At 40.7% G+C, this 111687-nt stretch overlaps 3 protein-coding genes across 7 annotated transcripts; all 3 read left to right on the top strand.

Moving 5' to 3' along the window:
* The first annotated feature begins 4456 nt into the window (after positions 1-4456).
* Positions 4457-24324, top strand: IL18R1 (interleukin 18 receptor 1). 3 transcript variants are annotated; one of them, XM_085054338.1, is made up of 13 exons: positions 4457-5104; positions 6543-6587; positions 7213-7366; positions 7719-7789; positions 8827-9067; positions 14644-14806; positions 15841-15994; positions 16504-16566; positions 18783-18939; positions 19117-19250; positions 20075-20236; positions 21759-21917; positions 23546-24324. In XM_085054338.1, exons 4-13 carry the CDS (start codon positions 7741-7743, stop codon positions 23944-23946), a joined length of 1683 nt encoding a protein of 560 aa, XP_084910464.1. In that variant the 5' UTR covers positions 4457-5104; positions 6543-6587; positions 7213-7366; positions 7719-7740; the 3' UTR covers positions 23947-24324. The 3 variants fall into 3 exon arrangements, with proteins under 3 accessions (XP_084910464.1, XP_084910474.1, XP_084910484.1); XM_085054348.1 differs by lacking the exon at positions 6543-6587; XM_085054358.1 differs by lacking the exons at positions 6543-6587; positions 7213-7366 and having other exon boundaries at positions 7659-7789.
* A 7020-nt stretch (positions 24325-31344) lies between these two features.
* IL18RAP (interleukin 18 receptor accessory protein) lies at positions 31345-53724 on the top strand. 2 transcript variants are annotated; one of them, XM_085054318.1, is made up of 11 exons: positions 31345-31510; positions 37485-37616; positions 38658-38925; positions 39029-39203; positions 40467-40641; positions 43202-43270; positions 43433-43553; positions 45400-45554; positions 46420-46557; positions 50305-50475; positions 51080-53724. In XM_085054318.1, the coding sequence occupies exons 2-11, from the start codon at positions 37493-37495 to the stop codon at positions 51448-51450; spliced, it is 1767 nt and encodes a 588-aa protein (XP_084910444.1). In that variant the 5' UTR covers positions 31345-31510; positions 37485-37492; the 3' UTR covers positions 51451-53724. The 2 variants fall into 2 exon arrangements, with proteins under 2 accessions (XP_084910444.1, XP_084910453.1); XM_085054327.1 differs by lacking the exon at positions 31345-31510 and adding an exon at positions 33140-33491.
* A 113-nt stretch (positions 53725-53837) lies between these two features.
* On the top strand, positions 53838-96099 carry SLC9A4 (solute carrier family 9 member A4). Of its 2 annotated transcripts, XM_085054304.1 has the most exons (12): positions 53838-54248; positions 56437-56900; positions 73461-73720; positions 76814-77031; positions 80902-81104; positions 82255-82341; positions 83614-83684; positions 85951-86112; positions 91855-91951; positions 93719-93850; positions 94569-94656; positions 95424-96099. In XM_085054304.1, the coding sequence occupies exons 1-12, from the start codon at positions 53987-53989 to the stop codon at positions 95720-95722; spliced, it is 2343 nt and encodes a 780-aa protein (XP_084910430.1). In that variant the 5' UTR covers positions 53838-53986; the 3' UTR covers positions 95723-96099. The 2 variants fall into 2 exon arrangements, with proteins under 2 accessions (XP_084910430.1, XP_084910433.1); XM_085054307.1 differs by lacking the exon at positions 94569-94656 and having other exon boundaries at positions 95424-95599.
* Positions 96100-111687: the final 15588 nt, after the last annotated feature.

Here is a 111687-nt window from a genome sequence, read left to right as displayed (position 1 = left end):
CTACAAATGTTATCACATTTGTAGTGTTAGAGAGAAAGAACAAAAAGAGCTGTGGAATACTTTTACAGCATGGTTACAATATCAGCACACTGAGGCAACATGAGGCGTCCTGCGTTCAGCTCTGGGCTTCTCAGTAGGAGAGGGACATAGACATTCTGGAGTGAGTACAACAACGGGCTGTGAGGTTGGTGAAGACATTGGAGCATCTTCTTTATGTTTAAGAGAGAGCTGGGACTCTTCAGCCCGGCAAAGAGAACTCCCTCATCTGAAAGGAAAGTACAGAGCAGAGGGAGTCAGGCTCTCCTCAGTGATGCCCACTGACAGGACCAGACACAATAGGCACCAACCTAAAAATGGGAGGTTCCCTCTGAACATCAGAATTTTTTTTTTATGTCAGGGGTGACCCATCATTGGCACAGGCTGCCCAGGGAAGCTGTGGAGTCTACAGCCTTGGGGATACTTAAAAACTGCCAGGGCTTGATTCCAGGCAATCTTGAGCAGTGGGGTCGACTAGAAGACTTCCAGAGTTGCCCTCCATCCTCAATCACTCTGTGATATGCAACTTACAAAGAATCTAGGTTTTCAAAAACATTTTCATGATTAAAATTGGCTATTTTTACACTAAGCAGTCTGCCTTTGTGGAATAACACAATGACAGTCTGCCCTGTTAAAAAAAAATAAAAATCTTTCAACATAGAAATAGAACAACATAGAAATAATAACATAGGAATAAACATAGACAGCTTATAGAAGATTCAGTTTGTATTCTTTAGGCTTAAGCTACACAGCACCGAGTCAATTTTTTTGCTGAGGTATACTGCCCATGTAGAGATTTAATGTTTGTTAGTTTCTGACCTGTGCTTCTCTGGTTTTGGCACCTCAAGGGACTCTAGAGAGCAGACTTGCTTTCACTTCTTAATAGAGTCATCCCGCCCTCTCGTGGTTGAACTGGCACTCAGAGAGTCTCACCAGCTAAAAATCCTAGAGTTGCGATTTGATGTTCCTGCAGCTCGCATGGTTGTGAAGCCCAACAGACTGACCACTTAGAGGAAGTTTTTAGAAGTTTTTGGAAGTTTTTGGAAGTTTTCGTAGCAAGCTATTATTTGTAGTATATGCAATATTAGTTTTTCACAGAATTGGACAAAGCCTCTTTGGAAAATCATACGTAAAACTGATAGTATATTCAATTGAATGTACAACTCTATTTTCCTGTCTCTTTCAAGGGTTGAAAAACTACAGCTGTTGTTTCAGACACATATCATGCATAGCCAGCTGTGTTTTGGACAGTGGGAGCGCCTGGGATGGTGCATATATTGTATTGAGCAAGGTCCTTGACACCGTCTGTGTTACTGACACATGGATAAGTCCACAAAAGTGAGCAGAAAAACAGTGGGACCAGGGTCCTTCTGGGACCAACACATTGTGACCAGCATACAAACCTCAGCTCACAGCAAATCATTAGAGGCATCCCTTAGGGACTGATATTGGTACCAGGACCATTTAGCATCCTTATTGATGACCTCAACAATGGGACAGACTGCACAACCAATGGATTTTCAGACAGAAAATCAATCTGGGGAGGGATATTTGGCCCACTGGAGCACAGGGCTGCTATTTTGGACAGCAACAGGCTGAAAAAACGTTGGGAATCACATCAGTTTCACTCATTAGAAACTCACGAGGTTCAATCCAATGCATGTGGCATGGAATAAACCCATTCAACAATCCAGCATGGAGGTCAACCTAATACAAAATATCTTTGCAGAAATAGACTGGATGTACTGGTTGACACTAAAGTGAGCATGATTCAGCAGTGTGTCCTTGGGACAAAGGAGACCAACTGCACTCTGCACCCTACTAATGAGAATGTAATTGTGGAAAGGGATTATTCCCCTGAAGGTAGCATTTGTGAGGTCACCTCTGGGGCAAAACGTCAAGTTTTGAGCTCCCCAGTAAAAGTGAGGGGCTGACATATTGAAGTTCAGGAAAGGCTACCGAGAGCACAGATCACAAAAGCAAGAGGACAAGAGACTCTGTTTCTATCTACAAGAATCTAATGAAAAGACAGAGAGAATGGGTGGAACCAGACTCTTCTCAAAAGAGCAAAGAGATGGGACAAAAAAGTAACTGGCTCTAATTAGAACATGGAAAATTTATGTTACATATTATGAATAAAAAGTCAACATATACATGGTCCAAAGCTGAAACATGTGCCCAGAGAAGCTGTGGAATCCCCATCCTGGTAAGTGTTCAGGTCTCAGTTGTATGTGCCCTGAGGAGGGGCTGAATTTGAGGACCTTAAAGGTCCCTTCAAACCTGAATTATCCTGTGATGCTGTGATGCAGAGGAAAGTTTGAAAGTGTCCAACTTCAGTATTTTAAATTTCTAAGAAACATATGAGACTCTAACAGACACACTACCAATTTGTAACGTGCTTTTTTGACATGAGGGGAAGACAATGCTGAAAAACTATTGAATTCAAGTTAACCTCTGCTAAGAATTAACATAGCTTGTATATGGAGATAACGGAAGTAACTTAAGAAGGACTATTTCCAGCTAACAGCAAACGGGTTTAGACTGTGGTTACAGGAGTTGGATGTGTTGCAATTTGTGACGGAAATAGTTTTGGTTTTTCAGTTAGCACCTTGGTACGGCTTATGCTGGGTGAAAAGGAAAACTGTGTGAAGTAACTGGTCTTCCCTAACTGACTGGTAAGGCTGTCAAGGCTTCATTCAAAAATCTGTTTTCCAATGTCAGTGCAAACTTTAATTTTCACCACAGCATTTTCAAAATTAAAATCTAAGCTGTAGCTCTTTTTAGTCGTTATATATCTATTACCAGACTATGGCTTCTCCATTAAAACTGTATTTGTCTGAGAACCATAAAATGTAAAGTTTATTCTCCTTTCACATACATTCACATATCACACAGCTAGCTAATGACATTAGTTGAAAGGACCAATTGAACACAGCACTTTCTGCAATGCAGACTGAAGTTCAAAAACTTGAGAATATTTCAAAAGAATATGAAAGAAAATATATGTGAGAAAAGCTAATGGAAAATATTGCTGTAAAAGAGTGAGTCAAAAAAAGAATTTTCCAAATTGTCACTATGAAGACCTAGTCTCTGAAAGTAAAAAGCTGATGACATTTTACTTTACCATTTTATTTGTTGTCTGCTAAATAGCTTCCAGACTGTCATATAAAATAATTATCATCTTTATGATATCTGCTTACTTCAGGTTTTAAATTCAGGTACTAAGTCATAAAAACAAAAGTGCTGCAAAGTATCTTGTACACATTTTTAAAGCAGTTATAGTCAGTTAGATTCTTAGCTTACTTTGCTGGAATTGTGCTGATTTACATTATCCAAAGGTATGATTGTTGTTATAGACATACTGTTTCAATCTGTGATGAGGAACGAGATGAGACAGTAAAACAGTCCAGGGTTTCTTTACTTCACCTCAGCAGTGGAAATATGCAAGAAAGCCAGCTCTGTGTAATCCCTCCCTCCTTTTTAGAGAGATCTGCTTGTTTTATAGCCAAAGTGACCCCTCCTGTTGCAGGTGGGAACTTCTGCATTAGCAGTTGTCTTGGGTAAAAACCCCAACAGGTAGCTGTCACCGAGCAAATTTCTGAAGAAGAAAAGGGTGATATGCAAGGAAAAGAATTTTTGTGGGGTGTTATTTTTTTATCCGTGTGTCTGTCTTTTGAGGTCTTTGCAGAATATCAGCCTTTCAGTTTTAGCTCTCTGCACGTCCTCATTCTCAAACCAGGCAGCGAGGCGGGGAGGAAGCTGTAGGAGAGGCAAAAGTTGGTACAGTCAGCCCAATGTACTCCTTCCTAGCACTCCATCCTGCCTCCACCACACTCCTCGGAAAGGAGTCCCACAGCTGGCGTTCGGCAGGAGAGTGGAGGGGGAGGCGTATGGGCTAAAGACAGCGGCAGGTACCACCTCCTGCCCCTTTTCTTCCCCTGGAACGCTGTGAGAGGGAAGACACACACACACACACCCCTCCGGCTCTTGAAAATTCACTCCCTCTGCTCTCGGGCCGCACCTCGGGGTGTCCCCAGGGCAGCACCGCGCCGGGGCCAGGTAGGGCCGGGCAGCGCCGAGGGCAGGGCAGGGAAGGACAGGGAAGGGCGGCCACAGGGGGCAGGCGGGCTGAGGAAGGCGAGGGCTGGGCTCGGGCAGCTCCTTCTCCCCTTCCTCGGAGGAGCCGAGCGCCTGCTCCGCTTAGGGCATCTCCGCGGGTGTGCGGGGGGGGGGATGGCTCTCGCTGGCCGGGGACTTCTCTGGAGCACTCTGCCTGTCCCCAGCCCTGCCCGTCCCCAGCTCCGCCTGTCCCCAGTCCTGCCTTCTCCCCAGTCCTGCCTTATCCCCAGCTCTGCCCGTCCCCAGCTCTGCCTTCTCCCCAGTCCTGCCTTATCCCCAGCCCTGTCTGTCCCCAGCCCTGCCTGTCCCAAACCCTGCCCATCCCCAGCTCTGCCCATCCCCAGCCCTGCCTCTCCCACCCAGCGCTCCCCCATCCGCGGCACTGCGCAGCGCTCCCCCGAGCCACTTGTCTCGGGCAGCTCTCTCCGGGGTCCACGATATAACTTTTCGTAATTACAGAGCTGACATAAACAGTTTAGCCCTGAAAATGACTTAAATCAACGCACAGCCCCTGTCGCCGTCTCTGGGCTGTCCACAGCCCTTTCCCTCACATCTAGGTGGTTTTGGAGAATGGGCTTCTTGAGCACTCTTGGAGGTGGTAGGAGCAAAAGCTTATGCCTAAAACATTTGTGTATCAGCTCTCAAATGCCTAATTTATCTTAAAAAAAAATACTAATATTAAGGACTGGCTATTACCTTTACATTAATGTTAGCAGAAATGAATTTTTCATATATCCCTTTTCGGTTTTCCTTCCTGCAACCAGCAGTTCTCTCTTCCCTTTTCAGAAGGTTTTTGAAACTGAACTATCTATGCATTGACTCACTTGCTGAGAGAGACTACTCTCTATTTCAGGGATGAATGAGATTCAGAAGAGTTGTAAGTAAAAGTTGCATCTCTCTGGAGTTTGGAAGACTCCCTCTCCACTTTCCACCTGGCAAGACTTTCATAGTAAGTAAACAAGGACAAATTTTCATTTTTACCAAGAAATTGCAATCCTGGCAGAATGGTGCTTGGATCTAGTATGGTTAAAACAACTGTTTGCTAAATATTTTTGTTTTCTTGATGAATGCTGCACAAATTATGGCCCCTTGTGGTCATATTAAAAAAAAAAAAACCTGAATTCCACAAAAAGCCATTCTTAAAGAGCAAAGATTAATGTTTTCCTCCCTTGAATGACCCTAAAATGATTGTTAGAATCTGTTGGTTTTTTTAAAAAAAGGAAGTCACTACACTTCAGGACCAAACTGAGTTTTCCAAAAGTGTTGATCAAAATGAGTTACTTGTCCAAAACAGAGAATCAATCACTTCTATGTATCTGTCCTATTTAATTCCAAAATCTCCTGGTGATTCTAGAAAAGGGGGTAATAATTGTAATGGTGCTTAAATGCACACAATTTTCTAGTTAATGAGATACTGGTAATGCACTTTACAGAATTTAAACTTCCAGTTTGTTTAAAGTTTTCATTGGTTTCACAGTGGCACAAGTATTTTTAAGAACTGTATCTTATTATTAAAACTCCATTAGGGTTTTAAATATATATAAAATTTCAGAAGCATGCTTAAAGCTATTGTCACTTTGAGCCTTATAGACAGCTAGTAATTTAATAAATTTTCATTGAAACTGTTAATTCCCTCTGTTGCCTTAGCATTTTGCTCGTTACTATTTCTATACACCTTTATTAGGCAGAGAATCTTTGCTTTTAAAATATATTTCCATTATTTTTTCTGAAAATTAAAAATCTTATTCTGTTTCTCAAAGAATCTCTTTGTATTAGCTGACTTTCACTAAAAGCATTTTTCTTTTCTTCACCGTTTGACCCCCCTCCTAGCTTTTCATTGAAGAGTACTCAAAATGTATGGCTCAAATGTCCACACTTTTAGCCTACAGTAGAATAATTTCAGAAAAATTGATCAGGTTCAGCAATGAGAGAGTAAGATTAAAGTCCCATCTTTTGCTTTTCAATAATAGTTGTGAATCTCAAGCCTGGTCATTACTAAGAAGCTTCCCTTATACTGTGTGCATTCAACTGAACTTCCATCGTGTGATATACCAAAAAAGAAGTGGATTGAGAATTTAAAGCTGGGTGATAAACGATTTTATCTTTGTACAGTGGATTATAGTCTTATGGTCTCTAACAGCTGTGTTTCTTCTGTGTTTCTTCTGGATGTGATAGGGTAGAAAAGGAAAATAAAATCCAAGAAATTAGCAAGAAAGGCTCTTCTTCCCCTATAAAGTGTAGGAGTTTGAATCTCCATGTGTAGTAAGGAACTGAAATTGCTTGTTGCAGCACTCAGCATCCAGCTTCTTTCAGCTTTCTAAATCTGGATCTGCCTTCCAGTCTGTCTGAAAAAAGGGATGTGAAACACTTCCTTCATCTCCTTACAGGGCTTTATGGGATGATGGCACACTTGTAAAGAACTGAAAAGAAAGGTAAGAGACGGAGAGCAGTTTGGTGTTTTTCTGGAATACTACTGGAAATGCAGTAGCCTCCTGTCTCTAGACTCTTTAGGTCACAGGAACTTTCTGACTGTAAATCTCAGGGCAGTCTCTTACAACAGTAAGTGTGTGCTTTCTCAAATTGCAATAGGTTTACTTAATAAAAACAAAAAAATGGATTGCTAATGAGGTTTCTTTTGGCAGATCTCTCAGATCTCTGAAATAAATCCTGTATGTGTATGCATGTCTCATTTGTCTATCCATATTTGGGTCACACTAAGCAAGGATGTCTGCTCTGGCTTCAGGGGCTGAACTGAGATGATTGTGTATCTAAGCTGTCTGTTTTGTAAGCAAAACTGAGGCACAGTCTCAGGAGTAGCTCTGTCTCTGGTTGTCAGTTAACCTGCTGTTCTAAAGAGCCTCAGAAGGTGCTCCAAGCTGGTCTTAGTGATGTTTTCCACTTGCCTTTGAAATCACAGTTGACTACACATGAAGCAATTGAATATGGGTTGCTTCATGTCCTCCCCCTCAGTGGAAATGTTAGCACTCTCAGCTGGTGCTTATTGCCTCCACAGACCAAATTGTGAGAAAAATTACATATCTCATTGTTTTCCAACAGGTTCAAAGTTAGTCATCAACATATCTAATCTACATCATTGTGCTGTTCTCATTGAAGGCAAGGGAAGTTTCTTCTGTTTCTACAAGGTCCAGTCTTGCAAAGTTTATTCTCTTTGTGGAGAAAAAAAGCCAACAAACCATTATCCTATCCTGTGGTAGGTGTCTACTGGCTTGGGATTTGAGTGCTTTTGTGATACTGTGAAATACATCTGTTAAGTAAAGGAAATGGAAGAAGGAAATCCTGAAGTGCTTTCTGAATTTGAATTGAAATTGCAAAGAAAAATCTAGGTACATTACCTGATGTATGGAAATAGCTGTTATGATAAAAATATGTGATTTCCCATTTGGAAAGCCCTTTTCAGCACCAGGCAATAGTTACACTGCTCACATCCTCAAAGGAATATGTTTTACTCCACTTTTGATGAATTGTGAATATGTCTTTCTTAGGCTTTCAGGACAAGAAAGAGCAATTCAGTTTCTTTTTTTTTTTTTTTTTTTTTGGAGAAGAAGTGAGAAGTAACTCAAGAAAATGACTCTCATGATGTTTTTGGTAATGTTTATCATGGAATCTGCCACTGGTAAGTAAAAGTCTTCAATTCAATAAGACAATCTTCAAAACATGTGCCAGCTTCTTGACAGTTGCTTGGAGTAGGACAAGTTCTGTGTTTTGCAGCCAAGAACAAAAACTTAAGGGCTTGGCAACTTCAGCCCAGCTCCAGACTTGGCGAATTTGGTCCCAAACACCAAAATTATGAAATGAAATGAAAAAGCAAGGACGCTATCTGGAGAAACCTGATGATGTTGTATTGTGACCATGATTGTATGAAGAGACACGGCAAGCAAGAGAAAGAGTCTGTTTCTTTTGGTGCCATTCAGAAGTGTGGTCACAGTAGTTGCTAAACAGCAATAATCTCTGAGAACTTCAGGAGAAAGAGAGACTGAAGGCTGATTTTATTTTTGACTCTTAATATCTCTATCATGGTTCCTTTTCTGTACTTTTTATGACTTCTCTATGCAAAAGTAAATTTGGGACATTTGTTTGGAAAGGCAGACTTGAAAACTAAATTTTCTACACATAATCTCATTCCAAGGCAACTTTTCAAAGATACCTGAATTTTTAAAAAAAACATATCTACATAATGATTCAGTTTTAATTAAGAAGATGAAGAAATGCAAATGTTAGTTTATAGGATCTCTGCTTTTCTCTCAGACATATTTGTCAATTCCAACTATATGTGAAGATTTCTCCTTTCCCCTTCCATTTGTGGCAGCTGCTTTACTGTAGAGTGAGGCCAGATTCTGCCCTTTGTGCAAACTTGATTCTGACACTATGGAATGCATGTGAAAGAATCATAGGGATAGAGTAATGTCCTTTTATTTTCCCCCCTTTTCCTTCTGGTTTTGCTTTGATAAGGTAGAATAAAGGCTTGGAAAACTGAGTTTTTCAGTAAGTGTTGCTGGAATAAATAAATAAATGCTGCCAGACCACTTTGCTGAAAGAAATCTTTCTATAAAATAGCAGCACAGCAAATCCCTTTAAAGTCAGGCTAATGTAATTTTCTCAAGAATGAAGTTCTTGGCTTCCTAATGTATCTTTTTTCCCCTTTCTCTGAAGAAAAGCTGTGCCCCCTTCGTGCCTCCATTGATGTTCTAGAAGGGGAATATTTTTTCCTTTGTTATCTTGAGTCAAGGCAAGAACATTTTCAAGAAGAAGCATACACAATAAACTGGTACAAAGAAAGAGCTGGAAAGCAGCAACTGATAAAGGAAACACAGAGGATTGTTTCACAAAGGAATTTTCTGGAGTTTTGGCCAGCTGAACTCAGTGACTCTGGGAATTACTCTGTCACTCACAGGTGGGTACACAGCACGATGGGTGAATGTCTTGCCTGTGCACATGTCTGTGATGAAGATAATTTCTTTGTCTTTTGTTGTATAGATAGTGGCATCCGTATAAAAAGGGTTCAGGGAACTGAATTAATTGCTTGTCATTTCCCTCTTCATTTCACAATAACTATCAAGGTGGACCTGTAATATTTAAAAATATCTATAAGGAGTTTCAACCTTTCAAATGTTCTGTAAACCTTTTGATAAGGCAGGTAGCATTTTTGCTGGCTTGTGATTAATTACCTAAGCAAAACGAGTGGCAGACAAACCTTCTGTCCACTGCCAAGAAAAATGAAACATTTGCTTGTCTTCTTCCCCAGACTTCCTCTTGCTTGCTTTGTTGAGAGAATCTCATGCTATGAGGCCTGCCAAACCATCTAACTGCATAGTAAAGATTAAACACAGCTTAGCTGAACTCTGGTTTCTGTGCAAACCTTTGCCTGCGTGGAGCCATTCAAAGAAAAAAATGAAATAATTGGATTTGATTTCTTACTGCTGTGGAACGTCATGGGTTAAAAGGAGAAATAAGGGTGGGCCTTCATTATCTGGTTGCAGTCTTCACTGGAACACTTTGAAAGACTGTGGGACTAAATCAAAGTTTTGCTGCACAGAGTTCTTATGACTAACTTGCATTAAACCCTTAATTCAGCATTTACAGTTGGAGCAATGATTAATTTAAAGCAGATTACCTCACATGTAATGACTTGTGCTGTTGTCCAAGTAATATTTTTAAGGTTCTAGACAGGTTTGTAAAGGATATGAGACTGTGGATACTGAAAAATGCTCTCCACATTTTTTCCTGTAACATTGCACACTCAAGTTTGATGGTTTACTGTTCTAGGCTAGACTTCAGTTGTTAACTTCCAAGTTAACTTGGAAGTTGAAAACTTCTTGTTTTATTTTTCCGTGTATCATTACTATTACCTCCTTGGTGATACTGTTTTATAAAGTACTGAGTCATGGTATATGAAATGCAAAGTATTTTTAATTGTAGGGTAAATCTTGAGAAAAAAATGATTCATCTATGTTAATTTCAAGAGAATTTTCTTTAAGGATGATGAATATAGTAGCTTATCTAGTTTTGTTGTGTTGATCAGTTTTGCTGTGCATCAGTTTTGTTGTGTTGATCTGTTGTCTATATGTTCACTTCACAAAAAAGCTATTAAATCTACCAACTCCCTCTAATGCCACCTAATCCATGGCACAAAATGCAGACTAAGTGATTTTGGCATGGGGAAAGATAGGTGGAGAGCATACCTGAATTACCAGGCTACTGAAGGAGACTGTCATAAGGAGTCTAAAATACAGGACAAAAGAAAAGAGGACTATGATAACCCCAGCCCTAATTCACAATCATTGCGGATTTTTGATTCTTTTAAAGACTTAGAGTAATGACAGTAAATTCATAGTAACTCATAAGAATTCTATAAAATTATTATGAAAAAATGTAAACCTCAAAACTGGAGGAAACAGCCTTACATATAGAAGAAGGAGATGTCAGGAAAAGAATAGTAAAACTATTTGGAAGAAGTTTGTTAAAATAAGTAATTGTTGGAAAACACAAAAATGTCAGAATCCTTCATGAAATGTCTTGATTTACTCATTTGTTTAAGAGAGAAACTCAGAAGAAAAGTTTTGCTTACATCAAAACATTTATTTGGAATCGAGAATTTTGGCTTTTGCTTTTTTGTCTTGTCTTCTTGAAAGAAAGTGTTTTTGTTTTGAGAAAAATAGTTTCTTACTCTGAAACATATTTATTTCTTTTTGTTTTTTTTTTTTCTTTTTAAATTTCTTTCTGTTAGGCCCATATGAATACTCATTTTTCTGTTAGGATCAGAATGATGCCAGAATCTTGCAATCCCCCTGTGAGAGCTCTTCGCAGGTCTCACTGCTTAGACATAAGGGGATTTTTCATGGGATTTTAATGAGATCTTGGGCTTTGTTTATAGGATGGTTCTCAGTATTGGCAGGCACATTAAATGAGTTACATTTCAGCAAATACAGGAGATTTTTGCAAAAACTGTTTTCTGCAGAGACAGAGGACTTTTGGTAGGCCCAATAGGGAAAAATTTGGGCTATTGTGGACTACTGAACTGGTTTAAGATTTAATAAGAATGACAATTAAAGTGGAATTAGTTTAATTTCGGAGTATTTAGAGTGGGTTAAAAGTTTCACTTTTCAAAGAAAATATGCTAAGTATGTTTTTATTTATCTTTTAAATTTTCAACTATTCAATTTAGAGGTAGGTATTTGGAAGCTATATGGGAAATTATTTTTAAAGTACTTATAACTGTTTAGGCACTTTCTGTGAACAATGTGGCAATTATATATACTGCAGATTTTCACAAAAAGAAGACAAGGTGTTGACAGATTTTGCGAACTAATTAAACATAGGAATTTTTTTATGATGTGTTACAACTGACAATATGCGAGAAGCAAGGGGAGAAATATAACAATGTTTTTGTGGTGCATTAACTACTTTTTTGGACTTAAAGAAGAATCAGAAGTTTTACAGTTAAACTAGAAACGTCCTGCTGAGACACACATAGATAGCTGAAGTGTGCATACATGTGTGTTGATATGTTCACATGTGTTTGTTAGTATACTAGACTTAGGATATGAATTCACGAATGAGTGGATGTCACCTGTAAGCCTGAACGTGTTCATCTTCAGCAACATTCTTGAAAATAAAAATTTCATATGCACTTGTAGTGAGAGTGGTAAGCAAAAAAAAATTGTGTCACAGGTCTTTGGAGAGATTTGTAATTTGTACTTGTTTTTTCTAACCTGTATCCTGTGGTTATCAAAGAGAAAAACAGAATACAAAAAAAGCAGGTCATCAGGTTGCTCTGTGTTGGTGACCTTGAAACTGAGGGAACTTAAGGTCCCTCCCTGGAAACTTGAGGTCCTGAAAAAAACCCAAAAGTACAGAGAACCATGATAAACACATGATAAATTTTAAACTCCTAATATTGCTCAATTTTTCAATACATTTAGAACAGTTTAAAGCAGCGGGAATATACATATAGAGTTAATATTGCAATTTGAAAAGCACAGTGACAGTTTCTGCAGTAGGTTGAAATACAGACGCAATGCTGGCTTGTTGCAGTGAAATAGTTAAGGATGACTTAGAATTGGCTGTGTATCCAGTAAACTTGGTTTATATTCTCTAAGGGATTTCATCTCCCTGTGTCACCTTCTGAGTCAAGGTAGATTTTGTTGTTCCTTCTTGGTGGGTTTGTTGGGGGGAGATTGAGAAGCTGTTAAACCAGAAATGGTTTTGTTCCTGACAAAATCACTAAAGACTCTCAGCAAGCAGAAACCAGGATAAAAGTATAACAATTCAGACAATAGCAGTTTAAACAATAAAAGTAAATGCTTTTTTTCTTTTTTTTTTAATGTTGAAAACCATGCTATGTGGCAGACAACTAGAGATTATGTAAGACAAATCCATCTTTTTTTGCGTAGGTATGGTTTTGATACCTTCCAGGGATCTGCTCCTTGCCAGATTTTGGCTCATCAGGTAGAATATCTTGATCCTCTGAGTTATTTCATCACATAGGATCAAAGAAGAAAGTCTCTTTGGAGTGGCAGTGCTGGGGAGAATATGTGGCTTTATGGACTCTTCCATCTGCTGCATCTAGAGAGTAAAATCATATGGATTTCACGACTAGATCTTTAATTGCCTCTCCAACACTATTCAGATCAGTAGAGTGATGCCTAAAGAAACACATAGGCTCCGAGGATTTAATTTGAATTTATGTTTGCACCTAAACTTAGGTACCTTTACTACCAGGGATAGAGAGAGGCCTTTCTGGGCCACAGATTATCTTGTCTTAAACCAAACATATAAAATAGGTCATATAAAGTGTGCTGTAACAGGGTCTGTGGTCTCACTGCTGACTGTGATTAGTAGCTCTGATTTAAATGTGTAAATATGATGCTGAAGAATAGGTGAGAAGGACTCCACCCATGCAAGCAGGTCTGTGATGGAAAAATTTTGGTAAAGCTTTTCCTGTTTATAACAGCATAGTTAGCTGATTGAGAAACCAAACCACTATGTTTTAAAGGGTCAATTACAATTATGAATAATTAACATCTCAAGTGAGTAAGGAGAGCAAGGAGAACACGTGTAGCTTGAGAAAGGGCTGCAATGCAAAGACGGTGAGCAGCATATGTAAATACACTTGTTTGGGGACCTTAAAAAGTGGAAAAGAAACAACCTGAGGCTTGGTCTAAATTCATCATAAAGCTGATGTTCTAATAGTTCTTCTGAATCTTGTACACTCAAAAGGCATGTCAAGAATGGTGCTTAAGCCAATATACTCACCAGGGATGCTTCTCCATTCCAGCTGCTTTGTCTTCTTGGCCTTTCTCATTGAAACAATTCTTGACTAGTTGCAGTTCTGGGAGCAATTTGTTCTTCTTTTCTTGGAGGCAGAAAGATTCAAATATATTTAAGAAGGTATGACTGACATTGGAGGGAAGTCTTCTGTGATTGCTGCTTTTGCTTTGTCAAGCCTTGCTTGTTCAGTAAACAAATGAGAGATTTATGCACTAATTGCAAAATCTCACCGATTAACTGACAGAATCTCACCCACTAACTGACAGCAACATATGGCTTTCTCTTAAGCTCTAACTTTGCCAAATTTAAGTCAGAAGTCTTCCAGGTTCCTTTCCTTTGGTAGTCATGTGTTTGGATCTATCAAACATCTATAATTTGATTCTTTCAAGGAATATATGGGGAGAACTTAGTAGGTATCTAAATGACTATGATCAGCTCCTAGATATTCAAAAGAGGCATTTTTGGAGCAAATCTGTGTGATCTTTTGTAGACACTGCATGGGATGTGATGACTCTGCAGAAGTGATAGTTCCTGAGGCTTCCAGCCTGGGGTGGTCAGCTACTGTGGATGTCAGAGCAGTGCAGACTCAGAGACAAAGAGACGCACCCTTTTTTGCTGACATGCTTGAATCCATGCATTGTGCTATAATTCACGAGACTTGTGGAGTTTAGAAACATTTCCAAAATATCATTGGCTGTCTGCAGAGTATCAAACAAGTAATAATTGATTAATGTTGCTTTGTGAACAGTACCAGAGCTGCCTATCTTATATCTTATTTTCCAAATATGTTTTTCAATTATGTCTTTTCACCTTGGCAACAGACAGGAAACTAAACCTGCTAAATCTTTAGCCAATTCAAGGTCCAAAATTCTCTGATGCTCTCATGTAACTATGCATGGTGTCACTGACTGTTGCATCCTTGTTTGGGTCAATGCAGCATATATTGTCATATTCCATATATATAATTGTATTGTCAAATGTTCTGTGATAGTGCATTTAGTTTAGGTAACCTGTTTGGTTAAAGGAAATGACACTTATTCAGGCGTGGGTAAGTACAAAGTGGAATAAAAATATTCAGGTCACTCTAAAATGTACTTTTACTCAACAGATGTATTTGAGAATTTATTTGTATTTTGTAACTCACTAAGCTGCATTATTTGAAATGCTCCTAAAACTGACTTTGCTATCTTTTTTTCTTAGCAATGGACAACAAAAGTGGACCTTGAATGTACTTGAAAGAAATCAAAGCAGCTGTTACAACAAAAATAATTTAATTACAGAAATTAAAAGTGCTGGAACTGGTCATTCACTGAAATGCAATGATATATCTGTCTATGAAAATGACAGCATAACATGGTACAAGGTAATTACTGAAGCAGTGTCACTCAAATCATTTGCTGTAGAAACAAAACATCTGATTGCAGGAAAAATTAATTGCAAACAAATTTTTAGAAGCATTTACAAATATTGTAAATCTTTAATTTCTCATGGGATCAGGGGAAAAATCTTAAGACAGATATACAAAACAAAGTTTTTGATTGCTCTCAGATTTGTTAAAACATGTACCTGTTTCAGAAATCATTGAACTAGTAGTTTGGAATGATAAAAGGTTTGATGTGCCTGTCTGTTTGCTGATTTAGACAGCAGCTGGTTTAGCCAGCTGCTACTTTGCTGATTAAGATATTGCACTGATGCTAAATGATGTGCCAAGATTTTTATTTTACAGTTGGCATGTACTTGTAAAGTAATTGCAAACTTTTTAATTTTGCTGTTTCTGAACACTTTTTAAGTGTGTAACAGATCCAGTTCTGTTCATTTCTGGCAAGTCATCAGTATTCTCTCTACCATTTGCCAGAGTATAATTGTATGAGCATCGCTGCCTGTTGGGTGTTGCACTCGGCTATTGGATGAAGCACCCTGAACAGGTTTCTTCCACCCTGTTCTCGTGCATGGCCTTGAGGAGTGCTCCTTATTCCTCTCAGGTCTCCTGGCTGGAGGAACAGACCCTGTTCACTCCAAGATGAATCAGTTTCACGAAGGGATTTTGACTGATCAGTACAGGCATCTGGAGTAGCCTGGCAAGAACGAGCTACAGCCCTGTTTTCTTGTCTTTTTGGGGCCTGGGAGGATGGGACTATTGATGGATAGGACCATAGGTTGTAATGCTTTCCTCAATTGCAGTGTTCTTAACTTCTAATGGATTAAATGGTCAAACATCGCCTTTAAGAGACCATGAGTGAAAGTTGGGTCTGCACCACTTTTGGATCAGACACAAGATAATTGAGATAGTGAAAAGGTGATGGTGATGCTTTGTTTCAAGAAAAAAAATCTTAATTTCTTTAATGTTTCGAATGCATGTTTGATACAGAATAGTATTTTCTGGTTTTATTGATGCAGGACTGCAAGAGGTATGAACATGAAACAGAGAGGGAACTAAATTTTAGAACCTTAACAGTACAGCACTCTGGGATATATACCTGCAAAATTTTAATCAGTCATGAAGGAAAGATATACCACAGCACAAACACGATTAAACTTGTAGTAGAAGAAGGTAAGAAAGATTTCTAAAATTTTGAAACATACTTTTTGGTTCACTTTACTAAGGAGATTTTTAATTGCAGTTCTCATTTGATAAATATATACTGGGGGAACAAGTCTGGTAATTGAAACTATTTCATCATAATTTGAGAAGTAAAAAAGCAGAAGTTAAGATGAAATTTTACCAGTTTTGGAAAATGTTACAAGTATGCTTTCCCTGCTGGTTTGTTTTGTGGTTTTCATTCAAAATAGCTGCTCTAAGTAAGTCATATAAACTTACTAAAAATTTTGCACAAGAGCCTTTCCAACCATTGCAAATTGTACACTATATATATATATGTATGTAAAAAAAATTCAACACATACTGTGTTTTAAACTACTCAGTAAGGCCAGAATCCAGCTGTTGTTCTGTGAGTTAAATGGAATGTTTGTGATTAATTTTAGACATAGAGCAAATATATAACTTTTACTGTGGAAAAATGCAAGTAAGGTATTAGTTCAATAAAAATATTTCTATTTTAGATGCACCAGAGGCTGTAACTTTGGAGATAGTTGGACGTAATGAAGAAATTGAAACAGAAATAGGTATGTAGGTATGGATAATACAAAATCATTGTGGTAGCTACTCTACCTACAGGCTTTTGTTCTGATCTCTATATAGTTGATGGTCTGGATAAGCATAATCAAACTAAGAATTATCTGTGCATCATTCTGTATCTGATCTAACCTCACATCTGGTAATGTTTTGCCTAATGTATTACATGATTGATGTACAAGTACACAAAATATACCCTTTCACAGAGGCAGAAGCCAAGGTTGCTGCTATAACCTGCAAGAGAAAGGGGTGGTGCTGACAAACCATCTCTCCATGGCTTTCTTTTGTATGCAGTAAAAACCCCATGAAACAATGTGCAAAAGATATATGGTTTACTCAGTGAACAGCAGTAATGAGTAATCCCCCTGATATCTGATGCAGTTGAGAATGTTATTCTTCAGGGAAATGAGAAGTGTGAGGTGTGACAGTCCAGGCAATGTGTGCATGAAGATCTATAATTTCTTCAAAGAATTATCTATATTGTCAAGATACCTTACCTGTGCTTTTAGCTGGAAGTAAGTTAGATAACAGGATCTGCAGGCTTCACATGGTCTTGGAGAGGATCCAGGATTTAGTGATTGAGGCTGTAATTAATTTTTAAAAACAGAAATTTACCTGTCTTTTTCCTCTCCTGTTCTCCTGTTCCTGTCTCTTCTGGGTACCTAATCCTTCCTTTCTAAATCTTATCTCCTCCGTGGGTCACACCTGTATCTCATTTGCTCATCTAGGACCTCAGGTGCTAATTTTCTTTCCTTCCTACAGATACTGCTTGGTAAGTAAGTCCTTTGCCCCGTGGTAATGCCCCAATCCTGTGACACCTCATACCTTCCGACCTCCCAGTACACCCTTCCTGCACATTTCCTCCTAGTTATTGTGCTTGTCCCAACCCTTAGAAGTTAGCAGGGTTTGGCATCAAATGCTTATGAGCTACCTGTCTTCCATCCCTTATCTGCCTTGATAAGAACATGTGATAAGGTCATTGAACTACCTGCTGAGTGATGAGAAAGCTGGCATGGTGGAGAGTGAAGGGACTTTTGGATGAGCTAGGTCCATGATCTTTAAAACCTCTCATTGTTTAGATGGTGTTCTGTAATATTTGCCTGTTGTGTATGGTGAAAATGTTAGAGTTGCAAGGTTGATGATAATAGAAGGTTAGGTCTGTGCAACTGTGATTTGGATTTCTAAGGTCTGTATCCAAGATGGCCAGATTTTCAGCTGGATCCTGTTTTGAAGGTTCTGGAAGTATCTGATAAATCTTGAGAAGTCAGCTTATGTGTGCCCTTAGAGAATTGCTGGGCAGGCCTTTCTTACTGGAAAATACTTGTGCATGATGACCTGAACAAGGACTAACATACACTTTTTCTGCCTTAACAAAGAGCATTCTGGATGTGTTTCCTGGAAATAGTGTTGGAATAGCCTAGAAACTGTGGTTGCAGGTAACTTCAGGTCAAGCTTCTCATGACTGTGTTTCAAAAAATCTCACACTCCAGGGCTGCAGTCTTCTGCCCTTATTTTTGTCTTCCAAGTGTACAGTTGTCCTTTTAGATTTGCATTTTCTTAAAATTATCAGAACTTTTTGGGGTGGTTCCTGTCACTTCTACTTAGTGCTTTGAAATGGGGCAAGTAACTGACTGAGGAAACGACATGTTCATGTATTCAGAAATTTCCAATTGTGATACTAAGATGAGAATTTGTTCTGTGTGTGTTCAGCAGGAGCTTTGATTTTAATGAGTAATCATATGTAGTTTACCTATTATAATCAATTGGTTGTGATTCCCCTTACCAGTTACTTGACCCTGGAGCACTGGTGATGGGTTGTCCTCCTCTGTTGTCAGCCTGTAGAACACGCTCTAGTTTACAGAATCATAGAATATCTCAAGTTGAAGGGACCGATAAAGATCATCAAGTCAAATTCCCTTTAGTTCTCTAAAGCCTGAAATTCTCTGGCCTATTTAAACTCACCTGGCTGATGATTTCCCTGAACGAAAGCAATGGCTGACTGTCACTCTGCAACAGGATGCAACAGAGCCCTATGCATGATTGCTGAAGCCACCACCAGAGCAGGTGTAACACCCACAAACATTGTGCAGGGGCTACAAAATCCAGGAAGGAGCACAGCTCATGGGATATATTGCCTGGAAAGCTGACATTTTACTGCATGAGTGCTACTTCTGACTAGATCTTCCCATGTTACGTTTTTTTTTAGGTAAAGAGGAGATACTCAATTGCACAGGTTCCATGGGTTATTATATGCAAGAAGATGCCAGCCTCTACTGGTTAATTAACCAAACATTTCCAGAGCAATGCACAGGTATCCCTGAGAATGAACCTTCAATATGTGAAGAAGAGTTCCAAAAATTACAGTAGGTTTTTTGAAAATGCTGCACTTTGTATGTGATAATGTCCTACACTTTGTGGAACTGCAAATTCAGTAAAACCACACTCCAAGAGTTTTCTTTAGAACCCTTTCTCAAAATCTGCCTCTCAGGTGGTTGTAAGTTTCTGTAAGACAGTATTGCTAACATCATTCCTTGTTGCAGGTTGGGAAACAAGTTCTATGTCACAAGGCTACTACGGATTAACAAAGTAAGAGATGAGGACATGCATCATAATTTCACCTGCATGTTGCAAGCTGATGAAAGCACACAGATAAAAATAGTAAAACTGAAGAAAGGTATGGCATAATCTAGAAATAATTTATTAGTGATATATTAATTAAATTTATTAATTATTAATAATGACAGCCTTCTTAATCCTGAGGGCAGGATACTAATTTCAAAACACCTCTTCAAATATGTCTGTCTGCTTATGAAGGTCCCCACCATCTAGTGCTGGATCTAAACCCCCTGGGTGATTCCTCCTGCTCTCAGACAGGGGCAGAAGGAGTGCAAAGCAAAAGAAATACAGACCACAAGGAGCATGTCTTGACAGTGCCTTCATAAAAACTTCACAAAGATTAAAATGTTACAAATCTGTATTTGGAACTCAAAACCCCCAAAATAACATGACAGTAATAACAACAACAACAACAAAAAAGCCTGAAAGAGACTAGAGAAAAAAAATACAAAAATATCTCAGCCAAAGAGATTAAAGGGGACATTAAGGATTTACAGATGGGACTGGAAAGAGGGGAAAGGTAGGTAATAAGAGGCAATAATAAAGAACCTGAAGGAACCTCATCACAAAAGTGAGTGGCCATCAGTTGGGGATGCTGTACATCTATGAGGATCTGTACTGTCAGTCTTGACCTCACATACCCTGTACACAGACATAAATGAACTGTATGTGATTGTGTAAGATTGTTTCTCTGGTTTTTAGAGTAATCCATGTTGTGTGGTTTGTCTAAGGACCAGTGTCATGCATATGTGCTTGAAGCATTAGCAGGTAAATTTAGATTTTTTGGAGGTGATTTTTAGGTGCCATCAGTGTTGAATACAGTAATCTTGTCATATAATACTCTTTGTTAAGGCTGTAATTTGCTGCATTTCTCTATTACAGGAAAGACTCAAGACCTGCCTGTGCACATATTTACAACTGGAATGGTCCTCGCTCTGCTATTTCCATTTGTTGCTGTAGCTGTGGTGTTTCTGTTTGTGATGTTTAGGGTCGACTTAGTGCTAATGTACAGAAATATATGCAGAAGAGATGATACTGCTGGAGGTATGACTTTGTTAACGCTGACATTGAAATAAGTGTATTGATTAAAAATAATTTCTGGCAGGTTCTGTAAAACAATCATATTTTACGAAGATAAAAAAATTATCTTAAATCCAGGAGCTCTGTGAGAAGAAACAAGGGATATGTAAAAGAGAACAATATGTAAAAGTATGAGAACATATGAGAACAATATGTAAAAGTATGTTTGTTATGCACCTGTGGCAATGAGCACGTATAAACATAGCGAGCAGGCAGCGGAAGGGATGTGGTTAGATGCTGTTCAGATTAGGTCTGTTCTGCCATATTCTTCATCACAAAAGTTCATGGGGTGGAGAGGTTTGCAGTTGTCTATCCATGAAGAGGATGAATACTGTGGAGCTGTCAGATGGGCAGACTGACAGAAATTTGTTTTCACCTCACTGATGCCCTTCAACAAGGGGAAGGTTAAAATATTTCCTTGACTGTGGAGGCCATAGCATGTTCATAGGTTTGTCACTACCTGAACTCAAGGAGAGAGGAGTGCACCCTACCAATCTCTCACCAGGCAGCAAATCTGTGACCTTCACAGCAAGTAAGCCTGACAATTACTCAATTTTAGGAGTTATTTTTCTGAAAATTGAGGTGAAAAAACTTGCTGTTAAGTATGGCCCTGATTTTTTTTGCCTCCCTTGGATGTCATTTATGCCTGCTAGCGTTATTTGTCTATTTGTTGATGTCAGCTATCACAGTGTGCCCTAATTTCTAGGGAGGATCTCTGAAAACCTAGACTATGCCTCCCTGGAGGAGCTGCCTGTGAGACACTAGGCTATGGATTTCCTGTTTCTAGAGCTCTTGAAGGTGTAGGGTTTCATGGAGTTTCCTTTGTGCTCTCTCCTATGGACTTCATGCAGCAAAGTATTCAGAAAGGGAAGCAAAGATGTACAGTTTAAGAAGCAAAGCCATGATGAGCACTGGTGTATCAGTCTCAAATTTGCTCTGTGGCAGTGTGGTGGACCTGGCCTCTGGGTTAGTCTTTGACTGTGTTCGTAAATTAGTGCCCAAACCATGACCACACAGGGCATAGTCTCATAGAAATAATTAACTGTTTTTTTTCTCTCTTTTGCCAGTACCCATTCCATTTGAAATTTGTAAAATAAATGTGGAAATTTTCAATATCATTTAAATAGCAATTTTATCAGATTACAGACACATTTTTTCTTCTTTTCATATCTTGATATTCACAGATGCTACATTAATTGGTTAAATTAATCTAATTTTATTTAAAAAGCTTTTTAATGTAGAAAGGAAATATTTTCAAGTATTTGCCAAAATCAATCAGAATCTTTTGTATCAAAATTAAATTTCTTTAGGATATTTTTTGAATCTGATGAAGACTCTTTGAAGGATGTTCAGGATATCAAAAGAAAGAGCAGGAATTTCTAGATGCTTTGCTACTGACACAATAAAATTGAAAACCAGAATGAAGAATCAGATGCTGGTTTTCTTATGGTTGCTAACAAGACAACAACTGGTGATTTCTTTTCAGATGGAAAAGAATATGATGCATTTGTGTCTTACCTGAAAGACTGTGTCTCTCCCATTGAGGAAGAGAGAGAATTTGCTTTGAAGATACTGCCCATGATATTAGAAGAAAATTTTGGGTACAAGTTATGTATATTTGAGAGGGATGTATTCCCTGGAGGAGGTAAGTGTATTGAATAATCTTGTAATTAAATAGGCTCATCATTGTCACACAGAGGTAAAAGTCCATAATTAGAAGGAATTCTGTCACATATGTTGTGCATTGTAAGGATATAGTTTTCATTTAATCTGGACTGTGAGCATGCAAAGTTTGCTTGCAAACATTTTACATGTTTAATAGGTACATTTCTGAATATATATGCACACACACACACAGGCACACAGATATCACTAATTACAAAAAAACAAAGTTGAAAAGATGAAAGAGCAAGCATGGAGAAGGTTAAGGTGAGGACACAGAAGATCTTAAATATTTCACAAAGTGCTTTTGCTCTGCTTTTGCTGCTGGCCAATGAATGAACTCACATTTACTGCACAGAGCAGCTGCTGTCTCTGGTACTAGTTATTCTTAGGTGACTTGTATGTTTGCTGTATCTTCAGTGTGGTGGTTGAAACAATTTTCTGAGTGAAATGGATGCCATAACACAATAGAAATAAGAAATGGAATTTTGTTTGGCTTATGGATAGATCGGGCATCTGCCTTTTGCAGATGATTGGATAAAAGGTACTATGAGTTTCCATTTAGTCCAAAGATCTAGTTGAGAAATAGGATTTCATTGTTCAAACCACAGAACAATTTGATCAGTCAGCCTCCTCCACTAAGCAGGATCTTGTCTCCTTGTATCCATTCTTGACATATTTTTCTAACCTGAGAGGTGCTACAGTTCTCCCAAGCCTTTTTTTAACCTCTTCTCTTTATTTAAGTATTAAAAAAAGTTTCTGAAGTGTGCAGCCTGATTTTCTCAATGGTTGTAGCTTATTTCCTTTGCTCTGCTCTGATCCGTTGTGAACATGGAAAATAGAGTATTTCCTTCTTTCTAAAGGAGATTTTGGTGTTGTAATACCCTTGTCAGCCTCCTTTTACCCTCAATTTTCATTAGGTTAGTTCTGCAGTTTGCTTTGCCTTTCTCTACAAGTCATGTTTTCTAGATCTCTGGTTTATGTGGACTTTGTCCCATGGCGCTAAAACAAGCACTGGAAGCTATGCATGAAAATTCAGTTTGTTGCTTGAAGGGTATCACCACTCACTTTAAGGCAACACTTTTCATGCCAAAAGTCATCAATGTGAAACACAGATGGAACTCATTCTGCCATCACATGCTGATCTTCTCAGCCTTGGATTACTGGAAATAGATTTGGGTGTTCAGTGTCGTAAAGGAAGGTGTGACCTGAGGGTTAGAGAATACTTGGAGAGAGGTTGCTGTTTGTGCCTTTCTGTGGAATCACTCCAATGGCATCTATTAGTATGGTGCAAAGAGATGTCTGGCTGGGGAAAGTTAAATTTTGCTGTCACTTTCTATCCATGTGACTACTGACAGATGGCTGTCTAGAGTGGACAGTGATTCTATGTAGGTTTGTGTCTGCTCTAGAGAACAAGCTTTGACCATGCATGAGTTCATTTTCACAGACTCCCAATCTTTAACACGTATTAATCTCTACATAGGGACAGGATGCTTACATGCTGTCACTTTATAAGGGGGTCATTTCTAGGACGGATGTAAATTTAAAGGATAAATCAATTCACCGCCTACCCTTTCAATTTAATTTAACACCTTTATCTTTAATTTGCAGCACTTGTTGATGATATCCATTCATTCATTGATAAAAGCCGAAGATTAATCGTTATATTGAGCCAGAACTACATTTCTGACAGAGCCATATATGAACTTGAAAGTGGACTGCATAAAGCACTGGTTGAAAGAAAAACTAAGATCATATTAATTGAATATATGCCTATAAGTGACTACAATTTCTTGCCAGAATCACTGTCACTTTTACCATCAAAGAGGGTAGTGAAGTGGGAAAAGGATAAATCTCTTCCTGTGAATTCCAGATTTTGGAAGAACCTTCGGTACCTGATGCCAGCAAAGCCTATCAAGATAAAGACCAAAGGGCACTATAATAATCTTGACTTAGGCTCAGGAGCTGCTCAACCACAGACTGAGGGCTATGACTTTAGCACAGTCACATAACAATTCTGGAGACAGAAGATGTGGAGAAAACTGCATTTCACTAACTAATACACCTAAATAAACTAATATTTTGGGAAATAATTGATAAGGTTGCCAGCTCTGAGATCTGAGAATAATGTAGAAGTTACTGCAGGGTCTAGGATGATGTTAAACCCAATTGCTAAATCCTATCCCAGAGAAAGTTTCCTCAGCAATCTCCACAAGGAGCAGAAGTTTCATTCTTCTTAGGACTTACCACACGGCATGAAGCACAATGAAAAACATTTTTATTTCACATTTTTCAGCATTTTTATTTCACATTTTTCAGCAATGTAGAATGATACTAGTTTTACTTGCGTATACGTTTTAAGGCCCTTCAATAAAAATCAGTACTTGCAATCTGTTACGATTATTTAGATGATCTTTGTTTTGTATTTTGGCATTTTCTGATTAGAAGTAGACCTACCCTAGCGAGCTTGGCACGCAGGCTTTGGGCAGTGTCAAACAGAAAAAAAAAAACGAAAACAGGGAAGAGGGAGGTAAGAAAGAGTAGGGCAGCTTTGGTTTGTTTAATAATAGTAACTACTGACTTGTATATGGTCTGGACAAGCCAAGTTGGAGTCATTTGGAGGAACGGTAAAGACTGTTTACATCCTGTTTCACTGAGAAGGATGTAAATGCCCATTTTGACATCAAGAAGAAAGGGGTGGTATAGAAATAATGGTATTTTGTTCATGGATGTTAATATCACATTGGAACTGATTACCCAGAGAGATTGTGGAGTCTCCCTCACTGGAGATATTCTGGAACTGACTGGACACAATCCTGTGTAATGTGTTCTAGGATGATCCTGATCTAGGGTGATCCTAGGGCGGTCAGGCTAGATGTCCCACTGTGGTCTCTTCTAACCTGACCCCTTCTGTGATTCTGTTTTACCCTGAGCTGCCTTCATCTGAGGCATGTAGGGGATTTAGGTGAAAATGATATCTTCAGTGTGTATATACACTCCTAACCCTTTGGAACTCACGCACTTAAAATTATTTTTTAAACAAACTTAGTAATGCCATTCAAAACTATGCTAATCTTCCCTTATTATTAGCTGCCTGAAAGGAGATACCAATCTGACATAAATTCCTGGATAAAATGGAACTGTATTTCCTCCTAGTACCAGTGAGGAGAAGTCAATGGAGAAGCATTTTGGAAGATCTATTTTCAGGTTTCTAGGAGACCATCAAGGCTCTGCCCACTCTTGTCATTGTCTTGCACCCCATTACTGCTGGTTCTGAGGCGGCTTCTCTTTTACCCTGACATTTAATTCCTGCAGTGGTAGTGGAGGAACTCCATCACCTTCTCAGTGTACTTGTAAATGCAGTTGGAGTGCTGGATGACATGGCAATGTCTCAGGTCTCACGAGAATGAAATATGTTGTTTGTCAAGTATCCTTTAATCATACAGTTTTGGCAGATGTCTAGGTAAAAGAATAGGCTAAGTATAATTTTCCAAAATGGAGACAACACTGTTGCCAGGTTAACAGGCAGGTGGAAAGGAAGAAAAGAATAAGGCAAACTTCTGCGGTGACCTTCGGATCAGCTCTAAGAGGTCTCTTTTCTGTCAGACAACTAAAGAGCTGTGTAAATGTGGTACTTAGGCAAAAGCCATTCTCTGGTGTAAGCTTTTACTGGAGAGGATTTCTCCTCTGTAGAAATCTGTGCCTTTACATTTCCAAATCTCAAATCTTTCTCAATGTTCAGCTCTTCTCTGACAGTGTTTCCTGTGTTTTCTAGTCACAGATAATTTTTAACATTCCCTGTCAGCACAGAAACGCCATCATACGTATAGGGCACATCCATTTTTTGGCCAAACAGCTTACAGAAAAGTTAGTAAGTTTCCTAATACTTAACTGAGGTATTAAACTTTCACCACAGCCATGCAGTTTTTCATATACTGTATCAATGTATTGCCTAACAAATTAAAGGTCAAATGTGAATATGGGTAGCACACATGGTTTGTTAAAAGCTCTGGACTGAGCCTACCCTCTATGAGAATCAGCTACGATAAATTGAAATTGAATTTGCCATGGATGCCCCCTCACCCAGCTTGGAGAGATGATGTGACTCATTATACCTGCTATACCTCATGAAGCTGTACCCTAAAGCCTGGGACAACACACAGAATTTGATTGCCCCGAGATTTGACAGAATAACAGGGGATTATAAGAGGGAAGGTTGAAAGCTAAATGGCATTAAGTTCAAAGTCTTTTGAGTGCCATCAAAGCAGACGTACACTGAATGACTCAACATCTGTAAAAGGGGAAATATTTTTGCACAGAAAAGCATCATGAAAAGCAGTCAATCTCTGTAGATGATCCTCACTGCCCATGATGCAGTGGTAAAGGGAGACAAGGGAAATTAAGGATGTGCATACCCATACTGATGTCAGATGTTCTTATTGCTCTTATATCCTGAATTACTGACATCAACCAGAACTTGGAAATGCCTGTTTTCTGTTTACCAGTCCACAGAGAAAAGGAAGTAGCAATATTACTTTTATAGACTGTAGTTATGATGATTTGCCTGATCATGTATATGTCAATGTATAAGTGAATTCACATGATAGTTGTTTCGAGGTAGTGGGTTATTTCAGTGATTTATATTGTGGGTTTTGTTTAGTTTTGTACCGAATAAAACTTTATTTCCCCATCTCCATGTCTGTGGTTTCCACTTTTGCTCCAGTTAGACAAAATATTGAGAAAGAGTGTTTAAAAGTTGCTTATAGAACCACTGACGCAGGTATTGGCAAAAGTGGATTTAATATAAAAGTGAAAGGGTGAAAAACTTCATTGGCAATGCTCACTCTGCTGCTTACTAGATGGCTAAAGTACACAGACAAAAATCAGACTAAAACCTGCAATCAATGAATCAATCTAACCCCAAAGTCAACCCAAAAATTACCTTGGTGGAGGTTGGAGGGCAAGTGGGGGGGAAGAAAAGAGTGAGGGTAGGAAAAGGCAAGGATAAAAAGGAATAAGGAAGATCCTCCCATTTAGGCACAAGCTTCAGAGCCACAGCTAAACTGAGCCACAGTCTTGCCCATAGTTTATGCCTAAAGATTTAATAGCACTTAATCAATAGCATAAACAATTTAACAAAGTATTCATATAGAATTTACTATAGCACAACAGTAACTCATTTAGAGGCCTAACTTACAAATTTAAGTACTTTAGGAGAGCAACATTCATAGTACATTTTGCTATAGCACATTCACAGTCTCATGCAGGCAGACCTAGAGAAGCATACATGAGTATATACGAAAAATCCCCCTTGAATTCAGTGCAGTTCTCACATCAGATGCCTTTCCATCTTCTCAGTGGACAAAGGGTTGAGCCTCAGGCAGTGGTGGGGTGAGCCCAAGATCTATTGTCATTCATTGATCCTCCAAGTACAGCAAACTTGGGAGTTCACTGGCTCTAAGAGGGAGGCTGCTGTGCACAGCCCACTGTGCTCCAGGAGAGCTCAAAGGGTCTCACTTAGGACAGCTGTTTATAGGGTTGCAAGAGAGTGGGCTTTAGTCATAGTAATTTTCCATCCTGACCACAATTTGGGTCAGAAACTTTATTTGAACGTTTGATACTGAAAATGTTATTCCACTTAGGTTTTTATTCAGCAAGAAAAATAAGTTTCCAAGGCTGCTAGTTAAAAGCCAGGAACTTGTTAGCACTAGTTCTTGGGAATGTACAGTGTTTCTGATAAGCTCAAGAGAGCTCAGTCCAAATGCTGTTCAAGGCCAAGGCCTAATGAACATTTCTTAGCTCCTAGGGGTGAGGGGTGGGGAGGAGAGATGAACAACCACAGGTTAATGCCAGAAGTCAAGCTCAGGGTATGGAGAAAAATGCAAGATAAAGCTAGTGTGGTTAGACCACAACCAATGAATGTCTCATTTGTAATTTAGGAAGATTAAAACAAAGCCAAATCCAAAAAAGCAAGTGAAATATGTAATTTGCCTGAGAAGACACAGATGGGATCTGTAAGGAGACAGCTGTTGCAAGCCACCAGTCTTGAAATTTCTTGTCTCTCTTGCTATGTACTACAACAGTGACTGGCTGCAAGAACATGGTGTGTGTCTGCATTTTTTTAGTGTTACTGGTTGACCACTTTCTACCAGACATTATACACACTGGAAGAAAGTATCAAAGATGTCTTCTTGTCTATTAATAATTGTAACATAAACATAGGGAAGAATTCAGACTATTATATATAATATCACTACAGTAGGGTAGTACTGTTAAAGAGCATATATGGTTTTGTATTAGTTTGAAAACAAATCAGTGGGAGAGCACAAGTCAGGATTATAAATTTAATAGGAAAATTAAAAATAAGCATAATAATAGAAGGAAAAACACTGACAAAGTCAGATACAACCTGACACCCTGTTAGTCAGGGTGGTGGTAGCAGTCCAAGTGAAGTAGTTAGATTGAAACAGCAATACTGTGGAAGGTCTGGTCTCCTCCTGAAGATCCAGTGGTAGCTCTTTTCCTCTAGCAATCCAGTGGACAGGGCAGACTTAGGCAGTTCCAAGGCCAGGTTATATCCAGGTCAGAATGCTTGGCTCCTCCCTCCTGGGTGGAGCATCTCACAATAGGATGAAATAATTCCATGAGTCATGCAGCTGGTTCTTGATGGCCCATTGACTGTTATCAGGGGTGAGTTACAGCAGGAGATAACAGCTAATGCCCCACAGCTTGTGGTAATAGAATACTAAATACATCTGTATTGTAACCTACGACAGGTTTGTATAAGGTTTGTCAATTAGAGGGTTTTTTCCTACTATAAGTACTCTTTCACAACCATCTTTAGAGGGATAAGAGAGGTAGAACTTGTGAAACAGGTAAATTTCCTCTCCCAAGCAGCTCTCACTCAGAATCCAAAGGTAAGGACAGATCCTATCAACTCCATTGCTCTTCAGATTATAATGAAGCCAGGAGATGTGCAGAAGGGCTGGAGGACAGAGGAAACCTTAAGATTTGCTGGTTATGTTGCAGAGCAACTGAAGATTCCTGCAGGAGCAAGCTGTCATTAATGTCTCAGTGGAAGTTAAACATAGCTGCTGCAGCCAGCCCAAAAAGGAGAGCTCCAACAGGGATGCTCCAGCAAGTTCTGGGCACAGGACTACTGTGGGTGCAGGGCAAAGTTAGTGTTCACTATACATCTCAGACCTTAAGGAAGTACATAGATGATTTATGCAGGATGGTCCGATATTTTATGTGTCACATCCAGAATTCAGTAGATTGATTCCTCAGGTCATTAAAAATGAGTAGAAAACAGAGATTAGCAGTTTTGAAGTTAGACGTGCGAGTCTGGCCTGGAAGGTTACTCTAGAACTGTGTTGCTATATTGAAGCTGTCCTTTTCTATCTTGATTTCTTAGAGAAAGTAAGAAAAGTTGCTTTCTTTTTAGAGACAACTGTGGTCTGGCGTGCAGACTTTAAGAATGCTTGCAATGTTGCCTTTCCTAATGAGGTGCTTGTGATGTACTCGAAAATTATTCAGTGTTTTGAAAAAGAAAATGTGATTGCATTTTTGGGAAATAGTTTTCTGAACTAGAATTACATTAAGTGTCTGAGTGAAACAGCAGCTACCAAGATTTCTGCAATATCCACAACTTACAACTTCCTGTAGTTCAGCAATTCAAATTTTCTGAACTTCAGTGAAAGCAGCTGCAAATCAACTACAATAGTATAATTTTTTTTGTTTTGTCAGCTAAATATATAAAATCGTCTCATGGTTTTGTCTCTTATATGACATTGTTTGATGTCCCATCTGGCCACTGTGGGTAAGAAACAGTGTGAACATCAGCAAGATATACCACAGTGCAGTGTAATATATTTTTTGCTTATAACCTATCAAACTCAAAAATAATAGAAGTTCAGTACATTGATGCCTTAAGGTATTTCTGAAAAATAACCAAATAGATTAATGGCTTATTGCTCTATTTCTTTTGACCACTACCATAACTAAGCCAATTTCAGTTGTGTGCTGGAGACCTCATTCCAGTATGTGGCTACAAAACTCTCTGCTGTTCATTACAGGAAAATGGTAGCCATTTTATGGGTTTTGACTATGGTGAAGGAATGATTTTCTGTAAGAGGATCCAAAACTATTTGTAATGCTGTACAAATCTGAATTTTTAGAAGCAGTTTGGCAAATTCAGAAGTGGCTATGTCTGGTCTTGAAGTAGGGATAATCTAAATACCAGTAACAAAAAGACCTCTTGAAGACTTCATTACAAAACCTCATTTATGGATTCAGGCATTTATTTGGAGATTTGAAAGTAAGTATTTAGCACTCAGCTGTGATGACAATGTCTCTATTTGTGCATAGTGGCTTAATAAATAGTACATTAAGCATATTTACTCATGTAGTACATAAAGAAGATACTTCTTCTAGGAACTAGCAACAAACAATCATCTATGAGGAAGGAATTCATCCATTGGAAATGAAAACTTGTGACAATCTCAGGAGTGTCTCCAGCTTCCAGCATGAAAAAGGAAAGTCAAATACCAATGAATTGCTTCCAGTGAAGTGAGCCTTTAAGATCTGAGAGGCAGAGCCATTAGGATCACCAGGAAACCATGAAAAGGGATCCTAGAAGAGTTTAAATTGCCTAGGCTGGTAAAACAGGGAAGGGAATAGGAGCATTTTCACCAAATGCATACAGGGAAAAAAACACTAGACAGAAGAGCTGTTCAAGCTAAGGAATGATATCCTCACAAGGATGTGGTCTTCAACAAATGTATGATGGGCATTAAAGCCTTATAACAGTAAGGTCTCCTGTGAGAGTAATGGAGAAACTGCTCTGACCTACTTTTGAGCTGGAGCATAGTATGTTTCTGAAAGAAAACCAAACATTTAGCTGTGGTCTTCCCTGTCAAGTTTGTGTTTCTTGGCTTGCAGTAAGAAGGCTAGACTATCAAGGAAGGAATAAGGAATTGCTATGGAATTCAATCTTTTTTAATTTATTGCTAAGGATTGTGAGGGTGAAAAGTTTTTAAAGGCTTGAGTGGCGAGAATTTTCTTAGCTCTGTGTTGGCATGTGGCTATTCAGTTGTTAGCACATTCAAATACATTTAAATACCTCTGTGGCTCTAGCCATGTTAGTCCCTGATGCCCAAGGCAGAATGCACTCTAGTGCAGCAAACTGGGGCTAAGTAACACCACCTTCCCTTATTGCACAGAGAAGTCACTCACAAGCTCCACAAGCCACCCGTGACTGTGTGTCATTTCTCTGAATGCATAAACGAGTACAAAATGCCCAGGGGCTCATGTTTAGATATTGTTCAGGCACCTCCTGTAACAGCAGAATGAGCAGCATTGACTCGGTGTAGAAGATAATTGCAGTGGAAAATTTCTTACCCTCTAGGTGTTAACCAAAGCTGGGCAGAGGAGGAGGTGATGTGTAAATTTGTCAAGCCAGAACAGTACCAGAATACTAAAAAAAAAAAAAATAATCCTTCCAGCACTATAAGGCTATGCTGCATAAACGCTGAGATGGTACAGTTTTCCCACTTGAGCAGAAGTGGGATGGACAAGGTAAGATAAGGCCCCCAACCTTGACTTTCCATAGTGGTGGGGAGATATGATTTGCTGGAGCTACAGCATAAAATCTGCTGAATTTTAGCAGAGTGGGAAGGTAAGACAGTAAAGGAGGGAAAAGGGTGGGGAGAGATATGAAGCAGGGAGGATATTCTGGAGTGGTTTGTTACCCTTTTCTTTAAATACTTTGCCTAGCAGCCAAAGATAAATATGCAAGTGCAAGTGGTGGAGGCTGCCTTTTTAGCACCTGTATTATTCTTACAGAAAACAAAGGGGAGAATTGGAGGAGATGCTTAGCCAAATATTTGGTAATATTTACAAGATTTTCATCCAGTGTGTTAACCAGTATGACATACCACTCAGACTTCTGGTAGCATGGCTTTCAAAACTCAGTGTGACTGATGCTTCTGTTGCATTTCTAAGATGTATTTCTGATGTAATATTTGGATTGTTAGGCATAATTTTTTGATTGTGGTAAGCCTTATTACTTGGACAATTTATTCTTAAAATGACTGAAGTATATTCTGTGACTTTAAGATGCATTTCTGTGAAATAACCATTTTCGTCTGATAATCTGAGCTTGAAAGCCAAAGGGCCTTGACTTCAGCTGTGTTGCACTCTGTAATTCCTTTAAGTGAAGAGGGAACAAAAATGCTTTTTTTTTTTTTTCTTTTCTTTTCTAGTTAGACATGACACTTTCAAAGGCTTAATTCTTTATACTCAAGTCTCCAGAAATACATTGGGGCCTTTTGTAACTTATACACCAAACATGTATTTTGTACTGGGGCAAAACATTGAATATATTTTAGGAGCAAATCACCAAACTTGATCATCAGTGGACTCTGGTCTGGAATAAGCAGAGAGCTAAACACCTGGTGGAAGCTGAGAATACAAATCTTTTATGCCCAAATGCTCAAAACCCAACAGAATCAAGCATTAATATATTGCATGAAGAAATGTGTATATAAACAGAGGCAACATTGAAGTCCCTTGTTGTGTAACAAACAGCCTTTTTTGCCTTCTTGTGGAAGGACAGTAATTGACCCAACCTGCAGTCAAGATAGAGAACTTCACACAAGAAAAGAAAAACAAGTCCTACTGTTCTTGAAGTAAGTCTGGTGCAAACTGATGGAAATATATTTACATATTCTCTATTGGAATAAGGAGCATTGGGCTCTGAATTGATGGCAAAGTACTCTCAGATGATTTTATGTAGTTTGAGTCACTGTGCAGTCTGTCTTTTGTGGGTTTTGCATACAAGCAGGAAGCCTGAAAGAGAGGCTGGACTGTGTGGGACTATGTGTGCTGAAGTGCTCTGCCTTCCTGGCAGGTCCATCACATCCAAAGGGCTTCTCTTTCTGCCAAAGCTGTGTTTGGGTAATGAATGAGGCTGAACTAGGAGGACACAGATAGGAGGTAACAGTGCCCCCTTTTAAAACCCATTTGCAGTGGGTGTGGAAGGTAGTTGGGGACATTAATGGTTAGGAGAACTCGACTCTTAGAGTGAATATTATTCTGTATTGGAATAATCTTGTAGATTTCAGATGCTACAGATTTTTGTGAACTGTCTAAGAGCAGCATATGGGCAAAAAAAAAAAAAGAAAGAAAAGGAAACATTACCCCTCTTAATTGAAACAAACTAAAAAATCCAACACACTTTTGCACACAATGTAAATAGAAGATTTTAGAACCCAAGAGGCTTTGATCTTTTACTGGGAGATTTTTCCCCTACTCTTTTTACAAGAAAGTGACCCGGAAATTTTCAACCTAATGCAACTAAACTGAGAAAGGAAGGGATGATGACAGCGAGGTAGAGGAAATTCCTGTAAAGGCAACAGACTCAACACAGTGCACAGCTAGAACTAACCACAATTCTTATCATGTTGTGTAGGACGTGCAAGTAAGATTTTAAGATACTTTTTAAAAATTATATGTTTTAACCTCAGATTTTAGCCCTCCCTACCCCATCTGCTTGAAGGTGAGTTCATTTTATTGCATTTGAATGTGCATTTTAAAGTAAATTTGCTTTAATTGTTTGGTCAGACAAACAGTAGTGTCTTAGTAAGGAGCTTCATTAGATTTTTTTTCTGTTTTGTAGATGTGGTGAAGCTTTTCTTGTCTCCTATGTGGCTATTACTAATCTTAGTCCTAGAATCAGATTATGTTTGACTTTTTTATTCATATAAATCAAATACAAGACACAGGAATTGATAGCTTTGATGGTGAAGTGATTTTTATCAGAATCAGGATTGTATGATGGTGTGATTGTGACATGCCACTCTTTACTAGACATCAGAGATGTTATGAAACCTGGCACAGCTCTCAAGAGTCTGATTTTGATTTCTTTTGCTTATATTTTATGTAAAAAACTGGAGAAGAGATGGCTGAAGGGAGACCTCATCACAGTCTACAACTTCCTCATGAGGGAAGGAAGAGGGGCAGACACTGATCTCTCTGTCAACCAGTGACAGGACCTGAAGGAATGGCCTGAAGTTGTGTCAGGGGAGGTGCAGGCTGGATATTAGAAAAAGCTTCTTCATCCAGAAGGTGGCTGGGCACTAAAAGAGGCTCCCTGGGGAAGTGGTCATAGCCCCAAGGCTGACAGAGCTCAAGAAGGGCTGGGTCTTGGACTCAATGATCCTTATGGGTCCCATCCAACTCAGCTTATTCGGTGATACCGTGAAAACTCTATGAAATAGAAATGTACTCTTTTCTTTTAAGAGTCCTTTAGCAGTTGAAACATAGGCAATATAATACAATCCCTATTCTTTTCTCTTACTTTTTTTTAGCACAGGAAATTATGTGACAACCACAATAATTTCATTTGTATATTCAATAATTTCCAATTAAATGGCATACTAAATCCCCAGACTAAGGATGTGATAATATGGCAGGAGAAGGCAGAGAGATTTCTGATATTAAGTTGCCTAGAGCAGAGTACTTTCTTTCTCTGGTTGATGCTGACAAAGATAAAATGAGTCATTGAGTAAAACAAGTCACTGAATCACCTGAGTCCATCTGCAATGCAAATACCTGCAATGCAAATCACCTGAATGAAGATTGCTGTCTGCATCTGCTGTGAGCTTCCCTGTTTCTGTCAAGCACACTTGCAAGATGACAATTCTTAATTTTACACCCTACCATAATTTTTAGGTACTATAAAAACGTAAAGATGATGAGAATCTCTAATAAAAGTATTATCAGTTAGAAAAAAAAAAAAAGGCAGTGGTGTATTTTGCCATGCCTAGCTAAAGACAACAGAACAGTTATGAAGACTGTTAACCAAAGTTGCAACATTCACTAGTCAACCTTCGCTTTTGCACTTCTTTCTCATTTGTGGTGACCTTTCTGAGTGTGAGGAGGGTATCATTAGTATGGCAGCACACTGGAGAACAAAGAGATTATACATCACTGGCATTATTAAATGCTTTGTGAAAGGTTGCTTGATGTAGTTTCACTACATGTGGCCTGTATGTCGCCAGTCGCACACAAATGGGAAGCTGGGGAGTAAATGTTTCCACTGCTTACCTTGTGCCAGGTCAGGCACTCTTCAAATAGCTTCGAGTGGCTTAACAGCTTGAATGAGTCACCAGAAAGGACCAGAACTATCACAGGAGAGAGACTGGACCATTTCCCTGGAGTCAAGGGAGAGTGGAGTGCGGAGGACAGAGAAATAGGTAACAAAATCATAGGATCACAGAATAAGCTGAGTTAGAAGGGACTCATGAGGATCATCAAGTCCAGCTTTTGGCCCTGCACAGGACACCCCAAGAATCACACCATGTGTTGGTGTGAAGTTGAAACACTTGAAGTCTGTCAGGCTTGGTGCTGTGACCACTGCCCTGGGGAGCCTGTTCCAGTGCCCGACCACCCTCTGGGGAAAGAACAATTTCCTGATATCCAATCTGAACTTCCCCTGATGCAGCTTCATGCTGTCTCCTCGAGTCCTGTCACTGATAATGAGAGTGAAGAGATCTGTGCTTGCCCCTCTGCCTCTGACAGCAGCAACTTATTACATCAGCTCACCTGCTCAAGGGTCTACAGCACTGAACCACACAAAGGCACTTGGGTCCTGATTGCTACTGGCACCAGCCTGCCTGTGCCATGTGGGCTGTTGGGTGACATAACTCAAAACATCATCCTTGGTTTTATACAGAAAACCAAGATAGAGACACAGCCTCAGTGAATGTCTTGAGCAAGGTCTTCATGGGTGTCATAAACACAGATTGGAGAGTCAGGATCCATTGACCTTTTTGCAGTGGATAAAAAAGTTAGATAAACTTAAGGAGGACTTTTTCCCAATTGATGGTAGCAAACTCTTAATTCAGACAAACAGACAGGCTTGGAGTTTGAAGATGATTTTAAAGGATGTGTGGGGTGATGACAATTGGCAGCCAACCTGTAACCAAGCACCAGGATGGGGTCAGACTTACTCCCTGTGACCTCTGAGCATAAAAATAGAACATTCCGTTCACTTGCAATGAACAGAGACATTCTGAAGAGAACGGTGACTAAAAGTGCTACCCTCTACACAAAAGAGCTTCCCCGAAAAGTGCAGTGTGGGAGTTGTCATCACCTCTCTCTCCAGCTCAGTGTGCACTGGATGCTCTCTTGATGCCTTCCAGTATGAGTAGTGTCTGATTTGCATGAGGTGCAAACACACAAGGGACTAGCCTTTGCTCAACCTTTTCTGCTTTTCCCTTGAGCTGACTCAGTGCCTCTCTGACAGCAGTGCAAATGCAGAGTCACACTCTGTGGCCAGAGGAAAGAAAAAACCCCTTGAGGGCTCAGTTGCACAATGCACAGCTGCACAAAGTGAACATCCGCAAAGTACGTGCCCTTTAGTCTTGAACCAGGCACTCCACATGTCAGTCACAGGCACTGGTATGTCCTCACTAAACACCCAAATTAAACCATGGCTGTTTCATATGCACACTGGGCAGCCTGTGGCTGAGAAGGCTGTGGGATGCAGATCAGACCTATTAGGAAAAGAGGGAAAACATGCAATGTGTTTTGGGTTTTCACCTTGTACCGGGTACTGTCATACAGGGGTCTGGGTGCAGCTGAGGGCTTTGTGGACTTGCTCCAAATCCCCTGGGTGTTTCCAGTCTCAGGTTACAGAGGGTGCACCACAGAGCTGGTCCCTTATGGTTGTGTGGGTGTCACCCTGCTCAGCAGGGCTGTGTCAGGATCATTCAAGCAGTGCAGGACAGCATTGTGGTGCAGAAGTGAGGCCTGGTGCTTACCCAGGTAAGCCATGGAGGAGAAGAAGGAGTTTTTAGGTTGCTCTGCTGGCCCTAGTAGACCCTAATGTATGTGCATTCTAGCTGGTAACAAAAGGAGCATGTCCCTTGGGTGAAAGAGATAGAACCAAAGACCTGTGCCCACGCAGGACATGCTTTGAGGGTTTTACTTCTGCATGGTTCTCAAGTCTCATGGGCTCACTGCCATTTGCAACTGCAGCACTTCTTCAGATTTGGTTTAATCCCAGGGGAATCCAATCAACTCACTCTGGGCCTGTTGACCTTCCAGCGACAACAGTGCTCCATGGATTTTTGGTGCCAGTTATGCCTGTCTCAGTCTGTTGCTGATAGTCATCATTAGCTGAAGGCTGATGTTATTTGGTATCTTACCTCTCATCTTAGACAACATTCTCCTATGAAAGAAGGAAAGATCTGCATTTCTGCTCCAGAGGTGGAGTTCTGCATTGCTGTGGGAATGGCTTGGAAATCTATCTGTGAGCAATTTTATGTGAGGCGTATTTAGACAGACTGTTGCATATTCTCCAGTATTATTTATGCTGTATTTCTGTGAAATAGTGTGACCAGAAGTGCTGCAAATCCCATTTTTGAAAAACACAATATGCAGGAAATAGTCTTTGCAAAGTTTTACAGAGGCACATCATGAAATATGCAATTATTTATTTTATTGGACTCTTATTTACAAAAAACCCCATTTTCCTCTTTTACAGAAAACAAGATGATTCTCAAAGAAAGTGTCTCAGAATATCAACCAAAGCTGATAAAGAAAATCATGTTCACTTTGTGCTGGACACTAATATTTTTTGTCAGCGGGGTAGAAGTTAGAGAGATTAATTTGCCAGGTAAGAGTCTGCTCCAGTGATGTCTGGTGTTTGGGGTGCTCTCTGAAAACTTAGAAAATGGGATCTTCATTTTCCTTGCTTTTGTGAGTTTTTCCTGCACATGTCCATGCTTGTGTCTGACAAATAGCCTTTCTGCAAGCTTTTGAAGTATTGGTAGTACAATCTACCATAAATTTGACTCAAAAATCTAATGAAAAGGACAAATGTAATGGAGAATTTCTGAGACCCAAATGGAACAAATGAATTGCTTCTGTGGCTCAAATCTACAGCATCTGGTCCAGGGAGGCATGGACTGGGGAGAAAGAAGCCAAAAGCAAAACGAGACTGAATATCAAAATCTTCCACACACACAATATATCTGGAGGAGCTTGATCCAATTCAGTTTACAGTGAGAAAATGAAACTGTGAAAAGTTTCTTAGGTGGGCAGGTGAGGAACAGATTTCATACCCTCCCTTCAGCTGGAGTGAAATCCTGCTGTACTTTCAAGGCTCACAACAGCCTGACTGGCAGGAGAGGCATTAGGGTGACCACATCTTTCAAAATGGTTTAATTTTAGGGATAGTTACTGAAACACAGGAGAATAAATATTTAAAAGCTGTGAGAAAATAATGTTTGTCAATCTTACCATAAACAGGGCATGTGGTAGGCAGGGTCTGCTTCTTCAGGCTTATATGAGTCCCTTCTCCATTAGTATGAGGAGATCTAGAAGAGCTGCATCTTCTTTTCTACAGAGTTGAGGTTTAACAGGTTAGCACCCATGCAAAAGTCTTCACATCAGCAAAAATCTTCACATTAAACTTTGAAAAAAAGGCCTAATAAACCTTCAGAAACCTTTGAATAAATTTTCAAGAATATTGGCAAATTGCATATTTAAGAAAACCTATTTTCTATTAGTCCATCCTCTCACCACATAAAGGAAGTTTTAACACAAGAAAGTAAAGCTCTATTTTTGTAGCATTTCTAATTATTATTTTTAACTTTTTCACCATGACTATGTATTCCTTCAGATGGTACTGATACATTACTGTCCTGCTTTTCAGGATGTTCCCATGTTGAACCTCAAATATGGTATCGTGCAATTAATGGTGAGGAGTTTGTTCTACAATGTGCTGTACCAGATAGAGATGCTACCAACATTTATAACAACTCACTTCTAAATCAACAGAAGGTGAAATGGTTCTGGCATCAGAAAGACAAAGAGACACTGAAAGCTGTGAGGGAAAGCTCAAATCTGGCTTTCCAAGGGGATGCACTTTGGTTTAAACCGATAAGGGACAGTGCTTCTGGAGTGTACATCTGTAGGATATGGTAAGTAACGAAGCAAAAGGTTTATATCTCTAAAGAAGAATTATTGTTTTGTTTTAGTTTGTGTATTAAATGCTTAACTTTTTTTTTTTTTTACATCACTCAGGGGAAAAATCCCATGTCTCAAAATTGTTTTGGACGTTCAAACAAAGGAGGCAGCAGAATGTTCAAGTTATGACACAAATATGCTATATCTGCTTGTTGGCAGTGGCAATTCAATAACCTGTCCTGGGACAAAATGTTACAGCCATGTAAAAAAGCCAAATGTAAAATGGTACAAGGTAAGAGTCAGCCTTCTGGGTAGTGGAAATGGCTGAGTGGACATGGAGCTTCAGGTTTAGCTAATGTCCATGCGCCACAGTCCTTGAGTTCTTCTTTGGCAGGCAATGCAGCCTGAGAAATTCAACCCAAAAGTAGAATCTTGAATTGATATATATAAAGTTTTTAAGGAAGAGTTTTCAATAAATTTGCCACATGTGAAATATTATTCTATGAAAAAAAGCCAAGAAATGCTTTCTCTTCAGCTAAGAAATTGAAGTAATTAAGAATCAAAATAGGTTCTTTACAAAACTGACATGATTGGAATGTAACATTTTAAGTTTTATTTTGACATTTTAAATTTTGAAAACATGAAATATAGCAAAGAAAATCTGGCTTTGCTAGAAACAAAATTATTATAAGATTAATGTTTCATATTGCTGTTTCCAAGACTCCTGTTTTTAATGAATCAATCTTCCACTGAACGACTACTGACTAAGTGTTTGTAAGGATGGTAATATAATATCTAAACCTGTATAAATGAGCAAAGGAAAATTACTGAAATTTGCGATTGTGCATTTTCCTACCTGGTATTATGTACATTATTTATTCTATCAAGTAGAATTATGATCTAGTCAAAGTTACTCTGCACTTGCTTTTAAGTTTGAAATGAGGTATATCTTTACCTACATCTTGATCCGAAACTCCCTGAAGCTAAGGAGTGTCATGCCATTTGCATAAGTGGATTTTTTCAGGAACTTGATTTAAGGAAAATTCTTACTGGTCTCAGTGGAATAGGAATATATTAAGCTGAAAAATTGGGGTGCTTTTTAAAAATAGACAATCTTCATGCTTCTAAAAGTAGTCACACGGTTCTTAATCTCAGACAATCCAAACATATTATTTACTTCTCATAAAATAACTTGAAAATATTTGCAAAATAATTTCTTTAGAAAATAAGTTCCTAGTCTATCAAAAAAGGGATCCTTTTTGTTGCTCTTTAGTAATAGGATTTTAATTTAGAGCAGCTTCATGATTTTACATTTTTGCATCAACCATAAATTTTAAATAATTTTTAAAAAGACAAAGATACTCACATATTTTTTAGTATAACTGAAAAATGTCCTCAGCCTCCTAATACATCCCTTTTTGGGCTTCAGTAGGAAAACTTTGGTTTAATCCTACTACCATGAAAATCCTGCCCAAATATATGAAAATATAATTTTATAGCAGCAACAACAGCAAGAAAAAAAAAGACTTTAATTCTTTGATATTCTTTTCATTAGGATGGTCACCAGATAACACATAAGAAAAGCAGACCAAGCCTAAAGCTTAAACAGAATGAAATCTACTTGAATCCAACCTATGACAAAGATGCTGGAATATATGTGTGTGATTACACTCTGTATGACAACACTACCAAGTGGACAGTGAGAACAGCAATAACAGTAGAAGTCACTGGTGAGTAATATAATAACTCAGGAGAAAATACCTGAAGAAAAGTATGTTTTCTTTTTTAGGTTTACTTATATTTTTTGTTCAGGTTCTTGTTGTGAAAACCCCATAAACTGAATTAGCCACAGGATCATTAAAATCCTCTTCCAAGTATTCTGAAGACATCTTCAGTCACTGAATAGAACATCCATTAGCAACAGCATGTAGCATACAATACCATAATTTTCAAGATCTAATTCTGCCTTGGATTTATTGTAGTTCCTAATATTGGGGATCAAATCTACAAAGGATTTAGATCTCTTGATCTGGGAGTAGAATTCATGAAACTCCAACTGGTGACAATGTTCTCCATGTACAGTGTGAGGTGTGTTAGGAACATATTTGAGCACTAGGAAGAAGGATTGCAAATCCTGCATTGGAAATGTGGGCAAAAGCAGTGTATCTCAATCCTACCCATCTCCCTGGCACAGAGGCTTCTGTGAAATGACAAGTTAGGTAAAATATTGTTCCTTGTGGCATGGATGAAACCTTCACTTTTTTCTTTTGACAGTGATATGGAAGGTGATGTTGGTGAAATCACTCTTGCATGTAACTTTTTACTGACAGAGTAAACAGGAGACCTGTGAGCAATCTAACAAAGAGGCCATTTGTTGTTGCATGTGCTCTTTGGGGGGAAACATCAGTGCCTGCATGACCTGTTCTTTCAGGCTTTGTATGCATTGCTAAATAAAACTGGCTGGAACACTATGGCACAGTGATATGGCATGGTTTTATATTCTCCCTCAAACCACAGTGACCTTCCCTGTAATATTTACTATCTTCACTTGCCCCTCAGGCAAAATCCTGATGTTGCCTTGGCAGAGTGTTTTGGGACATCAACATTGTGCAAGGGAACATGCTAGCAGCTCAGGATCAGTAATGAGGGACACTTCTTGATTTGCTGAATAAGGGATGTGGCTGTGCTTTTCTCCAGATATCTATGGTTGAGTGCTGTAAGACTTTGCATTCACTCCAGACAGTCACAGATCCCGTAGGAAAATATATACCTATTCTATATCCTGAACTGTATGGACACAGTACAGCTGTTTCTGGATGAAAACAGCACAGGACTATTCCTCAGCATCCTGGTGGAAAGTTGGCCACTCTGTGAAAGGGAGAAAAAGATTTAGGGAGCAAAACAAAAGTATCAAGTGAGGCAACCTGGCTCTGTAGTCTAGTGAGGAAACTCTCCTTTGAAATTCCATGGACTAACAAGAATAGCACTTCTCTGAAATAGGTGATACTTTTCTTTTTCCAGGTATTTTATGCTTTTGGTTCTAAGAATTTAAAGGGAAAATATGTCCACCCCATCAGGACAGGAAACCATGTCTTACCAACTTGTGAGAGCTCTGTGTGGTTCCATACAACACCTGATGCTCTTTGACTCTTCCTTCTGGCTATATTCACATAATATTCTCCATGCCAGCATGGATGAGCTCTGCTGTTATTCTGATCTAACTGAATCTGAGCTGACACATTGTCCTTCTCAGTTCTTTTTCCTCACTTCATAGCATAGTCAGAAAAACACTTGAAAGGTGCCACATGCATATATACTACCAGAGAACCTTGTGGACAGAGGGGAGACCTCATCACAGCCTACAACATCCTCATGAGGGGGCGAGGAGGGGCAAACACTAATCTCTTCACTGTGGTGACCAGTGACAGGACACAAGGGACTGCTCTGAAATGTCAGGGAGGACTAGGTTGGATATTAGAAAGGGGTTTTTCACCCAGAGGATGTTTGGGCACTGGAAGAGGCTGCCCAGGGAAGTAGTCACAGCATCAAGCCTGACAGAGTTCAAGAATCATTTGGACAATGCTCTTGGGCACATAGTGACTCTCGGGGATGGTTCTGTGCTGGACCAGGAGCTGGACTGGATGATTCTTGTGGGTCCCTTACAACTCAGCATACTCTGCAATTCTGTGATATATTTCTCTGCTGTGGCTTGGTACAGAAAAAAAAAAAGGGTTATGTGGCACCATTTCCTGCAGCATGGGACTTTCCAAGAATATCAGAGCTGTGGTCTTTATTGTCTAACCCGTGGGTGTCATCACCTGTGCCCTTTGGCAGACTGAGTTTTGAAAACAACATGTCTATTTTAGTGCAAGTATCTGTGCTTGTGAATGAGGTGTGTGTATGTTCAGTTTGTGCTTCCTGGGCATGGAAAGGAGTTTGGCAGGGAATTGATGTGAGGATTGCACCCTTCAGGGGGCTTTGCAAGGAGGGTTCCTAATTTTTGAATTCTAAATAATCTTACATGCAGGCTAGATACTGAGCTCCTGAGCTCATATAAGAAGACAATGCCTCAGAGTAAACGAGATAGCAGGTGTTTAAGTAGCTAACAAGTTTTGTTGTTGAGACTCCCTTATCTGTGCATTCTCAGATACATCAAGATTTGAAAATCATCATCTTGGACTCAGGTTTCTAAATTCCACCTAAAACTTGAAAAATTAAATTGTAAGCTATTTTTGTGGTCTACTGCACTGACAATAGCTTTATACTTAATGATATTCTTGTTAATTGCAGCAAAAAATACCATTCATCCGCCAAACCTTTTATATCCCAATGGTGTTATGATCCTTGAAGCAGAGCTTGGTAAGTTTCAATTCCTCACCTAAAACCTAAAATATTTAAGTGAGGTATTGATAAATAATGACAGGCCTTGACAAAGCAAACCACCTTTGCTTTCTAGGCTATTTAAGAGAATAATATTCTGGTGACCCGCATGCATGGGTTTTCTGTGTTGGTTTGTTCCAGGAAAGCCACTTGAATTGGAATGCCGTGTACAATTTGGGTTTGAGAGAGTTTCTCCCATGAGGGTAACATGGAAACGAAACAATGAAGAAAATACAAATGAGAAATTGAATCAGGAAACAAGGTGAGAAAGTTGCTCTCCCTCCTGAGAGTCTGATTATTACTACCACCAGCTACTGTAAAAGTCCTTCCACTGCAACTTTACTGAATGCATTTTATTGAAATCAACTAAGAGGGTTCTTTTCTTTCACCTACTAATGTGTATGTCCATGAGCATGTGACAGGCATGTGAGCTTCACATACAGAAACACATATTGATGGCCATAAAGTCAAGAACTCAAACTCTGCACAATCTTAGCTCTTCCTAAGTCTTTAGCTCATACACAGCTTCCACATGAATGGGGCTTGGTTGCCTCTGTTTGCATCAGTTCTTTTTAAGTGCCCTTGTTTTCAAGTGTTCTTGAAAGCACTGTTGTACCTTGCTAGAAATTCACACAATCTATCTTTGGAGCTGTCTCTGAGTGAGGAAATAACTCAGATCAGTAAAACAGTACTGTGGACGTTGAAAGGAGTTTGTGTGCCTCAGATATCTGGGGATGTTTAAAGTTTCAGCCTGAGGACTTGCAGCACTGAATTTCAGGACACTGAATTTTAGGAGTCTTCCCTGGCAAGAATTACAGGACCCTGCAGAGAAGAAACATGTAGGGGAAAGGTTTCCTGTGACTTGGGAACTCCTAGAGTCAGGGCACTTCCCTTCCTTCCTGTTCTCATTCATTTACGCAGTGTTCAGCTTGGGCAAGCAACAGAGTGGAGGCAACACAGGCAAATATGTCTTTCACTACACAGCCCTGAGTCAGCTTTATGGTTAAATTTTTCTGTCCAACGGGGGAAGCAAAAGCCTTGCCATCACTGCTGAAGTCAAGCTCATAATAGGAGTCATGTTGGAAAAAACCAGAATGATGATATCACACACACATATGCACACACTCATGAGGTAGACTGGAGTTAGATTTTCCTACCTTTAGAATGTTTAGATTTGGAATATTCTTCTGAACAACTTTTTAGCTTTTTTCATGGGTTGAGTTTCTGGGGGTTTTTTTTGTTTTGTTTTGGTCTGGTTTTTTGGGGTTTGTTTTTGTTTTTTGTTTGTTTGTTTTTGTTTTTTGGGTTTTTTTTTCCATTTGTTTGTTTTATACAAATAAATGAAACATCCCCAACAGACTTTGGCTGAATCCTTGCCCATGATCACTCCCACATATCTTGAAGTAGCAGAGGTAGGGCCATGGTATATTGTCATTTTGCAGTGCCATGATGTAAGATGCCTTTTAGCATGACCTAGAGATGCTTGTACTTGTGGTTTCAAAGGGGAATGCTGAAGCTCAGAAGCCCTGGGTATTCTAGAGTGATTGCAGACACAGATCTGTTACCCATATGCTTCACTCAACCTTGAAGGGTTTCCTCTGTTACCTTTTCATTTCCTATACTTCTGCCCCTTACATCTGTCTTATTCTGTTTGCCTATCCTGTCCTTAGGCTTTTTACCTCTGTGCAAGAGGCTGTGCTGCTCAGTCTTTGTGCCTAGCTAGTTCTCTCTTGGGGCTCATCATTGAAGTTTCATTTCTCTGCATTTCTGCTGGGACAATATTTTACATCTTATAAAACCACAAGTAATCTTATAGAAGTAAAGAGTGTATATATTGAAAACTAGGCAAGTGGTAAATATTTTACTGAATTGATGAATAGACCTATCAGACCTATCAAAGTATTTTTTTACAATGTTAGTATTTTCTTACAATGTATAAACCAAATGGAGTTTCCAAACCAGAATATTGCAGCACTGTTAAAAGTTCAAGATGAATGTTAAGAAGTTGCATGAGAAGCTCCTCTACTTTTTTGTGTAAGACTTTCGGAGATCATGTGAATGAATGAACAGCAAAGGTGTGGTACAAATATAATTTTTTTTCTCTCTAGTGTTTATCCAAAAGGTTTGAAGGGGCACACACTTCTTCATGTTGCAACTTTGAAAGAAGTTACTGAAAAGGACCTCAGAAGCAACTTCACGTGCTTTGCTGAGAATTCAGTGGGGAATGCCACCGCTGTGATCCGGCTGAAAAGAAAGCAGAGAGGTAAAACTATCAATTGGTGACTATTTGCCCCTGAAGACATATTTTTATTTACTCTACTGCTACTAAGTAATTCCCCATTGAAACTGGCTTTTAGCCAGTAGCAGAAGTTTCTTGAACCTGGGGGGGGAAAGTCTGATTTGTCAGATGTCTTGAAAGCCACAGTATTTTCAGGATTACTTACAAGGAGAGGTCTATCTGGGGACTTACTGCATGCGGGTGAGCCAAGTGCAAGATGGAGAGTAACTGGAAGGATGAAAAGGAAAGTAGCATCCCTGAACATTAATAGGCAATTGACTAAACTGAAGTAGAGAGGCTGCTGGAAGCAACAGTATTCCCTGATTTACATAGGACATTTCTGTTTGTTTTCCCAGTCATTAGCATGCATGTTTCTGAGAAGTTACCATAACTGATATGAATGTGGCAGCCTTCCAAGCCTTTCAAGGCCAAAACCAGAATCAGTGTGGAAATTAAAGTGGTGAGCCATAGTTCACAGCGGAGAATCATCATTGGAGTGGCACAGGAAGCTGCCAGCAGGGCACTCTGTGCAGCTATTTCTGTTCTGACCTAACTTTTCCATCTCAGGTGACAACTGCTTTCAGAATAGCTGAGTGTACCAGAGACAGTTTTCTCCATGCCTTCTACCACAGATTGGCTTTTCATACCCCCAAAGAGATGCCATTCAAAAAAGGCCTCTGATGGTAGATTGTAACTCTATGTTAATGTTTGCGGCTTCCCTAAATTTTGCCAGTGGGATAAGAAAAAAGATTTTGAGATGGTTTGTCCCCATTTCTGGGCTGGGTTTTTTATCTAAGTGTCAATATTATTTTGGAAACCTAACTTATGATAGACTCTTTCCTTTCTGCAGTGTTGTTCTTTTACGTACTATGCAGTGCCATTTCTACTGTATTTGCATTTGTTCTGTGCATTGCCTTTATTTACCAACACTGGATAGAAATAGTGCTGATGTACCGAAGTTATCTGGTCCACAACAAAAGTACAGAAGGTAAGAAACCTTGTATAATATTAACTTTCTCCACTTTCTCTACTGCCTTTTGCCCTGTGGGATAATCTGGTATGAATTACTCATTTAATTAAGTTCTCTAAATGCCCCTGTACTCTTTGAGCCAATACAAAGAGTGTTAAACCTCACAAGATGCTCAGTGAATGCAGATGGAAAAAGAGCCAGATAGTGTGAAAAAAATACCCAACACCAACTGAAATGTCAGTTAGACTTTTACCCTAATTTACCCATATGAAATTAGAGTAGGAAGCTGAATTTTGGCAATCAATTTGCAGGGAATAATATAGCATCTCCAACATTTCAAAACCATTGTTTGAAAGTGTTCAACAAAACCTTTTGACATGAATGAAGTGACCTTACATAACAAAGTGAAGGACTTCAGAGTCTATTGTATTTTTCACTTGAAGCCAAAAAGTTTCTCAGAAGAATAGACAAAAGAGATAAGTAAGATGATAAAGGGCACCAACTGAGAAGTGAATGTTTGGGAAATATTCATATTTCCTTTCTAAAAGCTGTGGAAACAACTTGATATTTCCACCGGAGTGATTAGCTTTTGATTTTTTAAGTCTCATGGCCCCATCATCTCAGCTAAAGCAGGCCTCCAAAATAGTAGATAGACAGTGTAAAAATCTATCAGGAATCACTATGACTACCTCAAAGAAGTACTACAACTACTTATAATTTTCTTACATGGGTTGAAAGAATTCTTATAGTTTGTGCCCGAAAAAATTTTTCTAAAAATTTTTACATCTTGATGCAGTTTGAGATAGAGGTGTCTGAGTCTGGTTTTGTGTTTGCATCTGTATATGTACCTTACACTCACATGTGAAATGACTGTATCTAGATACCTGTAAGTATATACACATTTAGAAAATTACCGGCTCTTTTGGAAAACAGTTTTGTGAGCCCTAAAGCATTTGGCAAAAGCGATTTGGGAAATCACTCAAAATTTCCCCTCTATCTGGTAACAAAGTGATTTATGGACCTGTGGAAAGTCCCCTTAGAGCACACCTTGCATGTCAGTAGGACAGAGACCAACCTGCCAAGGCTTGTGCATTGCAGACATGGTTGGGTTCCACCATGGCAGCCCTTGTCCCCTGAGTGTCCCCTGACTCTCACATACCTCATGCACACAGCACCATTTGCAGTGTGGGGTATATGGGGTATGCAGGCCTACCATGCCTACCCAGATAGTTTTCTGCCCAAGGAGAATGTTCTCACCTGCAGGATTATGTCCTTCTCACTTCATGGAGATGTGTATCAAGTCACCTGAGGTCTGAAAGGGCTTGCTCACAGGGCAGCAAAGGAGCTGTGACTTGATTTTGCTGTTTCTGCCTTTCTATTGTTTCTTCTCTCATGTCCCTCTCAGCAGAGAATCAGAGAATTGAAGAATCCTACAAGACTGGAAGGTACCCCTGGGCACTTGCTCAAGGCAAAACCAACCTAGACCAGGCTGTGCAGGGCCTTGTGGACAGAGAAACCACAACCCCTCTGGAGAATGTGCTCCAGTGTTTGACCTCTCTCACACTGCAAACTTCTTCTCTAATGAGAATTTCTCTTGCTGCAACTTGTATTTGTTGCCTTTTCTCCTGTTACTGACTCCATCATCTTTGTACCCTCCTATTTGGTAGTCAAAGACAGGAACAAGGTCAGAATTTTTCTCATGCCTCTCTAACCCTTGGGCTGCCTCCTTAGCAATAAAGGTATATCTCTTAAAACTCCTGCCTTCTTCCACAAGGAGAAAGAAATAATGCAACATACTTGATACTAGCATTTACAGACCACTTATGCAGTCAATTTGCTTAGGTCAGGTATTCTTCATTTCTGACACTTTGAGAATCTTAAATATTTGCACCAAAAGTTGCTCAGCTTGTAATTGTCCTGTACAATTATGCAAAAAAAATAGCCTTATGAGTCTTACATTGTATTTGTTTTTAACTTGCTATTGTAATAGTAATATTATAAAGGGATGTGTTGGTGGTTGTTGTCTAATAAGATTACAGGGACCTCTGTGGGTGAAATGAGGAACACCTGGCTGCAGTGCAATTTATTGTCATTTAAAATCTGTTTTCAAAGGAGCTTCAATTTAGGCTGTAGATGAATTGAAGTTCAGCTAAACCAATCTAGCAACCCTCTGCCCCATCTTTAATACTCACATTCATCCTGTGTGCCTGCTGCTGGTGATTTACTCTTGTGGACCTAAATTGGCTCAACTTGGCAGAAAAAGAACTCAGTAAAAGACTGTGAGTAGCCAGCAAAGTGAATCATCTTCCTCTATTATCACGAGAATTTTAGCATCACTAGAACGATGTGGTTGGAAGTGTGTGTCCAGGAGCAGAGGGGAGGAGCAGAGATGCAACATGTGTTGTCTGATCACATTCTCAGCCTCCAAACCAATCTGCACACTTCTGTTTTGTTTTGATGACATACTTTCTGCTATGTACTGGTTCTGAATGTAGGTGTTCAGCTCCAGCTCATCCATGTTAGTTTTCTGAATTTGCTTTTTGTATGAGCTCTTCTAGATCCTGTGGGAACTTGGTGGCTGTAGCTCATGTCTGTGATCCTAATCTTATACCTAGGGGGAGAAATCAGGATGTTAACACTGAGGCATGTTGGTCACGATACTTAACACTTAGGTGTCTGTGCTGGACAAAGGTATCTCAGTTCCTAGGCAGTGAAGGTACAGGCAATGTGGTGAAATGTAGAGAGCCTGTCAGCTTACCCTGCAGCAGCACCCTGCAGTGGGACCCTGCTCTAAACAGATGAATTTCTCTCTGGTTTCTGTTCACTATATTGACATATGGTACAACTCAACTGATTGAACATAGGTGTCTGACATAATTTGAACTGCCTGAGGATGTCCTGCCATTCCAAAAGACTTGAGTCTCCAATATTTCCCCTGTCAAATCTGTCAGTCTTAGGACAACTTAAATGGCCTCAAGCAACTGGGAAATTGGACTGGGTCCACTGTGCCTTTTGCTTTCACCAGAAATTATTTTTTTTTAAATGTTCCTTCTCCCTCAAGGGTAGTTCAAATTTCATTCAGCAAACAGATACAATTTACCTTGTAGTTAAGAATGGGTCTCAGTCAGGACATTGGTACCGGGGTGATTCAAAGCTAAGAAAAATTCTTTACCTATGTTTCATCTGCACCTTGCAAATATTCTTTTAATGAAACTTAAAGTTCAACAGCTGGTCAGTACCTGGTGTCTGAGCTGATACTTTGATCAGGCTTAGGCTTTGCTCCTTTCACAAGGCTCTCTGCTTACAAACGTGGTATATGAAATCAGCATATATTTTGCAAACAGCTAATATTTAAGAACATTGTTCCTTTAAGATTCATTACATTTTAAAAGAAGGTTGGCTATTGATGAGATTTTTTTGAATCTACATTTGGGCAAATGAGAGAAAAGATCTGGAATAGTTCCCTACCACATGTTTTTTGCCTGGAAAGGACCAGATCTTTAAACTGCCTTGCACTAAACATCCGTAGCTTCCTTGTTCGTTTTGGTGGCATATGTCTGCAAAATTTGAAAGACAGAGCAAGGTTGTCTTAGGTGACTGGATAGCTGTAATCCATGAACAGGTAATAATTTTAGGTTTGAGTTGTGCCTACTTAAATAGATATAAATTGAAACTGAGCATTAAGAAAGAAGCTGAATGCTTCAGCCAGTCTTGTGAATGTATACAATGTATTTATTTATCTGTTTATTTATTTATTTATTTTAGATGGCAAGGAATTTGATGCGTTTGTGTCCTATGCAAAATTCGACTCCTCTGAAAGTGAGTCTACTTTAATTAGTGAGGAAAAATTTGCCCTGGAGCTTCTTCCAGATATGCTGGAAAATAAATATGGCTACAAGTTATGTATTCTGGAAAGAGATGTTCTTCCAGGAGGAGGTAAGGTCCCTGGGGATGGTAGAAAATCTTCAGTTTATGCACCAGAAAATCTTATGCACCAGAGTAACAAATTGAATTATTTGGTAGTACAGTTTATGCTCAAATCTCATAATGTTTTGATCTTTATATCTGGTCCCTGTGGCTAAGGCATACCTACTTGGAGTGAGGTCACTGGAAGCTACTAGGCTGAGATGAAATTGCTTGTACAAGAATTTCTTTTACTTGTCTGGGAAAGAAGGCCTCAAATATTTCAGTAGTTCCTTCCTGAGGAACTTTATTCAGTGCTACCTGTAGTAATTAGAAAGCTCTGAGTATCTGTTCCTGGGAGAGATAAAGACAAGTCCAAGCATCCCTTGAGACCCTGTTGAAGTGTGTTGAGGTCTCAGCTGTGCCCTCCATCTCCTGTGCAGAAAGTTGTGTTCTCCAGTTTTATAAGAACAGCTGTGGTACCCTCTGGCAGCAAACACATTTCTGGGGGTTATGTGATTGCTCAGCATTCCTACTCTTGGCTTTCCTTATTTTTGGGTTTTAGCCATTGATAGAGGAACTGATAAGATAAAACCTCCATTGTAGAATACAGTGACTCTCACCATTTTCTCTCCAGCATACACAGATGAAGTTGTAACAGCTATTAAACAAAGCAGACGGGTAATAATTATTTTAAGCCCAGCCTATGTCAGCGGACCAAGCATCTTTGAACTGCAGGCAGCAGTGAACTGTGCACTGGAAGATAAAAGGATCAAACTAGTATTAATAAAGTTCCAGGATTTCCAAGAGCCAGAGACTTTGCCTCCAGTAGTGAAGAAAGCACTTCGGATTTTACCAATCATTGCCTGGGAGTCTTCTATTTCTGCTGCTCCACACACGAAGTTCTGGAAATATATGTGTTACCACATGCCAATGAAAACTACTAAGATGCTGGGAAATTGCAGCCTAAAGGGTTTAACGCAGAGGTTAGTCAGACTGGTATATTGATAGCAGAAATTTCACAAAGGAGTGACATCAGGCTCAGGAATGGTGACATAATTGTCAAAGACCTTTTCTATTTCATCTGACCACTGTCAACTGTCACTACAGCCAGAAATAGTTCCCTCTGAAACAGTCAGGGGTACTTAAGTGTGACACTGCTGTAGCCCCACAGTAAAACTATCACTGTGCATAACTGTAAATGTGAGTTATTTTTCACAAATTATTATTTTATGACCATTTTTATCATATTTATTATACTCTTTTGCTCTGATTTTGAGACATACAATGTTCTTTGCACTGTATTTCTTTCTGGGATATTTTTATACTTGTTTTCTAGAAATACATTAAAGAAAGGGGAATCCAGCAGAAGCTTGCAGTTTAATTTTCTGATGCAGTCCAGTGGGACAAATCCAAATTCTTCAAATCAGTTACCTTCTCCAGTAGGAGAACCAAGAAAATACCATGGGACACTGCTGCAACTGGGTATGCCAAAGGGATTCAGAAAAGAAGGACCACTATGTAGGCTTATCCCTGGCATCTCCATCATTGCTTCAGTGAGAGAAAGAGTTTTGCCAGCTGTGAAACATTTCACACTCAGAGACACCTGCACCTGATCATTGCTGATCCTGTCTGCTGCTGGTCACTCCATGCCCACTGAACCTGTTGGCATTATGGGTGTGTTGCAGGTGTAAATCAAAGCTCTGCTTGTCACAGCTACTAGACTTCCATGGACTCTGAAGTCTTTGCCTTCCAGTCCTCTGGCTGACAACTCTCTAGGGTTCTTACCACTTACTCTCAAACCATCTTGCTGTCTGTGTGTGTATAGCGGTAGTTGAGTGAAATGCAAAGGTCAGTATTAAGAAATCTGAGTAGTACAGCCATTGACCTGTGGTTCTGCTCACTTCATTTGGCCTTCAAGCTAATAAATGCTTATTTTATGATGCTAATTGAATATCTCATCTGGCAGACTCCTTGTTGGAAAGGGATACTGATGTTAACAGGATCAGTATATTGGAAAAAAGCCCCTCTTTTGCTAGCATGCTGAGCCTTATCTACCTAGTTTTGCATTGGGTTCAAAGCTTTCAGTGGAAGGACTGATGGTGCTGTGAGGCTGACAGACAATAGTGCTTCATGTAGAAGCAAAACATCAAAACTAATCACTGACTGTACCACACAAAATTTTGACATTGCAGTTGCACTGCACTGGAGATTTAATTAAAATAATTATAATTGGGAAGCAAGTTTCCCAGTTGTCACCCCATGTTGCCTTTTGCTTTGCATTACAGAGCATCACAGTTGCACACATTGGATTGCTTCCACAGAAAGCCAAGTGGAAAAAGCTGTCCATCTATGAAGGGACACTCAGTGTGTGAGACCAGTTGGTCTAAAGGAATCCCCTCCCAAGCCCATGCAGTGTGGTGCAGGGTCCTCAGAACTAGTTGTTTTGGGGTATCACATCTGTTCTCACCATCTGCACTATCTGCACTGTCTTCTAACACAATCAAACCACTGCTGAATTTGAATAATTTGAATAGTTTTTCAGTAAATTAAATGCACTCAGTTCTAATTTAAGTAATACAGCCTTTAAAAGCTTCTAACCAACAGCACTATGTTTGCACACCCTGTTATCCTTACATTAAACATGACAGTTTTTGTGGAGGAGGAGAGAAGGTGCTGAATTAAAAAAAAATGCTCCATCATAACAAATATCATGTTGGAGCAGGATAATGTGTCTGCCTAATAAATGCCTTCCTGGTGTGAGTAAAACAAATGCCAAATACAGGACAACTCAAGGTCCAGTTTTAGGCACGTGATGTGGCTCAGACCTTCCTCTTTACGTTGATATCACACGCTAAGTTACATTCACGTGTTTAAGAGAGGGAAGCCCTTTCCCAGCAGGGATGTAATTTGCGCGGTTCCCACCAGGTGTCCCTCCGGCGAGCCCTGCACAGCCCCTTTATTTACGCACTGAGTGGTTTTTTTCCAGGTGAGACAGGACCAGTGAGTAGTGCCAGGTGCGGTGCCCGAGGTGCCACTTGCGCTGGGGGAGGCAGCCGGGGAGCAGGGCAAGAGAGGAAGGCACACAGCAGGCTCTCCTGCCCGCCCAGGCTGCCACCACCTCTCCCAACAGGTGCCATTCACTTGTGCTGCACTTGCTGCCTGAACGGTGAGGATGGAAAGTTTTTTCTTTTGTTTTGGTTGGGTTTTTTTTTGACAGTGGAAAAATCAGAGAGGTTGGATAAATAACCCAGTTGGAAAGGTCTTTTTTTTCCTCAACAGGGTGATGCTGTGGCCAAGGTTTTTCTGGGTCAGAGGAACTTGCACAACTGGTATCTTCATACAAACTCCAGGTCTGTCTGTAACACAGGGAACAGGACAGGCATGCTAGGACTATAAAATGACCTCTAATAGGCAAATGAAAGAGCCCTGAGGAAGAAGTGGCTGTAGCTATGAGAAGTGTGAATCAGCAGAAGTGACTGTTGCACACCTTCATGCACTCACTATATGCTAAATCTGTGATAAAATCGTCACAGCCCCAGACATGAGCTCTACCATGCTTGCACATGCAAAGCTTTCCAACCTGCTGCTGCTGCTGTTGAGTGTGGTATCCTGTTCTGCTGCTGCTTATGTGGATGAGCCCAGTGTGGGCAGGAGGTCCTTGCCTCACGATGAACCTGATTCTGGGGGTGCTGCTGACTCTTCACAAGACACTAGGATACATGTTTTCACACTGGACTATGAATATGTGCAAATTCCCTATGAAGTTACTCTTTGGATCCTCCTTGCCTCTTTTGCAAAAATAGGTAAGTAGAAAATGGGGTCTTGGGTCCTCCTAACTTGGAAAGAAGTTAAAAAAGTACAATATAACCAAGCAACATCCATGCATTTTGTAGCTGGGATTGATTTTACAGCATCTGTCCTCCAAAGAACAGGTGTGTTCATTACCATGGCAATGCCAAAACTGCACCTGAGAATGATTCCATCTTACTCAAATTAATGTATGACCTCTAACCCTCCTGTCTCTTGGATTGTGAGTAGCAAGTAGCTACAGAGCTCCCTGACATGGTGCTGTCCATTCATTTTTCTAGTCCTTTTACATCACAAGATACTGGAATTTGCAACCTGACACAGCTGTAGAAATTACTTACACCAGCCTGAGATTTCAAGTGTATTGCATTTTTGGGAGAAAGTGTAAAGAATTCTTCCTTTGTGTGAACAATAGGAAATATTTCCCTCTGAGTCTTTGCTTTACATATTTGCTCTTTAATACTGGTGTGAAAACTAATACCAGAGGAGAGAGATTGAGAGTCTCTGAGGGTGTGGGACATCAGAGATGTAGGGTAAGTACCTTTTGAGTACATAACAATACATCTAGCTTCTATTAAAGCTCCACGTGGGTATCTGGATGGGGAAAGACAACTTGTGGAGCAGTAATTGCAGTAGGGACTACAATTAACACAGCAAAAAGGCTCATCATGTCTTATACATTTTCATGATTGGGCTCAAATTATTTTGACCATTCAGAATTAATGCAGCAATATCAAATAAATGAGGAAAATGGTAATAATGGGAAGAGCTGCACACATAAAATCTTCCTTTTCTTTTGACTTTTCTGTGGGATTTTCAAATGTTTCTGTAGAACAGGCTGGTAGGTGAAACTTTTCTGGAGGTGATATTTCTCTGGAGGTGGCCTGAAGGGAAACATTTTTCATGTCATAGTCACCCAGCTGACACAAATTGTTACCAGTAACCATAATTTGCCAGTTGATGCTCTCAATCCAATTCCTACAAATGTCTTCACTGCTAACATAACAATCAAAATTTTCACAAAAAAAGTTTGTGATGGCATCAGCAGAGTGTGCTAATAGTAAAGGTATTGACCAAATTCTTTATTTATCATCCATAAAAGCACAGGACTTGTCATATGGCACATCTACTCAGTATTCTTGTTTCAAACAGGAAATAGATGCTTTAGAAGAACTGTGTGATGCCTTACAGCTGGAGCTGTTCCTTTTACTCTGAGTTTTCAAATAACATTATGTTTGGTGAAAAGTGTGGATCTGTAAGTTTCAAATATACTTGGAAGAAGGAGTTAGTCTGAATAATCTGGTTACCCAGGGAAGAAAGTTTCCAAACTGATAGCGTTTTCAGTGTTTTATTCAGGTATTATCTTCTTTCTGGATTTCAAGATTTCAGGGTGAGAAACAGTTCCAAGATCTTGAAAGGCAAAGCAATCCCCTTATTCTGCAAAACTGACAGAAGACTTGAAAATTATTTTCTAAATTAAAAAGCAGATGAGTAGAGCCATGATAATAAAATACTTTTTGGTTTTTAAAAAAGCAGTGTCCTAAATAAATTATTGGAAATTTCCTAAAAATATTTTTATGTTCCTTTGTTTTTGAAGATTGATAATTCAAGAGTCACAGAAATACAGTCATGGCATTACCTTCTAGAGTTACAACTTGAAGTGTGATGTAGCTTCAGGCATGGAGGCCAGACATTGGATTTAAAGGTTTATTGGACTGCCTCATTGTCATCCTTGTAAATTTAAAAAAAAAAAAAAATCCTTACATTTGTAGTACAGGCATAGCTCATTCACAGTATGAGCACACAGTTTCTTGTATAATAACTGGATGAGCCAGTAGCAAGTGGGCAGAAAGGATTCTTGAGGAATGTTTTCTTCCCAAATTGTGGAGGATCTTTTCAAAGAGGTTTCTGCCCTCCCAGAAGTGGATTTTAAGCTCAGAAATGCTTAAAATCAGGAGCTGGGGAGCAGGAAGGGAAAAAATTAATGTTTAAACTCTTGCCCTTCTTTAGTGATACAAGTATGGGAATGTTAATTTTGAAGGCAACAGTACTGCCTCTTTTTGCCTTCATAATGCTTAGAGCAAAAGCTGGCTGTATGAAGACAAAGTGTTCAAACCAAGTCAAAACACCTGTCTGACATCAGGTTAATTTAAAATTAAGTAATGGCCTAATGTTTTCTTCAAGGTTTCCATATCTACCACCAATTGCCAAGACTCATGCCTGAAAGCTGCATCCTGATTGCCATTGGAGCACTAGTAGGAGGAATCATCTTTGCTTCCCATCACAAATCCCCACCAGTGATGAACTCTAGTATTTACTTCCTGTATCTCCTTCCCCCCATTGTCCTGGAGGAGGGTTATTTCATGCCAACTCGCCAATTTTTTGAAAACATTGGGTCCATTCTGTGGTGGTCTGTTCTGGGAGCTTTGCTAAACTCATTTGGGATTGGCCTCTGCCTCTATGGAGTCTGCCAGATTGAAGCCTTTGGCCTGACTGACGTGAACCTGCTGCAGAACCTGCTCTTTGGCAGCATGATTTCAGCAGTGGATCCCGTGGCAGCTCTGGTGGTTTTTGAAGAAGCCTCTGTCAATGAGCAGCTTTACATGATGATTTTTGGAGAGTCATTGTTGAATGATGGCATAACTGTGGTGAGTTTCTTTCCACCCCTTGTCTTCCCCTCTTTGGACTCTTGTGGCTTGTAGGGTCACTGGGCACAGGACAAGAGCAGCTCTAAGGAGACCCTGATACATTATTTGTTTTATGACTACTCCACTTGATTACACACATGGGATTTTAATGTATGCAAAAATTACATCTTATATTACCTCTTTAAAAGGATATATTTTAGAGCTACTGGAAGAGGGAAACACACATAATATGAGATGTGCTCTTGCATTCACTGAAGTGAATGGATAAGCTATAGCTGACTTTCCTTGTAGGATCAGGGTAGGACCTTGGAATGTTCTTGATGTTGTGAAAGCAAATAAATAAAAAATTGTACTGCTTAAAGACTGAAGGCAGCAAGGGTAGAAATGCAGGAGACCTTGCTTTGTCATATACCTGAGAGAGTCCTCTGGAAAAAAAAACAAACAAAAAGCAAGCCAGATGTAGATAACTGGAGGCCACACTCTGTCCTCCAGCCCCTTCTAGAAATTTCATCAGAGACATTAGACAGGAATTCCAAATACCACTAATAATTTCACATAACTCTGTTTCTATCAGTAAAAAAATTAACATCAGACAAATGTTTGCCTTTTTTTGGCTGTCTCATCATAAGTATCTAGAAACAATGTTTCCTGAATAAGAGAGATGTTGTTTGGTTGGTTGTGCTTTATTATTGTTGTTGTTTGTTGTTTTCTTTTCTTTTTAATAAGAAAATAATGTTTTCACAGAGCTCCTTTTGCTAATATTTTCCCCCTTATCTCATTAGTTCTGCTAAAATTGGAGTATCCTGATATTGTAGCTGCAAATCAGAAGTGACAAGAACATTTAAAATACACATTTTTCAGGGAAAAAATTTCAAGCAGGAAATTTATTGCTCAGAAACCAACAGGACTGCTCATGTGGTACAAGTTAACAGCAGGTTAAGGAGTTTCACTAGATAAGATCTTTACAGAATTTAAATCACAGGAATCTAAAACACATAAAAACTATTCAGATACTGCTACACATGAGGTACCTGCACAACTCAGACTTGTAAAGTCTGTACAGAGTTCACTGCTGAAAGGCTTCATGGGAGAAGTGCAGAATACAGAGAAAAGGAACAAAGTAACTTCTTGCAGCCACAGCCTATTGATCATAAACTCTTCCTCTTGGTGATCAGAGATATAGGGGTGATGTAGAACTAAGGGACAAGGGTTATTTAATTTACATGCAAAGAACTTGGGTGCTACAGTTGAAACAGAAAAATCCCCAATGTGTCTATCCCTTACACTTGTATTTTTGGTTCCTTTAGATACTCACCTCAAAAATGTAATGCCTCTTTTTCACACTGGAAGAGATTTTTTCATGCTTTTTTGACAGGCTCACTACTTTGCCTTTTCTTTTCTCCCAGCTGTTTATGATGCAGGTCCAACTCATGATGGTATTTACCTGAGCTTTCAGTCAGGATCCTGTTACAGGAAAAATGTGCAGTGACAGCCTTTTAAAACAGTGTGACTTAGGCATTCCTCAGCAGCACTGTGTGTTAGTAAAAGAGATGAAAGGGCTGTATAAGGGGTATGTTGGGTACACCACTGAGAGCTCCTATTGCCCCACACGCCCTCATTTTTGGGGCTCATCTCAGAGCAGCTCTGTTGCCATCAGTTAGTCAGCTCCTGCTATTGCATCTCTGCATCAACCACCACTCATCCCTTTTCTGAGCACCTGAGTTTTCAAAATCTTTACCTGGCTTCACACTTAAGACTGAAGTATTTGTCACCTGAGTGGTGTCCAGTAAGTGACTTTCTCCTCTCTGAGATCCCGCTTAGATTTTTTTCAAGACTTTAAAACTATTTATCTCAGGTGTCTTATCTTACCATTTCCTTCTCTTTCTCTCTTAGCAGTTTCATTTGAGTTAACTCTAAGTGTTTAAAAAAGATAATATCACCAAGATATATTAAGCATACATATTTTTTATTGTGTAAAAACAAATATCCCCTGGTTCTCTCCAGCCTGCTTATCAGCTTGAACATTTTTTTTTCCCCAGCAGGAAAAACTGGTATGAGTTTTTCTGAACTTGTGTGTTACATTTGGGGCAACGACTACTCTGTCTCCTATATTTAGTTCAATATCCTGGTATAAAAAAAGAAATTACAAAATAACCGATTGTGGAATTATAATTATAATCCAGAAGTTATGACTGTGCCTTAAGAGGCTGGGAGAAAACTGGATAATTTACCGTTTTTACCCATTGGTACCTTTTACTGTTCTCAGCAGGGCCATGTCCATGGATGGAACAAGAAGGCTCCAAGTCCTGTTAATTGTTTCTCTCTCCAGTTATTTCTGAGTGGACTGTTAGCATCAGAATAGTTCAGACAGCAGCAGGGCTGGACCTAGGATACATCATACATCAGTGGAATTTCAGAACCCTGTTCAAGAAAGTGTTGAAAATCCACTGTAGATCTTATTCAAACCTGAACTCTAGTGGAATACCTTGATTTTGCTGTGAAGTGTTTCAGGCATCTGATGCTCTGCTCCCACACACACACCCAAATAATTTTGTTTCTAAACAGGATCTGAACACCTGTATGAATCAGGAAATGGAATATTCCCTGACTGCTTCATCTCTGAGGCTTGATTTTTAGAAACACTAAGAACAAATACATATCATGCTGCACTCAAAATGAGTGGCAGTGACAGTTCTCTAATGAAACCCTCTCTTCTTTGTATGCAGCACAACAGTTAAATCTAATACATGTTGAAGACCCAAGTAAACTAATTTTTTTTTTATTTGAGGATATTTGAAATTTACTCTTTGGTGTCACTGAGAAAGACTTTGACCACTGGTTTGGCTGCTAGGAAGGAGGATGGAGATATTATCTGTTACTGCTGTAAAAACTGTTCCACTGTGCCTAGGGTAAAACTAACGACAGGGGTCAGAGACAATTAGCAGGGTGGAAAGAAAGAATTATCAAGATTGCCTGTGGTGGTGGTTAAGGCAGTCACTTGAAAATCTTTTCTTTCAGTGCTTCTGATGTGGATGGTATGTGCAATAATTGTATATAGACCCCTGGATCATGGAGCAGTCCCTGGGGAGTCCCCTGTGGCAGCACTGTCATGCTCTCTCTTCCTCTCCCTGGCCCTAAGAGCTGCCCAGGGGTACAGCATCCTCTCGAAACAACCCAAAGCATGATGTTCTCAGAGTTGCTACATGAGACTGCTTTCAATTCATCCCTTCCTTTTGTGTGAACAAAAGCCTCCTAATCTGATTCAGGCTTTCCTACTGTACAAAGAATTTGAGTATTCCATTTACTGGCATAAACACGGCAATGTGACTTAGCCAAGCCTTACTTACAGGTACTCTTACAACAGTACAGGTTGTTGTTCAAAACAGTTTACTCCCACAAAGCATGTTACAAAAAAAATTGAAATTATGTCATATTTCCATGACTTCCATTTTGATGCCAAATCAGTTAAACAATACAGATGCTTTAGGAACTAGAAAAGGGGGGAAAAAATCTTGTTAAGTCATTTACCAAAAATAAATTTCTTTCTTCATAAGTCAGCATTGATTCATGCCTTGGTATAATTTATAAAGAATCACAAGTCTTAGAAAGAGGTCAAAATCTACAAGAGAGGGGAATAGAGAGAAAACAGGCTCTGAGATTAAAAGCTATATGGTAGGTGTGGTGAGTTCTGCTTACTGTGGAGACACAAACACTCTTTTCCTTATCTGCCACTGAAAAGCCAAATTTCATACACCAGCATTAGGAAAATGTGGTTCTGGGTGTTTGCTTAAATGAAATATTTTGTTTGGCTTTATCTGTCTCCCAGAGCTATTAGCAATGAACCTCCTGGAGAGCAGACTGTGTGACATCTCAAGGTCATTTGTGCCCAGCAGCCATTTAAGATTAGATAGTAGCTGAGCAGTAATTATTATCCTAATGAGCTTGACTCTTCTACCTGCAAATACCTGCTTTAGTCTTCTTAATAACCTTCTGGAATTAACTAGATGAAGAAGAAAGACCAAAGAAAACCATAAAATGCAAATTACTTTGGTCTATTTGTTGTTTTTGAACTAATGCTTTAGTGAAACAGCTTTGGAGAGCTTGTGTCTTTAGTTGTTTCCCAAATTCTCTTCAAAACTGAAAGGTGACTTTCATGTGTTACACACTCACTGTAAACAGATCTGACAGGACTTAATATTAACTGATTGTCAGCAACCTATAAGGCCTTTTTATTACTACACCACTCATTACTCTGGAAATTTTCTACTCGTTTCTAAAAGATGAATGGAAGTGGAATATGCTGAAAATTTTTCTTTACCAGTTTCTGCAGAATTGAAATTATTGATAATAAAAGTATGGTAAAGTTTTGTACTTTAAACTAAACAAGTTATCCTTACATACAAAATTGTATAACACATTGTATAAATTATAATTTGCATTACATTCAATATTTTTTTAATCTGACATTATTTTCTTTCAATTTTTGTAATTTCAAACTTTCTAGTCAAAATGCGTATGTGTGAAGGATCTTAGACCGTTCAGAGTGCCGCAGTATTTGGTCCTTACTTTGAGATTGTTCTCTGTGGAGGTGGTTAAATGGCAACATACCTCAAATATATGAGGATAGACAGACTTTATTTATCTAGCTAGAGACAATATCAAACCTAGGCTACCACCTCCCCTCCCCTCCTCTCCCCTTTTCTGTTTTCCTTTTCTGTCATTTTCTTTCATTTTCTCTTTCTTTTCATTTCCTTTTCTTTTTCCTTTTCTTTTTCTTTCCATTCCTTCTCTCTCTCTATCTCTTGCTTTTTCTCTTTCTCTCCTTCTAGCCTTCTCTCTTTCTATCTCATTATTTCTTCAATAAAAACAATCCAATTGACTTTGCCATGTGCTCTCTTTTGCACCTTACTTCAGGCATAGCCATTTGAGCCATGAAATCACAATTTGCTTTAGCCCTAAAGGATCGTAGAGTAAAACAAGGGAAAATGATCATTCTCTTTTTCAATTGTTTTTAATCTGCGGTTTAGATGGGGTTTGTTTGTTCTGTTCGTCGCACCTTTCAGTGATGTTGGCAACCCGTGCAGAAGCAAGGCTACAGGCAGCACCGAGAAAGGAAGGAGGAGGAGAGGGGAGGGGAAAGAGAAGGAGGAGGTGGGGAGAGACTGTGAGCTCCTGGGTGCAGTAGGGAAAGGGACAGGGAAAGGGACAGGGACCGCGCCCGGATGGGAAAGGGGACAAAATGTTGCCAATTGGGACCAAAATGTTGCTCGCCTCTCGGGGGAAGGAAACACACTGCCTCAGCTGACCTGTTGAAACAAATCAACAGGTTTTGCTTCCAACACTTTGTCCCCTCTCAATTCCATTGAAATGTGAGCAGTTTCTCACTGGCATTTCACATGATTTGAAAACCCGGGTCAGACCAAGGGGCTGGAAGCCCACGAGTCCCGGGGCTGCTCCACTCCACGCCACTTGCAGTGGCTGCGGCTGTTGCAGGATGGCCGCAGGTGGCCCTTGGTGACACGGGCGCCTTGTGTCAGGGCCCTGGCTCTGTGAGGCGGGACATGACAGTGCCCAAAGGCCCTTGTGACATCAGAGAGCCGTGCCCTGGCTGAGGGTATCCAAGGCGCACTGCAGGGCCCTGCCCTGGCCAGTCCCAGGAGACCTGCTGTGTTATCAGCAAGCAGCTCCCGGGACTCTGTGCTGCAGCGTGTCCGAAATGGCAGAGCGGAAGGGAAGGACCAACTCACAGCCCCCCAGCCCCTCGCCTGCCCTGCTGGGAGCCCAGGCCAGCAGTGAGCAGCAGCAGGAGGCAGAGGGGAGTTGGGTCTTGGAGAAGGGGGTCTTGGCTGGGGAGCTGGAGCTTCCCCAGCGTGACCATGGGGAAGAGCCAGAGGTCTCCCCAGAAGAAATGAAGAAAGACCAGGATGTGACCCCAGGGGCAGGTTGCAGAGGGCCAGAGCTGTCCCCAGGAGATGCCAGGAGTTACCAGGTAGTCTCCAGCTGGGAAGAAGGCAGTGAGCAAGAGCTGTCTGAAGACGACAGCGACATCTGGGAAGACTGTTTTGACTACTGGGTGTCCACAAGAGAACAGGACAAATGGAGCAAGGGAGAACCGTCCCTGGGAGAAGCCCTTAGCGTCCAAGAAGTGTCTGACTGGGAAGAAGGCATGGAGCAAGGGCTTCTCCAGGGACAATGCGGTAGCTCCCCCAGGGTGTCGGACTGGGAAGAAGCCAGCCAGGAAGAGCTGTCCCCCCAAGAAGCCAGCAGCTACCAAGAACACTCGGATTGGGAAGAGAGCGCTGGCCAAGAGCTCTGTGAAGAGCAAGGCTCCATGGGCCAGGACCTGTCCAAAGGCAGCAGAGGGAAGAGCTCCTTGATGCAGTCCAGCTGCCAGGACACCGGAGACAGGGAGCTGGCACAGGACGGCTGGGGAGACACGGGTGACCACGGGAGCTTTGAGTGGGACAACGTGAGCCTCCTGGAGCTGCAGGAGGAGGAGGAAGCAGATGCCAGGCAGCAAAGACTGGCGCTTATGACAGCAGGCGGGCGCCCTGTGCCTTTTCCTCGGGAGGCCTGGGTTGAGCAGCTGTCACTGGGGCCGTGCCCCCGAGTGCCGCTCTGGGCCACGGTGGCCCTTCAGGAAGCCCGAGCCACCGCGGCCTCTCCCAGCCTGGCCCAGCAGGTGCCCGAGGCATGGCCCGAGAGCCCGGGGCCTGCCCAGCCGGGAGCCCAGGCCCTCAGCCAGCAGCCGCTTCCCTGCAAGAAGCGTCCCTCGCGCTTCAGGCGGGCGCTGCGGGCACTGCAGAGGGCCCTGGTTTGCTTCCCCTGCATGGGGACACTGCCAGAGGATTAGCACCTGCGGCCAGCCCCTCTCATGTGGGAATGATTCCGTGCTGATCCTTTGGGATTGTATCCGTGAGGATTCAGCACAGGAAGGAGTTGTTTCTCCCCGGACACAACTGCAAAGAGCCAGACTGTGACTCAGGCAATTTGTACAAGACAAAATGAAGTTGCCTGTAAGGAATAGAATTAGCAATAAAAAACCTCAAAAACCCCTGACCAAAAAAATGCAGAAAACCCTCACAAAACCACAAAAAGAATAAGAATAGGAATGATAATAGTAAGAAGAAAATAATGGAAGATGAAGAAGTAGAAGTTCTAAAAAGAGTAAGAGTAAGAAGAAAACAAGATGAATATTAAGGTTAGAAATAATAATAGGAAGAAGACTAAGACTAAGACTAAGGCTAAGAAGAATAAGCTAATATAGAGGATGGAATTATAGTAGTAGTAAACAATACTAGGAAGACTGAAGACCTGAATAATAAGAAGAAAATATCAAAGAAGAAGAAATAGTGTTAGTAAGGAAAAACAAGCAAAAAACCCACACCAAGAAAACCACAGCCCCCCCCAAACACACAATAGGAAAAGAATTAGGAATAACATTAAAAGGATGAAGAAGAGGAAGAAGTAGTACTAAATAAGAAAAGGAAGAAGAAGAAGAAGTAGTGCAAGAATAAGAGCAAAAAAAATAATTAACAAGAAGAAGAAGAAGAAACAATAAGAAGACATACAAGAAAAAGAACAAGGACAACTCTAAAGAAGAACAACAACAACAAAAACAACAACAAAAAAGAATGAGAATGAGAATGAGAATGAGAATGAGAATGAGAATGAGAATGAGAACAAGAACAGTAATTGGAATGTGAACAAGAATAAGAACAAGAAGAACAAGAAGAACAAGAAGAAGGACAAGAAGAACAAGAAGAAAAAGCCCTGATGGAGAGCATCAGAGCTCCTTCTTTCTTTCCTTTTTTCTATCTCTCTCTTTCTCTCTCTTTCCCTCCCTGCCTCTGTGTCCCCTTGCTTCACCTCTGTTTCCCTTCCCTTCCCTTCCCTTCCCTTCCCTTCCCTTCCCTTCCCTTCCCTTCCCTTCCCTTCCCTTCCCTTCCCTTCCCTTCCCTTCCCTTCCCTTCCCTTCCCTTCCCTTCCCTTCCCTTCCCTTCCCTTCCCTTCCCTTCCCTTCCCTTCCCTTCCCTTCCCTTCCTTCCCTTTCCCTTCCCTTCCCTTCCCTTCCCTTCCCTTCCTTCCCTTCCCTTCCCTTTCCCCTTCCCTTCCCCTTCCCTTCCCTTTCCCCTTCCCTTTCGCCTCGCCTCGCCTCGCCTCGCCTCGCCTCGCCTCGCCTCGCCTTGCCTTCCCTTGCCTTGCCTTCCCTTGCCTTCCCTTCCCTTGCCTTGCCTTGCCTTGCCTTCCCTTGCCTTGCCTTGCCTTGCCTTCCCTTGCCTTCCCTTCCCTTGCCTTCCCTTGCCTTCCCTTGCCTTCCCTTGCCTTCCCTTGCCTTCCCTTGCCTTCCCTTGCCTTCCCTTGCCTTCCCTTGCCTTTTGCCTTTTGCCTTTTGCCTTTTGCCTTTTGCCTTTTGCCTTTTGCCTTTTGCCTTTTGCCTTTCAGTTTTTCTTGCTTTTCCTTTTCTCTTGCCTTTAGCCTTGATTTGCCTTTTGCCTTTTGCCTTTTGCCTTTTGCCTTTTGCCTTTTGCCTTTTGCCTTGATTTGCCTTTTGCCTTGCCTTTTCTGTCACCATCCCTTTTGCCTTGTCTTTCGCCTTTCCTTTTACCATTTGTTTTTCTTTGCCTTTCCTTCTGCCTTTTTCTTTTTGCCTCTAACTTTTGCCTTGCCTTTTGCCTTGCCTTGTCTTGCTTTGCCCTTTGCCTTATTTCTGCCTTTCCTTTTGCCTTTTCTTTTGCCTTTCCTCTTTGCCTTTTGCCTTGCCTTTTCTGTTGTCTTTTCTTTTTCCTGGCCTTTTTCCTGGCCTCTCCCCTCCCCTCCCCTCCCCTCCCCTCCCCTCCCCTCCCCTCCCCCTCCCTCCCTCCCTCCCCTCCTCCCCTCCCCTCCCCTCCCCTCCCCTCCCTCCCCTCCCCTCCCTCCCTCCCCTCCTCCCCTCCCTCCCTCCCCTCCCTCCCCCTCCCTCCCCTCCTCTTCGTTCCTTTTTTGTTTTCCTTTTTTTAATTTTCTTTCATTTTCTCTTTCTTTTCATTTCCTTTTCTTTTTCCTTTTCTTTTTCCTTTTCTTTTTCTATCCATTCTTTCTCTCTCTCTTTCTCTTGCTTTTTCTCTTTCTCTCCTTCTCCCCTTCTCTCTTTCTATCTCATTATTTCTTCAATAAAAACAATCCAATTGACTTTGCCATGTGCTCTCTTTTGCACCTTACTTCAGGCATAGCCATTTGAGCCATGAAATCACAATTTGCTTTAGCCCTAAAGGATCGTAGAGTAAAACAAGGGAAAATGATCATTCTCTTTTTCAATTGTTTTTAATCTGCGGTTTAGATGGGGTTTGTTTGTTCTGTTCGTCGCACCTTTCAGTGATGTTGGCAACCCGTGCAGAAGCAAGGCTACAGGCAGCACCGAGAAAGGAAGGAGGAGGAGAGGGGAGGGGAAAGAGAAGGAGGAGGTGGGGAGAGACTGTGAGCTCCTGGGTGCCTATGCCATGGCAACAGGGACAGGGAAAGGAACAGGGACAGGGACAGGGACAGGGAAAGGGACAGGGACAGGGACAGGGACAGGGACGGGGACTGCACCCGGACAGGAAAGGGGACAAAATGTTGCCATTGGGACCAAAATGTTGCTCGCCTCTTGGGGGACGGAAACACACTGCCTCAGCTGACCTGTTGACACAAATCAACAGGTTTTGCATCCAAGACTTTATCCCCTCTCAATTCCATTGAAACGTGAGCAGTTTCTCACTGGCATTTCACATGATTTTCAGCGTGTCCAAACATGCTTCAGCGTGTCCAAAATGGAGAAAGACAAGGCAAGACCGAACTTGCAGCCCCCCAGCCCCTCGCCTGCCCTGCTGGGAGCCCAGGCCAGCAGTGAGCAGCAGCAGGAGGCAGAGGGGAGTTGGGTCTTGGAGAAGGGGGTCTTGGCTGGGGAGCTGGAGCTTCCCCAGCGTGACCATGGGGAAGAGCCAGAGGTCTCCCCAGAAGAAATGAAGAAGGACCAGAATGTAACCCCAGGGGCCGGTCGCAGAGGGCCAGAGCTGTCCCCAGGAGATGCTGGCAGCCACCAGAACGTCTCCAGCTGGGAAGAAGGCAGTGAGCAAGAGCTGTCTGAAGACGACAGCGACATCTGGGAAGACTGTTTTGACTACTGGGTGTCCACAAGAGAACAGGACAAATGGAGCAAGGGAGAACCGTCCCTGGGAGAAGCCCTTAGCGTCCAAGAAGTGTCTGACTGGGAAGAAGGCACGGAGCAAGGGCTTCTCCAGGGACAATGCGGTAGCTCCCCCAGGGTGTCGGACTGGGAAGAAGCCAGCCAGGAAGAGCTGTCCCCCCAAGAAGCCAGCAGCTACCAAGAACACTCGGATTGGGAAGAGAGCGCTGGCCAAGAGCTCTGTGAAGAGCAAGGCTCCATGGGCCAGGACCTGTCCAAAGGCAGCAGAGGGAAGAGCTCCTTGATGCAGTCCAGCTGCCAGGACACCGGAGACAGGGAGCTGGCACAGGACGGCTGGGGAGACACAGGTGACCACGGGAGCCTTGAGTGGGACAATGTGAGCCTCCTGGAGCTGCAGGAGGAGGAGGAAGCAGATGCCAGGCAGCAAAGACTGGCGTTTATGACAGCAGGCGGGCGCCCTGTGCCTTTTCCTCGGGAGGCCTGGGTTGAGCAGCTGTCACTGGGGCCGTGCCCCCGAGTGCCGCTCTGGGCCACGGTGGCCCTTCAGGAAGCCCGAGCCACCGCGGCCTCTCCCAGCCTGGCCCAGCAGGTGCCCGAGGCATGGCCCGAGAGCCCGGGGCCTGCCCAGCCAGGAGCCCAGGCCCTCAGCCAGCAGCCGCTTCCCTGCAAGAAGCGTCCCTCGCGCTTCAGGCGGGCGCTGCGGGCACTGCAGAGGGCCCTGGTTTGCTTCCCCTGCATGGGGACACTGCTAGAGGATTAGCACCTGCGGCCAGGAAAAGATTCAGGAACGATGGAGAGTGACTATTGACAGAGGATGGAGGGGCAGGACACAGGGAATGGTTTCAAACTGCCACTATAGGGCTAGATGGAATATCGGGAGGTGTGGCAGCTTTTCTCACAGCTGCCGAACCTGGATTCGCGGAAGCTCAGTCTCGTCAGGCCCCAAAGGGAGCTCACAAGTGAGTCCGCAGGCGGCGCAGAGCTTCTCGGACAGAACGTAGTAGTGGAAGGCGCAGGCGCAGACAAAACAGGAGATGTAGGCTCTTGGTGAAGACTCCAGTGGGTTTATTTAGGGAGAAGGAACAAGACGAGGGGATGGAGAAGGGCTGGAGGCGTCTACTGAAGAGCCTCGAGAGGGGTTGTGTAACAGTTTTTAACGGACACTGAAAGAGGGGAGGGGTTTTTGGCTCGCAGGCCAATAGGATTACTAGTAGGGCAGATTGACAACCGTAGCAACTAATGATCTTTACTCAGGGGAGGGGAGAACATTAGACTGAACCAATTACAGTTAACTTAACCTCAGAACAAAGGCGAACATTCTAGAAACTAACCAAATAGGGAACTGGGGAGGAGGAGAGGCGGGTAGCCAATCCAGTGTTACAAAGGCACATATTCATGAGGCAGGGCCCAGAGCATCCTGGGAGTGACTTACGAAGTCACTCTAAGTTAAATGTTCTCCCATCCCCAGGACTCCTCTGGTGCCCAAGCACTTGCTGGTAAATTTGGGTAGATAGCTCCGCAAGGGCTACTGCAACAGGGAGAGAATTGTTCCCTGGGAGGGTGGGCAGGCCCTGGCACAGGGTGACAGAGAAGCTGTGGCTGCCCCTGGATCCCTGCAAGTGTTCCAGGCCAGGTTGGACACTGGGGCTTGAAGCAGCCTGGGACAGTGGGAGGTGTCCCTGCCAGGGCAGGGGTGGCACTGGATGGGCTTTAATTGTCACTCCAATGCCAAACCAGGACATGGTGTAGTCTGGAGCTACAACAGTTGTAACTGATTTCACTTGGACATTTCACACCTGAAATCCTTGGCTGTCCTAACAAAAACTGAGGACAGACTCTGGAAGTTCATAACTCTGTCACTCTTACAAGATCAATGCACACCTGGGCAGACCTGATGTCATCTTTCTCTGGAAACATCAGAGGGAGCAGATAACATGAGGAATCAGTTACAGCTAATTTTTGTAGGCAGAATTACTTTACTAGTAAGATTTGCTGGAATGCAATTTAGAACCTGCATGCTCATCTTTCCCCTGCAATGCCTCTTACAGTTTGCCTTCAGCCTAAGGTTTCATTACATGATTAAAGACTTAAAAGTTATAACTTACTCTGTGATCTGAAGGCACGAGCTTAAGTGCTGTGCAATTCAAGTTTAAATTCATACAGTTCCTCACTGTGTGTTTCTGTAAATTCAAAAATGGCATAATCCTGTGAGAAAACAGCGTTTCCTCAACAGGCAGCCACCAAAACTAACACCAGGGAAATTCTTGTGCTGTCCTGACAGTGCATGTCTAACATTCCTACTTGAGCCATGTTTCTCAGATATTCATTTTGAGACAGAAATAACAAACAGCAGCTTTGCAGTGTGAAACAACCAAATCAAATCACTGACCACAGGCCTTAACCTTCAAAGGCTTCAGATCATCCAGGCACTTCAACACTTGCCTGAAGAGAAACCATTCAATACGTGAGTTGATCCACCAACAGGAGTTGATTGAGCAACCTGTTTCATATATAACTTGTTAAATAGCTTGGAAGAATCAAAGCCACGAGCAACACAGCCTGGTGGCAATAACATCCAGTGGCGAGGAACTGAGCAGGCTTACTGAAGGGGATGCTGCCTTTGGCTGTAGCAATCAAAACCCATCAATATTTTGAGATTAAGTATAGTACAGGCAACCATTTCACACAGACAAGAAAACAGAGCAATGAATGCTAAGCAGTCTGTTCATCTTATGGAGAATAAACCAAAGTGAACCACCTGTGCAGTTCAAAACACACTTTGTGCACATCTCCCTCTAGTGGGCTCAAATCCCCAGAAAATGGGCAAAATCTGGGAATTCCTCTAGGGAGACACAAGTGTTAAGGATAACTGCTAGAGAGTATCTTCTTTATGTATTTTATATAGCGTAGAAAATGCCACGGAGATCTGGTGAAATGCTAAAACCACAAGATGCAGAAGACAGGCGGAAGGTGAGGGGAAGCCTTATTTGGCTTGTAAACATTTATTTAAGCCGCTGAGCAGCCTCCTCCAACACAGCAGCCACGGGGATCCCCCCGTGACCCCTGAGGCTCAGTTCACCTGTCTCTGGGGAGCTCAATTTCACAGTGAGCACCTGGAGAAATCCTCCCAGCAATGGGAAAAATCCCACCAGGTGTGTCCACTTGTAGGGGAGGTCTCCAAATTCACCCCAAAAGGGGGTGCAGCTTCTGTGGGCCCAAATCAACCAGTCCAAGTGACTTGATGGTGCTTTTAGCACAGAAAATCCCGGATCTGATTGCATGCTTCCCTGTCAGCAGGGCCGGGGCTAGGCCAGAGCACAGGCCTGCCTGGCTGGCAGGGCTTTCCCTCAATGCTCTACCAGGCAGCCTCTCTTCATTCATGCCCGTTGGGAAAGTTCCTTACAATGATCCATTCCTTGCAGGTCACTACACAAGGTTACAAAAGGCTGGCAGAAGCACCTTTGCCATCTCCTTCAAGCTCCCTGCTGGCATCAGTCCCATCATGGCCAGGATCCATCTGGTCACTCAGCTCTGACTGAGGCCTGCGGCTCAGGCCTAAGCATGTCAGCCAGCCGGTGTGAGGGAGGATGGGTGCTCACCAGCCCCGAGCAGAGCTGACAGCGCAGCCCCAAAGCTCTGCTCCTACTGCCTTCTTGGCTGGGGGGAGTGTGGCAAAGCTGGCCTCAGCACGTGAGCCTGTGGCCTATGGCCTCGCCCAGGCCGAAGCCAGCCCGAGCTGATTTTCAGCACAGCTGCTGCTGCCTTTGGCTCTCTTCCTTCTTCCCCCTCAGTCTTGTTTCCTTGTGCCTAGACGTGAGGCCATTGAACCACCATTGAGCTACCACTGAGGCATTAATTAGCCACCTAATGGTAGCCACTGAGCTACCATGAAGTGTCCCCTCAGGGGTAGCTCAAGTGCTGTGAGGCAGCTGAAGCCACAGCCCAAAGCTGCAGTGGGGCGAAGGAGGGTTGAGCTTCTGTGCTCTCGGCTCCCTGAGACAGTTTTGCCGGAATGGGCAGCAGTGCTTCCCAGCAACGTTGCAGATATTGCCATGACAGCTGGGTCTCTGACGGCCCTGCTGGGAGCCAGAAACCCAGCGAGGCTTTGGACACAGGCCACAGCCCAGCCCAGCCCCATCCTGCAGAGCCCTGGCCATGCTGGCTTGGCCTCTTTGGGGCACGAGCGCTCGGCCAGATGGACACAGCTAGGGCCTTGCGGTCAGTGGCTCCACGGGCAGCTGCAGGCCAGGGAGCAGGGGAGTCCCTCAGGGGTCTGCCTTGGCCCTGGGCGCTGCAATGGCCTTGCCAGTGGCTCAGAGAGTGGATGGAGCTCCCCTCAGCATGGGCTGGGAATGGCACAGGAGCCGAGCAGGGCAGGGGCTGAGGAGGAGGAGGACTCGGGCGAGCCCATGGCTGAGAAGCTCAGCCAGAGCAGGCAAGGTGTGCTGCCAGCCCAGAAAGGCAGCCCTGTCTGGGGCTACACGGCAATGAGCCCAGGGCAGCAGCTCAAGGCAGAGCCTTCTGTTCCTCTGCTCCATTTCTGGCAGAGCCCAGTGGGAACACGACAGCCATGTCTGGGGACCCGCAGAAGGAGGACTTGGAGCTGCTGCTGGTGCCTTAAATTGCTAGAAAAAATTTTTAGATGCAGACACACAGTATAGGAAAGGGGTTTCACTTTGGTTTAATAGGATCTCAGATGCACACTGACGAACAAGCAAGCCTCTGACGATATCTCCCGTATACAATTTATGGACAGCTTAGATTAGAATACCTATCTAAAAGTCTCTAATAAGAAGTTTAACAAATGAAGTAATTGCCCCCTTATTAAAATTGCCCCCCTCCAAAAGATTACTACTTAGTTTACAAAAAACATATCTCAGTGATGGGGGCCCTGTTCAAGGTTGTGCGTCATGCTTTTGAGATTGTGGGTATGTTTCATCTTCCCCAAAGGATTCTGAGCAGGGCAAGGGGTACTAGGGTGATAGACATGTAGGGTTAAGATACAGGGAGTAAAAAGTACAGGAACGGGGAAGGGTAAAAGGTTATATATAAAGGATATATATAAAGAGAGTATAAAAGTAAAATAAAAAATACAAAAACCCATCAGGCATCACTAAGATGAGTTCAGAGGAGAGCGATGGATATCCTGCCAGAGCTGGATCACCTGTCATGATCCAGTCCTTAAGGTTCTTTGGAAATACCTCTGCCCAAATTAAGGTGCAAACGAGACCATTTGTTCTGTTCGTTGCACCTTTCAGTGATGTTGGCAACCCGTGCAGAAGCAAGGCTACAGGCAGCACCGAGAAAGGAAGGAGGAGGAGAGGGGAGGAGAAAGAGAAGGAGGAGGTGGGGAGAGACTGTGAGCTCCTGGGTGCAATAGCAACAGGGACAGGGAAAGGGACCGCGCCCGGACGGGAAAGGGGACAAAATGTTGCCATTGGGACCAAAATGTTGCTTGCCTTTCAGGGGAAGGAAACACACTGCCTCAGCTGACCTGTTGATACAAATCAACAGGTTTTGTTTCCTAGACTTTATCCCCTCTCAATTCCATTGAAATGTGAGCAGTTTCTCACTGGCATTTCACATGATTTGAAAACCCGGGTCAGACCAAGAGGCTGGAAGCCCACGAGTCCCGGGGCTGCTCCACTCCACGCCACTTGCAGTGGCTGCGGCTGTTGCAGGATGGCCGCAGGTGGCCCTTGGTGACCCCCTTTCCCCTTCCCCTTCCCCTTCCCCTTCCCCTTCCCCTTCCCCTTCCCCTTCCCCTTCCCCTTCCCCTTCCCCTTCCCCTTCCTTTTCCATTCCCAGTGATGCTTCATGATTTTTATATGTCAAATGCTACTGAAAAAGCATGTAACATTCCGGAGTCCATCTAATGAAGTTTTTCCAGTCTACTGATCCTATAGACAACCAAAATGGGATTTAAATCAACCATGTGATTTTTAGTCCCTGCCCTGCCCCATCCTGAGTCAGAAAGAGAATGTGGAGGGTAGAGCCTAGGCTTTTTAAGGCTTTTTTAAGAGCTGGCTTTTTAAGCCAGCTGGGCTTTTAACATCTGCTATAAAGACTAAAAATTAAATTTACCTTCAGAAAACAACAACAAAAAGAATATTTTTTATTACTTCAATTGCATGTGGTCCCCCAGTAACTTTCTTCTATTACACAGCCATCTACACTTCTTTTTTTTTTTTTTTCCTCTTTTTCAGGACACTTAACACACCCTTAATTCTGGGACCTGTTAAGAACCAGCTGGGATTTCAGTTGTTACTTTGCCCATCTGTCTGAAACAATTTCAGGCATACACAGACACACACGCATTGTTTCACCTATGAAATGAGTAAGCCTGCCAGGTTCAGAAAGATGCCTGACTGCTGTCTTCTTATTTTCACACGTAGGTTTTATATAACATCTTCATCGCCTTCACCCAGATGCACAGGTATGAAGAAATTGAGTTCATCGATGTCTTTGCTGGCTTTGCTCGCTTCTTCGTGGTAGGACTGGGTGGAGTCTTGTTTGGCATTGTGTTTGGATTTGTTTCGGCATTCATGACTCGATTCACCCACAACGTCTCTTCAATCGAACCCCTGCTGGTCTTCATGTTCAGCTACCTGTCATACTTGTCTGCTGAGACCCTTTACATCTCTGGCATTTTGGCGTGAGTATTCCTTACGGCTTTTGGATGATGTCTTCAAGGAAGTGGTGCTGTTTTGTGGTGTTTTGCTCAAGGCTGGTACAACACAAGCATTCTGTCTCTGGCTTAGAGATCTGCAGTGGATTGCTTCTTAGAGATGTGTAAAATGCAGTGGTAACCAGGAAAAGCAAACCCACAGTCAGTGTAGGCATAGATGTGCTACTGAGGAGTGTTGGCAAAATACTGCAAGTTGTGGCTAAAGTGGCCAGTGCTGCCACTATCTGTCTGCTGCCTCTGATAAGATCAGCAGCAGGAGAGAATGATTTGATAATACATCAGTTTATCTGTATTTACTTCTAAGCAGCATCACCATCAGATTACAAGTGAGCTGTAAAGAAATGAATGTGGAAAATATAAGAAAGAACATCCAAGTGCTTACTTTTGCATACAGCTGTGAACATCAGCTCTAGCATGATTTACTGGAACATTTGAATTGCATCACTGGGATTGAAACTGGGCAAAACCAGATGAAACAGAACATCACCTTCACACGTATACTTATAGTCATGTATATGAGTATTGAAAATCATATTTTGGTGTGGTCAGAATATTTTGATGCTGCTGCAATGCTGGGGATGTGTTCCTCAATGTATGTGATGGCGTGGGTGCCTGCTGCAGAGAGAAAGCTGACAGGTTGGACTGGAGTAAATGCAGAGAAGGTTAGTATTGTGGGAAGGAAAGAGGATAGCAGCAGGAAAGGAGTTGGAAGAAAAAGGAAGGAATAGGGATGGAAGTGAAAGAGTTAAGGAGAAAACTTAAGGTGGCAGGTGACTTTCAAGGATACCACACCAAAGATCCCATCTGCAGGGCGAAGCATAAAGAGATGGGAACCTCACGCTGCTAAATACTCCAGCTGGTGCTGCTGGCTGCTGTAGGCTCAGTGCACAGCTGGTGGGTAGCAGGAGCCTTGCATGGCCCATAAAGGCTCTGAACTTTCATGATGGGTCTTGGAGGAACCCATCTTCCAGAAAAGACTTCCCTTTATTGAGAACAAACCAGTTTAAACCTAACAAACACAAGCACATGGCTTCTGCTGTCCAGACAGGTGCATTTACTCACCTCAACTTGTGAAACTCTGATTTCATTGAATTGCAGAATGGTTTGGGTTGGAAGGGACATTTAAAGGCCATCTAGTCCAATGCCTTTGCAATGAGCAGGGACATCTTCAGCTAGATTAAGTTGCCCAGAGCCCCATCCAAACTGGCCTTGATTGTTTCCAATGGGACATCTGCCACCATTCTGGGCAACCTGGTCCAATGCTTCATGACTCTCATTGTAAAAAAGCTTTTCCTTATATCTGTTCTAAATCTACCTAAATATTTTAGTTTAAAACCATTATCCCCGTCATATTGCAGCAGGTGCTACTAAAAATTTTGTCCCCATCTTTCTTAAAGGCCTCCTTTAAATGTCAAAAGATTGAAATAAGGTGCTCCTGAAGCCTTCTCTTCTCCAGGCTGAAGAGCCCCAGGTTGTTCAGCTTCAGAGCAGAATTGCCTTTGTAAAACCAACCTTTGCAGGATGGCCCTGGGAAGCAGTATTTGAATACTTAAACCTATTTTATAAGTAGATAGACAGGATAAAGATGATCCTGAGTGATTAGAAAAAGCAGTACTATGTTTTGCATATCCAACACCTATGCTCAGATTGAGGTAACTAGTTGAACAGGGTTAGACATCCTATGCACAGTAAGCACTGATACCATTGGACTCTTTCTTACCTGCACTGCCCAAAATACTGCTTCCCTGCCTATTGCTTGCACTAGACTGCATAGCTCTTTATTTCTTTCACTTCTTATTTTCATTAGAGTTCTGAAATTATTAGGAATATAAGAATGTTAATATAATTGGGATTTATTATTCTTACTGCTTTATTAAAGAAATTATTGCTTGTTTTAGAGATGGGAACTTATTGTCACCTTTCTGAATTATTGAGGATTCATTCATTTTTCACTTGGATCATGAAAGTCTATTATGTATGTGTATTTGAAAGTCAACAGTATTAATCATTAATGCCTAATGGCCTTGTCTTGGAGTGTCCTTGGACATGCTAAATGACTCAGCTCTACCAGGATACCCTTGAGATTTCTTTAGTGGAAATTAAATGAACAGAAACTAGAGGAAGGTTATTTAATGAACAGTCATCATTCTTTGAATTCACAATTTGTGAGAAATATCATTACAAGAAGCCCCCAAAGACTAAAGTCACATCAGTAGAAACTAGATAGGTGATGGAATGTGTTATTAGCATAGCACTCAATCTGTGTATTACCTATGGAAAATGCAAAGGGGAAAAGGGAATCCCCTTCAGCAAGGCTGATCAAAGACTGCTGCTCCATGTGATTTTCCCCAGAGTCTGTGCTGGGTGGCTGCTGATGCCTCTGAAGCAGGTTCTAGTCTTCATTAACAGTGAAGAAGTGGAAAACATTCCTTTGCTTTTTTAGGCACATTCCCCACACCATAGGTAACTAAAGGGAGAAAGACACCCCTGTAGGATAATTGAATTTTCTCCTGCTGTACAACAATGGGCTGCTGTGGTTGGAGAGTCCTGAAGCTTGCCCTGGCACTGCTGATCTGCCAGCCAGCTGTCAGGGAGCCATGGGAGCTTTGGTCCTGGCAGGGGACTACCATGATTTGCCACTGCCACTTCAAGGGACAATATCATTACTAGGCAGGTTATGTCTCTCTAACTGATCCCCCAGAAGACTGGTACAAAACCAACATGCTTGTTGTTTGAGACAAATATTTGGTGCTTGCTAGCTCTGTGTTAGGCATTCAGGACAAAATGGACTTTGAACTGGAATGTGATACCCTCACTTCCTTGTCAGGAAGGCTGACTAGTTTGTTTTCTTCATCCTGTATGTAAAACAGATTCGTAAACCTGAATGAAGATGCTTTTTTATCTAATGAAATAGCTAATGTTACTGAAGAATTAAAATGCTTTTTGAGATGATGAAGGTCAGAATCTGGTGATGGAGAGTGCAAGGTAATGATGATTGATATTGTTATTAACTGAAAAGAGCAGGTTTGTGGCTGATCTCTGATGTTTTGCTTGATACAGGATGACAGCATGTGCAGTGACAATGAAAAAATATGTGGAGGAGAATGTTTCCCAGAATTCTTATACCACAATAAAATATTTCATGAAGATGCTAAGCAGCATCAGTGAGACCCTGATTTTTGTGTTCATGGGAGTATCTACAGTGGGCAAAAACCATGAATGGAACTGGGCCTTCATTTGCTTCACTCTGCTCTTCTGCCTCATTTGGCGGACACTGAGTAAGTCAACTTTTGCAGAGAACTTTCTCTACACCTCTGAGAGAAACCCTTTGGTACAAAGTTGCATTAGATAAGTCTGTGGGGACTGGCACACCTGGTTTAACAACAAATTCACTAGGTCTATGTTAGTGACAAGCAAATTTCACAAATGTACACATAGAGAAAAAGGGGGAAAAAGCCCCAAACAAATTGAATGCCAGTTTCCAAGTACAGACTTTATGTTTATGGGAGAATGGAATTTTTTAGGCAAAATTAAAATATTATCATGATTATGCTTATAAAGATGTTTATATCTTAATTTACTACGTGCCTGGGGTAAGTGGGCCTCATAATGATTAACTTACTAATTAGATAATGTATATTATCACACTTCTGGTGCTATAACACTACAGGTCCTGGGCTGGGAGTGCTGGAGGCATAGCAAAAGAGGGAAGGAGAAAATTAGCACTGATAACTGACCAGGGACTTATGCCACATGTAGGCTAGCCACACTACACTACTGCTCCTCACAAGCCAACTCTGAAGTTTTAAACTGTTAAAAAATAGTGGCCGTATCATGTGCAAAAATGAAATCATTTCATATGTCCCACTCCTGCAAAGGTCACTTACTCCCTGACCTCTGAGACTGCGATTCCTCTAGCATGGGCAGGGCAGTTTATAGATAATGTCAGACGAGTTGTGGGACACAGTTTCTCATCTTCACCTAATGTCTAGGTTGGGTTGAAAGTAATGTTGAAAAAGGAGAAGCAGCAAGAGGGCTGGTGGTTGGTGTTCTGGAGGTGGTAGCTGTCCTGGTACCCTTCTCATAAGAGCTGCTCTTGTGCCTCTTAACCAGTTTACTGCAACGGTGGAAGCAGAGAGGCAACTCACTGCCACCTTTTTCCTCATCTAATGGTACTGTCCTACCAAACATTCCAGATGACGTAAGAGAAAGAATGACCTGCTGGGACAGATTAACCCTCTGATGGTGCATTCAACAGGGTGTGCAGGAGATGCTAATTATGAAAGGCTTGCAAGCCCTGCCACTCTCTGAGCTTTGCTCACCTCCTACTTCAGCATCTTCAGTGACTCTGTTAGAGGTGTGTGTGCCCAGGCTACACAGGGGTCTGGTCTGGACTTGTTGCCCATTCTTTTTTTGAGCCTGATTTCTCTATTTGGCATCAGGTTAAGTTACAACTGCTGCAAGAGAAAATAAACACATTTTCTCCTGAAGAGGTGATGAATTATGGAACACACTCAACTCAGCTACTACTATTTGTCACTTAGGTTTAGTTTAAAATATGGGTGAATGGTGTTTTTGAAATTAAAGATGTTTTTGAAGTAGTACACATGACAGGGCCAAACATACAATTATGTAGGCCACCTGTCACCACCTCCTCCAGCCACCAGCCCCTGTCTATATTCCCTTTAGAGTCAGAGCTGGTGGCTAATGGCACTCCTTGGGGCTCAGTACAGAGACCAATATGTTTTTAAAGTCTTCCTTAATGACCTGGAGGAAGGAATGGAGTGCACACCAAGTGACTTTGAGCCTGACAGAAAACTGAAGGGATTATCCAATATTCCGGATGGCTTCCAGTCAAAGAGACCCGGACAGGCTGAGAAATGTACTGACAGCTCATGAAGTTCAAGAAGCGCATATACAAGGACTTATGTGTGTGTTGGAAAAACTTCATACACCAGTATTGGCTTGGAGTCTAGTCAGCAGCCCTGCAGAAAAGGACCTGGTCTGATAGAAATGCAAGTTGAACACAAGCCAGAATCTTGTCCTTATGGCAAAGAAGTCAGCCATGTCCTGGGCTACATTAGCAGTGTGTAGCCAGCAGGTCCAGCAAAATGTTTCTTACCCTCTCTTCAGCACTGGTGGAAATATGTACTATCTTCACAGTGTTGTGCCCAGTTCTGGGCTCCCCAGTATATGAAGAGCATGATGGCTCTAGATCAAGTGAAATAGAGGTCACCAGCCTGGTTGGAGGCTGGAGAACTTGACGTACAAGGAATTTCTGAGAGTGCTGAGTCTACAGCCTGGAGAAGATCTGGCACAAGAGAGAACTTACTACTTCCTGCAAGTAGCTGATCAGAGCAGAGAGAGAAGATGGATCCAGACACTTCTCAGAGCTGGACAGCAATAGGGCAAGAGGGAACAGACAAACTGGGAACATAGGAAATTCTGATTAGACTAGTAGGAAATTCTGATTAGATTAGTAGGAACCTGTGTCTTAACATGAAAATTACCCACTGATGTAACAGTGGCCCAGCTTTCCATTCTTAAAGGCCATCAGGATTTGATTGAAGCTTTGAGCAACCTGATTAGTTCTGCTTTGAGTAGGGACTTGGAACAGATGGAACTACAAAGGTCTTTTCTAAACTACAGCACTGATTCAAACATCTGGGACCAGATAAGTGTTGGCATCAAACATCTGAGTTTAAAATCCTTTTATTTTTAAATCTCTTAGGTGGCTTATCCTGCAGTCAAAAAGAATACCAAAGCAGGAAGAAGATGATGGTTTGACCCCCAAAGTCAATATACATTTCAAGACTTTTGACTTTTAAGTCTAGGAGCCCTGGAGGAAGACATTGAACAGAGGAAAATATGAACAGGGGAAACCTGTAAAGCTTCAAATATGTGCATTGGAACAACTTTATTATATAGGGAAGAAACAAATACTCAGAAGTAGAGGTGATATGATTCCTGAGGGTTGACAGCAAAAAGAAAGTAATTACATATTTTCTTGCTATGTCTGGACCAAACGTGGCCTCTAAATTTTTAAAGGCTTGCTTTGAAATATTCTTCTAATCAAGACAGAAACAGTGGTCTCCTGATATAAAAGCTGTTTTCCAGCCACATGTCCATCCTTCTCTCAGACACCAAGGGGAGTGCTAGAGCTATCCAGAGGAAGGCCAAAATATTCTCTGCTAAATTTGTGTGTTAGAACAATTATATCGTTTTCTCTGAAGCTTGAATAAAGCAAAGAGAATTGGCCTGAGGGTGATACCTCACATAGGCAGTTTCGGTCTGAGTACCTGATGTCTAGCATAGTTATGAGTAGCCAAAAAGTCTTGCATAAAGTGATATCTAGCAACCTACATAACAGAATAATGCTACTGGCTTTACCTCTAATAATCTGAGTTTATCAGGATCAGATGTGTAAAATAACACCAGTAATTATCAGCATTTGTCAGCTTTTATGTCAGTAATTTAATGGTTTCCACATAAAACACAGGGTACATGTTTCTTATGATGAAAGATAAGGAAGATTGAGAGTAAATCAAACAAATTGCTAAAAGTACTCCATAAAGAAAAGCTGCAATCCTTACACAGCCACACACTATCTTATTAATTTTAAATTTTATTAAAAGTAAAATGAAAATTGAGAAATAAACAGAGAATTAGAGACACAATAAGCCCGAGGATTAAAAATTAAAATGCTATTACTCTTTGCCTTTCAGTGAACCTGTGCACAGGACTTGTTGGCAAAGCACTGTTCAAACACTTCAGGAATATACTGAGCAGAAAGCAAGAAACATTGCAAGGGAAGGCACAGTAAAAACTCTCATCCTGTCATTTTTCTAGTGTCCACAACACTTTGGAGAAAACTATGCAACACAAATATAGGAAGTAAATATTTTCCCTTAATCTCTCTTTTAAACTGCTTTAATGAATTTAAATCCTGAAGCAGTTAGGAACCACAGTCTTTTATAGGAGATATTTCAAGCCAAGTTCAGCAGCTGGTCAAAGAGAAGCTACAAGAAACCAAAACTGACAAAAACATGGGCTGTCAACAGTTCCCTAAGACATTGCTTTGCTTTTAATAGTCAATATTTTCTTTTTCTCCTTGATTAATAACAGCTGTGGTATTTTTCCCTTCCTAGGTGTGTTTGCTCTCTTCTACGTCAGTAACAAGTTCCGAACATATCCCTTCACCTTCAAAGACCAACTCATTATTTCTTACAGTGGCCTCCGAGGAGCCAGCAGCTTCTCTCTTGCATTCTTGCTTCCAGTGAATCTCTTCCCCAGAAAAAACCTATTCATCACTTCGACTCTTGTGGTTATATATTTCACTGTGTTCATCCAAGTAAGTGTGTATCTTAATGGATAGCTTTCATGTAATAGAGGTGGCTGAAAGCTTCATAGTGAAAATTGGATTGAAATTACTCTTAGGCTTGGACAAGTTACTGCATTTTAGGGCCAGATTTAGCACTGCACCATGTAATTAGCCTTTTTAGGGATTTTAGGTTTCAGGATTTTTAGGAATTTCAATACAAAAATTCTGTATTGAAAACATGTATCTTCTAAGATATTCAGGGGAGAGGGCACTTGGTGTCCAGAATTGCTTATGTTCATTCCACATGCATTTCCTGACGCTTCCAATTTAAGAAGTATTTTAATTTTACATTTCAGCGTGGAATCATTCTTTATAAGTGATACATCTCAAACTCACCAGAAAACAGTATGTCTGTTCTATGATGGATTTTGAATTTTATACTTTTCTTCTATATTGGAGACCAAATACAAATATTTTAAAATCCTTTGTATAACCATATTAAAAACAAATAAAGTGAATAAGTCACATTTGTAAGTATAGGTGTCTACTTTAGATATTTGGGTTATTCCACTTGTCTTACTGCTATACCTGGAAGAACTGAAACTTCTAGAGGACTTGCATCCCATAATTTGTATTTTCCAATACCAAGATCTCAGATCCTCTAGGGTGCCGATGGGGCACTACGCACTTGTGGTAAGTAAGGCACTTAGGTTGCACCAGCATGTTTCAGAAAAAAACCCAATATGTTTCTAGTTCCCCTTTTAAAATGGTTTTCTGTAGCAGTGCAGTAAAGAAATGGGACCAACTGAAAACTGTTTCTAACTGAAAACCCCCGAAATATTTAATTCTGAAATTTTTGAAATAAATGGTTTCAAGATTGCAAGACTTCCCAAAGATAGTATTTTCTTTCAAATGAGTTCTGTTTTGAAATTATTGGCAATGAGTCAGTTACTTTATATGAGAATATGCCAATAAATATAATCTCACATAAAAAAACCCTGGTGTACATTTTTTTAAAGTTTTTGCTTTTCAATTCTCTTCTGTAGCTCTTCATACAAATAATAGCTTATTTCTGCGCTAAGACACAGCTTTCCTAATTGATTTAAATTATCCCTTTTTGTTTTCTTTCTATTTTTGCCTAAAAGATAATTAACAATTCAGGTCATTATTCCAAATACAGGGAATCACAATTGGACCATTGGTCAGATATCTGGATGTTAAAAAGACGAACAAAAAGGAATCTATCAATGAAGAAATTCATGTGCGAGTAAGTTTTTTATATCATTAGCTGTTATCTCAAAGAGAAGAGAGGGTATTCGAGAAGAGCTGGACAGAGGGAGGTACTTGGAACATTGGCATTCAGTGGATTTGGATGTTCAATGCTTTTGAGACTATATGGAGGAAATCCTAGGCATAATTTTCTAAAGAATTATACCTCATTTATATTCATATTTACTATCATATTATACTATCCTTCCACAAGTGTCATGGTGTAGTAGGTCCCTTATTTATTAGTACTGTGACCATGGGAGGACAGAAACAGAATGGTAATGTTTACAAAATGCACTCACCATCCTTCCTAGCTGGATTTGTCAGATATATATTTTTTTCCATCTTTTGACCACTTCTAGACACACTGAAACCTTAAAAGTCTTTAATTAAGATTTATTGAACTGAGTTGCACCATTGGACTGCAAATTTAGTTTCAAGTTATTCTTAGTGGTAATCTTTTCTCCTCTCAAATATTTACTTTGGTTCTCAGATTACTATTATATAAAATGACAGAAATTTGCTCAATCTGACTGAACAACATTGTAGAAATGGTATGTACATTCTTCCATTTTCACAATAGGGAATACATTTGAAATTAACAGAAACACTGTGCCTTAAAATGAAGCACATGCAGGGACTTAAGCAAAATTAGAGAATTTCAACTGATTTTGAATTTCAAGTGGATTTAATTCCTACTATTTGAACATTTGCACTTAACCTTGATGAGAATTTGCATTTAAAAGCACCCTTATGACAATATGTCTGTAAGAATCAGCCTTTTTTTGTCCCTACAATGCTAGAAATGCACCAAAAAAATGACTGAAATTAATAGTAGTTAGCAGCGACCAGTCTCATGTAATTCTGCAAAATCCTCAGAGAACTTACCCATCAAGGTGAAGGTGTTGGTACCTGGCCCTGTGTCTCTCCCAGGGAGGTCACACAGGCAGAGGGAAAACTTGGTTGACAGTATCAAGAATTCATTTTTTTGGGGTCTGGTAGACAAAAAAGGAACAGACAATTTTTTGCCTCCATCAAAATGCTGCCACTGCATCCAAGCTGCCACAGTGGCATCTTTGCCTTGATTTTTAGAGAAATGTAGAATAATAAATGTAGAATAAATGTAGAATAAATTTTTAGAGAAATGTAGAATAAATTTACATGCTCCAATTAAAAAAAAGTCTCAAAATCATGTCAGCAAGTGTATATTTGTATTAATATTCTTTTTTCAAAATGGCCACTTAAATTTTTTCCACAATTTTTTCTATAGTTGATGGATCACTTGAAGGCTGGTGTTGAAGACATATGTGGACACTGGAGTCATTATCAGCTGAGAGATAAGTAAGTATATCTTATTGCAGTCTAATATAATAAAATAACCTATCATGTAAAATACAGTAGGTAAATAGAACAGGAAATCAAAATGCTGGGGTCATGTGCAATATCTCTTTTTGAAAAGTGAACTCCTAAGTAACCATTAACTCTTGGGAGTGCAGAACTCAAACACTGCCTGCTAAATTGGCTCTGCACAAGCAGAAAATAAGCTTTTAAAGAGAAAAATATAGCATGGGTACTCATGCTGCAGACATCAGCCTGTGCACTTAGTTTTGGTGTAAATCTGAGATCCCAAGAAATGCTTCTTTAACTCTGTATTTAGAACATAAGCTACCTATGGTGCCAGTGCTTCACTGACTTTTGCTGTGAGCCTCCACAGCAAGTAGGATCCCTTGCTGGTGAGTAGAGATTCAGTAATAATTAGTCACCTGTTCTTACAGGTCTTTGCATTCAGTAATATCTAAAATAAAAGTACTGAAGGCAATGTTTGAATTTAAATATCCTGTAGCATAAGCAGATACTCTCAAGCTAGTCTTTACTCAGAAATGCAGGACCTGCATTGTCTCTTACATAAGCAGGACGAGTTGGTTTTTTGAAGCTCTGTGGGTCTTCCAAGCACTGCCCAGAAGAGATGGATCTGCTGTTCCCTTTACCTTTTCTCTAGGGTAGCCCTACATACATGTTGGCCAGCACCACAGCATATGAAGGGGAAGTAGGGAAAGGACTAATTTTTTTTTCCCCCAAACATCTTACTATGATGCTGTGGGCTAAAAGTTATCCCTAGTTATCCTACCTATGCCTAGTCTGTGCTGGAATCCCATCTGAGCTTTCAGTATTGGACTCCAATAATCCAGCCAAGGATGTCTGCTGGGACACATGGCAACTCTTTTTATGACTTGATTTCTCCCTGTGGAAACTTGGAATTAAGAGTGGGAAGATGGTGACTGGTTTACATCCAGTTCTTGTCCCAATGTGAATGATGTATTGCACTAGGGCATACCTAAAACCTAAAATGTCTTCTTGGCTCTGACAGTACAGAGATAGCTTTAGGACATCCATCTGCTGGGACAACTCCACTCTCTGTGCAGTCAATAAATTGAACAAATCCCCACTGGAGCAGTAAATCCATTGAAATAGCTGCATTTACACATAACTCTGAGTAAATGCTGTCCCTTTGTCTCACTTCTACCTGATAGCTCTGGAAAGAGAATTTTGCCCAAACTAGCCAAAAATGCAGTTTTGGTTCACAGACAGATTCAAAAAACCCACAGTGTCTGAAGACATTTAACATAAGATGATTGTATTAAAAGGTATTCCCTGAACTTTTCTATGTAACTTTAGAGATGTGAATCAAAATTAATTACCTAAGCAATGACAACCCAGGAGGCTTTCTGTTAGACAGAAAAACATAAAGAGCTCTAATCTCTGTGCAAACATTTGTGTACCTACCTCTGCTACTAATGAAAAAAACCAGCCTTTGATAAGGAAAAAAAGATACATATTCTGTAGTGCTTTTCCCAGCATTGTGGAACACCTTACCTTGCTGTGGTAAACTGCTCCTTTGAAAGAAATACAACTGTTGCTCTGCTGAAGGTCTACTGTTGTTCTGCTAAATGTCTGTCTGAAAGCACATACCTGTTCCAAGGCACACGCACACATTCACATTCAAATTGTGCCACACATTAGCGATATTTTACAATCTGCAACATGCAAGCACATAGTATTTTGGGGTCCTTTCAATTTCTCTGTTATTCAGAATACAAAGAAATGTATTTTCTCTGCTCTAATTGTCAGGATTCAAAATTATCAGCAATGTAATGGGCCCTAACTACTGTAACTGCTGGGCCACTTAGAGCCTCATTGGTGGCTGGCTGAATAGGCCAGGATTACTGTAAGAGCAGCTGCTGCTGTTATGCCCTACTATAATACAACATTTGTACAAAAGCGTGGAGACTGGCCATATTCTTTTCTGACAAATGTGGCAGTGTAATATGCAAACATACACGCAGCCCTCCTTTTTGCTCTGATTGCAGCTTGTTTCTTTCTTTTGTCTAGCAGGCTCTGCAATCTCTGTGGACCACTAGACTATGCCAAATATCCCCCTAAAGGTCTCTGCTCACCAGGCCTTCAGGAGTCCACAGGTGCCTCTAATTTTGATTCAGTTTTCCCCACTGAATTATAGATGTGTGCATTTGAATGAAGATCAGCTTGTACTACAGAAATGAAAACACATTTCCTTTTAAAAACTATGATTTTGGTATCTCTTTTTCAGATTTAAGAAGTTTGACAATAGGTATTTGAAGAAAATTTTAATTCGGGAACACCAGCCCAAATCCAGCCTTGTGTCATTGTACAAAAAGATGGAGATAAAACTGGCCATCGAGATGGCTGAGAGTGGCATGAAAATTGCAAAATCATCCACTACTTCTTCACAGTGAGTACAAACCTCCTGACCCTTTGCAGAGTAGGCACAGGAAGGAATGGAACAAAAATGAGGAAGTACCCAATGTATTCCATGACTTTATTTGAAATGTAAGAAAAACAAAAGACAGTAATGAAAAGAGGTGTAATTTGGTGTTATATTTGCACTTTGCTCAGAGAGTGAAAATTAAATCCATGGGTATTTTCTCTGTTTTTTTTTTCAATGATGGGCAGTCCTGAAGAGGAATCATGAGTCAGGTACAGAAGCCATTCTGGTTTAAATCACAGTGGTGGCTCCAGACAGCTGTACTTATAACTCACCTGGCCAGTGGGTTTTGTTAATCTCTGCCAGGTGCTGAGATACTGACAGGATGGCTCAGCATACTGGTCCTGACTCCATTATTCCAATAATGAATTTTTGCTGAGAGTAGATTTCTTTGTAGCATTTGCAGTTTCTGCTACTCCAGTTTGCAATCCCTCAAACCACCTTGCCATATTTCGGTATTTCCAAAACCAACACATTTGTCTAATTAAACACTGAGAGCAGCCTGCCAAGAAAGCCTAGAGGATACTTGTGGTTGAAATCCTGGACATGAGCTGGCAATGCGCACTTGCAGCCCAGAAAGATATATCCTGCATCAAAAGTAGCACAGCCAGCAGGTTGAGGGAGGGGATTCTCCCCCACTAATGTGTCTTTGTGAGACTCTACAGTGCTGGGTCCAGCTCTGGGGTTCTCAGCACAGGAAAGATATGGATCTGTTGGAGTGGGTCCAGAGAAGTGCCACAAAGATGATCAGAAGGCTGAAGCACCTCTCTTATGAGGCAATGCTGAGAGAGTTTGGGCTGTTAAACTTGGAGAAGTGAAGGCTCTAGGAACACTTGAATGCAACTTTTCAGTACTTAAAGAGCACTAACAAGAAAGATGGGGGAAGATTTTTTTGGTAGGCTTTGTAGCAGTAGGACTTGGAGAAGGTAGTTCAGACTACCTTCAGATACAAGAACTTTTTCATGATGTGGGTGGTGAAACCCTGGAACAGGTTGCTCTGGGAGGTGGGAGATCCCCAGAAACATTCAGGATTGGGTGTGATGGAGTTCTGAGCAACCTGATGGAGCTGAAGATGTCCCTCTCATTGTGGGGTGTTTGGAACCAGATGCAAACCATTGTGTGATTCTATGAAACAGTAATGCAGCTTGGCATCAGACAGACCAGGGGACAAAATTGGTGGGATTTCCAGAGTCACCACTGAGGGAACTACCTTCCAGGAGAGAAGTCTGCACAAATCTCCCCTCCTGCATACTATAATTGACGTGCATGTATTTATCCCCAGCTTGCAACACGCTGTCCAGAGCACAGATATTGCTGAAGGCACTTACCTCCATAAATTCTTTCCCAGGCTTTTGCTGACCACTGTTGCTGCTATTGCCTGCTCTTTCCTGTTTCATCCCTAAATCACTCCCCATTTTGAAGCAGCCTCTGGTAGGGTCCAGCCTAGTTTCTTTTTTGAATGATGATCTCTACCAATAACAGAAAATCCAAATACCAACTGGGTGGTCAATTAAAATCTCTCTTGAAACTTTGATTTAATCATGTCAAGATCAATCTGCTTTCTGGTACTGATATCAGCATGAAGTGTAAGACCTAGCCCTTTTCTCTAAATTATTCTTTGCTGAATGGATGATATTAAAAAAGACTGCATGTATGTCAGGCTCCTTTCTGTCTGCACAAATCCCTTAACTGTTCTAAGCCAAGAGAAAATGTGCAAGGCTGTTAGACAATCCATGACAATCAAACCACATTCCTCTTCCTGAGGGAGAAAGAAAATCAGACAAATTGCTACATCATAGTTTATAAATTCCCTCCTGAGCTGAGAATTTAGATTGAAAAATACTCTATAATAAACAGCTGATATGATGGACTAATTTTGCCATCTCTTCTATGGCTATAATTGAATTTTACTGTGCAACATACTCTGATGAGAAAACCTTTTAAAAAATGAAGTGTCAACTTCAAAAAAACAGCCTGTGGCTCAAAACCATTCTGATCTTGTAGGCTGTGAGAGTGTTCTAGGAAAATACAAGTTTTCCCACCTCTGTTCTTTGATAAGTGTCGGCTGTTGAGCACTGCAGGAGACAGGATATTGAGCTAGTTGTTGGATCTTTGGTCTCAGCCAATACAGCAGTTCTTGTTGCCATTCCCCTGAGCAATTAAATGAACCTATGTAAAAGGTTTCTAAATGTATTTATAAATTTTCTCATTGCTATCATTGAGACAGCTTGTACCTAAAGTTGCCTGTCTTCAGTGAGGATACAAAGCTCTGGCCAGGAAGGAGAGATTTGAAATAAAATTCCAATGTATGGCATGTAAAGCATTATTACAAGTGCCAGAGTAGTGAGAAAACTGTCAACCACACTTCTGATCAGTTTTGCAGCTTTTATGCACATAAGGACATTTGCTCTATAAGAATTAAAGCAGATGCCCAGTGCTGTGAATTTGCAGAATTACATTCATGCTGGTGTGATTCCTGCAGGTGGAGTGGGTGTCCAATTTACAGTAAGTATTTCCAGTGCAGAGTGAAAAAATCTGCCTGTGGGTTGTGCAATGAAGAATCCACATTTGAATGAAAGCAAAACATTTGGTTATGATGTTTCGGAGAATACAAGCCTTATAATTAAATGGAAATGGCAAAAGCAGAGTCTAGGAGATATTATCAAATCTGTGGGCTTATGTCTGTTTTTTGTAAGAAATATGACCATTAGAGAGAAAGATGGTTTGATACTGATCTTACTTAATGTTGGCTTCATACTGCTGCAATATTGACTTTGGTAAATGTCAGGATATATCAACAGAGTTCAGATCAGAACCAAGTCTTGTCATTTATAGTAGTACAGTTCTGAGAGATCCATACCCAATCATTTTGTTCCTTCACAGGACCCGTGAAGATTAATGGAGAGTTTAAAAAGTTCAAAATTTTAAATATTATTAGAAATTTAGATATTATTAGAAAAAATATTACACAGTTTGTGGAAATATAAATGTATCAAGTATCAATATATCAAGTATCAGCTATCTCCATATCTAAAGAAGAAAGAAATACTGTCATGGCTGTCATTACAGAGAGACAGTTTTCATGGCATATTATAATATCACTTTTTTCTTTGCCAATATATATCCTGTGCTGTTCTTTGTTGTAACACGTTGGAAGATTCAATAAGAACAAAGAAATTGTTTCAATAAGTATTACTTTATGGATTTGGTAACATACCAAAGATGTTTGGGGTTTTTTGAAAGTTCTTTCTTAATGCATTGCAAAATGTAAAAGCAATCTGTTCCTTATTACCATATATATGCATTGCTATCAGTTGGGTAGGTTCATATCCAATCCCATGAAAAGAACGTTTTTTTAAATTTGTGCTCCAGAACAATATAGATTATCTTCATGCTATTTCTTCTCTTGCTACCCAAGTTCAATTGAAACACAAACACAACTGAATTTTATGTATTCTATTTAATTCACTTTAAGATCAAAATAATAAGCTTTTAAATGACTTAGAACTGGCTATTTCTGTGCTGGTATGTGGAGAAGGTCAGGTAAACTACCGGAAATTAAGGAGATTATCTGATATCACCCCAGCAGAGTCAAGCTTTTCCCTGTTTAGGTGCTCTCCCCTATTTTTCCCAACAGTAAGGTATAAAGACCCTGTGGATACTTTCAATGAAGCACACACCAGGGAGGCAGCTGTTCCCTGTGATGTTAAAGCCACCTGCAGCAACTATTCCGGATCAGTTTGCATGACACAAATGAGCCAACCCTGCCTTTTAGAGACCAATACTTGCTTTCCCAGTTGTACCTAGGGTCTCCCTGTTGGCCAAAGGGACATCAGGGAGGGACTGCTGACAGCAAGGAGTCTGGTTTCCTCGCTACAGAAGGCAGCACACATGGGCTGTGCCCCAGTCTGAGGCACACCACACCCAGTATGGGGTAAATGTGCATTACACCCAAGCCTGGAAACTTGGTGGCATCCCCGGATCCTTTCAGTGTCATCTCTGAGAACTGAAAGCAAGTGAAAAAGGAATCAAACAGCCAATGCACCCAGCCAGCCAGCCAGCCTGGAATTGGGCAGTGGTGAAGGTCTTTTTTTCTCTGATGGTAAATAACTAACTTTGCTGTTATTACAGTTGTTCAGGACTGATGAACATTAATTAAACATTTGTTGGGGAGGATTTATCAGGGACATGATAAGATTTCTAGTCAAATCCAGAAAGGCAATCCTTTTCTGTCACACTGACTGTCACAGCAGCTTAGTGGCACTCATGGGCCTCCCATGCTTCCATGAGGTCCTTAACCTGTTGCTTAACCCAGCCCCAGCTCTAATACCACAACTTACCTATTCTTAATTTCTCTCTTTGTTTGTATTTCACAAAAAAATGGTCATATCTCAGTTTTAGTCTGATGGCAGAATGAAAACACATTCCAAAACCTTGAAATATATCAGGAATTAATTCTTATATTACAGGGGCTTTGGGCAACACCAGGGATCACTGTCTACTTGATGGCAAGAGGCAGTAAAATATAGAATCCAGGCAGTTCACATTGGTCCTACAAGTTTTTGAGGTGTTTGTGTTAGATGATAGACAAAAACAGAGGTAATATTGTTAAACTAGATGTAATTGCAAATTCCAGCCTTTTTCCTATGTTTACATCATAATCTCAGTTTAGCTTGGATCCACCTTCCTCTGCCATTAAAAGTTTTTAATTTATTTTAGGGGAAGTATGAGATAAATGCACACAAAACTTTGGCAATACTGTACATTGATCATCATTGATTTTTTAATTGCTTAATTTACAGACAAACTTTAAGGACATCACTTAACTGAAAACAAACACTTGCAATCTCTTTTTTTCTTTTTTTCTTTTTTTTTTTTTTTTTTAAAGAGGCAAGAAAGCAAAAGGGAGAAAGGAAAACACCAGAAACAATGAGATGAATTCTGACTGATTCATCCTGGATGATCTCTATCTATTTCCCTTTCTTTACTTGGGAATTAATCTGAACACTAACTCTCACATAGATGGACTTCTTTAGCGAAACTGGATAACATTTCACAGCAGCCTTCTTCCACTGTTTTGCTAGTGAAAAAGCTAGGCAGATACAAGTGACTGTGGGCTTGTAAAAGTTTTTTTAAAACAGAAAGATGACTATCTTTTAGGTAGTTCTTTCATTTCAAATGGAGGAACAGGTTCAGTAGCCAGGAAACTCTCTATGTTCTCCTCACCACCGGGCAGGTCTCAGATTGCACAGTTGGCACACTCTTTTGTTCTTAAATATTTTCTTTACTTTCCCAAAGAAGTAAAAACCAGCAGGATGGCAAGGCCCAGACTGCTAGACCATACTGAGGTCTTTATTCAGACAGAGGGCGAAATTTGCAATGCTTTCCTGAGTGTGCAGCTGGTTATGGCATAATCTAATCCTTAAATAGGGACTTCCTTATGGAGGTTTGAGAAAGAAGAATTTCTGCTGCCAGCTGTATGAGGGGTTAGGGCCCAATTTGGTTACCCACTATACAGATAAAACCCATGAAAGAGCAAAATTTGACCTTTTTTAATTAATCTTTGGATCATTCCCTGGTGTTGCTGGTCACTGAAAGGCTCTTCACAGCCTTCTGTTCCAGCACTAAAAACAGACCATGCATTATTTCATGGCATTAGCATTTAATCAGCTCATTAATATCCTATTTAATTTCCCCTTTTATTTACAGGAGCGGCAGGAACCATCGTGCGCCCAGGCTGTTGGCCGCAGAGGTGGAGTCCATGAGGGATGTCCTGGCACACAACCTGTACCGAGTGCGCCAGAGGGTGTGTGAGGCTCTGTTTGCACACCCGCAGCCCTTGTTTGCCTTCCCCTCCAGGGCACCTGCCCGCAGCCGGGAGCCCGCAGCCTTCCGGGGAGGGCTAGGAGGAAAAACCCCGGGCTCGGGCACTGATCTGGGGGGAATCAAGGAAAGCTGGGTTTTTTCTTTTCCCCTCCATCAGCTTTTCGCCCTGCCGGCCGCGCGGAAAGCCAGGCAAATCTGTGACTGAGCTGTAGAGGTCAGGCTTCCCTCGCTGCACAGCTGTCCGCACGGAAGCCGCCTTGCCTTCCCGAGGCTGGCCGGGCTGCCGGGAGGGAGGGAAGGAGCGCTGCCCGGCCGTGGGAGGCTGGCGGGGCTCGGGCAGCAGCGAAACTGCGCTGCGGGGGCGGGCGGAGCGAGCAGCGCGCTGCCCTGCGTGGGAGCGGCATTGACACGCACCGCGGCAGGGAAAAAAAGAGGGGAAAAATTTTCCACGTCCACCGGAGCTTCATTTTACGCATTTGAGAGCCTTTTTACACCCCCCCCCCCCCCCGAATAGAGGTGGTGTGATAATTCCTCAGCAGGGATTTGTTTTGCAGAAAGTCGTACTAAGGCTGATGCAGCCCAGGGTATGGTATCTATTCATCCAGTCTTGGGCTCTGAATAGAAAACTGAGTGCTCCCCTACAGTAATGAGTGGTAGAGGATATGTTACACTAACCTTGAAATTATGCTGATAAACAGGGCTAACTCATGTAACACACGTGTACCAGAAAATGCTAGGGCCTGCTCATTTAAATGTGGCATTATTAATATGTTATTCATTCCAAACATTGTTTGATTTGCCATGGCTAATTATCCTTATGATATTAGTTTCTTATCTTACTAGCAACAATTTGCATATATAGTTATTTCTGAGCTTACTGAAATGAACTCTCTCTCTTCAAAATCAATTACAGTAATGACTATTTGTGCCAGTCATTTCCTATGTAGTATTGAAAATGGTGTGCTTTTGGAAAGGAAAGATTGAAAGGAAAATAATGCTGCTTCTAATACTTCTTTTCAGCTCTGAAAAGCTGTGGCTCACCACACCAACTTTACAAGGAGCCTTGCAAATGAGACTGAGATCAGATTCTGCTATAAACTTCAGTGAATTTTTCTCTTTAAGACAGATAATTATTTTCCTCCTTTCACTAGATGTATGCGATAAACTAAAAAGCTTGTCTTAAATGACACACAGTTTTAGGGTAATATTAGTTTGTAGTTTGTCCAAGTATGGAAAGGAAACTCAGCTGTGCATCTTATTCTGGAGTTACAATTCTTTGCTCCTGAGCACATCTGAAGCTTGCTCCAGGCTCAGTAATATTAGTACCAAAGCTCAGAGATGAATTCACCAGTTATCTCTTTCTTGGGACTTGTCTCACATCTGTAGCTCCCAAATGTGTGATGAGAAAAGAGATGACAAAAGGGAGAACAGGCCCAGAGATGGATAACAGCCTTCTTAGGTAGGTATATTTTATATACCTGCACTTTGAGTAGGCACAAATCTATCAAAAATGACATCAAAATGCAGCCCTTGAGGTCTGAGACCTACAGCTGTGTTCATGCTTCCTCCCACCTTGCTCTGTGCAGTGAGGTTTGTGTGTGGCTGCATTTTGCTGTGTGATACCAAAGAGATCTGTGGTGAGTCGGTGATGGAGCTGAGGAAGATGTCCCCTTGGCCCTGTGCTTGACCACACTTATTACCATTGCAAATGCAATGAAAATGAGCTGGGTGCAATTTTCTGTTTCAGGCACCAGCATACAACCGGCACAATCTACCTACTAACACGTGTGAGAAACAAGCTCAAGAAATCCTCATCCGTCGGGAACACAGCCTGAGGCAAAGTTGCAGGAAAGGAAACAGCTTGCCTTGGGGTAGACCGGTACCTGTTAGCTACCTATTATTTATGTAAAAATGCCTCTCCTTCTCTGTAAATATGGAAGTACACCCATTTTTATGAGGTCTTTGCTATAATTAAAAAGGATATTTTCCCAGGGTGCTCATGCAGCACCTAAGAAGAAAGAGCTTCACTTAGCATGTGAACAGCAAAGTTTTAATGTCCTATCCTTATACATGGATTAGAAATCAGCTAATCTGGCTGTATGGAGTAAAATAACGTAACTTGCATTGATTTTGTATGTGCAAAGTATAGAGTAATCAAAAAAGGCCTGATGCAAAACCTCTGGCCCTGGGACAGTTTGGGCTGTCAGTCAGTTAGAGATGAGACTGACCAAAGGTTGGCATTGAACAGCATGGACATTTATACCTGAGATAATCACAGTTAAAGAAGAGAAATAAATTCTTGCAGGATAGATTAGTTGTATTTACATTTTTCACCTGAAACAAGAAAGGTGAATTTTTGAACATGTTTTTCTCTGCTGACTGTAAACTACCCTAAGGCTATTACATCATTCTCACTGGAGCTGACATTGAGTTCAACCATCCAAGACAAGCATTGATCTTATTCATGCCTCTCAAAATTTGGCTGTAAAGGTGCAGCGTATTATGATCCCTCTTCATGGGGATCACCAAAGTTTCACCAAATAAGTGCCAAGTGGAGGCAATCATGGGCACTGAACACACTTTTGTTTCGTACACAGGTTAACACCACAGAAGTACGCTACCTCTCCTTGCCTCAGGGTCCACGCCAACCCATTAGACAAAAAGTCAGGCACGTTACTTTTACAGGTAATGGAAGTGTTTTACTCTATATTGTACTCCAGGAGGCAAAGAAACTTGACCAGCTGTTCGGTGGATTTAACAGTACTACAGGAATACTCCCCTGAAAGTCCACAGCCTCTTCAAATGAGCTACACCCTTCTCTCCTTTCTGTTTTATCTGTCTTGTTTATATGGTCATTACTGCGGCAGTTTCTATTGCATTCCAGCACCTCCTAGTTTGCTCTTTTCCCCTCTTGCACAAATATTCCTGTGATCTCTGCAGTTCCACCTGGCCAAGCCCAGTTGTTAGTTAGAGGTCACTGGCAAACTTGATTTTTGATAGACCAGAGTCTTCTCCTTTGTCACATTTTTGTTTTCTGCTGTGGGTTTCAAAATGCTTTTTAACCATGGTATTAAGTATACTGGTGAAATTTGAGGAAACTTAAAATTACATAAAAGAACATTCTTGCCCTGTGAAGGCATTGGGCAGGTCTGTGAGACACCAAAATGTAGTTGCACATGCTTATTTGCTGGACTTTTAGAGCAGAGACAAGGTAAATAAAATATTTTAAATATCAGCTTTGAGATGAAAATGAAAAATTAGGGCTATTTTTAGTTCTTGACCGCTCTTGTATTCTATAATAATTATTTAAAATGTTCCAGGGTATTGTATTGTATTGTATTGTATTGTATTGTATTGTATTGTATTGAATACCCTTCATCTGTCCTTGCCAATACCAAGGCATGTCTCTTTTCTCTTCTTTAAAATATGAATTATTTGTCTATTTTTTTTAGATCAAAATAGAAGTGGCTCTGATGCTGTGCTCCCATTAATGTCCAGATCCCAGCCCCGACTACGGCCACTGGAAGCAAAGCACCGCCAAGAACTCATTCCAATGACACACTTGGATAGACAAGCATGTCCATCTAATCCGTCAGGGCGGAGAGGAAATTCAATCAGCCGTCATCGTTTCACCAGAGCAGACAATCTAGCTCCAATGCCACAATCTGGATTCACTGTCAGAGAAGCAGAGGAGTATGAATCAGAAGAAGAGACAGAAACAATGGCACCAGCCAGGTCATTTTTTATATGAGGAGCAGAGAAGATCAGTGTTTGCATCTCTAGGGCCCCTGGTGCATTGCTTCAAAAGAAATAACAAAGCTCTTACATGAACCAAACTATGGCTTTCCTCTGGGGACCAGTGTACTTGTTCTCGTATCACTTTCAAGAGCTGTATTAAGGTACTTAGTGGCTCAGAGGAGACTCAAATTCTTATGTGTTTATATCAAGTTTTCTTTCCAACAAAACACTGCAGGAAAGAGGAGAAGATGATATTGGTAGGGGTTTGGATATGGATTTCAACAGCAGTAGTTGGTTGTGTGTACAGTGTTATGGGTGGAAGCTGGCACTGCCTTTGTTCCATGCTATGGTCTGCATCCAGAGGAAAGAAATATATAAATGTGTTCTTCACGTGTGAATGCACAGATTGATTACCTCAATCAGCACAAAGCTTTTGACCTTGGAGTAGCTGCAACTCCAGGAAAGAGTTACAAACAGAAAGGCATTTTTAGGGCATGTAAATATCACTGAAGATGCCGAAGCAAGACCTGAAGTCAAAAGGATTTTTAGTGGATATTTCCAGCACCACTAAATGTAGGTTCCTATCACTTCAACATGTAGGCTCCTATCACTCACCTACACTTTTATTTTGACGAATAAAGGAGATATTCTTATGTGTATAAATCCAGAGCAGTTTTCAGGCAGAAGTGCTGTCAGGACTTTATTTGTAAGCACAGGATGGCAGAACATACACAATATTATTTTGATTTAACAAGTGGGAGGCTTCATGGTAGAGTATCTAACTCCTCCATTTCCCACTCCCACCTTGTGTGTCCAAATGCGTGGACTGTTCTTCACACTACAACTGGACCAGCAGTGAGGATAGGAAGCAAGAAATTGGGATTAAAAGTAGTGGGAGCCTAACCCTGTAGCCTGCTGGCTAGCAAGAAAGAGGGGCCTTGTGTTTTTGTCCCAGCTTTTTGTAGAGTGTCTGCCTATATGTTGTACAGAGAAGCTTTTCCTTAGAAAAAAGCACAAATAACCAGAGGGATGTGCACTACAGCACTTGATCTCCCAGCCTTTCAATGGAGGTCTCTTCCAAGTGACTCGGTGTGCCCATGCTCCAGTCTCAGTGGTGGTTCTCCCCAGCAGGAGGAAAAACAAGAAGTGTAGTCTTGAGTAACTTTAGCTAAAGTCTAACTCCCAGACACCTAGTTCCTCTAATGAAGTTCTTTTCTGCAGAATGGAAGCAGCATTGCCACTGTCTTCCGTGTCTTCGCACTGTAGTTGAGCTGATTTTATCCAAAGGGAAGAATTGTGTCCAAAAGTCCATAAACTCACCCTTACAGCTGCACTATAGTCAATTCTATGGTTAAGAAATGCACCAAGTTCAGTCATGTTTTTCCCAAGTTTCCTTCTGTCTTCTCCACTCAGACCTTAAATGTCCAGCTCAAGGTCTGTAAATGCTACTCTAAGGGTCAGAGACCCAAGAGTCAGAGATAGCAGTGCTGTCTGTATGTTTCTCTTTTTTATATTGCTGTTAAGTACTTCTATGTCCTGGTCCATAAAAGAACTTATAAGTCTAAGTTATGACTTCATATTTCTTACGAAGGATTTCTGATTCAGGACAGGTAGAATCTAAACTAACAAATTTGAAAATCACTGCCATAGGGAAAAAACCCTATAAGCCCTTTTCCCTGTTTTCTCATGTTTAGAGCTTTTATGCTTAGCAGGTTATAATGAATCATCTGTACTGAAATTGTACAAAGCTTTATGAAACTTCAGTTCTGTTTGTATTTCCTTATTGTGCTAGAGAAATTATACGACTTCCTTTTATGAAAACAGTGGTACTTTATTAAAACAGGGTAGGATTTTACTTCTGTATCGACACTAAACTAGCAATGAAAATCAACAAATAAATCCAGCTCCACCAAAGGAGGAAGTGCTTCAAAGTGTTTTTAAACAAAAGCCTTGTGCCAGATCTCAGTCCCATAGAAAGTTATATTGACATGTCATAAATCTAAATTAAAACATGATATATTAAGGGAAAGAGCATACAAAATCAGGTCTTAAATTGCACTGTGAACCACTGTTGCCATGTGATATTTAATTGAGGGGAAAATTAGTACCCACAGGATATGGTCCTTAGGCCACAGAGGTGCATGGAGCAGAGTGACAGAAGTGTGGAACCTGTTTCTGCATTGCAGAGCTGTGGGGGAGTGGGATCTCCAAAACTGGCTGGTGGGTGATATGAACTGCTGGCAATCCTGGGGACAGAAAGTGGAACTCTGAAAGGAAGGTGAAGAAGGGATAGTGTCTCATCTTCCAAAGGAGGCTGACGAGGTTTAATGGAGGAATTACTGTGAGCTGCAAATTCAGCATTTCATCTTTAAGAAGATTTAATCGATGAATTGTCTGGGGGAACTGGACAAACTCTGTGGCATGAGAAGGATTAATGGGATGTCTGGAGGGGCATGGAAAGGGACTAGACATACATAATGAAAAAGAGGAGTCTGTGCAGTTTGGTCAGTGTATGTTTGACAGATATGCTCAAAATTGACTCGTAAATTCCTTAAATATTGTAGAAATCATAGAACATTATGTAATTACCCATCAAAAGTAGGGAGCAAAGCATTCAGTTTCTAATGATGGGTTTATACTAGAACTAGAGAAAAATGATAAAATGCTAAGAGAATTAGTGCATCGATGGAGTAAAATCTCCCTTCTTTTCTTCATTCCTAATATTTTCATTGACAAAATCAGTGAGCCAGAACTTCAGAGAGTGTAAAGCTGTAGAGCACTTGAAGTTAATAGAGTCCTCTCAGATTTTGCAGTCTGGCCCCTAAACTTGTGAAGTCTATTTTTAGCATTCTTTCCTAGCAATTAGTAAGTAGGACTGGAAGAAAATTTCCTTCTGTGCAATTAGTTACTGCTAATGGCTCGGCTGGCCATCAGCCAAGAAGCAATGCTGCAGATGCCTATGTGTAAAATATGTTCCAAAAAATAAAGTTGCACTTTCTTTCTTTTTCATAGTTATTTCATGCTTGTGGACAAAAAAGTTCTCCTGAAAGTAGCACATTACTTATGTTTTAAATAGCAATAACTACAGCAATATCTTATTACAAGTAACTTAATCCATATCTGTAGGCTTTCAGGCCTCACCATAAAGAAAACTGAAGTGGTTTATGCCATGAATTTAAATCCACTGTGTGTGAGCATTCTTAAACTTTTTAACCTGGGTCACATCCAGGAACCTTGTGCTGATAATTTACAAAGGTAAGTTAATTCAAGACCTTTTTATTTATTTATTTATTTTTTTTTAGGCTGGTACAGTGTTATTTACTCAGGAATTTAAATATTTAAATTCCATATTGATTTAAGGTGAACTGGCATAGGAAACTCATGCCCAGAAGGTGAAGAATATTATTCAAAATCCAAAGAGGAAAAAGGAGCTCAGCAAATTAAGACTATCCTGTCCTTGGACAGAAGGATAGTGCAGGACAAGTGAGTTTCAGGAAGGAATAATAATGAACAGCCTTTACCTTTGACAGTAGAGAAAACAGGAGATACACCATGTTGTGGTTTGAAACCAGCCTGCAACTCAGCCCCATGCAGGCAGTCATTCACTCCCCTGCAGTGGGATGGGGAGAGAACTGGAAGAAAAACCTTGTGGGTTGAGATAAAGACAGTTTAATAAGTAAAGCAAAAGCCACAAACACAAGCAAAGCAAAACAAGGAATTCATTCATCACATCCTATGGACAGGCAGGGGCTCAGACACCTCCAGGAAAGGGAGGTTGCCTCAGACATAATAGTGACTTGTGAAGGCAAACACCATCACTCTGAATGTCCCCGACCTTCTTTCCTATTTCCCCAACTTTTTTTGCTGAGCATGACACCATATGGTGTGGGATATCCCTGTGGTCAGTTGGTCAGCTGTCCTGTCTTGTGCACCCCCACCCTGTTCACTGGTGGGGTGGGGTGAGGAGCAGAACAGGCCATGACTGTGTAAGCAGTGCTCAGCAATAACAAAAACATCCCTCTGTTATCAGCACAAATCCAAAGTACAGCCCCATATGAGCTACTATGAAGAAAATTAACTCTATCCCAGCCTAAACCAGCTCACACCTGAAAAGAACTTGCTAATCAATGAGAAAAATAGGACAATAATAAGAACAGTCATAAGGAAAAAATATTTTAGTAGTAAAAGCAGTAATGGTCAAACAGAATATTGAAGAAAAAGGGAGGGATTTATCGAGGTCAGTAATATGTTGTGAACAGCTGGCAATACTTTCATATTTATTGAACAGAGCAATTAACTGTTAGATCCTGTTGTTCTTGCTGCAGTTATTGCTTTTCCACTAATACCCCATGCAAGTAAGAATGTGTAGTGAAAGGAGAATCTCTTCCTTAGAGAGCTTAGCAAGCAGCAAGGGGAGTGCCAGCAATCAGGACATAATAGCAGTTGTGGAGGGAGCATCTGAGCTGTGAGCTCCAGAAATACCAGTTAACAGGGTGCACTGGAAGGAGGCATTGCTATGGTCTCTCTTCAGGGGCGTTGGTGCCCAGCCCTGTGTAGTCGGGGCTGCTGCCACCTGCACAGCACCCACGGGAAAAACATGCTGGATACAAGACAATGCCAGCAAGCAGGAGAGGGAAGGAAGCTGTGAGAGACCCAAAAGAGTTTCTGAGTCACACTAGGGGAAGACATTGGCAAGGATGCAGAATCAGGGCAGGGGGAGGTAACTCCTCTCGTAGCATAACTCAAAACACCAGCGAATGGAGCAGGCATGTGTCTGTCAAAGCCAGACAGAAGAAGCTGCAACAGATGGAAAAGAGCAAATGTCCCACTGGGAGTTCTAGGTTGACTGATTTACTGCTGTTGTGAGTGTGCCAAGGAAGTACACCAGCTTAAATGACAAAAGTTCAGAGGTGTTCAGTGCAGCAAAGAAAGGTTATATGGGATTTAGAAAAGTGGGTCAGAGTTTCAGGCTGGAGAGGCTGATAGAGAGCATGTTTAATGTGTGAAGGATAAAATTCATATTTGTGATAGAAGTAATCAGAGAAAGAGGGCCAATGGTATCTGCAGGGGAAATCATCAAATTGCTGTGGATGAAAAATACAACGTGTAGGTAACAGAAGATGAAAAAAAAGTGAAATATTCCATATTTTCTTGCTTCTGTGTCAGTTTTGAGAACTGACGCTTTCAAAGGTTTTCTTTTCTGCAGCCATTAGATCCCAAAACCTCACATTTATTGTCATATATGAGTGAAAACTACTATTTAAAAGCCTGAGGGAGCCTAGAGAATAGCAACAAATATTTTCAAGCTTCCTTTTTTCATATGCATTTTATATAAAATTTTCTATTTACATATATGGATAAAACACAAACACTGTGAGTGGAAAAACAGATTACCTTATCTTTACATTTTGTTTGCTTTTTAGGTAGGGCAATTACATTTATTGTTTTGCCAAACTCGCTATATTTAGGAACCTTAAAATTAGAGGTGTTAGGTTATATGAGTAATATTCTGAACCTATTGAAAGGACTGGAAGTCTATTGAGCTAAGTTGCCTACTTAATTTCCTTTTGAGAATCTGTCTCGGTGTTAATCACAAGTGAAACTCCTTTTTCTTTCCTTCTTTGGTTTCACAGGTATTAAATTTCAAAAGTTAATGTTGATTCTTGTTCATTCCTAGTCCACCCATCCTCATGGAAAATTTTGACTACCTTTCGATCATAAGAAATGAGACACGGACTGAAATAAACAATGCCAAGTTCTGATTTTCAGAATTTTCTTTAGCAGGTCAGCTTGCAGCCACACCAATGGTGAACAGCTGGTCAGGAGTAAACACTGAACCTGAACATAATCCCTTACTTATTGTTCTACTCTTCTTGGGGGAGAAAAGTAGGAAAAAAGATGTATCTGTCAAGAATAGCCAGAGTGAGCTGTGGGCACAGGTATTAGTCATCTGCAATATCCCTTTTTCATGTGCAAACACAGGTCAAATCGTTAGACATCTGCTCAGTGCTTTCTCATCAGTAACCTATTCTACTAAATATAAAATTATCTTAAAAGATGCTTGAAGTTAAACTGCTAGCACCCATGCCAGGTATTAATTAAGAGTTATTATTTGGTGCTAATCTTAGCACCATTTGCACCTTGCTCTAATGTATTATCAGCAGTAATAAGGGGTGAAAATAATGAGTTATGCACAAATGTAAAAATAAAAGGACTCTTCCTTTTTCCAGGATATCTTGGAATAAACACTATAATTCTTCAGATAGCTATAATCAGACTTTTCTTATGGGTAAATTTCCCATAACAGAAGCTTTCACTTGGTGAGAAAACAACATATAAATGAAAGTCAGATACTCAAATATATTCAGCTTCAATATTACATGATGATGAATATTGATAATATTTGCAGTGGTGCACACTGTCTTCCAGGTGCTATGTGAAGACAAGGCACAGACAGTTCAATGTCAGAGCATCCTGAGCTTTGTGCCAGAGTTAAAATCCTACGTGTAAGGTGGAGAAATTTGCACAAAGAAATGAGCCATGTGTACACAAACCACAGGAACAATGCCAGGAGCAAGACACTGCTTCCTCAATCCCAAGTCAACTTTTACTTCCCTTAGGCTTTCAGGTGACTGAAACCTAGAGAAAGGAGCAAAAGAACTGCTGAAACTTTTTGTTCATCTCTCACAGCAAAAAAGAAACAATTCACAGAGAAATTGTTTATGCACTGCTTCAAGCCAGACATCAGGACTTGCTGTTTATAAACACCCAGTGTCCTAAAGCATGTACTGAAATTTTGGCATACTTAAGATACAAGTACAAAAAATATATATAATGTAAAAAATTTAATTTTTCTCTTGTACATTCACTATTGTTCCTTTCAAAAAACAACGTATATTCTGCACGTTTTGCTTAGTTCCAAAATCTGGTGACATTGTTGCAATATACTATGGCCAACACACATTTTTTCTTGGAAAATGGAACAGAAACTCTTGGAAGTTGCTCCTCTGCCATTTTGGTCTGATGAAGGTGGCAAGCTGCAGGTGTTTAGCATAGGTGTTAGAACCAGGACAAAACTCTTAGGGCTAAACACACTCAAGGCTGAGTCATACACAGGGGCCTCAAGCCATCTGAGTTGCCAGGTTTGGCACAGGAACCACAGGAGTTCTTTACTCCCTGGATCAGCAGCCAGAGGTTAGAGAGGCCCCTTGGGGCACCTGTAGGGCAGCAGGACAGAGCCCTGGGGCTGAAATGGGTGGGGATTTGCTCAAGGCAGGCAATGGCACTTGGGGCATAAATCGGTTGAACATGTGGATGGCTACCTTGCAGTGACCTGATAAACAGATCTGCCTCCACTGACTCCAGAGGTTGCTCAGACATTACCCCACGGGTAGACACCTTAGTAGTGAACAAATGAATGCAGCTTACTCTACCTGAACTGGGATTGCACTGACCTGAATATTTTGGCACCCATGAAAAAAAGTGTCCTTTCAAAGTAGTCATTGTGACCACTTTGAGAAAAATCTTCTTGTCCTCCTCAATAAAATAAGCTATTTCTACATATATACATAAAGCACAAATACACATATATAAATATGTATATACATCTATCTATCTATCTATCTGTCTATCTATGTATCATCTATCTATCTATCTATCTTTAACAGTGTCTCACTGTGTATAACTCCCATATTCTCTTGATTTCTAAAAGACTCTCTGTCTACAAATGCATTTAGTTCTATCAGCTGTAATGGCTTTAGCAATAGAAAATTGCAAGGCTTAAATTACTGCTGGCTCAAATGGAACCTTTGGCTTGAATTCTACTTAGTGATAAACATTCCCAAATCTTTCCCCGTCATTTTCATAAGTATGCAAACAGATTCAAATGAAAGTGATGACTGCTGACAAATTTGTTAATCAAGTCTTAGAAATTTGAAGGAGCTCTTTCAGGAGCTTTTTTCTTATTTTTACATAGTGTAAAAATGCCTGATATTGATTTACCAAGAACTGCAGGACAGATAGAACAGCTGGTGCCAAGATCAGATTTTTACATGTCTTGTTCCTAGGTAACGTAAAGAAAGATAGATGTAGTGACCAAGCTCAAAACATCCTATAAACGAGTTTGCATGAATTAGGTTATGTTACGAAGCTCAGATGAGCTCACCTTATTATTATTGTTGTTATTATTATTGGTGGGGTTTTGTTTTAGTTTGTTTCTGTTTGTTGGTTTTTTACCCAGCCCCCCACTATGGGCAAATTTTCCTGTAATAATTTTTCTGTCTCTAATGGATAAACTAAACTTCTGCTAGATGACAGAATAAGTTCTGTTTTATCTGCTGGAAAGGGAATGCTTTCACCAAAGACGAAAAGAGCTGCAGTGACCTCTGTTGATGGAATTAGGCAGTGTATTTAAAGAGCCAAAATGGAAAAATGACATATTCAAATCCTCTGCTGTAAATCAATAGAACAAAAATTAAGCTGTGCTAAGAAAAAGCTTTTAGGTTGAATATGAAAAAGACTGCCACTCACACTTAATACCCACTGAAGTCACAATCCTTATCAGGATAGTTGTCTTTTAAAAAAACTATTTTTAGAAAAATATGTTTTTTTTTTTTTCTTTTTTCTTTTTTTTTTTTTCGTGTATGGAGTTAAAAACCATTGGCATAAAGACAGAGGACATAACACAGAAGGGGATGTGGGTATTTTGCAGTGCTATACTGCATTCCAGGAGTTTATATCACCAAAAGAAAACATCGTGTTTCTATGTATTATGTGATCTGAATTTAGTGACCAGTTCCCCATGCCAGACTGACACACGGTATTCTTGATGTTTTGAGGCAAAGAAGCTCTCCAGCTGGCAGGCTGCCTATGACAGAAAGAAGTATCTAGGAACTGTCATGCCTTTATGCCCAAGAATTTGGAACCTGTCTTTATGGGCTAGTTCTGATACAGGAAAATAATTAAACACGTAAATACCCACAAGGATCTGGACCTTAATGCTTAACTTCAAGGTAGGGAGGAGTCTCATTAAAGCCAAGCATTTAAGGATTGATCCCATATGAATAAAGTTATTGAAATCAGTAATAAAACTTCCATTAAGAGCTAAGTAGTTTGTGGAAATAGGAGTAGTATGCCCTTTTTTTTTTTTTTTCCAGACTTGGGCCTTTGCTAAGGACTACTCAGTATTAAACAAAGGCATAAATGAGGGGCAGAGCTTTGTGCTCTTAAACTTATCTGATGTTTCCAAACTGCCCAGTAAACAATTGGTACCTACACACTTTGGCTTTTCCAGGAGCCACAGTGATACAAATTAGTATCTTTTTCCTTCACTGTCAGGTGTTACAGCAGATATGACTATGATCACCAAGATGGAATTCTTCCCAGTTCAGGTATTTCAGTTTGTTAATGCATCCACCAGAGCCCAAGATGTTTAATTTTTAGTATACTTTATAGAACCACTGCTGTGCCTAAAACATCCTTCTCATGAGAGACAAATGGGTATTGCTAATGACATTTTACTAGTATCTACTATGGTGTCCTCATTCAGGATTTTTAGAGAATGATTTCTGCAAGTGTAAGGAGGGAAAAATGCTAGGGACATTCTGGTTTTAATAAAAAATATGAAAACATGTACATAAAGGTATATCTTATTTTGATATAGATAAATTTAACCCCCAAAATAACAGATCAGTGCAGTATTATATCATTAATTAGATATTAGTCATGTACCTGGTCTGTCAGTCTAAGAACATAAGGATACACAAAGTGTAAAGAATTAAAACCAATCCTAGTTTGCATATATTGTAGATGCCGTAAATATTATGGTATCTTTATACAAATTTCACCATAAAGCCAAATATTATAGCTGCCTTCTTGAGAAATAAATGCTGCCAGGCATGAAGGAAGCCCTGATGTATCTTCTATATATAATTAATTATCTTGGCGAAGATCTTCACTGGGTACTGGGAAATTATGTCTGTTCTTTTCTCTCTGCATGACTCTGACAAATTTTTGTGCACAGTGGTCAGGATGTGAGCTATAGCTGGGTGGTAATTTGGATCAAAATTTTTTTCCTCAGTATATTATCATCCTACACAGATCTCTACATGTTAAAGGACACCAGATACCCACTCACCATTCTAAATATAAACCAAGTAAAGAAGCTATTCCTGGAAGAGTTTATATATCAAGTAAATTAATTCTATGTTGGAATAGCACATAGAACCATTCTATATAAAGAATAATTATTTTCTGCCAATTATTATCTTACCTTGTGGAAAGAAAATTTTTTTTAGGTTACTTGACATAATTCTAAAATGAAATTTTGTAATATTGTACATAGCTACAACTTTTGCACTGAGGCTGAAATCACTTACGCTCTGACATCTGAGCTAAAGCTGAGCTCCAATTCCACATATATTAGCTTTGTGACCTCAGGTATCATTTTGGAAAGAAGGTTGCGACTTGAAAGGAATCAAAATATCTTGTTGCTGCTATTTCTACTGTGCATTCTTATTACCCAACATTCAGGCTTTATAATTTAGTTGTTTTCCAGTTTAATCTTATAGTGCATTTATGAACAAGTTTCTGAGCTGTTATTTATGTGCCAGTCTTTAGAGGTCATCTCTTTTGGCTTATCGTATAGAAGAGAAAGCAAGAAGTCAGCAGTCATCTTTTTTTACATCTACAAAAGTATCTTTTTCATACAATTATAACTGTTTGACAGGAATTTGCTCAAAGTTAATGAATATCTTTGGATAGAGATTAAAAATGGAAAATTACATCTTCAGAGATGTACTTTTCTTTAAATTACTAGTATGTGAAAACTGTTTTGGAACTTTAATTGCTGCTACAGGCATACTACAAAATAAACTTTCCAATAAACTCTGGCTGATCCTTATCTATAACCAAAAAATCTCCACACTGGCAATAGCATAATATAGGGTGAAATCAAATTTGGATTTGGATTTTTTTGCAACTGAGTTCAACAAGGCAGGATTTTTCCTCTTCAAACAGTCCCAAACTTCTCCTCTCTGTATGTGGAGATTATCTGGATCCTGCAGTAATTGTTGGTTTGGTCAATTGCTTGATTTTCTACAGTGAGGAGACTTACATACTTTCTGGTTTTGGCTTTACACAGAAGCATTTGGGTATGATTTCTCAGGGTAAACTGGACAAGCCAAACCCAGAATTTGGGTGACCTCCTGCGTTAGAAGCCAACAACTCTGCTCAGTGCCAGCTCTGAATCATAAGAATTATGCCTGTTTCCAAAAACTGCATCTGAACCTGCTGTTCTTTTGACCCTTGTGATTTTGGCAAGTTGTTTCTTTTTGCTGATCCTACTTTAGCATGATACAGGTGGGAAAATCCTGAGTCTCAATCCCAGGAGAGAAGGCTTCATCAAAAGCTCCCAGAGAGACAAGCACTACAAGTTGATAAGTAAAATCCCTTCTCGTCACAGAATCACAGAATGGTTGAGGAGGGACCTCAAGAGGTCATCTACTCCAAACCCTCATCCGTGACTCCCCTCTAGTGAGTAGTCAAGTGGAAAATACCTGGAGAATGCACACACCTATGAGTTTCTTAGCAAGGGTTAAGACTCATTTCAGAACTGCAAGAAAACATTCAGGAAAAGGGATAGATGCAGTGAGTCATGAAGGAGGAGGCACCTTGCCTAGGCTGGCCTGTGATATTTTAATAACAGCTGTGGGAAAATGCAGGATTTGAATCCACCACATCTGGCTTCAGATGTGTGCCCAGCTTATCAAGGCAGGGCATTTTTTGTGCTCAGCTCTAAGGGGCAGCATCTACAGGCAGTGATTTATGGGCTTGGGCAGCAACAACCAGGCCTTTTTGAAGTGCCTGCTGCTTTCCAGGAGCCCTAAATTGATCCCAAGGTGCCGTTGCTACAGGACAGATGAGGCGCCCTAAAGATAAAATTACGGCTATGTTTTACTGAGGCGTTAAAGCGGGGTTTAGAGATTTTGGTCTTTTGTAGAGCAGCATCTGAATACATTTTATGTGATGCTAAGGCTGCACTTGTGAGTAGTTGTTAAAAGCATGCTGATACTTTGGTTCTGTTTCCAGGTACTTGCATGAGCTCTCAAAAAGCAATTTCCAGAGCAGCTGTATCATCTTGTGTATCATGAGCCCCATGCCTGTGTTCATGTAGGAAACCCAGCAATTTTGCCTTAAGACTGTGTTTGCTCACATGTGTGTGGTATTGATCTAGTCTGTGAATCCTGCTGCTAGCCCTGGACTGCATGTAGGGTCAAAACTTTGTTAGCCTTTCATTTCTGGACTTCATACAGCTTCAAGTTTCAAGGTATTTGACTGCTGTGATAGAAAACATAGGTCAGATAGATTCCTCTTTCCTCTCTAAGGTTTTTTTGTTAACCAACTCCTCTGATTTATTTTAAACACTGTAGGATGGTGTTTGCAGCCATTACAAGACTGGCACCAACATGCTGATCTTGCTGAGGTGAGAACCAAACCGCTTATGTGACAACTTTACTTCACCACAAGACAAGCAGAGCTTAATTGCGCAGGACAGATACACAGCCTCTGCTCCTCTCCTCAGAGCTGGCATTTCCCTAGGCACCTGCTAATGGAAAGGGGGATTTACTTATTTCTATGTATCACAAGGTGATAACACTTGTTGCAAATTAGGTTAGAAATTTTGCCAATTCTCTTTTTTGGCTGCATGTTCCTCCCTCAGAAGGTACACACGGAGTGTCACACAGGAGGAGTTAAAAAAAATACTGGTAGTTAATGACTACAACTATGACTGCTCCACCTTTTTTTCCATGATGCAATGTTCCAAGAGAGACTGTTGCATAAGAAAGCAATCAGAGGCAGGTTAAATTACAAAGAAATTGATACAATCTTCTCAATAAAGTAATGCTATCCAAACATGGCTTCTATGAGTAGATTTGTTTGTTGTAGGCATTGGAACAGATTTTATTATTCCTCTGCACTTTTCTGCTATGCTTCTTAAGATGCTTTTCTTCAGGGTTTAATTTTTTGTTGGGTTTGTTCTTTTTTCTTTTCTACAGCTTTATGTTTATTTGTTTGTTTGCAGGTATTTTTCCCTGTGCAGCCTTCTCTCCGGTTAAAAAGTATGTTCATATTTTGATGCCCATATGTAATTGTGGCATCAAATCCTACTGCTTTTTTATTACTTTTAAATGCTTGCAATTATGTTGAGAACTCTAACATTTAAGTATCTATGCCTAGCTGAAATGATTTATAAATACAGGAGCAGGTTCTATTTGCAATATCTGCATTCATAAAGAAAGGGAAAAATAATTCCAAATGTAGGACTGTTTATTAGAGCTAATTACATGGAATATGTATGAAATATAAATAAAATTATACTCATATATATGTGTATATGTGTCTGTATTTCTGTGTGTAAATGTATTGATACAGATATTATACATATATATATATATAACAGAGGCTGTCTGTTAGTCATTGAAGAAGTAGTAAATTTGTTCTCTACTAAATTATTAGCATTTGACTATAATCAAACCCAGGGTATAAGATAGATGAAGAAGGTATGGGAGCCAGATCCTGTGATTGCCAAAGTATTGTCAGCACTGAAAAGGTTCATCAGATCTTTCCAATGGTATAAGTTACATACATCTTGCATTTAAAAGGTACAATCAAATGCTGATAAAGTTAACTGAATTAATTTCAATGAGGCAAAGAATGTTTGATGTCTTCCTCATTATGCCAGTGTGTGCAGTTTATTTCTAAAGAAATGGGTAACCATTAGTTTGTTAACAGAAGTTTCCACTCAAAGCTTTCCAAAGAAGTGTCCATGTTTTCCATTCCTGAAAGATCCTGTATCCATCTTCCCAATTTAAAATGCCGTAGAAATTCTTTGAGAAATTTTATAATATCATCAATTTTTGCTATTTGCATTTTTCATTTGGAAAACTCTGATAATGAAAATATTGGACCTTCATCTTTATGCTCTTTTGGAATGTTAAAAGAGGCATAGGATTCAATAATATCATCTCTGAGATAATGAGAAAGCTCTTTCTAGGAAAAAAAGAGAATTTTGATGCTTGGCTGTGGCCTGCTCTAACCCCTGAAACTTTGCTCTCTCAACCCCACACATTGATGCTATTCCACTTAGGAAGAACTAAAATCCAGGCTGTAGGCTGGGGAGTGTTTCTTGTGCAGCTGAATGTCACACCCTTTATCTCAGGAGTGAAGAAGCAGAATTTAATGGATGTAGTCCTTTTGACTCTAAACTTATGGTATCTTCAAATCAGAGGTTTTCTTCTAACTCTCACAGCCTCACTGACTGTATTTTCCCAAACATACTTCCTCTTCCAGAAGCAATGGGAAGGGTGGACTTTCCCATGATATGTCTTCTTGAATGAATGATGATTTTCTTTAATTTCTTACCTGATTGTTTTGTGCTAACTTTCCCAAGGACAGGATTATGTGAAGAGGTGAAGAAGATTTATTTTTACACATGAATCATAGGAACAATGAACTGGACTAACTTTTATTGAAAACAAGCCACACATAACATTCTGTGCAAAACTTAAAGCCAAACTCCACCAAGTCAAGTGGAAAACCTATGTTCACGCCAGCTGTCTGTTGGTCATAGAGCCAAGCAGCTGAGACAATTAAAGATTCCACAAGAGTTTCTCAACCTTCTGCAATGGAAATACAGTGACATAAGAGATCCAAGCAATAGCTAATTGACTTCAGTGGGTAGGCTGGATACAGAGAAATAAGAAATGGAAAACTGAGTAGAGATAACCAAAGCATAAGCCAGTGAGAAGTAGACTTAATCAAGTCTTGAAATACATCTTTCTGAATCCTAACAGAAAGTTATACATAGTCTACAAAAATTATCGCCTATTCTAAGTTAATTCGTTTTCTAGATAACATATGCTCACTATTTAACTCCTGTGCACACAGTATTAGTGTACAGACAGTTGATTCTCTGGCTGACCACTTCAGCAATTCACAAAGTACCTTTCAGTGCAATTCAAATTGCAAAAACCCTTCTTTGTGCTGGGGCTACTTCTGCTTCAGCTGTCAGGAGCATTTCCCTGGCTTCAGTGAGATATGTATAGCATCACTGAAGAAAGAGTCAGCTTTGAGAATTGTAGAGAATCTGAGGCAGGTTTTTATGCCTTTGGTAAAGGATGGTTTCTTGTAGCTAGTTATGGCTAGAGCAAGCACTGGGTGCATTTATTTGTATTTTGCAGGTAGGTTCTTGGGATGAAGAGGAGAAACAAGAGGGTGTCAGAAACAAGGTGCAGATGAGAAAGGGGCTATGGGATGAACAGCTCCCTATACCACATGTTAATGCTGTTCCAGCCACTGTTACAAACTGACCTTCATCACTGCTACAGGATGGCATTCTGTAAGGCATCCCAGCACACATTTGTGGACGCCTGCTGAAGATCTGAGTCCTCTTAGAAAAGTCCTTATCAAGAGCCTAAATGTGACCTGCTATGCCTATGCAAACCAGCTCTTGTCGGTGAAAGGGGAAGCAGAGTTTAGGCTGTGATTAATAGAGAATAAGGTGGCAGTTGATTTCACTGAAGACACAGCACAGCCTGGACGCTTTTTTTGCTTGCTTCAGAATGGTTTGAGAAACATTGTAACATTTTTTAAAAAATGGAATTTCTTCAGGGAAAAAAAATCCACAAACCCTCAGCATTTTTGAAAGCAGCACTTGTTCAACACACTTGTGCCATTAATCTACTGGAAAAGAGTGAGTTGGAAACGTAGCTTAGCAAGACTGGGTCAGTCTTTACCTTGCCCTTTGCAAACAGAGGTTACACCTTTATGCTTCAAAGGTCATCAGCATTGTGAGTATGGGCTATAGTACTAAAGGAATCACTTCAGTCTCCAATTTAAGGCTTGAACTCATGGGAAAGTGTTAAGAAATACATTTATCATATCTACCATAATCTATCAACCTCTGCTTTCAAAGGAAAA

The sequence above is a fragment of the Lichenostomus cassidix genome, chromosome 1, assembly GCF_008360975.1.
Source record: "Lichenostomus cassidix isolate B80296 chromosome 1, HeHo_3.0, whole genome shotgun sequence".
Taxonomy (NCBI): domain Eukaryota; kingdom Metazoa; phylum Chordata; class Aves; order Passeriformes; family Meliphagidae; genus Lichenostomus; species Lichenostomus cassidix.
Note: the sequence above shows the minus strand (reverse complement) of the source record. Positions and strands in the feature narration are given on the sequence as shown.

What these genes read in the sequence shown, in the direction of transcription:
- IL18R1 (XM_085054358.1), top strand. Translation starts at nt 7,741, where the DNA reads ATGACTCTCATGATGTTTTTGGTAATGTTTATCATGGAATCTGCCACT. An exon ending in TAAACTTGTAGTAGAAGAAG is followed by an intron (nt 15,995 to 16,503) that starts GTAAGAAAGATT and finishes TTTCTATTTTAG; the next exon opens with ATGCACCAGAGGCTGTAACT. An exon ending in GGATGTATTCCCTGGAGGAG is followed by an intron (nt 21,918 to 23,545) that starts GTAAGTGTATTG and finishes TTTAATTTGCAG; the next exon opens with CACTTGTTGATGATATCCAT.
- IL18RAP (XM_085054318.1), top strand. Translation starts at nt 37,493, where the DNA reads ATGATTCTCAAAGAAAGTGTCTCAGAATATCAACCAAAGCTGATAAAG. An exon ending in GATCCTTGAAGCAGAGCTTG is followed by an intron (nt 43,271 to 43,432) that starts GTAAGTTTCAAT and finishes GGTTTGTTCCAG; the next exon opens with GAAAGCCACTTGAATTGGAA. An exon ending in GCTGAAAAGAAAGCAGAGAG is followed by an intron (nt 45,555 to 46,419) that starts GTAAAACTATCA and finishes TCCTTTCTGCAG; the next exon opens with TGTTGTTCTTTTACGTACTA.
- SLC9A4 (XM_085054304.1), top strand. Translation starts at nt 53,987, where the DNA reads ATGAGCTCTACCATGCTTGCACATGCAAAGCTTTCCAACCTGCTGCTG. An exon ending in CCTCATTTGGCGGACACTGA is followed by an intron (nt 77,032 to 80,901) that starts GTAAGTCAACTT and finishes TTCCCTTCCTAG; the next exon opens with GTGTGTTTGCTCTCTTCTAC. An exon ending in ATTTCACTGTGTTCATCCAA is followed by an intron (nt 81,105 to 82,254) that starts GTAAGTGTGTAT and finishes TTCCAAATACAG; the next exon opens with GGAATCACAATTGGACCATT.